A 144,179-nucleotide genomic window follows, 5' to 3' on the forward strand; every position below is an offset into this window, starting at 1 on the left:
TCAAACTGGGCTAAACATATTTAGAAAATGAACGACCATTTTATATTCTTTACTCTCTCAAACACCACATATATATCAAACTGACCATTTTGACACATTTAAATAAAAATAAATTTTATAAATCAAATAATTCTTTAAAAATATATCGGACTCAATATAAATAAGATCATAAAATTATAGCTACACATGTTATTAAGTAATTTAAAACATTTGATGTCCTGCATCCTGTAACAACGGTGGCAGATGGACGCCATTCTGAATTACACATTAATTTCTTATCAAAATGCAATTTTGTTGATTTTTTAACACTTTAATTTGTTTCTATACAAAAATGTCTTCAATTTGAATCGAGCATATTATCATCAAGACGTTTGATACTTAAAAAGATATCTAATGTTAAAAATCAGCCTTATTACACAATTAATTAGGTGTGTTTTACGACGTTTTAGTTTCATTGTCAAAATTCAGCGCGCTTATAACGTTTTATTTACTTTGATTCTATCTGCGCATCTATTCTATACACAACACTGCTTTCGGCCCGCTACGGCAGCTATGTAGGATAGGTTTGTATCGAAGTATTAGTACTTATTGTAACAACTACAATAAGTTAACCGTCTAAAAGTCAAAACTGTGTATCTAGCTCAAAAATTTAGCATAGCCAAGAGAGGTGCTGTTAAAACATATCATTTATTTAACAATTATAGCTAACTTATTGTAATTGTTACAATAAGTGCTAATACTTCGATACAAACCTACTCTAAATAGCTGCCGTAGCGGCCGAAAGCAGTCTTGTGTATAGAATAAATGCGCAGGTAGAAACAAAGTAAATAAAATGGTATAAGAGCGGTGAATTTTGACAATGCAACTAAACCGCCATGAAACACACAGAATTAATTGTGTAATAAGGCGGATTTTTAACATTTGAAATCTTTTTAAGTGCCAAACTTCTTGATAAAAATATGCTCAATGCAAATATACGACATTTTAATTACTATTATTATGCATCCTTTGCATCCCCATTTAGTGCTAACACCGCGACTGGCGCGTTTGCGTAAGTTGGCCATTAGATATAATTAACACGATATTTAAATGTGGTAATTAAATATGAACTAAAAAGTCAGCAGTGATTGAGGTTTTCTTAATTGTTGGATGTTTTTCATAAATTTATTAAATCCTCCACTATTTCATTACGACGGCAAGTCGGCACGATCCGCTCTAGCGAGGCAGCTGGCTGTTGGTTGCTATCTGGCCCTGTGAGTAAATTGGTCATATATTAAGTGGCGGCTCGACGACTTTCTAGGTGGTGGGGTTTAGCCATTAATTATTAAATATACATATCTACCTGCGTTGTCATATTATACATTATGTACCAAGCTACTCATTATAATATGATTTTATTAATGAGGAAATGAGTGATTTTTAAGAATAAATAATATAATTATCTGAGTCGTTACTTAATCACATCTGAAAAGGGTGCTTAAAAATATTAACCTAATTAATATGTAATTATTATTATTATTATAGACTTACCACTATCAGTTTTGAACAACGACATACAGTGAGCGTTTACTTATGGGTTATTTGATTCACTCCCCAGTATGCGTATACAGCGAAAAGTAGACGCCATAGCTTTCTTAACTCGTTCGCTGCTGACTAGATAATGATTTTTTAATTATAACCTTTAAAATGCACGTTAATTACATCGATCGGCTGCCTGGTAATTACGCGCCAGGTGCGTCTTCAGCGTCCAAAGTATTAATTTGTACATATGTGTCACCGTGAAATAGGGCATATTTAATTAAATTAATTATTTTAATACCGCGTAAACATCATTATGTTATTACATAATTAAAAATCATTGCTTTATTTATTTGTATAACATTAATAATAACATTTCGACGGGTTTAGATGAATAAAACAAATTAAATAGTTCAAATAATCTATGTAATTATGTAGGTATATTATGACAATGATAAAAATATCGGACGTGTATTTTACCACGTTTTTCTTATCTCGTATTCTTGTTTGTCCAGTGGTTGTTTATCCAGTACAAATCTTGCAAACGTTTTTTAACTAACTTCCCGACTAGCTAGACATTTGAAACTTTTAGAATATCTCAGAAAACGATGCCAATGCATTCTTTTAACACTTTTAGCCATTTTTAGCCGTAGAATTGAATTGATTTTCAGTTAATTCTGATTTGTATGAAAAGTTATTTCGGAAGAAATCCGTAATCCAATCCATTATTATTGGTTGCCAATGGGGTGGTACTAGCAACAAAATTATTAATATATACGTGCATTACTATGGAAATCAAAATAACATTTCAGTATTCTATATTTGTTTGTTTGTTGCAAAATAGAAAAAAAAATAATTGTTGACAATTGCCTTATTTGTCCTAAATTATTAATACATAAAATTGTCAAGTTTATATGATTCAACAGAGAATTTAAAAACGTGGTATATAAAATGTTCTTTTTATCTTGTAATTATTTGACATGAAAACGATGTGGGGATGGTCCCTACGAACCCTTAAGGTAGAGCCGCCCCTGCATATATCATAGAGTTATTTTCGCGACGGGCGTAAATTAATCTCATTACGCGCCCGATTACAAATCACGACATACTGAACTGTTACAGTACAATATTTACATACGCGTTTCCAACCATCACGATTCACTCTGGTATAGTTCTTCGCGGCTAACGCATGAAAATTCCTTCCGCGTTTAAAATAGGTGAAATACCCGAATTAACGCGGGAAACTTGCGGAAAATTTACCATAAATAAAATTAACATTCTTTTTTTTTTAAAACAGTGTGGCTATTGAGTGTCGATACATGTTGTGTGTTAAATTCACGGTAAATATACATGTTTTTTTTTGTGTTTAAATCTAATAGATAATAATCTAGAAGTGTGTTAGTTTTACAATATGTTTTTAAACTAATGACAGAAGCCACGTGTAATTTTAAATCGGATAAATTATACAAAATTTCTATTATACACTTAATAATTATTAATAATTACATTTTGGATTTATGATTGATAGAAAAGTGTGTTTTGAATAATAATGTATTTAAATCTAAACCATTTTCCGATTGTGAGTAGTTGCTTGATTAAAGCCAAAGTGAAATTCTGAGAATCTTTCTTATGGTGATCGTATTACTTTCGCGAGTGAATTGAAAACTTCAAAACTTCAATTAAAAATATTTCATTAAATAAATTAAAAAATAAACTTACAAATTAGAAACAAATGGTCTATAATGTGTAATACTGTTGGTTTGACGGCATATGTTTATTAGTACATTGCTGTGGCGAAGGGTGGAAGTAGGCTGTTAAGATTCGTCATAAATAGTACACACTAAACTTTGTCAGTCATATGTTTGGCCCCCATAAGAGGGGGCTGACAGGGCTCTAGCCTGGGGGCCCTGGCATAAAGAGGGCCCGGTCTGGCAAATTGACCAGCCAAGTGAGGTAAACACACATCACAAAATTGCACTAATAGTAAAAAAATGTCGTCTGCGGCTCTATTTCACTTAAAGCAAAATTAAAAGCATTCGGTTGTGCGATGTAATTTTTGATTATTGTTTGTCAATATTCGATAACTCCATAATTCAAGTGGGTGTATTAGAAATACAAAAAAAAAATCGGTAAAAATACCCTAATTTTTACCTCGAACACTATTTGGAATACACAACTGTAGATAGTCACTCTGCCTTTACCTTTAGCGATATGTAGGGAGGCCCGCTTCAGGATGTGGGGGGCATGGTCATATGTATTTGTTTTCATTGAAATAAGACTACACTTTATAGATGATGTTGGTTAGTTTATAAAATTCGATTAAACCCTGCGAAAACCTAACCATAATAGATAATAGTAAAAAAATACTCGTCTATCTATAAAATATATAAAATTATGCCATTAAATCATACATAATTTTGAATATTTTATAATATGGAATAATATTTTTTATGTATTATAGTTTGGTTTAGGCAGGGCTTAATGAAGTTAAAAAAAAACCAACAGCATGTCTAATAATATGTATTTATAATTTAATGAAAACAAATAGGTGTGAATGAAAAAGAGTGCCCAATTTTGTCGAATCGCCCAAAATACACCAAAACTATTAAGGTTTGGTTTAGACAGAGTTTAATTGATTTTTAAGAACTAATCAATACACTGACGTCCCTAGACAACATGCCGCTCCTAGGCAGTGCCAAAATGCCACCACACTTTTTTATACAGTACTTTTTATCATCCTTTCATGACTCCAATATCTAAGAAATTTGTTGTATGGATACATTACTAACAAGATATAGGTATCTACCTATACTACTAAATCTAACTTAAATGCCATCTCTGTTTCAATAGACAATATTGCGAGTCTATGGTTTCAGATAGGTACATTTAAAAAATACACCTGACAACTTCCATAATTCGCGAGTGACTATGAAGAACGTGACGTCCAAGGACAACGGAAATAAGCTAGACATCGCGAACCCGACAAAAAAATAAATTCCTGTTGAAAATTGTATAGTACTTATCTAATTAATAGATCTATTTTGTTTCCAACCAGTAAGCTGATTTTTTAATGGAAAGATATTTCCGTTATTACTAAGTTTATGTAGCTTTCTATATATACCTAATGATTCTCCTCGATTTGCCGCCCTTTGAGTAACTGCCGCCCCCCAAGCGACGCTCAATCTGCCTACCCCCACTGGACGTCACTGAACCAATACCATATGTAAATTGCAGTCTTAGTTCAATAAAAACAAATACGTATGACTAACAAAGTTTAATGTGCATTATTTATGTTAGATGTTAACAGCCTAGCTCCACCCTTCGCCACTGATATTGTATGATATGAATATTTTTATCAATAAAATGTAGTTTGATAATTATTTGTTTAGAAGATGACATAAAGATTTGTGCTAAAATCGAAGTTTTAATGTTTCTTTTATCTAATTTAAAAAAACGGCGATTTGATTAAAAAATATAAATGAATGAATAAAAAACATACTTACATAGCACAGAACAGATAATAAATAGAATACCAATAGGCTATATTCAATACGCCGCATGGTGAAGCAGGCTTTTGAATGTGTGAGTGTCCTACGAAAATGAAGCACGCATTATGCACGTGCAATACACCAACATTAAATGAGCGTAAATGCATAAACCGAGAGCAGTTTTTAGTATTCGACGTTAAACGTATTCTAGACACGTGTGTAAGTTTAACCCGGATTCATCCTTACTCGAGTCGGTTACCTGCTATCGCCTTACCCGTTGTGAATTTCAGTTACCATTATTTCTGAGTTCCCTGTTACATCGTTTTGAAAACACTTATATTATATATTATAACTAGGGCCCGGATTTATATGCTAGTGCATGTTTTATTAGGGTGTATCCACAGCTATGAGAGTTACACAGAAATCTGTTTTGAAAGACACAGAATCCAAAAATAAAATTTTATTGTGCATCTTCTTCTTCGATGGCTATGGCTTCGATGGCTTCGATGGCTACAATCTTCAGCTCAAGTCAAGCCCTGGCCTCCTCCACCGCCGTCCTCCAGCCGGAACGGTCCTCCGCACGTCTTTTCCAGTTCATGATTTTTAGCAGCTGGTTGGCATCTTTTGTAATGTTATCCCCCATCGTGTGCGTGGCTTTCCCACTGGCTTTTCCCCCCCTGGGTTTCCTTCGAGGGATGGGTTTCCTTTTATTGTGCATATAAATGCATATTTGAGACGTCAGAGCATATTTGAGACACTAGTGCATATTTCATAAATAAATGCATATTTTAGAGCTTTTGAATTTATAATTTTAGTTTTTTTAAATTATTTTATCGAAATATATCTAAGTTAGGAAGGTAGATAGTTTAGATGCACTTGCATTTTTCATGCCATCTCCGAGCTGTGGATTTATTTAAAGTTTGCCCAATCACCTCTGTGAACGTCGAGAGGTCGTTTTCCGCATATAAACAAAATACTGACAGATACATATGCGGAAAAATTTAATGCCAGAGCATAATATTGAAAAAAAAATTGTAGGTAATTTTTTTTCCGGCCAAAAAACAGAAAATAGTATTTAGGAATAGTTAAGTGTGTCGTTTTTGTTTTTTAAGTTATGTTTGGTTTACATTGCATTTATTATTCAATTATTTGTACTTGTGAAAAAGCTATTTTGAAAATTGTAATTGATTAACTTTATATTCATTGTTTGTGATTTTTTTGTTCTGCTATTGTTGAATGTTGAAAAATTATTAACTACTTGTTCGATTTTTTGTCAGTAATATATTGGATAAAGTGGGTATTTACAATTTTTCCATAATTTATAACCAATAGAAAAAATATTTTTTAAAACAAGTAAGAAAGACACCCAGTAGAAATCGAACCAACATCTCTCGGGTTTCGCACTCATGTACATAGACCACTGCGTCATATTTAATCTAATAACTAAATCTTGTGAAATATGTAAATGACCCCCTCATTTATTATTTTTATATAGTTTTTTTCTATTCTTATCATAAAATAGACATTGCAATCCCTTAACTAATAAAACACAATGAAAACATAAGTGTTCCTACAAGTGTCTAAATGACTAGAGTATAATAGTTAAACATTTTTCAAGCCAGTGAACTAAAAAAATCTCAAAATGGCTACTAAGAATGGTGAAAATGGTGCCAACGGACGATCAGAAAAAGCTGACGGCGGAGGCGCCTCCAAGGTCGCCAGGAAGACCAATTCTAAGAATCGCGCCAACTGTATTTCCCAGTTGTTTTTCCTGTGGATGATGCCGCTGTTTCGGAAGGGCATGAGTAAGGATTTGACCACCGTGGACATGTGCCAACCGATGGATTCGGATAGATCACAGGTGGCTGCAGATAAACTTGAAGAGTAAGAATTTTTATTTATCAATTTAACAAGTAATAAGTCAGTGTTACAACAGCTAGATAGTCGATTCAATCGTTAATGCATTGTATTTTAATTAATCTACGATTTGTATTATTCCATCTGCGACACTGGTTTCACCTTTCAGCATCTTCACGCACTGAGCTCGTGATGCAGTGCGCAAGGCGCCGGTCTTTCATCCGAGAGCTCTGGGTTAGATCTCGGTGAGGCCACATTATATTTATGTGATTTTTCTCAAAGCCTAGGTTTTTGTGATTGTTTCATGAATGCACTACTGTTTCACTACACTACTGTCATTGGGCCTCTTGGCCTATTGTAGTGTAATAAAGAATATATTTATAAATTTAATTTAATTCATTCTCGTAAGTATATACAAGACTCTTCTTGGTCGTACACTCATGGCTGAGGATCGTGACCACTTTTTAATTTTGCCATCCTTTGAGCGACCAAGATATCACAATATAAGACATTAATATCTGAAAACAGTACAAACACCCACTGAGTAAAAGACCAAGTATTAAAATTAATTTTGGAGATTTTAAATATCTTTAAAAACCCGTAGTAGATGCATTACACACCCTCTATTAACTCATTTAGCGCTGACAACGCGACTGGCACGTTGCCATTAGATATTATTAGCATGATACTTAAATGTGGTAATTAACTGGTCAGCAGTGAATATAATCGATAAGCGTATTAAAATCTCATTACTCATAAAAATGGAACTAGATAAAGTGTGAGAAATGTCACCAAATATATAACTATCTTTATTCGTTGTTTGTATATATTAATTACAATTGGTGAGGGCGCATAGTGCCCGAAGATGCCGAAATTCAAAATCCGAGTCGCGAAAAACGACTCAAATGAAATAATACAAAACGTAAATCAATTAGAATTAGAATTTGTCATTCAATTGTCGATTGTATTAACGACATTTGATTGACACCTCGGACGCACAGTTATTGGTTAACTTCGTTGTGCTTAGGCATGGTGCATCCGGTGCAGGTAATCTAATTGCTATAGCTCATTGGTCGGAATCTGATGGATGCGGTTTCGAGTCCCGTCAAAAGATATATTTCTGAGGTGTGTCCGATGGACAATACAAATAATTAAAAGTGTTCACAACGCGAACTCTGGTTGAGGATCCCTACACTACATACTATATTCAATTTATTATATTATATAGCAAGGTTTACTGATTAAATAAAACAAAGTTTAACATAAATGCATTCCATGTTATTTAATATATAACAGAACCGGTTTGGTCCATTCAATAGGACATTAACACACACACATCACTTGCTTGCATCCTAATAGGATCATGATATTGGTTACATGTAAATTGTACGTGAAACATTTCACCGTGGCACAGTTTGCCGTGAGCTTTCTTATAGGAAAGAGATGACCGTATACTCTCCGGTCTCCAGTTTTATTAGATTCAATAAATGAACCTTAATTCAATAATCATAGCTGATTTTGGCAAAATTCATGAATTCAAGAATGAAAACCTAACCTAACCTAACAAATAATCGAGTAAATCGGCCAATTTGTTTGCTGCTGGCTTCCTGTAAAGTGTAAACCGACAAGAACCGTGTTTTATTTAGACATGAATTTTATGTCAGTACTATACGACCCAAAGAGGTTCGATGGTTTTTAAATATACGGCCATATATTTCCAAAACAGCATTTTACGGTGAAGTGTGATACGGCAAACTGCATACATACAAGTTATCGGACACGTGTTGAATACTGTACCCTGTTTAATTGACTGTAAAATTTTGTAGAAAAACCACGACATCATCTAGTGAACAATTATCAATATAATTTATTGAATATGACCAGACCTGGGATTCGAACCCGGAACCCATGACATTATAAACCGACACATTACCACTCGACTATTATACATTTTAAAGTTATTTATACTAACAATTAATTATTTTATGATAACACGTATTAATTTCATTGAACATAATGTAAAATCTCCGGAAACTTGTACGTATGCAGTTCGCCGTATCACATTTCACCATGAAATATTGTATTGGAAATATATTATGGCTGTATATTAAAGACCGTCCAACCTCTTTGGGTCATATAGTTCTGACATAAAATTCATGTCTAAATAAAACTACTCTTGTCGATTTACACGTCTTTACAGGAAGAAAGCAACAAACAAATTTTGAAAATAGACGATATACCGGATTATTTGTTAGGTTAGGTTAGGTTTTCATTCTTGAATTTAGATTTTTTTTCTATGAAAATTGAATTAATGTTCTTATTGAATCTAATAAAATTGGAGACCGTATAGTATTAGGTCATCTCTTTCCGATAAGAAAGCTCACGGCGAACTGTGCCACGGTGAAATGTTTTACGTACAATTTACGTGTAACCATAAAAACTAATAATTACCTACATACAATGGGTTAAGAAAATTATTAATTTGACATCTTAACCTCAAAAAATGATAGCGTATTTTATTGGAATATTAGATTTTACGTTATATTGAATTTATTAGTAATTATACATAATTGTATTAAAGGTGTTTCCTTGTTACTTGTGCTAGGCCAGGGTTGGCGAACCTTTTAACCTACGCGTGCCAAAATTTCCAAAATAATATTTTTCGACTGTCTGACGTGCCAAACAGATTTTCATGGCGAAAAAAAAGTTTTTTTTAAGTTTTCTAAAAAATAGTTTTTAAGAATTCTATTAAAAAGTTTTAAAATTACAATTGAGTTCTTCATATTTATTGTATTTCTAGCCGCAGGCATATCTTTTAATCTTTGATTTTTTTCCTTGTTTTCAAATTAGTCAAAGAGATCATGGAAGCATTTAAACTACTCTTCTTTCATATTATATTCTCCATCACTGAACGGTTTTCCATTTTTAGAGATTATGATTGAGGTAAAATTATAAGCAGTTATATTTGAATGACTAATTAATGAATAATTAATTTGATAAGATTTGTTGATTGAATGTTTTTATTTTTAATCCCCCGATTCTAAGGACTGTCCTATGCAATAATTGTATATTTACATTAAACGTAATAATTATTCATGAAAAGGATTTGCCTGCAATTTTTTATACAATGCGATTTTGTCATTTATTCATGAATTTTGTTGTTTCCGTTTGCGCATTAATTGGTAAACATAATATGAAAAACCGAAGAAAAGACGCATTGTTATGTCGTCATTATTTTTAAATTATATATAAGTAAGTACTTATATATTTATTTGTAAAACTTAAAAAAAAACATTTTTTAAATAAATATAAAATAGTTATTTCTTTTCTCTTCAAAATGAAACATTCGCGTGCCATAGGTTCGCCATCCCTGTGCTAGGCGGATAAATCTGACCCTGGGACAAATATATTGATTAATTAATAATATGGAATAAATTAAATCAATGTATTGTACATTATTTTAATTATACATAATAAAATATATGTCTTGATGACGTGTATATATTATTAATTTTCCTTGCATTCGCATCAAACTATCCGAATGGTTTTGCGGAAAATATATGTTAATAAATTCTGGTAGATTCATACAATTTCCTTATTTACTAGGTTGCATATTGCATTATTCACAAGTGCGTACAAAGGAAAAACCACTTACCATACTTGGTTTTCTTGAATTATCTATTACTGCAGGGGTTCCCAACATTACGAGCACATTTACAACCAATACTTGGAATTGCTCCAATATGTCAAATTGTCTCTTAATTTATTCGAAAGTAGATACCGAGATGTAGATACCGGTTGTGATATTATTTTTTTTGTAGATTTTAGATAAACTTCAACGTATAAAACTTATTTTTTCTTCTTCTTTTGACCATAATTATTCGATCCCAATATGATCATATAGGCATCCACATACCTTTATATATATTAAATGCTCATACAATCGCTGGACAAATCTAGTCTTCCAGTGGTACCCATCAGGTACAAAACGTCCGCAAGGTAGATCTATAGGCCGCTGAATCGATGAAATGATAAAGTTCTGCGGAAGTACGTGGCAACGCAATTTACAGGACCGAGAGAAGTGGAAGCAGCTCGAAGAGGCCTTCATCCAGCAGTGGATAGATTCAGGATTATGATGATGATGATGAAATAATCGTAGGTATTCGTTCCAAAAGGAAGAATTATATTCGATAGACATCGTCGCCCCAAAAGCAAAAGGGCACATTTGCAATTTTGACGGTTCTGAGTTATGAATGCAGTTTTCTTCGTAATTTTTTTCTCTACATTATGGGCAAAACGACATTTGTGAAGCAAAACCCATGAATTCACAATTGGGCAAAGAAAATAAAGGTTACTTGTGTATTTGTAAACTGATCTTCATTAAAAGGTAACATGTACACGATTTTACGAACTATGTGCAATGTTTACAAAAATAATATAGTAAAAAGGTAACAAGTGTAGTTATTTAAAAATGAGTAAGGGCCTTTGTACAAAAAAAATAGTTTCGTTGCAGAGAAAGGGCACTCGTCAAATTTGTGAAAAATTTTAAAACATGTTCGCAGCGGACAGAGGGCAAATAAATATTTTGGAAGATCACAATAAGCGTAAAGTGGACGCTCGCAAATCAAAAGATGAAGATAAAACTATTCATAAATGCATATAGGAAAAGGGTAACATGTGACTTAAAACCTCTTAAAAATCAAAAATTGACAAATTATATAAAAAAAATCAAATTTCAATCTTGAGTAATTAGGTCACATGTGTTCCAAATTTCATTTCAAAATATTAAGTAATAACCTCTCCACGATTTTTTTTTCACTTCAAAAACACTTAAAATGCGTTTTTCTCAAAACCCAATTTATGCACAAGTGCCCTTTTGCTTTTGGGGCGACGACATTTTCTAACATACTGTAGTTTTAATGTTGAAATATGTATTTTGCCCGTATCACAATTCACCGTGAGATGTTATATCGATAGCATTGAGATCAAATTTATATCTAAATAAAACACTTAGTGATAAAAGTTGTAGATTTACTAACTATATTCTGGTTCCAAGGCAGCTGTATACTTCTGAACTATTCTAATTCATGTATTTATATCGATTGCACAATATATTGGAGATGGTGCGTTTAAGGGAAGTGAATAACTTATTTAAGGCTATACTTCAGTTGAGGCATGGTCTAAAAAGATCGTGGCTAGGCGATGCGCGGATTGTGCAAATGACGCGTACCGAACGAAATATAATTTGTCATAAAAATTGAACATACATCCATTTAATTTTATGTTTATTGTTATATTATAATAGTATATTCATTGACATGTTTTCTTTTTCAAGTAAATGGGTAACGTTTTTTAGTTATCTTTACACGATTTAAGAATTAATACCCCCGTCGCCATTACGAAACAAATTGACGTGCTCACAGCTCGACTTTAGCTCTCCGATTGCCAGCGAGTCCAAAATTTCGTCGCGCCTATAGTTGAAAATTATGTGCCGTTTCACTGAAAATTCAATTCTCGAGATTCGGGATGGAAAATCTCAAAAATTTCTCGAGAATTCCCGTCGGAAAATTTCCGAAACCCAACTCTACACAAGACTGAAGTCGCCACGTTGAGCTTTGACTGAGTTTACAGTGACTTAATTTAATAAAACTTCCCCATGCGAGAACTTCCACGGACAACTAACAAAAACTAAATAATTATGATGTAAAACAAAACTAAAGCTAAAACTTACAGAACTCTTCTGGCTTATTGCCCCTTACATATTCAATATTATTGAATTTAAATTAATTTCACGACTACTTTACGCAGGTCGTAAATTGTAATACAAATATATGAATTTTCTATTTGATTTACACACATTTTTTAAATAGACGTCATGGTTGATTAGTACAAAATAGATTATAACTGGAGTGGCTTGCAGTTTATACCAGCGACAAAGGGTGGAAATAGAGTGATAAGATCCGACATAAATAGTGCACACTAAACTTTGTCAGTCAAATATATTTGTTTTCATTGAACTAAGACTACGATGAGTAGATAATGTTTGTTATTTTTTATTAAAATTCAATTAAACCCAGCCTAATCCAAGTCATAGTAGATAATAGTAAAAAAATATTTGTTTATCTATAAAATAATATTTAAAATTATTCCATTTCCATCCAAAAAATTATACATAACATAAGATATTAGACATGGTTAAAATGTTAGTATGTTCGAAGTGTAAGAGCGTGAGATTTAGTGTTTATCTAACTTGACTGGTCGATTCGCCACGCCGTGCCCCCCTTAAAACCGGGCACCCAGGCCAGAGCCCTGTTACCCCCCCCAGTGGGGGCCATGCCCTACGTACTACATTAAATTGCTTTGCGGACAGATAAGCAAACTTATTCAAAAAACTATTGCCTACTCTAATCACTGCGATATTGCAGAAAACTAGTAATCACTTTGACTGCGATTAAACCGTTGAATAATACCGATTAATGTCTAGTACAGAGATGGCAAACCTATGACACGTGGTCAAGGTTCTGATCAAGGCCTGAACAAAAACGAACCATAAGTGCGAGTGAGTAAGCATTCGGCACGCTTATATCTCCGCACTATGCGTTAGAGTACGACTGAATTAAACATTTTTTTCAAATCGTCGTCGGTTAAAATGAACTAGACTGATTACATTCATTTAAAAACTGCGAGTACGTGTTTCTGAAATTTATTGTTTTTGTGTTAAATATAAAGTTTGTGGTTAATATGTTTAGTTATTTTAGCAGAAAACATTGTTAACTATATTGTGTTTAGATTTGGTAGCCATACTGAGAAACAACATGATGGTATAACGTTTCATAGTTAAGTTGATAATAATAATAAAATCGAAGTTCCACTGTGTGTTATACGCAAGAAACACGGCTTCATTTTGCCGAAAAATAGGCGTTCTCTATAATAGCATTACTCTGAAGTTCTAATTCTAAAATATGCAAAAGTTTAGTATGTACTAACCCACCTACTGGCCGAGCGGCTCACGTGCTGGCTTATAACATTGTGGGTTCAAATTCTGAGTCTGCCAAATACACATATTATTTTTCAATTTGTGTTTGGACTCAGAGTATGGACATAATAGATTGAGCAAGTGGCTAACATCCATTTCTCGTAAGATTAGTAGTAAGGAAGAATTTCCCATTAAGATCGGATATGGTTTAAAGAAGAAAAACACAAGAATATGCAAGAGATGTTTTCAAATTACCTATGTATATTCAGTATAAATTATTAATTGTACAGCTGGTTTGAACTGTTTCGAGGCCCCTTTTAAATACTCTGACAAATTGATTGCGTCATCTACGACAAAGAAAACTGCCGCTGGTTGCATGAGTATTGCATTTAACTATCAGAGGAGTATACCTAAATAGTATCATTATCATCATCACCCTGAATCTATCCACTGCTGAATGAAGGCCTCTCCAAGCTGATTCCACTTCTCTCGGTCCTGTACGTTGCGTTGCCACGCACTTCCGCAGAACTTAATCATTTCATCGATTCAGCGGTCTCTAGGTCTACCTTGCGGACGTTTTGTACCTGATGGGTACCACTGGATGACTAGATTTGTCCAGCGATTGTATGAGCATTTAATATATATATATATATATATATATATATATATATATATAAAGGTATATGTAGAGAATGTAGAGAAAAAAATTACGAAGAAAACTGCATTCATAACTCAGAACCGTCAAAATTGCAAATGCGCCCTTTTGCTTTTGGGGCGACGATGTCTATCGAATATAATTCTTCATTTGGAACGAATACCTACGATTATTTCATCATCATCATCCTGAATCTATCCACTGCTGGATGAAGGCCTCTTCGAGCTGCTTCCACTTCTCTCGGTCCTGTAAATTGCGTTGCCACGTACTTCCGCAGAACTTTATCATTTAATCGATTCAGCGGCCTATAGGTCTACCTTGCGGACGTTTTGTACTTACCACTGGATGACTAGATTTGTTCAACGATTGTCTCTTCTTCGAGCTATGTGTCCAGCCCATCTCCATTTAAGGCTTTTAATAAACTCTATTACTTCGCAAACCCTTGTCTGCTTCCTTATCCACTCATTCCTCTTTTTGTCCTTTCGCGTTATGCCCAGCATGCACCTCTACATACCACGTTGTGCTATTATAAATTTCTGGATCTCTCTTTTACTTAGGGTTCATGTTTCACACGGGAAGCACACACTGGTTGAACACTTTGCGGTTTAGGCACAGTGGAAGGTCATTTTTGAAGACATTATTCAGGCGGCCAAAAGCATTCCAGCCTAGCTTTACTCTGCGAACAATTTCATCAAATATACATCCATCTATAGACACTTGTTGTCCCAGAAAGATGTAGCTTTTCACCTGTTCGAGCTGACTGCCATTGATGAGGATCTCTTTTTGGCTTACTTCAGCGAGTTCCTGCATTCTGCTTTGGAGGTTTGAGAGAAAATTACTATGTCATCGGCAAAGCGCAGATGACTCAGGTATTCTCCATTTATGGGGATCCCTTTGTCATTCCAGTCAAGTTGCCTGAATAAGTCTTCAATGGTAGCTGTAAATAGTTTGGGTGAGATTGTATCACCTTGTCGGACTCCTTTGCTGATATGAAATCTGCGCGATGGTTTATTGAGATTGACAGATGCTGTTGCGCTACTGTATATATTATTGAAAATAATTATATAGCGCCCAGGGATTCCTTGTTTTCTGAGTGCGTCGAGTATTGAACATTTCTTTATTTAATCGAACGCCTTCTCATATTCTATAAAACCCTTGCATAGTGGCAGTTTGTATTCCTGGCACCGCTCTATGATTTCTCTGACGACTTGGATATGGTCCATAGTGCTTTATCCTCCTCTAAATCCGGCTTGTTCTCTCGGTTGGTTCTCGTCTAGTACATTTTGTAGACTGTTTGAGAGAATTTTTGTTAACGTCTTGTAGAGAATAGGGAGTAGACTTATTGGACGATAATTTGCTAGGTCTTCTATGTCACCTTTTTTGTGAAGAATGAAATGCTGGCATTTTTCCATGCCTCTGGGACATCCTCTTTGTGTATGCAGGCTGTGAACAAGCGTGCACGCATTTTATTAAAACTTCATTCTACATTCTTATCTTTACCAAAACGTAGAATTACTATAAAATAAATTTTTATTTCTCGTCGAATATTGATTAAATATCGATTATTTTAATGCAATAACGTCAGCCTTGAATTTCAAACAAATAAACTTGATTATTATGAAACGAATATAATCAACGTCATTTGTAAATATATTCAATTAACAAGATTATGTTGAAATAAAAATATTTGTATTGTTTACATATTGTTCTAACGTGCAATCATGATTTGTAAAGTGCAGTTTATTAATAAATATAATACACATTTTTAATATGAATCAAAATTCCAGTAACGAGGAATGAAAGTAGGCTGCTAAAATTCGACAAACCTACATAGTGCACACTAAAGTTTGCCTTCTTCTTCTTGTGCCATCCCTTAACGGAGGTCGGCCACCATCAAGGCGATCTTATCTTTGTCGTCTGCTACCTGGAACAGTTCAGTGGAGCTGCACTCGTACCAATCACGGAGGTTCTTAAGCCATGAAATGCGGCGCCGTCCTCTGATATGCTTCCCATTGATCTTTCCTTGAATGACAAGTTGGGGAATGCTGTTAAGAAAGTTTGTCAGTCATACAGTATATTCATTGAACTAAGAATACAATATTTTGCAAATAGTGCTGGTTAGTTTTTTTTTTAATTCAATTAAACCCTGCCTAAGCCAAACCATAATAGTTCAGGTATCCTATGGGCGATTCGACTAAAATAGTGCACACCTTTTCAGTCAAACTTATTTGTTTTCGTTGAATTAAGAATAACAATATTATAATATTGAGTAGGGTTAACGGAGATAAAAGATTTGGGTGTATTGTATGATGCAAAGTTCACTTTCAATCAGCATATTCTTAACATCAGTACTAGATCTCGCAAAATGCTTGGTTTTGTTATGAGGGTTTCAAAATCATTCGAAAACGTCCGAGTGCTACGTACATTATACGTATCATTTGTGTTGAGTATTATTGAATATGCCAGCATTATTTGGAGTCCTAATAGGTCAATTAAGTTGGATCGAGTCCACAATAGATTTCTTAGATTTCTCTACTTAAGAACATACGGGTTCTTTCCTTATGATAATGACAATAAAATGAATTTCCCGACTAGTTTTCTTCTGGGTATGCTATCAATGCAATCCCTGTCTACCCGAAGAGTGATTGTTCTTTTAAAGCATTTCTTTTTACTTCTTCGTGGGTTCATTTACAATCCGTATATACTGGCAAATATTAATTTTCATGTTCCCACCAATATCACTCGTAGCTCCACGGTCTTCAAGATACCTCGTCGCAGGATAGATGTTATGTTTCATGATGCTGTGTATCGTGCAATTAGCTTATTTGATGGCACCATAAAGGTTGATTTGTTTTTTATTAACTATATAATGTTTGTGGACGTATTAAATTGGTTAAATTTATAATTGTATATATTATCACATTTCTTTAAAATTTACACATGCTGTCTTTTCCACTTTCTTGTTAAATTAGTTGTTATTCGTAATTAAGATATTTTTATATATTTGTATTTATTATGTATTATGGCGCATTGGCCAATAGCTGTAATGCCGTAATTCTCTTTTTTTATAAATAAATAAATAAATATATGGTGTTCATTTATAGTGTTAACCGTCGGTTCATGGTGGAACTGCATTGTATTATTTGATTAATTATTTGTTTTATTTAATTAAACAAATAATTTATCAAATACTAGATGGTGTTGGTAAGTTTTTTTAAATTCATTAACCCCTGCCTACCCAACCTTAATCGATAAAAAATATTCATCTATCTATAAAATATCTAAAATTATGTATCGCTTAGTGGCATAATTTTAGATATTTTACAGGCAAATGAATATTTTTTGACTATTATCTAATATGGATTGGGTTAGGCAAGATTCAATTGAATTTAAAAAAAGTAACAAACACTATCTACACAATATTGTAGCCTTAGTTCAATGAAAACAAATACGTTTGACTGATAAAATTTAGTGTACACTATTCGGATCTTAACAGCCTACCTCCATCCTTCGCCAGTGTAAAATACCTACTATTAATAGTATACTGATTACTAGTAATCACCCATGACATCGTCCCCGTAAAATACGGTTACATGTAAGTTGTACGTATGCAGTTCATCGTGGGACACTTATTCGTGCGCCGCAGTACGTGAAACATGAGTCCGTATAATATTTTATCATATAGTATATTTGTACGTATCTCACAAAATGCGGCGATAGTTTGCAAATAGTACTGTTCCAATTAGATTAACCCTAACCTAACCTAACCTAGTAAAGACATCTCATAAAATTCGCCACATGTTGTAGCATACGTACAAATATACTCCACGGTGAAATGTTCAACGAAGAACTCGTCATTTGATTAAATGTTACACGAACTCATGTTTCACGTACTGCGGCGCAAGAATAAATGTCCTGCGGTGAACTGTTTACGTACACATTTCCGGATACGGTAAAATACATGAAGAAAACTAGGAAGAAGCTGTACATTAGTAAATTCTCTTTTGAATCGTTCTCTGGATTCTGCTGGAGTTGTCTTGCTTATGTGGCGAATTGCAGGATGTCGATCATATCCTCTGGGAGTGTCCCCATATGTCGGATGAAAGGGAAGAGTTTCTCAAGTCGATCTGACCCCCAGTTGGTCTGGTAGGTAATTGCATCTTGGTATCTACGATGGAAAATTTCTCAGCTCAAATTTGCGGCATTTTACGGCAAGCGAAAGGGTCTTTTCTCATCGAGAATTGACCGTAATTTACTATATCAAAACATAAACCTTTTATAGAATTGTATAACTGTCGTAAGGTCACGAGTAGGTGCACACCTAACAGAATATTATTAAAAAAGTTTCTTTTGTGCACACGAGAATTTATGAGTGTTTTATGCCTGTGTTTTACCATGTTGGAAAATTCGCGATGTTCACATGCAGTTAACTTAATTAGAGGTCCTTTTTTCCAGCATTTTCAAACGTTTATAGTGCATGTACACGTGCATGGATTTACTTGCACCAATAATGTGTATTTTAAACTATCGCGATAATAACAGCTGTTTGCACGTAAGACTGCTGACTGTCTCTTCAATCTCATTCTTCAAGAGTAAGCGAGACGCGATGGTGTCATTTTATGGTACTATTTTTGACAGTTAGTGAAAATTCGTTAACCTCAAAATGAGTCGTCGAGTGTAGTTCGTTTTTTTACGAGCAGGTTCGCTACTATCGTTCTACTGCTCAGGCGCAGCTATTGCACGGCCCAATTGTCGCGTGAAAATTTAGAAGCTTCTAAACTTTTATGATTCATGCATGAAATCTTGCACTTTGCACGATAATACGTGTTTACATGTGCATTATTTTGTTATGGCTGCGATAATACGTACTGTCAGCAGTAAATCGGTGTTAACAGGGTATTGGGCTACATTTCTTTAGAAGAACATTTTCTTTGGATGTCGATATGTGATTTTTACTTATGTCCTGTATTGCGTCTGTTACAGAAACTGGTTCAGAGAAATAAACCGCGCCAAGTTAAAAGGACAGAAACCATCACTACTGAAAGCCCTCATCAAGACGTTCACCTCCAGCTATCTCCTCGATGGATTCCTAATATTCATCATGACCATCATCTGCAGGTAAGCTCTTTTTCTGATACAAATTCTTCTCTTTATCAAAAGGTAGATTCATTATTGAGCTATAAAATGCGGTGTCTTACTTTACTAGATAAATTATGCTGTTGACCTTTCCAAACCTTTGTTCAATCTAACGTATATTAAATTCAACCTACCGCGACTTGTTGTTATTAGTCTCCCGCATGCTCAGTGTAATAATTCGATGTAGCACAATCAATAAAAAAGGCTGTTTAAAAATAGTACCATCTTTTTATAAGTAATATTAATGGTAGCATTTCTCGCCAGGATTTTGAAAAGTAATGGATTTACTAATGGAACTTGTTTCTTTGTACCCCTCTGAACGTAAATATTTCTTATCTAGATAGGTTCCGCTAATTAATGTAAAAGTTTGAACTCCATAGAAGAGATTAATACTTACAGGAAATGTGAAACCCATGTGCCATGCCCTTGACCTAAACTTTGAATCCGGATTGTGTTTATTACTTTATGATGACGGTCAGGAGTAGGGATTCCAATCCCGGGATCCCGCATCCCGGGATCACGAGCTATTTTCGATCCGGGATTGATAAACGTAATCCCGAAACTTTCGGGATTGATCTTTTTATCAATTTTTATGGAAAATAAAATAAAAACAAAAATATAACAGAAAAAATACTTTTGATAACAAATAACTACATTAGAAATAAACTAAGTTTGAATGAAGTTTGATTTATATCCATGTGTAAGTTGCCGATTCATTCTATTTTTTCACATAAATTAATAAAAAATAGAAAGATTGGAAAAAAACAATGCTTAGCACTATTAACAAATTAATTCCACCATGATCTCATACGTTTTACGGCAGTTTAATATTTGGCTGACTAATTAGATTTATGAAGCGGAAAGGCCATAAGTACACCATGATTTGCTTTACTATTTTAAATCTCGCTAACCCTTTCATTAGGTCTTTACTATCAGAAACAGCAATCTCATATTAAATTCACATTATTATTTATATTACAATATTATTTACTTCATTAAACTTATGTATTTCCAAGATTGAACGTACACAATATTAACAATAAATGTCTTAAATAGTATAAATTATACTAGATTTATTCATGACGGATTTTATCAATGTTATTTGTAAATATAAAATTTTATATTAACAATGGAAAAAAATGCCAATCCCGGGACCAGTCCCGGGATCCCGGGATTGTCAAATTGTAATCCCGAAATCCCGGGATCAGAATTTTGGCTCGGGATTGGATTCCCTAGTCAGAAGTAACTATTTTAAAAAAGCACATTTTTACCACGTGTTTACATATAAGTTTATCTCACATTTATTTCGAATCGACAATTAAACCTTATTTCCAGTGGCGCACTCAGGATTTAATATTGGGGGGAGCCCAAGGAGGAGAATGTAAATTAGTCCCATAGACTCTTTTTCTTCTTCACAGCCTAATTTATCGTTTATCGGTCTTTTGTCTATTGCACTCGGTGAACCTACACCATGGTCTCCATATCCTGAAACGGGCCCCCAGGCTAGGCTATTTGGCGGCCCCCCTACCTACCGCTAAGATTAAAGGCACTACATTAACGTTTATCACATTGTGTTTTAGTTCAAATTAAAGGTACATATACAGTGAATTATTGGCGATTTTTAATACATCTACTTTAATAATGGAGCTGTCGAGTATCGACACATAATAATCAAAAAATATATTATACAATTATATAATTGAAAATGTTCATGGCCATGAAGTATAATAGCACCGTATGCGACTTTTTTTTACTATTAAAGCTAATTTATGATGTGTGTTTATCTCACTTATCTGGTAAACGGGCCCCCAGGCTAGAGCCCTGTCAGCCTTCCTCAGCCATGACCTACACCAGTCCGGAATTCGGGAGGACACCGAGAATTTTTTGACAGTTCCATTAGACATTGGGTTTCTAAAAAAACCCGACATTAGTGTTTCGAAATTTTTGTGTAAGAATTTTTTCTAAAAATAGTGCTGGAGAATTACAAATCATTTTTTTGTAGTGTTTTTATTTGTCTAAGCCCAAATGTATAGTTTATTGGCTTTCAATTTCAATGTTTAAAATCATTCTGATAATTTTCATGTTTGGGGGGTGCCAGGCTCCCTTCCCCCGCCTGGGTGCGCCACTGCTTGTTTCAGCCTCACCTGGAATGAAACCCATTCCCCATTATATTTGTTTCCTATAAGCCATCTTTGGTTTACGACTTAACGACTGTCAGCCCACAAGGTGTAAATAATACAAAGCACGCGTGAATGTTCTCGAATATTATCAATATTAAATACGCTCTTCGTTTATGTGACAAACTCCAATGTAATATGTTATGACACTGACGTAACTATTGAAAATTACGCATTACTTAACACGTGTTTTAAGTTTATTCGAAATTTCTTCACATTCGAGAATTAAACCTTAGGCGTAAAACCGACTTAACGCAGCGAGTGGGGCACTCGCGCAAAATTTCACAAGTGGCGCGTAAATCATCGAAAATACAACGTAATCAAATACGCCAGCGTACACTGGGTTTGACGACGCATTGTGCCCGCCTGCCCCATGATTCATCGTTTTTTGGCTTCTCAGCGATACGAATTAACGAAAATACAACGTAGTCCATTCATTGAACACGGCAAGCAAAATCACGCTTCTGGAAGCGTCGTCGATAGACGAGCGAGAAGACATTATTAAATAACAGTGAACTCGTTGTTCAATTATTGCGTGTCCGATATTTCGCTGGTAGAATGATGTCATCGTGAATATTAATTACAAGCACCGAGAAATTTAATAATATTTTTATTGCTTTGTTATGAGGGACGCTGATAATAATAATTATTTTGTGCTTCTTGAGCCCCTTATTACATAGGTGAAGGGTAATGCGCGGATGGGAGGGGACCTACTTCGAAGAGAGCGCACCGAGCGCCGCTTTGGTGGGCTTTATGCCTTAGTCTCAGTCAGAAGGCAACCCATTTTCCATTGTGTTTGTGTTTCCTGTTCTCAACTCTATGATATTTATTATTAGTTAAATTTAACTAAACGCAAATTTTTACAGTACTTTTACCACTTTAATTAATTATATCTGGACCGGTTTCGTCCGCCTCAGAGGTAAAAATTTACGTTTCATTAAATCAAATTAATAATACAATGCATTTCCACCACGAATTGACAGTAAACACAATAAAAGAAATCTTTGATATTTAATGGTTTCGCGCATCGCCATCTTTAGATTAATAAAGCTCTTTGAAGCCTTAAAACTTTTTGCACAAGCAACGAGTGGTCCACTTTTCAGCTGTCAAAATCAGATCCCTGATTGCTTGACATATTGATTCGCCCTCTCTCGTTTCAAATTGAATTAAAAAAAATTCTCAAATCAAATATATTAATAAATTATAAATAATATACATTCCTGTTATTCATCAGCTGTCAAAGTCAGACTTGTCCTTCACACAAAAACCGGTGATAATATCGATTTCCAAAAAATATGTAACATCTATGCATTACATTCGTAGAAGGTGTGTTAATGCTAGTGTATTATTTATCGTGTAACTTATCTATTCAAATCAAACCATTCCCTGCGTGAACACGACAGACGCGTCAGTATGCGTACTCTATAGAACAATGACAGGCAATGACAGTTCATACATAGACAACAACGTGAGGGGCGGAAAAAGTAGAACCAGTCATTGTGAATGTATCGGCTTGTTTACTATTTGAGTCGACAATGTTTAGCGTCAATACTTCGTGCATTCAAAATAATTGACAAAATTAACAAATAAACACGAAAACACTGTATTGTTGTAAAGTTAAACCGAATTGGACTAACATCACTAATTAAAACATCTTCATTTTAAAAACAAATTTAATGTTTAAGACGTCTCAATGCAAGCTAATGTTATAATTGATTTGTTGTTTGTACGACAGAAGTAAATAAATTTTTATTATGTACTTATATTTGAGTAAATAATGAGTGTCAAAATGAGACAGGTAATTAAAAATTATAATCGATTGGTATAGTTATCTTCTCTAAAGTCAATTCTTACGTTTTTAATGTTTTATTTATCGTTTATTTCAACTGAAAGGGTGATAATTTTTATTTAACATTGTATAAAGTTATTTGAAATAACATCAAATAATGCTGTTATTTATTGCAATAGGTTAAATATTGTATTTATTTATCACCAATTAATTATACGGATTTACGGTTACTTCAACTGTCAATAATTATTATTAATTAGTGGTTATCTGTGCTGCTCGTTTGACAGGTTAATTTATAGCAATACTAACTGCGGTTTTACCTACTCAGTTATTGTATGAATAACTTCGCTCGTATTACGATGGGCTAATAAGTTAGCGTACCTACGTATTAATAATATAATATTGTATGAACAGGTAAAGTTTTGATATAAATTAAGTTATTTTATTATATACATGGGATCTCCCGCGAAAATCTCATACATGAACATATAACAAGAAACAAAAACCATCTTCCAATACGGCTGGTCACCGAGGAAGATCACGACCATAACCCTCCAAAGGAAAATACAACCACGCAATACAACAAACCTTGCATCTATTCCAGAGTCCAGTGGGATTTCTTTCTTTGGAGGAGGCCTTCACCCGAAGAGGGGTTCTTACAAACCAAACAAACCAAGATATTATTTAAGTTACAAATACAAAAATATATACTATATAAACGTTACATAGCACTGTTTAATATATAAACATTATTTATCAGTATTATATACAAAATAAAAATCCTAATATATATATATGTATTATACAAAAATATACTTAGATAAAATATAAAAAAATCATAGATAGATATATATATATATATATATATATATACATAACAGATATAATTGTAGGTTATATATACATTAGATATAGTCAATTCACTGTTATTTATTTTTTATCTGTATGAAATAAAAGAGCTTTTTTATTTTTTTTATTGTTATACACATAACGACTGAATGCATTATATACCTGGCGGCGCTTTTCAGTGGACTGTAATTGGGGTGGATCCTAGATGCTGGGGAAGGGCGGCTTATATGGGAGTCAATCCAGGCACTAACCTTGGAGTGATGGAGCTGGACCCGGGTTTCACGCACTCGCGCACTAGTAAACTGACGGTGGTTTGTCAATTTAATCGTTACACTTGTTTTTTGGGATGAATAACGATGACAAGATCAGAATGGATGAGAGACGCGATGTTCGCTCGATTTAGCGCAACGAAAGTCGAGCAGGGGCCCTATGTTAGAACTTGCGAGTGCCAGCTGCCCGGTCGACATGACGTCATATGACATCATTGTGACGTACTACCGGAGTGATAATAGCACTCGAGAAAATAACGCTACTCAGACAGCGGCGCTATTCATTGTCACCATACACATATAGGTATTTCATCGTAATAATATCTACGGTGAGCACTGCGCGCTGGGCGGCATGCCTCGAGCGTGTATTGGCTGACGTCACAATTACGTCATGTCGTCTGGTGCCACACGAGTCGATAGTTAGGAAATCGCGGTGCAGATACGTGATGGATGAGTCACCCTGTTGTGTTAACGCGGCTTCGGTTGTATCGTATTATATCACGGCGCGATGGAAGCCGAAAGGGTGCAGACTCATTTATTTATTGATGTGCCTGGTTGAAAACAAATGATTGTGAACGTAGGTAGGAAATATTGGATCGGGTTAGAAAAATAAAATTAGGATCATAATTGGCCTAAACAATATCGATATACTTAAAAAATGTATGTCCAAATCAAATAGGGTATTTGAAAAATAATTATTCCAATCTAAACTAAATGTGTTTACCTTTTTGTCTGTCTGTTTTTATTTGTTTGGTTATATGTAACTCTAAACTACAGAACCAATCAACATTGATGAAAATCACTCAGCATAGTTAATGATTTACAATTTTAAATAGTTTTGTCATTAAAAATGTTTCAATAAATAATATGTAGGCATGTTCAACTACCACAAGTATGCAGTTCTATAAGTGATCTACAATACTCTCCCATTGTCATTTTAAACCAAAACAAATATGTATTATGTTTGGCTGAGGATGGTCAGATGTTACCAATTAAACACCAACGTTCGGCTTTCACTGTCACTATCACAAAGGAATACTTTCCCATTAGTTGTGAAAGTTTTGGTCTTTTCTGAGCATTCATTGTACTTATCGTTACACTTTTATCTTATTGACTAAAGAACCTACTGCGCGAATCAAATTGAGGTGCATGTCGCCTACTGTCACGCTGTCGTAGCGACAAATTTAGTCTATGGTTTAATCATTTTGCAGAATATTTTGAACGAACACGATCTCTGTAAATTCAATAATATTTTGAACGGAACCCAACCCGCAGACCATAGATAATAGACAACATTCTCATAAAAATACATAGTGCCAACCATAAAAAACAAAAAACACGCGATTTTGACATGATTCGACAATGTCTAGGCATGTAGAAACTGATAAAAAAACGTTCATTGAGTCATGAAGGTATCGATGCAGTGCAGTTCAACGTGAGGTGACCTCATTGTTGTTTTGGTGATGTTGGCAGAATTTGCCAACTGACAATGTTCGTTTAAAGGTTCAAAATGTGCTACGGGATTGGAGCATCAGTCTGATAAAATTTTAACTCACAAGAAAAACGACATTTTACACCTTTTTCCCGTAGAGGCAGCTTACTGTGACGTCAAGTGATAATACGCGACGTGCATCTCAATATTATAATCACAATTTTGTCTCATTTTAAACCGTGAGAATTCACACCTTTTCTTTTTCTTTGAAGAAAACCCTGGAAAATTCTTTGTAGCGCAGGTCTGTAGTGATTGTGATGAATATTTTATTGTCTTAATTTGAAAATGAGAACTGCGATTTACAGCTGCATTTTTTGTGGTTTTCTCATGGAAAATGAAATGTCACAAGGAACTGAACTTCTGAGCATACAATGCTGCAGAATTAAGGTTTAACATACTTACTTATGCTAACTTATATGACTGCAATCACTGGATCTGAAAGGCATGAATCATTGTTTGTTGTCACAATTTATTATTTTTATTAAATTAATGCAGAAATTAAAAATCTCTTCCGGCCTCGTTTGCCATGGTCTCCAAAAGATCTTGGATATCTACGTCTATCTGTAATAAAAAGTTCAGGTTGTACCGCTCCTTGCTGAAAATTGGACTATCGGAACAGTATTAATGACATGAATTTTTAATGAATGGGTGGAGGAGTCGAAGGAAGTCACGTGTTTAATGTCCTACAAAAAGATCTCGTCGATATCCGGACGTCACTGTAGTCGCATATGGACGAGTTCTCAGTGACGTACCTGTCATGGCGGCAACGCTTGTTTAAAATAATGTATCAGCTATGTTTTTAGATGCGACTCCTCCTCTTCTTCGCAATAAACCAAAAGTTTACTAATACTAATTTGAATACCACTCTTGCGCATCTTTTCTATACACAAGACTGCACTGCTTTCGGCCGCTATCTAGGGTAGGAAAGTATCCAAGTATTAGCACTTATTGTAACAATTACAATAAGTTAGTTGTAATTGTTACAATAAGTGCTATGTTTTAACAGCACCTCTCTTGGCTGTGATAAATTTTAGAGTGAGATAGACAGTTTTGACAGTTCAGACGGCTAACTTATTGTAATTTTTACAATAAGTGTTAATATTTCGATACTTTCCTACCATAGTTAACTGCCGCAAAGGCCGAAAGCAGTTTTGTGTATAGAATAGATGCGCTGATTGTTTTATATATATTTTTATTAGAAAATACGATTGCCTGCATAGGAGGTTATTTCACAGTTTTAACACGTATACAAGAAGTTCTTGTTCTACAATAGACAGGGAGTAAAAGGTTTTGTGACAAAGTGTGACGACGGATGTGGGTGGCTTAGTACAGATGAGTTGTAAATTAACCTCATAGAGTATACGTTTTATAACGTTGCACTTTTTTGCCAATTTTACTACACTGATACACCTCTTTGCCTGATTACCTCGCATACAATTTAATAAAATTAATGATATACGCTTGTATTAATATATATAGTAATAATTAAATAAATAGATAATATATGTAAAAACAAGTATTTTTTTTTGAATATATTACATAGTTTTCAAAGTTATGAAGTATACACTCTACCAAGTAGAAAAAAATGATTTTAAAAGAAACATCGCATTAATTTAGCAAGTCAAAAAATAGATATAGGTACATGGTCAAATTCAATATCAAAATTATGTATTAAATACTATCTATCTATAAGCGGTACAAGTCACTAATCTATTACATATTTGCAATAAGTATTTCGTTATCAAAGAATATTTACATTAGCCTAGGCCCTAGGGCGTCGGATGAACTTTGAGGTCATTATTGATACACCGAAGTGGGGCAAGACGTAACGAAGTTGGTCATGACGCGTTCTTCTGTACCTCCCTCCTGGAATTCTTCACTGATATATATATATATATACGTGACACATATTTTGGCTGTGGTTTTCTGATATTTTTAAAATAATTAAAATCGATAGCTCGAAAAGTTAAGACGCAGGCGACTTGTTTCTAAACACAGACATCAAACTAAATAAAGCATTTCTCATTTTGCAACGTTTTTCTTAGCTCGTATTCTCGATTTTTAACTAACTTCCCGACTAGCTAGACATTTGAAAATTTTAGAATATATCAGAACACGATGTCAATGCATTTTTTTAATACTTTTAGCCATCTTTAGGTAGAATTGAATTCATTTTCAGTTAATTCTGTTTTGTATGAAAAGTTATTTCGACACCATTATTGGTTGCTGTCTGGGGTCCTAGTAACTAAATTATTAATATATAGGTGCGTTACTATGGAAATCAATATGACATATAGTTAAAATGACATTTCAGTATTATTTCTATCAAGTACAATTTTTTTGATCGTTTAAGCTAGTCAAGTCAAGTTTATATGATTCAACAAAAAAATTAAAAACGTTGTATATAGAAAGATCTTTTTATCTTGTAATTATTTTGTAATAAAAATAATTGAAAGTATTTAATTAAGGATAATATATAAATTATTTCCTTGTGTTAATACTGTCACCAGGGTAAAAGCAGGAGAATCATGAATTGCATTTTTAGTTTTATTACTGATTCAATCAGACAACAAGATACTGCATATTTTTGTATAAGCACGTAAGTTGTTTGAAAAATGATATATTATAGACAAGCTTATTCACGTAAGTCATCTACATCCTACCTCATGGTCGAGAGGGTTCAGAAGAAATTCTTGAGACTCCTTTACTTGAAGTTGTATGGATACTATTCATGGCTTTATCCAACTGACTTTCTCTGAGGAATGCTTACATACTACGATTTTTAATGTAATAACATTTTAATTATGTGTTAGTATCGATGAATCTAGGAATTGCTGAAAGTAACGAGGTGCATTTTAACTGAAATATATACAGTTTAACGGGAATATCAATAATAATATAACGTGGTGCAGTGCGTAAAGCGCTTGCCTTCCATCCGAGAGTTCCTGGGTTCGATTCCCACACACATTCGACACACAATATTTATATGTGTTTTTCTCAAAGCCTGGATGTTTGTGATTGTTTAAAATTACTAACAACCACCTTGTACGAAAAAGCAAGGACATGGTAATTAATAATTCTAACATAAAACACTGAGAAACGTGTACGTACGTAGGTTAAGTAAACAAAGTAATAGACCAGGGAATCCAAATAATAGGAACTGAAATACCTAACGGGTATGGAGTAACAGGCAACCGATCTCGATTGTGGATGAATATGGGATAGACTTAAACACATGTCAAATACGTAATGCACTGAAGCTCATTCAATATTGGTGTATTTGAAGATTCCAACACACACTATTGCACGTCTATACTGCCCTTCTAAGGAAGAAGGCAGTAACTGACTCACACACTTTCGATATAAATGACATAATATGTTTTTTCTCAAACTTTAGTACTGTGTTAATTAATAAAAAACGGTGGTAATTTTTATAAGCAGGATGTTAAAATACAAAGTAATATAAACAAGCAGTAACTGAAATGAATAGGTGCAATTACTGCCTTTTTGCTAAAAAAAATGTATTATTTTAGAAGATGTCTATTTTTTCACTAAGGATTTTAACGATATTTTAGTGATAATACTGATTTATACAGAATATATAGCTTTGAAAATTACCTAACGGATGGCATTCATAACTCAATTTCATAAATTTTGCGAGTTACTGCCTTCTTCCTTAGAAGGGCAGTATAATGCGTGGTTCATTTTCGTAAGACACTCACACTCTCGTATTAATCTGTTCTGTGCAATATACTTTAAATCAGAACGCCGGCCACCATTTTGTATTTGGGGCTGCCAATAGAAGAAAAAAATAATGAACATGTTAACAATACAACCTCACGTATCACTGTTCGATTCAAAAATCAAACTGCCTTAAAAATAACTTATACGAAATGCGCATATCTATGTAGAGTCCAAATTATTCGAATCATAATACTGTGTTTAGTACTAGTTATTGTAATACCGAATGAAAATGTCAATACCGGTTTTCGGTATTTCTTATTGAATACCGGTATTTCTTAAACATTAAAAAACAGAAATAGGTGCGTATCAATAAATATCAATTAAAATCTTTTTAAAATATTATTTCATAGCAAAAACTTACATACATACATTTATTATGTTGACATTTAAAATATATATTGATCATAATTGTAGAACTAGTGATTTTTTACAAATAATTTGAATATATTGATAATTTTAACTGCAGGCTGCAGGAAAAGCTTCTTAAATTCAACGCTTGTACAGTCATCAATAATAATTATAGAATAATTGAACATTTTTGTCACGGATGTTTTATATTTATAAATATTATTATGATAATTCATCGTGACAATTACTTATATAAATATATTTGCATTTTAGCAGCACATAACTTATAATTAATTTTCAAATACGTAAACGAGTGTGCTTTCTTAACACCGAAAGTTCCGGTATTTTGGATTTTTAAAACCGGTATTTCGGTATTGATAAATACTGGAATACCGGTATTGCAATCCCTATTTAGTACGTAAGTGAAACGAAAGCATATTCTGACATACAAAATATACGACGCCAAATTGGCTCGACCGGCTAGCGACGTTAACGCTTTAAAATTTATTAACTATTCGAAGTATGTATTTAACTTTTGACTTCTCTCCAGACTCGTACTCAAAATAAACTGTGTCAAATTAATTTAAAAACAATTACCAGAGTCCTACTATTACGATTTTTTTTTGCCCTTGTCGAAAAATTATGTAGTGAGACCATAATATAGACGTATTAAATTAAAAGAGGGGCAAGGAATCGGCTTTCTCATACAGCTGAATGAAGCAGGCCAAAAATAGCCGATAACTTACGAGAAATAGCGACGCGATAAAAAAAATTCAGGGCATCACGGAGGATTTACTTTGGTCATTATAACGTACCCATATAATATAATGTTAACGTTAAAATTTTGCCACAAATTGATTACCAGCCCGCCCCACCATACTCTTTCGCCATACTAGCCTGCTTCACCATACTTTCATATAACCTGCCGCCCCTGAGTGAGACAGTCTCCTGGTTGAATCCCGTCTGGGATACTAAAGCGTCAAATATAATTATGATGCAAGTCGCGTACTATCACGTGACGTCACAGTAAGCTCCCGGTACTGGAAAAAGTGTGTAATGTCGTTTTTCTTGGTGTTTAAAATGTTATCAGACTGATGCTCCCATTCCGTAGCACATTTTCGGTCACAAGGAGTACATAATTATTATGGGCCTTCAAAGAGTGGAGGATGTATTAATAGATTTCTGTTTTTAACGAGTAATGGATGTTAGCCACTTGCTCTGGGTTCAAATACACGTTGAAAAATAACTTATGAGAACCTCGTCGATGATTTTGGATTTCTTTTACCTGTCTGCCACTGCTAGTGTGGAGTTCCAGATTCAGATTCTTGAGCTTAGATGTTATTCTGTTCACAAAGTCTTACTTACCAGAAATATTCCCTTGAATAACATGTGACCAAAGCACTATGCTAACCAAATGCCGCCTTACGGTAGCGAATCATGGCACCTTACGAACCCTCGGAGCAACCGTATACTGAGCTTCGAAAACAGATGTTTGCTACGGATACTGGGTGTGCGGTAAGGGAACGCACCAATCAGCCTCTCATTACGCTGATTGGGAAGAGGTGACGTTGGACCTGGCTCGGCTACGTGCTGCGGATGCCAGAAGAGAACCTCAACCTGGCTTGCCTGTTCTTCAAGCCGATCGGATTCCGGCGTCCTGGAAGGCCGCTAAATACTATCTATAGAGTGTATACGGCGGAGCTACGGGATGCTGGTTTGACCTGGAACGAAGCAAGAAGTCTGGCGAGGGACAGGGATTCTTGGAGGCGCCGCGTGGTGTCCATTTGCTCCGACTAAAGCCGCGTTGACACGATCCAAGTACACTTGGACCGAGTGCCATCCAAGTGCACTCATATGAGACATCTTCATACTAATTATTTCTATCCAAGCCTAGCCTGGATGAGTAGGACGCGGTTCAAGAAGCTTGGATAGGACTGATGACTGGAATAATTTGTATAAAGATGTCCCGTACGAGTGCGCTTGGATGGCGCTCGATCCAAGTGTACTTGGATCGTACTTGGACCGTGTCAACACGGCTTAAGGAGCGGATTTGGAAGAAGAAGAAAGCACTATGTCAACTCATAAATGTATTTAGCTATTTCGCCAAGTAGCTTTCTTCTTATTGTGCCATCACCTAGCGGAGGTCGGCCACCATCAAGGCGATCTCATATTTGTCGTCTGCTACCCGGAACAGTTCGGTGGAGCTGCACTCGTACCAATCACGGAGGTTCTTAAGCCACGAAATGCGGCGCCGTCCTCTGCTACGCTTCCCATTGATCTTTCCTTGAATGACAAGTTGGGGAATGCTGTATTTTTGTCCTCTCATAATGTGGCCGAGGTACTGTAGTTTCCTGGTTTTGATACTACGTAGAACTTCTCGGTCCTTCCCCATTCGATTGAGAACTTCAACATTTGTCACCCGGTCAGTCCAAGGAATTTTGAGGATGCGTCTGTAAGTAGCTTTATAGTAGAATAATTATTATTGGAAACATTAATTTATTCTGAGAAATAATGTATACTTTTATGTACTTATTTTATATTATTGTGATATTATGTATACGTTATGTGTTCCGGTCCAATTGCAATGCTATCACCCAGCTATCAGCCTATCACCAGGAATGCGACATTTTCTTGCTAACCCTCGTCTTTGACTGGGCTCAGTGCGGTGCGAAGTAAATTTGATTAATCAACAATAATATAATATTATTTCATATGATACAAGAACTTCTGGTTCCTGTAGACAGCGCAGTGAATTCACAATAAGTATATAATTATTATAATAGATAAAGTTATTTTTGTTAATTATACTTTAATTGAGGACCCATCTTCGGAACGGTTTATAGCCCAAAGCAGCTGTCAATCTAATTGCCTCAATTAAAGTTTTACTATATAAAAATAAGTTTGATTGAATAGAGTTCCACCACCTAAATGTCAGTTCAATTAATAATTATTATAGTTTTTTTTAAGTTATAAGTACTTCTTTTGGCGCGTTTGGGAGATCAGATCAGTGTAGTTTTGGCGTGTAACATGTAACACATAATTTATTTTTTCACACGAAAAAAACGCACTCGATTGGATTCGAACCACCGATTGTTCGGTTATCAGCCGAACGCTCTACCTTTATGCCACAGCATGATACTGCAATCGTGACGATTATACAGTATAATATTACAGTTTAGAATTGTTCCGTTGCCTAAGCAGCGAATTTATTATTGTCAGCCATTTGCAATTCCTTACGTAAACAAACGATTAAACGTCAGATTGACATTTGGTACTTTAAAAATAAAAAACAACGAAAAACCATTAAGTATATAATTTAGTAATATAAGTTAAATTGTATAGAAATAAGCCAACGGCGTTCCAATAAGCGGTTCTTTTTCTTTAGTGTGTAATTTAACAAGATAATTAAGAACTAGTCAAAGAATCTAGTTTATCACAAGTTTTGTTTTTGTTTTGTTACGCCAAAAAGTATAAATTCTAAAACGCGTACATAACTACACACACCGTTTTTTTTTAATAAATTGATACGTGATACAATGAATTGGTACGTTCTACGCCACCGTGTCAAAACGTCGTAATAAATACTTTTTAAATATTTAATGGCTCTACCAGACCACACCCGGTCTTAATCAGATGTATCCCGGTACCCTACGGTTGGTGTCAAGCATCAGTATTTGTTATCAGTGAGAATTTTTCAATGTGTAGCAGTAAACTTATCCGAGGTCGCAATGCGCTCAAGTGTGCTTTTCACAAAGGTGCCTCCAAACCAATCAGCGCTACTGACCTCCCAGTACCTAAAATCATCAGTATTTGAGAGCAGGTTTCGTGGAAATGCTCTGTATTTCAATAGATGGTGTATATGTCAATTTGAATATTTTTGGTGTATTTGTCTGTTTAAGATAGCATCTAACCTAACCTAACGAATTTGCAGACAAATTCAAAGTAAAAATAAAAGGGGATGGCACTTTAAGACTGCGTATGGGCGGCATTTTGACGAGGGACGTAACTGTATGTGCATAATCACGAAACGAAAGATGGCGACTATACATAATAATTTAATGTCACTACCATTCAATGCACCAACCTACATAGCACTGTATTCTATTGAAATTAGGCGATAATCGTGGGGTTACTGCTAAAAGTCTCTAAATCATGTTATGGGGTAATTGAAAGTTGAAGTTGGACATGCCCTCTAAAATAAGCCATAATGCCAATTTTTTTATGGTTTATGTGCATATTCTATACATCGAATGACCTTGGATTTTTTTCTAGCATATGTATTTATATATAGACACATAATCCGTTAAATCCTCTAAATACCTAAATTATCGATTTACTTACCAACTTTTGGCAGCAACCCACGATGTGTTGATAAACCGTTGAAGAATTATTGAATCAAGTGGTGTAATTATGAACATATAATATTGGAATATGTAACTTTTCTAAATCGTAGATCCATTTTTTATAAATATTTGGTAGTTTCTGAATAAATCAAAAGCGTATGAGGAAGTGAATAAATTGAATTTAAAAATGAATATTATTCCCAGAATTAAAAATAACTGGCAAGCCACTGGCTGCATGATTGAAAATTTGACCTTAAGAGAATTCAAGTCAATTACAAAATAGAACAACATACCAATTATTATTACAAAACAAGTCTGCTGGCTTACAGTATGATCAATGATCATTATGAAATATCAATTACGAACTTACGATCATGAAGGGTAAAACGTTGACAATTTATTACTGAAATAAATAATTATTATTCTATTTTTAAAACGCTAATGATTATAGATTGACACAAAATGGCGGACATCGCAACAGCTGATTTGTAAAAAAAATAGTCTGGCTTATAATTATTATATTTTATACTATCTACAGTTATGTCATTGTCGAAGTTTTAGGATCAGGGAAGTATAATAATGGAAAGTGGGTTGCCTTCTTTGAGATGCTGTAACAAGGTTTAATTCTCGTGTGTGAAGAAATTTGGGATAAACTTTATGTTGTTACTTCTGTAATTCAAATTGAAATATCTTTCTGTGGTTACGACGTAAAAGTAGTTGACAGTTGGGAAAATACTTTAGCTTAGAAGTTAATAAATCTATTGATACAACCTCCACTCTGTGGCAGGATCGAACATGATTTATATATGTTACGCCGAATGTGCGAAATTGACAATTACATGAAATGGGCAAAATTGTGCCTAATTCATGTAATAGTCAAGCCCGTTGCCTTATTCATGAATTAGATAAATTATCTGCCGAGTGCGTGAATTCGCCAGCGCATGGAATTCTTAAACTGTCAACATGACAGTAGAAAAGGTAAATTTAATACGGATGGTTTTATTAGTTATAATTGGACATAATATAATATTACTATTATTAGGTTAGGTTAGGTTTTGTAATTTTGAATTCAACTGAATGTCCATTTTGAGGTTAACTATAACAAGTGTCAACAAGCCATCAAACCATACTATCACAAACAAACAATCGACCATTGCACGATTGAGACCCAAGCACGAATCAAAACGCGAAAATACCTTTTAATAAAATTCTTCCGTTATCGTATTATGGTTCTAGATTTTTTTTGGGCATAGTAAATGGATATGAACGTCATTGTAGTTATTGATTGGTATATTTTTATATCATCAATAACATTTGACACATTTGGTTAGTTTGATTAGTTGCAAAAAACACCACCGGAGCGCGACTATCTATTTTGACCAATGCATGAGCATTTGACACATTTGGTTTAGTTGCAAAAAACACCACCATAGCGCTACTATCTAATTTTTCCAATGCATGAACTAGGCAGAAAAATTACTGCCGAATTCACGCACTTGGCAGATATTTTGGCTAAATTTTGCCCATTTCATGTAATAGTCAATTTCGCACATTCGGCGTAACATATACACACAAAAATAAGTTAATTGGTATTAATCTCTGTTAACTCTTTTACATTAATTACTTAAGTATGATGTCGTCATCATCAGCTCCTTTCACATTTCTTGGTCCCTAGTTTTTCGCTGCCATGTATATCCACGAAATTTATGAATTCGTCGATCCAGCGAATTTAGAGTATCACTTTGGTCGTTTTGTGCCCCTTGTTTACCACTGTATAACGATATTTATCTAGCGGTTATCCACTTATCGAGCGAAGTATCCAGCCCATTGCCATTGTATCTGCTCGACAACCTATATCACATCTCTGGCTTTTTATCCATTGGATTTTTGCCACTTTTTACGATAAATTGATGTTGGCTACTTGCTCAACCTATTAGGTCCATACTCTAACTCTAACTTTACATACATTGAAAAACAATATGTGCAGTTGCTAGACCCAGGATTTGAACCGGGTACTCACAATATTATAAACCGACGAGTTAGCCGTTCAGTCATTGTGGGAGTCTACAATTTACAGATGGTTTTGGTTAGTTTTCAAAAATCAATTATACTTTGCCTAAGCCAAACCATAATAGTTTTGGTTTACTTCGGGCGATACGACAAAATTGTGCACACTTTTTCATTCATATTTATTTGTTTTAATTGAATTAAGAATATAATATATTATATTACACATATTGTTGGTTCATTTTTTAAATTCATTAAGCCCTGCCTTACCAAACTATAATAGATCAAAAATATTATTCTATCTATAAAATATCCAAACTTATTTTATGTGTGCTCTAATAGCGTAATTTTAAATATTTCATAGATAGACGAGTATTTTTTGACTATTATTTATTATGGCTCGGTTGTCGCAAAGTTTAATTGAATTTTAAAAACAAACCAACATCGTCTGTAATTTGTAGTCTTATTTTAATGAAAACAAATACATATAACTGAAAAAGTTTAGTGTGCACAATTTATGACTGATCTTATCAGCCTACCTCCACCCTTCGCCACTGCAGTGTATACACTATTATTTTAGCTTATTATCGTTTATTTCCCCCCAATGGGTACCTTCGTCATTTATCTTTACAAATATCCGATAGAAGTGACACTGCAGAATTAACTTTAAAAGATTATTTTCATGCATACATTCACAGACCGTTCCAGCCGATGATGCTGGCTTTCCTTGTGGACTACTTCACAGTGGGAAGCGACGTCACCAAGAAGATGGCGTATGTCTACGCAACGGGGCTGGTTGGTCTGACCTTAGCCGGAGTCTTCATCCAGCATCACACCATGCTGAGAACGCAGCAGCTGGGAATGAGAATAAGGATCGCAGCCTGCTCGCTGGTTTATAGAAAGGTCAGTTTTAAAGACATTCTTCTTCACATATAGAGCTATTATCAAACGCTGTTAAGAAAACTTTCTCTATAAGCCGGAGCCTAAATATTCAAATCAGTGACGTCCTGTGGGGTTAGACAGATTGAGCGTCGCCTGTGGGACGGCAGTTACTCGAAGGGCGGCAAATTGAAGAGAATCCAGATAGATTCTAGATATACCATTAGGTATATATAGAAATAGCTACATAAACTTAGTAATAACGGAAATATCTTTCCATTAAAAAGACAGCTGACTGCTTGGAAACACAATGTAGGTATTAACTAACATACAAGGTTTAACAGGACTGTATTTTTTGTCGGATTCACGATGTCTAGTTTACTTCCGTTGTCTTTGAAGGTTACGTCATTGATGACCAGCAATGACACGTGCAGATTTTTGAATTTATTATAAGTAGGTGCATACTTACCTAATTTATATATAATCCAAATATATAAGTTGTCAGGTGTATTTTTAAATGTATCTGAAACCGTGGACTCACAATATTGTCTATTGAAGCAGAGATGTCATTTAAATTAGATTTAGTGGTATATGTTTTGTTAGTAATGTATGTATACAATACATTTCTTAGATATTTTAGTCATGAAAGGATGATAAAAAATACTGTATAAAAAATGGGATCGCATTTTGGCGCTGCCTAGGGGCGGCATTTTGTCAAGGGGCGTCACTGATTTAAATGAACTTTAAAAATAAAAAATTCAAGACGTTCACAACATGACGACAAAGATATTGATTCAGCAGACTATATACTATGTGTATATATTAAAAAGTATTAATAAGCACTATAAAAAGATCATTAGCTACGATTACTGATTTTTTTACTTACACTATTATTGATGTAAAAATTAAAGGTTTTATTTATCTGGTCATCAATTACGTATTTTCTTCCCAAGGTATTGAGACTCAACAGTGACTCCCTGGGTAAGACAACAGCAGGCCAGTTGGTAAACCTGATGTCCAACGATGTGAACCGTTTTGATCTGGTGCTAATCTTCCTCCATTACGTCTGGACCCTGCCCATCCAGCTGGCGCTCATCTGCTACCTCATCTATACCAGGGTCAGCATAGCGGCCTTGATCGGAGTGGCTTCAATCACCTTGCAGACTGTCCCTGTTCAAAGTAAGTCATCACCCTCGATAAATAATTGTGATATTGATTAGTTGTAGTGATTATTTCAGATTTTTGTAACTGAAGTTAATGGCACTACCAAACTAAGCCAGCCCGCACCACACCTTATCTTACATTTGGATACGAAGTATTACCGGTTGCTTGATGGTTGCGGATATTTAATGAGCAGTTACCCAATACTGAGGTCATCACGCACTCAAATGTGTTTTAACTGAGTTCACATGACTTTAAGTTAAAAGTGCCTATGGAAGTACGGAGAACAGACATATTTAACATACAAAACAAAAGCTTATATAAAACCGCCGAATGCTCTAAATCAGGGGTAGTCAATCTTCTTATACCTACCGCCCACTTTTGTATCTCTGTTAGAAGTACAAAAATTTAACCGCCCACCGGTTCCAAAGTAATGGTAATTTATAAAGTACCTAGGGAAGTAACTTTACTTTACAAAATTTATAAGTTATATATTGAGTTACAGCAAGTTAAAGCATATAATAATAATTGCCAAATACTTTATGTCAGACTTTCGCTAAGTTTGGCAGAATAAATCTTTATAAAACAACATACTGTAGTTAAATCTATCTTTTTTATTTATGCTTTGCATACATATAAGCATGAAGTCTGATGAAATTAAATTTAATCAATTCAATTATTTTATGGGGAGTTTTATGAAAACACAATGAAAATGTTTTTAAACCCCTACCGCCCACCATGAAAGCTGGAATACCCACTAGTGGGCGGTAGGGACCAGGCTGACTACCCCTGCTCTAAATTTTGAAGAGATCTACAGGTTTGCAGTATGATGCTGCAAACTTAAAAAAAAAGCGATAAAATTTACCTTTGTGGCGATCAGATTGGATGGGCCTCATGAGCCTAACAGCTGATTGAACAGACTTGAACAACTCTGCTCTTTTTAATACACATAATTATCAGTACATTTCCAGAAGATGTGGTGTGCATCTAGTACTCACTTCTCCGCCATATAGACATAATTCCATTGGTGGAAGCATACAGCGTTATTAGACGAATTGTCCAATTCAGTTTTTCACCATTAACGACAGTCTCTGCTTTATCTACTTTGAGGAGTATCGTGGATCAAGTGAAAGCATCTTGGCCAGGACATAGAGCGATTCTGTTGATGTTACTTGGTAGGTCTTTGTGATGGACAACAGAGTTACTGCGCTGGAGAGTTCATATTATTTTAACATTAGTTATAGCAAGCTTATACCAGTGACAAGGGGCTGTTAAGGCTAAGATTCGGCATAAATATTGTACACTAAGCATTGTCAACCAAACTTATTTGTATTCTTTGAAATAAGAATACAATTCGCAGATGGCGCTGGTTAGTTTTTAATATTCAACTAAATCCAGCCTAACCAAACCATGTAGGTAATGTAGGTATACTATGGGCGATTCGACATACATAGTGCACATTTTTTTAAGTCATACTTATTTGTTTTCGTTGAAATAAGAAACCATTACAGATGGTGTTGGTCACTTTTTAAAATGCGTTAAGTCCTGCTTACACCAAAAAATATTATTCTATCTATAAAATATCTAAAATTATGCATGGTTTAATGGCAAAATTTGAGATATTTTATCAATAAATGAATATGTTTGACTATTATCTACTATGGCATAGATTAGGCAGGGTTAATTAAATTAAAAAAAAAAATTAACAAACACTATCTACACGTTGTAGTCTTAGTTCAATGAAAACAAACACATTTGACTGAGAAAGTTTATTGTGCACAGTTTATGTCAGTCACTGGCTTATACCAGTAGCAAAGGGTGGAGATAGGCTGTTAAGATCCGCTATAGATAGTGCACATTAAACTTTGTTAGGCATACGTATTTATTTTTATTGAACAAAGACTACAATTTACAGGTGGTATTGGTTAGTTTTTAAAAACCAATTAAACCCCGCCTAAACCAAATCATAATAGTTTTGGTATATTTTGGGCGATACGACAAAATTGTGCACACTTTTCCATTCATACTTATTTATTTTCGTTAGATTAAGAATACATATTACACATATTGACGGTTCATTTTTATTAATAATTAAACCCTGCCTGCTCCAAACTATAATAGATAAAAAATATTATTCTATCTGTAAAATATCTATATAGTTTGATTTCTTTAATTGCATAATTTTAATTATTTTATAGATAGACGAGTATTTTTGAACTATTGTCTATTATGGCTTGGTTTTCGCAGGTTTAATTGAATTTTAAAAACTAACCATCACCATTTTCAAATTCCAGTCTTAGTTCAATGAAAAGAAACACGTATAACTGAGAAAGTTAATTGTGCACAGTTTATGTCAGATCTTAACAGCCTGTTTCCACCCTTCGCCACTGGCTTACACCATACATTAGCAGCGTAGGCAGCGATCCCCATGACAATGGCGTTGTAAGTAATTTTAAATCCATTTACTTTGAGAGATTTAGACCATCTTACCATTTTTATAAAGTCTAGACTCTAGACTGCGGATTTGTCAAGTTGTACTCTCCAAGATACTTGATTTACCAAAATCTTCTTTTTAGGTTATATGAGTAAACTATCTTCGAATCTCAGAAAAAAGATTGCAGTTCGAACAGATGAAAGAGTTCGACTTATGAGTGAAATAATATCCGGAATTCAGGTAAGAATTTAACCTATTTTCAATGTGTAAAAAGAAAATATAAATATATAAGTAATGTATATTTATATATATAAATATAAAGTAATACCTACTTTGATTAAACATATTATAAAAGCCAATCGCCAATAGTAACTCAATTTGGAAAGCGCTTCAGTGAGTATTAAAAGCCATTAGTTTTAAATTTGTCACAATTAAGTATGACTCCTTTAGCATAGTGGTTCCATGTGCATGGGCGCGATACCCGAGAGACGAAGGTTCTACCTACGGGGTACTTACTTTTTTCAAAAAGATTTTTTCTAATGGTTATAATATATTTTCTCATAAGTGTTTTCAAAATATTCTTGCAATAAATGCTATATTTTAACAGCGCCTCTCTTGCTGCTGTTAAAATATAGCACTTATTGCAACAATTACAAACATCTTATTGTAATTATTGTTATAATAAGTGCTAATACTTTGATACAGACCTACCCTAAGTTTGATAATATTTATCACTTTATCACCTTAGCGGTCGATAAGTATAGAATAGACCCACAGGATTGGAAACCATCCTTCGCGATAACAGGCAAAAGTGTTTCAAGAGCAGAAGAGACCTACGAAATTCAAGGAGTGAAAAAAAAGTAAGCATACCTTGTAGAAAGGCAGTCAGAAAATAATCTTTTGACGAATTATCGAAAGGAAAATATTTATATGTCTTAAAATAAAGACATCGGAGAAATTTCTTCTAGACGCGTTCTATATGTTGCTTAACTTCATATTTACTATGGTGACCCTATGGTGATCACAAATCATCAAATGGATGCAGATTTCCTCAAATCTTTGTAGTGGTATTTAGTAATATTAAAAACTGGTATAGTCGTTTACACCCACGGTGGCTGCGCGGCTTAAGCATTGGACTATTACGCCGTGGGTCTCAGATACGAGTCCTGAGTCTGGCAAGTACACAATTTGTGTGTGAGTCAGGGTATGGACCTAATAGGTTGAGCAAGTGGCTGACATCCATTTCTCGTAAAAAACAAAATCTGTTAATACAAACCTCTACTCTGTGGAGGCCCATATGATCCTATTAGGATCGGACATGGTCGAAAAAAAAAATAGTCGTTCAGTTGGCTTGTTAAACTTTCAGGTAATAAAAATGTATGCATGGGAGAAACCCTTCGAGAAGGTGGTTTCCATGGCCAGAGACCACGAGTTGTCTGCCATCACCAGATCTTCATACCTTCGTGGAGTCTACATGAGTTTCATGGTCTTCACGGAGAGGGCGTCTCTTTACGTCACTCTGCTTGCTTATTCGCTGATGGGGAACAAGGTCACTTCTGGCACTGTAAGTATATTTTCTTCTTCCTCTTCATGCTGTACCAAATCACAGTGGTTTGGGTGATAGTTTTGAGGATCAAGTCGCAAGCCTATACTATCTGAAGTAGGTCACTAGCCAAATAATTCCTAACCAGTAAAGCGTCGATGACATTAAGCTACTTTACAAGCTACAAGCCGGCGAATTTACAATCTGCTCGCATCATTGAACTAGCTTACAAGCAGATTGTAAACAATCTACCAAGAAAAGATGAAAGCCAGGCTACTGTATTCGCTACTCGCTGGCGTGTGGGCCGATCTGCGTCTGCGCAGTAGAGCGATAGTGGCGAACCTGCAGGTAAAAAAACGAGCTACTCAATACTTCCTGTCAAGTAGTACCAAAAATGGCGATTTCAACTCACTAGCTTGTTGGCTTCTGACAAGTGGAAAGTTCTATGTGTCATAATCACAATCGCACTAGCTGATTCACCCGCTTTTAAACTCACCGACTAGCAAGTTGTAAAGTGGCTCAATGTCATCGAAGCAAAGCCTCGATGACATTGAGCTACTTTACAAGCTGCTTGTTGGCGAATTTAAAAGAGGGCAAGTCAACTAGTGCGATTGTGATGATGACACACAAAACTTTCCACTCGTTCAGAAGCCACAAGCTAGCGATTATTTTAACAGGACGTAGTTCGTTTTTTTACCGGGAGGTCGCCACTATCGCCCTACTGCGCAGACGCAGAGGTCCACACGCCAGCGTGTAGCGTGTAAAGTAGACCGGCTTTTAACTTTCCTCGGTAGAAACAACAGTAGTACAATATGCTTGTTAGCTTGTTCGATGATGACACTGGGCGAGTTTACAAGCAAATTGTAAATTCGCCAACAAGCAGCTTGTAAAGTACCTAGCTCAATATCATCGACCCATTAACAGATATTTTTGAGACATGATATTCTATCTGACACCTTACTTTTTCGTCCATCGTATCACAAACTAATTGTAATGTCATTTCATCATCATCAGGCTGAATCTATCCACTGCTGGATGAAGGCCTCTTCAAGCTGCTTCCACTTCTCTCGGTCCTGTGCATTGCGTTGCCACGTACTTCCGCAGAACTTTATCATTTCATCGATCCAGCGGCCTCTAGGTCTACCTTGCAGACGTTTTGTACTTCTTGGATACCACTGGATGACTAGATTTGTCCAACGATTGTCTCTTCTTCGAGCTATGTGTCCAGCCCATCTCCATTTAAGGCTTTTAATAAACTCTATTACATCGCAAACTCTTGTCTGCTTCCTTATCCACTCATTCCTCTTTTTTTCCTTTCGCGTTATGCCCAGCATGCACCTCTACATACCACGTTGTGCTACTCTAAGTTTCTGGATCTCTCTTTTACTTATGGTCCATGTTTCACACGCATATGTGATCACGGGAAGCACACACTGGTTGAACACTTTAGGCACAGTGGAAGGTCACTTTTGAAGATATTATTCAGGCGGCCAAAAGCACTAAAGCCTAGCTTTACTCTGCGAATAATTTCATCAAATATACATCCATCTATAGACACTTGTTATCCCAGATAGATGTAGCTTTTCACCTGTTCGAGCTGAATGCCATTGATGAAGATCTCTTTTTGGCCTGCAAAGCAGTTGAACATGACTTTCGTCTTTGTTACATTTATTTTCAAACCTAGTTTGTTGCTTACTTCAGCGAGTTCCTGCATTCTGCTTTGGAGGTCTTGTGAGTCTTGCGAGAGAATTACTATGTCATCGGCAAAGCGCAGATGACTCAGGTATTCTCCATTTATGGGGATCCCTTTGTCATTCCAGTCAAGTTGCCTGAATAAGTCTTCAATGTCATTTAATACTTTCTATACATTCACAAGATATATCACTAATCACAATTATTATTCTGTAAAACTATTTAAATCTGAAATCGACAAACGGTATGAGTTTAAACAAACTATAAATGAATATTTTCTCACTAATCACTACACAAATATAATCTGAAAACACGACACTAGTACTAATTTGTCAAACTAATAGATTTAGACAAATGATTGTCATTTGTTTTCTTTTGCTAACCGATTTTATAGAATTCCTTTGTTATGTCAATATATTTTCAAATTTAGAATATGCGGAAAATTATGACATTTCTATAATAATTAATCAAAACATTTATTGTAATTTATTGGTTTACTAGATAATTTTAATACTTCTAGTAATTTTTTTCAATTTTTTTTCTCAAATTAAAATTCAAATGTCTTTATTTTACATAATAATGAACATAGCAAATTAGGTATAAATTCAAAGCGTTCACGACATGACATAAAATAAGTGTTAAGACTTTTTTAAATAAAAATACAGAGAAATGTGACTTAATAATACAATAAGTAATAAAATAAGAAATAAAATAAGAAAAGAAATAAAATAAAATAACAAAAATAAAAGTAAAAGTAGATGGAAGCACACAGAGTGAACTATTGATAGACCCTATCTTAAAAACTTATAAAACAACGTCCACCTAAATTCACACTCACGTAAGTGGAATATATCAATATTCGAAGCGATATCATTAAACATGGTTATTGCTCTCCCAATTGGCATCACTAATGGCAGGTTAGTTCTGCACCTTGGAAGAACAAATTACGGATGCCCTCGATTCCTAAGGTAATTATCAGAGACACACATGCAGTGGCGCACCCAGGGGGGGGGGGGTGCAAGGGGCCCTGGCACCCCCCAAAAATGAAAATTATCAGAATGATTTTAAACATTGAAATTGAAAGCCAATAAACTATATCTTTGGGCTTAGACAAATAAAAACACGGCAAAAAAATGATTTGTAATAATTTTTAAGAAAAATTTCTTAGATTTAAATTTCTAACACAAAAATTTCGAAACACTAATGTCAGGTTTTTTTTAGAAACCCAATCCCTAATGGAACTGTCAAAGAATTCTCGGTGTCCAACCGAATTCCGGAGTGGTGTAGGTCATAGCTGGGGAGGGCTGACAGGCTCTAGTCTGGTGGGGGACCCGGTGTGTCGAGTTGACCAGATAAGTGAGATAAACACACATCATAAATTAGCTTTAATAGTAAAAATTGCCTTGAACATTTTCAATTACTCGACAGCTCCATTATTAAAGTAGATGTATTAAAAATCTCCAATAATTCACTGTATAAGTACCCTTAATTTGAACTAAAACACAATTTGAAAAACGTTAATGTGGTGTTTCACACTGCCTTTAATCTTAGCGGTAGGTAGGGGGCCTCCAAATATCCTAGCCTGAGGGCCCGCTTCAGCATGTGGGGACCATGGTGTAGGTACACCGAGTGCAATAGACAAAAGACCGATAAACGAGAAATTAGGCTGTGAAGAAGAAAAAGAGCCTATAGGACTAATTTACATTCTCCTCCTTGCCCCCCCCCCAATATTAAATCCTGGGTGCGCCACTGCACACATGCCAACACCACCAAGAATGGCAGAGTTCAAAATTACGCCGCGTATAAGTCGGAAAAAATATGTAGCTAAATAAAGATCCCTCCTAAATGTTAAGCTACAGCATGTAAGCATACCTAAGAGAAAGTCAGTCGGATAGAGCCACGGGTAATATCCATAAAGCCGAAAGTAAAGGAGTCTCAAAAATTTCTTTTAGACTCTCTCCACCATAAGGCCGTACTTCAACTGATGCGGAGCCCAAACGATAGATAATAAAATGTAATTAACAATTTGACGCTTATTATAGGAAATCACATTACGTACTATGTTTTTGTTAAATAATTTATATTAAGTTATGATTATATTGAGATGCATGTTGCGTACTGTCACGCTATCACGGCGACAAATTTAATCTATGGTTTCTCATTTTGCAGACGATTTCGGTCAATTCAATGATGGAGTAACCTAGTAATGAGTCTCTGTAAATTCAATAATATTTTGAGCGGAACCTAACCCGCAGACCATAGATAATAGATAACATTCTTATAGAAAATACATAGTGCCAACCGCTAAAAACAAAAAACACGTTATTTTGACATGATTCAAAAATGTGTAGGCACGTAGAAAATGGTAAAAAAACGTTCATTAAGTCATGCGGGTGTCGATGCAGTGCAGTACAACGTGGCGTGACCTCATTGTTCTTCTAGTGATTTCGGCAGATTTTGCTAACAGACAATGTTCGTTTAAACGTTAAAAATGTGCTACGGAATGGGAGCATTAGTCTGATAATATTTTAAACAACAAGAAAAATTACATTAGACACTTTTTCCCGTAGCGGCAGTTTACTGTGACGTCACGTGATAGTTCGCGACGTGCACCATAATATATTTCGCGTTTTACATATTATTGCTTCCATATAAAATATATATTTATCCTTAATTTTTGCTTACTTCACTGATGTGGTGTTCAAACAATGGAGCCTTTTCAAGCCTGCTTCGAACTAATGACTTACTTACACCTATTGCTTATGGCTTATACTATAAAGCATAAACCATTTTGTTTAAGGTATTTTCTCTGGCCCAATTCTACAATACACTCCAAGCTGGACTTGCCATCATTTATCCAACAGCAATCTCTTCGCTGGCAGAGTGCTTGGTCACCGTGAAGCGTCTCCAAGACTTCCTGATCCTCGACGAGCGGGAAGACTTGAAAGCGAACGCTCTGGTAGAAAAACACATCAACGGACAATACACACCAAAGATGATCGAAGGCAATGGAGTCAGTAATCCAGGTAAGCTAATGATAATCCAACTTGAACTATTGTATTGTAAGCTCATATTTCATGACTCTGGCTAGGGCTCCACTGAAATAGTAACTATGTAGAATAGGTACTGACAAACCGCCCTCGCGATCCGGATGAATACGAGGTGGAATCGAGGGAGAGAGGCGAAAAGCACTGTTCAATTGGGGGAGTGTAAACTTTGAATACGTGGTGCATCGTAAACCAAACTTTTGTAGTGAATTGGTTTTACAAGCGAGGGTGAGCGGGAAGTCGTCCAGATGGTTGCCTGTCATAAATAAGGGATGTCAGTATGTACTTGATAATATTTTGTTTTATTTAAATATTAATACAATAAGTTTATTGCAAAATTAACTAACATTATTTAAATGATTAATCACACACCAATATAATAACGTATTTAATTAGCCAGACGCCTCCTTTTATTATATTTATAGTGCCAACTCTAATGTATTAGTATTTTGAAATATTATTCATTATTCATGCTGATTTCAACTAATTTTTATCAGTTTGTGCAAACGTTAAAATTACTTGCGATAATATCCATAGATAATATTTTGAAGAGAAACCAACCTGCAGAACATAGATAATAGACAACATTCTTATAGAAAATATATGATGCCAACCGCTAAAAACAAAAAACACGCGATTTTGACATATGTCAAAAATGTATAGGCATGTAAAAATGATAAAAAAAAAACATTCATTGAGTCATACAGGTGTAGATGCAGTGCGGTTGAACGTGAGGTGACCTCATTGTTGTTCTGGTGATTTCAGCAGATTTTGCTAACTGAGAATGTTTGTTTAAATGTACAACAAGTGCTACGGGATGGGAGCATCAGTCCGATAACATTTTAAACACCAAGAAAAACGATATTACACATTTTTTCCCATAGCGGCAGGTTACTATGACATCACGTGATGGTAGGCGACATGCACCATAATATATTTCGCGCTTTATATATGTACAAAACCTCTACATATTATTCTTTTTCAGCTTTCGATGATAAGTTGGAAGTCTTCGAAGTGGACGATAGCTTGGCTGTAAATATCACTGGTGTGACAGCGAAATGGTCCCCCGAAGGTTCTAACACCCTCGATGACTTCAGTCTTGCAGTGCCAAAGGGAAAGCTGTGCGCCATCATCGGATCAGTCGGTTCGGGAAAGGTATATAATTCTTATATCTCGTGAGCATTCTACATGCCAGTAGCGAAGGGTGTAGGTAGGCTGTTAAGATCCGCCATAAAAAGTGCACATTAAACTTTCTTAGTCATACGTATTTGTTTCTATTGAACTAAGACTACAATTTACAGGTGGTATTGGTTAGTTATTAAAAATCAATTAGACCCTGCCTAAACCAAACCATAATAGTTTTCGTATTCATTGGGCATACGACAAAATTGTGCACGCTTTTTCATTTATACTTTAGTTTTCATTGGAGTAAGAATACATAATATTACACATATCGTTGTTTCATTTTTTTTAATATCATTAAGGGGGGACACGCTCAGCGTAGGTCAAAATGGAGCTTTTATTGTATTTTCAAAGCATGATCCTTGACATTCCTGAAACGTTGTAGATAATCTATTTAAATAATTTTGAAGCCTTATTATCCTTTATATTTATTTTAAACATTTGATGACTGCATAAAGTATTTTTATTACATAAAATAGTATTCTTTTAAACCTCTCGCTCTAATGTTTTAGAATATAGTCATATTTCAGTACATAAATGTGCAGTGGTGTTAAGATTTTTTACATTTATTAATTTTTAAACGCATTTATAAAACCATCAGTATAATTTATGTCACCATTATTATAGTGAAATATTTACGATAAAAAAATATATTGATAATCTCTGTGATCCCAAATTTGACAAGAATTAGGCATTTTATTATTCAAAAAATGGGCAAGATTAACACATTTGAAGATAATTCTAAAGATTTTAATTATAAGCTATGTCTTTGACCATTCAAGTGAGATAAACATATTACGAATAATGATTACTTTATAATAGTTATTGACCTAAGAATAAGGTAGTGTTTTTTTGAAATACGCCATTTCTTTTGGCATTCCCCAGTGGTTAACCTACAACATACGGCCGTAGCCATAAATTGACAAACTAAAACTGAAGTAGGGAGTAAGATCATGTTAACGCGCGTGTTTGAACATGTACCTAACCGAAAAAAAATCTTTTTTTAAACGGTACATGTTCTTAATGCAGTCATCAAATGTTTAAAATAAATATGAAGGATAATAAGGCTTCAAAATTATATACATAGATTATCTACAACTAACCAATACCATCTGTAAATTGCAGTCTTTTTTTAATGAAAAGAAATACTGACATTTAACGAAAAAGTTTAATGAAAAATGACTGACAAAGATTAGTGTGCGTTATTTATGTCAGATCTTAACAGCCTACTTCCACCCTTCGCCACTGCTACATGCTAATATTACCACGACTGGGTCCATAATATATACCTTTTTGAGAAAATGTACCAATAATAATTGTCATTAACTTTAGAGAAGATTGTGTTGTGTTGACAAAATATTTCCTGATGTTTCTAGAGTTCAGTACTTCAACTTCTCCTGAGAGAACTGACTCCATCACAAGGATCTGTGGACTTGAACGGAAGCCTGTCTTTCTCCAGCCAGGAGCCATGGCTATTCGTCGCCACTGTCAGGAACAACATTCTATTTGGACTGCCTTATGACCACAAGCGATATAGAGAGGTACGCGTTATGAGTATTAACTTTGATATTTTGATAAAAAAAATCCGGTGAATGTCGTTCGAGTAAGTACTTAAAGAGCCGCATAGCCTATACCAGGGATCGGCAAACTTTTGGACCAAAGGAGCCAAATATGACTGGCACCTCGGTTAAAAAGAAATCGAGAGTCATACGTATATTTTTATAAATATGATTTATTTAAATGAATTAATTACATTTTATAATTGTTTATTTATAAAGTGTTAATTACATACAATTTTCACGCATTCCCTAAAACTAATGTGAACAATGACCTTCCTTGCATTTCTTTGGAGAGTTTCTGTATGTTAGGTATGTAACTTGTCGTTTTTAATTTCAGGCGTTTCAGGTTCATACATAATATTATGTAGACTCGAATATGAGTTCGGAAAGCTATTCCATGTATTAAAAATCGTAGTATCTACCTTATGTAGATCTTTTAGAGAGCTCCACTTGTGTTGTGAAATTAATTTCACATTTCTCTCTCCAAATCCTCAATTTTGGTGGCATTTAATTGGTCGACTTTTGCAATGGGCGGATTTAAAACAACAACAATCGTACCTTTTTGCATCAACCATCACGGGGAGATACAGGGTTCGATTCCCCGTCGGGGTGGCTTACTTTTTTCAAAAAAGATTTTATCTATTGGTTTTAATATACTCTCTCAGAAAGTGTTTTTCAAAATTATGTATGTTCAATAATTAGAACGATACATTCTTAAATCTTATGAATTATTCGTTGAATAAAAGAAATAGTTAATTATAATAATTTTAGTTTAAAACTTGTGTTCACTAAAATTAAAACACTGTATTTTACTTAGCAGGACAGTACATTATAAAGACTAACCTTTATGGCAAACATAATATACAAAATGTTACAAGTCCTGTATTTTGTATACGCAGAACGCATTAGGTCATTATCATGCTTTCTATCATAATAAAAAAAATAGCAATATGATTTAATAATGTTTCTATTTTCTCACCATTATATCCTATGCCTTTGTGCGTTTTACCAGGATGTAGAGCGTAAAATTGTATACATTTTGGCATTTACAACAGAAAAACAGCAAAAACTGAAATAATGCGTTCTGTCAGTATACCCTCGGTATATTATGTCGGTTCTTAACAGCCTACCTCCACTCTTCGCCACAATAATACTTACTATTAAAATTGTAACCTTACTTAATATTTCGAAGTGTTTGTCATTTGTAATCTCTTAAATCGTAATTGTTACATAAAGCTGAATAATATTAACAATGCATTCACGAAAACAAATAAAGTACACGAAATACGCTGTGCATACTTCGAAATTAACAGTGTGAGTTACGACTCTGATAAAGAAATCAGTTTATTTTATGATTGTTAGGTAAGCGGCCACGTAAATTTATCGTTATCTACAATTTATGTTGACAATAATATAGTGCATTTTATTTTGTTTGAGTTGAATGTCTCAAAAGGATTTACTTTTACGCAATATCGTATGTAATTTACGGTGTGTGCCAAGCAATATTTCATTGTTCTATGCCAGGTGTCGAGAAATTATATCTGCGAGCAGAGTGGTGTACCCAAAGATGCAGGTAGGCTGTTAAAATCATAAATAGTTGAAACTAAGCTTTGTCAGTCAAACGTATTTGTTTTCATTGAACTAAGACTACAATGTGTAGATCAGCGATTTCCAAACTGGGATGCGCGGAGTGTTGCAAAGGGAGGCGAGAAAAGTTTAACAGAAATGTAGCCACAAGTTTGCAGTTTGCGAATGCATAGTTTATAAAGAGTCTAGAGACCTGGGCATAACAGATATCACAAATGTACTTTAATAGTTAAAAAAGTCGCCTGCGGCGCTACTTTGTGTCAAGACTATTAACTATTTTAAATATGTGGTTGTGCGTTGTAATTTGATGTGATAGGTACCTATGATATGTATGTATGTATGATGATTGCTATATGTACTTAAATGATAACTTCCGTGTATAATTTAGGAAACACTACTTTAGAGCTCTACACTGCCCTTAACCTCAGTGATAGGTAGGTGAGCCCACCAATGATCCTGGCATGTGGGCCCTCTTCAGGATTTGGGGCCCATGATCAATGACATATTAAATGGACAACTCACTTCATACCGGCGCGCACGAGAAATTGTGCATGAAAGTCATTCACAGATGTATAGGTAGATGTCACGTGACCATATGACGTATCCATTTCCATTATGCGATACAAGCTTCGAGAATTTATAGTAATATAACCTTTATTGTAATGGCGTATTAGTGTCATGACTCATTGCGTTAGAAACAGATTCTCGGTTACTTACGACTTCTCGGAGATTAGACGCAAGTCCGGCGACTGTCCAATGGTTTCTGTCATTCAATTGCATTGAATAAACATTATCTTAAAATGGCATTTTATAAATAATAAATAATACTAACACATGAAAAGTGATATCCCATCTTTCTTGGAGTGTTAAGTAGATTTTTTTTACAATTTTTAACTAGGCACATTGGCATTTTGTAACACAATAATAACGGTGGAGTCGAAACCTGACAGTCAGAAATTTTGTATGGGCAGACCCAGCGGTGTCGCCAGACCGCTTGCAAGCAGAATGTTCATTTGAGCGTAGGATACCGATATTAAAATATGAATTTCGCCATCCGGCAGACCCGACACAAAGTGAGTGTCATTTTAATTTCTAGATGCTTCGTCCATCTTAATGTCATTACCCATGATAGAATCCATTTGTCAATGAACGATTATGAATTTAGATTGACTAGGAACTATTGAAAAGGAAACGATGATTCATTGAAACCAAAACCCTAGTTCAATTTTGATTGAAGCGGAAGAATAATATAATACTTTGTCAAGAAAAGCAATTCAATTCAATTCATTTATTTTACATATTGTGGACATTACAAATTATAAGTTTAAGACGTTCACAACATGACATTTAGAAACAACGAAATATTATTAAAACAATATTAGGTACATAACAAAAGAGATAGATCAGTATTAAGTTATTCTACAGTATAAATGTGTAAGATACAAGTTGTAAGTAAAGTACTGCTACCATTCGTAACATCATATTTATGCGAAAAGGGATTTTCTGCATTAGCTGCAATGAAATCCAAATATCGACCCCGTTTAGTAGAAAATGAGCACTTTGTGCTAACAAACAAGCACATCCGTCGCATGACAAACAAATTAATTTAAAAATGAATATAATAAAAGTAGTAAAATCTTGTTTATTTTTATATTTAAGTTTTTTTTCATTGTTGTATTAAGTAGTATATTTTTGGCTATTTAAAAAGGTGTTTGTATTATTTAATGAAATAAAGGGTGGGGAGGCGCCAAAATTAGTTTTTTTTTTAAAAGGGAGGCATAGTAACATAAAGTTTGGAAACCACTGGTGTAGACAGTGTTTGTTAGTTTTTAAAATTCAATTCTTCTTCTTATTTTGCCATCCCCTAGCGGAGGTCGGCCACCATCAAGGCAATCTTAGATTTGTCGTCTGCTACCCGGAACAGTTCAGTGGAGCTGCACTCGTACCAATCATGGAAGTTATTAAGCCACGAAATGCGGTGCCGTCCTCTGCTACGCTTACCGTTGAACTTTCCTTGAATGACAAGTTGAGGAATGCTGTACTTTTGTCCTCTCATAATGTGGCCGAGGTACTGTAGTTTCCTGGTTTTGTCCTTCCCCATTCCATTGAGAACTTCAACATTTGTTACCCAGTCAGTCCAAGGAATTTTGAGGATGCGTCTATACAGCCACATCTCGAAAGCTTCAAGTATCCGTGACATCTCTTGGATTAGGGTCCATACTTCCATACCATAGAAAAGAATTGAGAGAACATAACAACGTACCATATGATTCAATTAAACCCTGTCTACCCAAGCCATAGTAGATAAGAGTAAAAAAATATTCGTTTATCTATAAAATATCTAAAAATTTTGCAGTGCTGACTCCGTTTATTTGAATAAGAAACCACTGGATATCACCTGTTTTCCACTCTTATATATTTTTTTTCTATCTTCCCTCAAATCTATGATGAAGGGCCATGAGCTCTCCGTTAATAGGTATATAATACAATGGCGAACGGTGGAGATAGACTATTAAGATCTGACATAAATAGTGCACACTAATCTTTTTCAGTCAAACATATTTGTTTTCATGTGTATATAGTGCATGGCCCCCACAATGGGGGTAGGCTGACAGGGCTCTAGCTTGGGGGCCCGGCGAGGCGACTCGACCCGATAAGTGAGATAAACACATATCACAAATTTGATTTAATAGTAAAAAAGTTGCCTGTGGGGAACTATTTCCTTTCAACAATATTATTATTTAAAATTATGTGGTTGTACAATACAATTTTTAATTCGTATCAATACTCGACATCTCCATAATTTAAATAGATGTATAAAAATATACAATAAAACACTAAATATACACATTATTTTTTCCACGTACACCATTTGGAAAACGCTACTGTAGAGTGTCACACTGCCTTTATAATTAGCGATAGGTAGGGGGGGGGGCGCCAAAGCTCTTAGTCTGGGGGCCCGCTTCACGATGTGGGGCCCAATTGTAAGTTTTTAAAGTTCAATCAAATCCTTTATAATCCAAGCCATATTAGATAAGAGTAAAAAAAATATTTGTTTATCTATAAAATATCAAAATTTTTTGCAGTGCTGAAAAATATTTGAAGATTTTGAAAAAAAAAACCAATGGATATCCCCTGTTTTCGACTCTTAATTTTTTTATCTTCCCTCAAATCCATGACGAATGACCATGAGCTCTTCGTTCATAGGTATAAATGATGCATTGGCGAAAGGTCGAAGTAGAATGTTATAAAATAGTGCATATACTAATCTTCCAAAAAATTCAATATCAAATTAGAAAAAGATTGAGTTTTCCGAGAAAAGCGAGAATGATTTTTTTACAACGTTTTTCGTCCGGTACAAATATTCCAATCGATTTTTAACTAACTTCCCGACTAGCTAGACATTTGAAACTTTTGGAATATGTCACAACACGATGCCAATGCATTTTTTTTAAATACTTTTAGCCGTTTTTAAGTAGAATTGAATTCTTTTTCAGTTAATTCTGTTTTGTATGAAAAGTTATTTCGGAAGAAATCCGTTAAAAGTAAAATACTATTATTGGTTGCTAAGGAGATGATCCTAGGGCATAAAAGCCCACCAAAAAAGCGTTCGGTGCGCTCACTACTGAGTAGGCCCCCTCCCACCCGCGTATTACCCTTCACCTATGTAATAAGGGGCTCAAGGAGCACAAAATAATTATTATTATCAGCGTCTCTCATAACAAAGCAATAAAAATATTATTAAATTTCTCGGGGCTTGTAATTAATATCGGACACGCAATAACTAAACAAAGAGTTCACTGTTCTTATATAATGGCTTCTCGCCCGTCTGTCGACGACGCTTCGAGGAGCGTGATTTTGCTTGCCGTGTATTTTCGTTGATTCGTATCGCTGAGAAGCAAAAACGGTGACTCATGGGCAGGCGGGCACAAGGCGTCGTCAAATCCAGTGTGCGCTGGCGTATTTGATTACGTTGTATTTTCGTTGATTCACATAGAAAATGCCCGAGCGCCCCGCAAGCCTGCTTTAGTGGACTTTATGCCTAGCAACAAAATTTTTAATAGTACGTGTGTTACTATGGAAATCAATATGAAACGTCAAAATGACATTTCAGTATTCTACAATATTTATTCAGTACCTATTTCTTTCAAGTACAAAATAAAGTATTTATTAATACATATAATTGTTTAGTTTATATGATTCAACAGAAAATTTAAAAACGTGGTATTCTTTTTATCTTGTAATTATTTTCGAATTATATTTGACAGATAAAATCATCCACCAATTGTTTGCCACCCATACAAGATACAGTATACACTGTCCCAAAGTACAACAAGACAATGAAGAGAGTTACCCTTTAACCAACGATTGTCTGCAATAGTAGTACTCAAAACCATCGTTATTTTCCTTATATAGTTCTTGTAAAATATGATCTCGAAGTGGATTTGATTTTTATTTTTTTTTTATTATTTTTATTATGTTTACATATCATGCAAACGTCATTGTAATCAGTGAATCCAATCCCGAGCCGAAAATCTCAGGATTCCGGAAAGATGTACTGTTTTAAATTATTTATTTTTTTGGTTAGGTACATGTTCAAACACGCGCGTTACCATGATCTTACTCCCTACTTCGTTTATCGTTTGTCAATTTATAGCTACGGCTGTATGTTGTAGCTTAGCCACTGGGAAATGCCATAAGAAATATCGTATTTAAAAAAAAATATTACCTTATTCTTAGGTCAATAATTATTATAAAGCAAACATTATACGTAGCATATTTATCACATTTTAATGATCAAAGACATAGCTTATAATCAGTATCTTTAGAATTATCTTCAAATGTGTTAATCGTGCCCATTTTTGAATAATAAAATGCCTAATTCTTGTTATATTTGGGATCACAAAGATTATAAAATATATTTTTTATCGTAAATATGTCACTATATAATGTTAACATTAATTTTACTAATGGTTTTGTAAATGCGTTTAAAAATTGATAAATTTATAAAATCTTAACGCCACTCCATATGGATGTACTGAAATATTACTATATTGTAAAACAATAGAGCGAGAGGTTTAAAAGAATACTATTTTATGTAATAAAAATACTTTATGCAGTCATCAAATGTATAAAATAAATATAAAGGATAATAAGGCTTCAAAATTATATAAATAAATTATCTACAACGCTTAAGGAATGTCCAGGGTTATGCTCTGAAAATATCACAAAAGCTCCATTTTGACCTACGCTAAGCATGTGAGCCGTTAAAAATAAGCGACGTTAAACTTTGCTTATTACTAAATGAATTTAATCTGGACTCTTAGCCGGCTCGCACATCACAACTCGCCTTGTGTGCCTGACGGCCATAAATCAAAGCTTTTGAGAATGCCAGCGAATGTTGCATGCTACAACCTCGCACATCTGCCTAGCGGCAAACGTCAAACGCGAAAAAGGAGAAGTCTCTCGTCTGCCATTTTTATTGTGTTGATTGTATGAACAAACGTCAAACGCGGTGACCAGCGATGAGCGAGCAATGACAGTGTAGACAGAGACAGAGACAGAAATGGCCGATCTGCGAATTGTGCGCTTGCGCGGAGTCGACCTTTTTAGATATCAACATGCAGGCTGTAGCAGAATGCGACATGTTGCATGCAGGATCGTCGCAGCGTCGAGTTGCATCGGCCAATCTGCGAAACTCTATTTGATAACGTTTGTTTCTTGGTTTACGATGACGTCACATCGACGAATTCGTCGTAAGACGCATGCGGCGAGTTCTGATGTGCGAGCCCTCTTACAGTCATGTCGCTTCTGATCTAGAGACATTTTTGCTATCACGAGGGACTAAACTTATATGCACCTGTCAATTACTTACGTGGTCGCAGTTAGGGTTTGCAATATCAGTCTTTGATTCGATACCGAAATACCGGTTTTAAAAATCAGACAATACCGATATATTCAATATTGAAAATGGAAACAAAATGTCTTTTATAGTGTTAACTGTCAATTCGTGGTGGAACTGCATTGTATTATTTGATTACTTATTTGTAATTAAATAAAACATAATTTTTTAGTACTTATTCCACTTTTTAGTTAAATTTTTGTACCGGTTTCGTCCTTTTCAAGTGGACATTATCAACTAAATAATAAAATTTAAAACAGGCATTTATCAAGCAAATCATAAAAAAATGAAAAAATACCTATCAATATATTGAAACGAACGTCCTTAATAATCAATAACCATTAAAATACAATTACAGCAATTATATATTGTCGGGTTACACGATGTCTGGCTTACTTCCGTTGCCCTTAGATGTCCTGCAATGACCAGCAATGATACATGCATATTTGCGAAATATAATATTGCATTATAGTTAGATACTTCGATAATTTTTAATTTATTCAATTGTTTTCACCAGTCGCTCGCGGGCTTTAGAAGTTTTCAGGCGTATGTTTGGATGTATCAGAGATTTATATAATTATGACAAATTTTAACTATTGGCCTTTTTAATACTCACTGAAGCGTTTTCTAAATTGAGCTACTATTGGCGATCGGCTAGGCTAGTTAGATGTGCGCGGTCTTCATATGCAACACCGGAACGACGTTCCTAGAAGGTTTGATTTATGGCTGTGCAGCTGACGGGCGAGCTTAGCTGTTAGAGTCGGCTTATGTTTCTTGCTAACAATACAGTTGACAACCCCTGCTTTATAATTGTTTTATCAACAATATCTGAAATAATTTTACGCTGGTTGCAGGTTAATTTAACAATGATTTATTTGCTTTTATTACATTTATGTATATAAACACTTTGTATTGTATCACAACCGATTTCTCGAGGTACAATAATTTAAATGCATATTTATTCAAATTAGCAGTAAAAACATAATATTATACATGCCATTAATTAAAGATAATTAATTGTGCTGAATGTTATATAATAATGTATGGTATTTACTTAGCAGTGATAAATAAAATTAAAATAACACAGTGAGATACACGTGGATTATTAAATAATCATCATAATTCTTCTATCACTACTGTTTTTGCATGTGTATTGGCCAGTGGCGTAGGGTAGAAGTAGGCTGTTGAGATCCGACATAAATAATGCACACTAAACTTTGTCTGTCATAATTTTCTGTATTCGTTGAAATAAGAATACAAATTGATGTCTTGGTTAGTTTTTAAAATTCAATTAAACCCTTCCTAAAGCAAAACAATAGATTTTAGATAAAAAAATATTCTTCTATTCATAACATATCTAAAATTATACCATTAAAATCAAACGTAATTTTACATATTATTATTATTGTTTATCTAATATCTACTATGGTTTGCTTTAGGCATGGTTTAATTGAATTTTGAAAACTAACCTTTACCATCTGCCACTCACATTTATATATTTGTGTTATTGATCTTATCGGTCTAAAATTTTCGCCAATCGATATTTCGTGTTCGGTTTTTCGACAGAAATGTAAAAAAATATATCGTCGATCTACTTTATGAGATAATTAATTCGAAACATTTCACTACTTTGCTACAAAATTGGTATTTTATATAAAATAAGATACATTCTTCTTTTCAAAAAACGTAGATCTAATATAATTTTATTCATTCATAAAACATAATTTTAATTTAAAAAATTAACAATTTTATGTTGCCATCTCTCAATACCGACACCATCTAATTTGTTTTGGTTTGCGTCTACAATAATTGTTATCTTCCATGTGGTCGGAAATTATAACTCACCCAATGGGCGAAATGGCGCAATCGATAGCGTGTATACTTCTTAATCGAAAGAGCTATGGGTCGGTACCGCCAACTGCTTTTGATTTTTATTTCGTTCGTATAATAAATCATGACGGTTTTTCAATTACACATCAGCAGAATTCACCTTCCCGAGAATTGTCATGTAAGTAGTGCACGTAAAAAAGTTTCAATTATAAAAGAAATCACGTCATAAAATTATGTATATTGTACTCTTGGGCTTAGGTACACTAGTCTATCACTTTGGTTGTATGGTATACTGTAGAATTTACTTTGGTTATTTTTCCTTTGAATGTCTAATTTTCTTAATATTGTTTCAAGGTAGTCAGGGTTTGCGCCTTGGAGAAGGATTTTCAGCAGTTTCCCCGCGGAGATCAGACCCTCGTTGGAGAAAGAGGAGTCTCCCTATCTGGAGGACAGAGAGCTAGGATCAATTTGGCCAGGGCAGTTTATAGAGAGGTATGTTTAAACAGTAGTTAAGATTTGAGTGATATAGGGATAACAAATACGAGGTATATTCACTGAACTTTTCTCATTGTGTCACAAACTGTATGTCATGTTGCACTATCTTGATGGAACCTCATATCGTCCAAACCAAAATCATCTAATCCATGCCAAATTTTTTTTTTTTATCATGTTTCTGTAGCGTTTTCCATTGGCAGTATCTGCATCTTAGACTATAGATACATCTAGATGCCACCCATTGCATTGCTAAATGAAGCTGGGTACCGTGCGTTTGGTTTGTGGGCGAGCGAACGCATTCGTATACAAATGTTTGAGACCATAGACCATTTCGCTGGTGTTTGCCCAAAGTACTCGCACTAGACGCTTAGAATTAAAATATATTTTTTTTTACGTTATATAGTATTTTTAAGCGGTCAAAATGCAACTATTAGGTAAAAATATCCATAATTTAAGTTATTTTAAAGAAACACTAGGTCACTTGATATTAAAATATATAATAATATACAAATAAATTATCACGAACATGTATCAACTACCTATGAAACGTAATACCATCTTCTTGCTTATCAGTACGGCTATCACATTTTAATAAAACACACAGAACCATCTTTTATACTTAATTAACTAAAAATATTTACCACTGACTTTATGTTTAACACAAAAAATAGCAATTTTAGCAACACGCGCTCGCAGGTTATCGACGCTTAGTTAAGCAACAAACTAAGATTTGGCGGCGACACCACAGCAAATCATCTCACACATCTGTAAACCTTTTATCTTATTCTAGCGCGTGTCGCAGAGATTATTAAGGTGCCGAATACTTTCTCGCTCGCACTTATGCATCGTTTTTGTTCAAGCCTTGCTGCATTGTCACTTTCGTTTTTAAAAAAATGCGGTTCAATTACACCTCCAGACCGTAGACCAGGTCAAACTGTTATTTGTTTTTAATGTAAAGGTGTTTTAAAAATAGCATGTAAGTTTTTATTAATTCGAATGGGACAATTATTATGCTTATTTACGAAGTCAATTAATCAAAAATCAGCTTCATCGCTGAAGTTGATTTTTTCATGAAATAATGGGTCTGTTTCGAATTGCTCTAAAGCGCAATCAGCAAAAATTTGACGCACCAAATGGTCATTCGATTTAAGTTCTAGTGTTAACTGTATTTTATACACCTTCAAATGCAAACATTAGGAAGCATATTTCATGTAGTGCCATAAGAAAGTCCAAGTTGGAGAACGACGTGTAATTGATTGTTCTGGATTTTCATCGACACTTTGATTCACAACATCGACATTTTCAGTAGTTACATTTAAGTTTTTGATCAGTTGGATTCTTAAAATCACAAATATTACCATTTGACTCTAATTTTCTAATTAAATTACAAACAGTAAGCTCTGTAGGTTAATTATTTTGACGATGAATTTAACGTAATACCCGAAATGTAGCTCAAATAGATTCATTATTTTAGTAACAAACTTTGACAATTTTTATATGCGTACTGTGTATCTATCTTTCAATGATAATTTGGCAAACTTATTGTGCCATCCCCTAGCGAAGGTCTGCCACCATCAAGGCGATCTTATCTTTGTCGTCTGCTACCCGGAACAGTTCAGTGGAGCTGCACTCGTACTTCGAGGTTCTTAAGCCACGAAATGCGGCGCCGTCCTCTGCTACGCTTACCATTGATCTTTCCTTGAATGACAAGTTGGGGAACGCTGTACTTTTGTCCTCTCATATTGTGGCCGAGGTACTGTAGTTCACTGGTTTTGATACTACGTAGAACTTCTCGGTTGAGAACTTCAACATTTGTCACCCGGTCAGTCCAAGGAATTTTAAGGATGCGTCTAAACAGCCACATCTCAAAAGCTTCAAGTCTCCGTGACATCTCTTGGTTTAACGTCCATACTTCCATACCATAGAAAAGAATTGAGAGAACATAACAACGTACCATATGCAGTCTCAGACCTAGGTTAAGATCTCGATTGCTAAGGAAGCGTCTCATTTTGAGAAAGGCGCTCCTTGCGATCTCAATTCTAGTTTTTATTTCCTGAGACCGGTCCCATTTCTCATTGACCCATGTACCTAAATATTTATAATGGGTCACACGTTCGATTGGTTCGCTGTCAATGACAAAATTTGTGTTGGTGTCTGGTGTCGCTATTTTTAGGCAAACAATACTGAACACAAATATCAATTATGGTGGGGATCCGAAAAAATTGGCTGCGATGACGTTTTAAAAATTAATAGTACTAATTTGTTAACCCTTTACATTTGAATTAAATCATACATAGTTATATTGTTGGGCATTTTCTTCCATTTGCGTCTTTTTAAAAGTAAATTTAAAATCGCTTTGACCAATTTAATGTCACATGACATCATTGTCTCTGTAATTAATGACATAAATAAACAAAACATCACAATATAGACACAGCTATTTGAATTTGTTACGCTAGTTACAAGAAATAAAAGAACGTTTCGAAAATTATTAATGTGTGTTTTTCATACATTGATTTCGTATTTAATTTAATTAATGGAGAGCACCTCAGTCACCTGCGTTTTGCAGATGATATTGTTATACTCTCACAAGACCCGAAAAACCTCCAATGTAGAATGCAAGGACTCGCGGATGTCAGTCAAATGGTCGGCCTAAAGATAAATGTCGGAAAGACAAAAGTGATGAGGAACTGTTTTTCGGACCCTGCGATTATCTGTATATGGCACTGTAATCGCACCCAATCCAAGCGAGTCAGCAGCTACGTCTATCTCGGATAGTAGGTGCCCATAGACGGAAGCATGCACGTTTAAATTGTTCGAAGAACAAAACTGGGATGGAGTGCTTTCGGACGTCTGAATGGTATCTTCAAGAGTGACCTACCATTATATATCAAGCGTAAGGTGTTCAACCAATGTGTGCTACCTGTGCTCACGTATGGCTGCGAGACGTGGACCCTCAACACGAGAGATGTCCAAAAGCTAAGAGTCGCACAGCGAGGCATGGAGACGTGTATGTTGGGCATCACGCGAAAGGACCGTAAGAGAAACGAATGGGTTAGGAAGCAGACAAGAGTACGCGATGTAATAGAGTTTATTATAGGCCTTAAATGGAGATGGGCTGGACACGTAGCTCGAAGAAGAGACAATCGTTGGACAAATCTAGTCATCCAGTATACGTTGCCAAACAACTCCAATGGAGATTGGCGGGGCATATTGCTCTTATTACGACAGTACGGCCGCTGGACAAATGCCGCCATCCAGTGGTACCCAAGGGGCACAAAATGGCCACAGGGTTGCCCTAAAAGCCGCTGGATTGACGAACTGATAAAGTTCGGCGGAAATACGTGGCAGCGAACGACACAGGATCGAGAGAGTTGGAAGAAGCTTGGGGAGGCCTTCATCCAGCAGTGGATTGACCCCGGCTGATGATTATGATGATTTCGTATTATTATTATTCCTCATACGAGGGCTGGGGAAGATGAAGATCCTGGTTCACTGGTGGACTACCATGACATTTTGTGATAACCGTCTGAATTAAGAGAGTAATATTGTAATAGTGAGTCCTAACATAACTTTTGGTATCTAATAATAATACTTTTTACAGTCTGACGTATACTTATTGGACGATCCACTGTCGGCTGTGGATGCCCATGTTGGGCGCCACTTATTCTCGGAGTGCATCAGCAAATATCTTCGCAAGAAGACCACGATCCTGGTGACACATCAGCTTCATTACTTGAAGACTGCTGACATCATTGTCATATTGAAAAATGTAAGTGACAATAATATTTTCTTATATTATATCATGGCAAATAATACAGATCACAAAATATTGCAATGTCTTCGTAATTACGAGTCAATTATAAACTCCACTACAAAGTTTACTAAGTGTATTTTATTCTAAAATTATAATGCACGTGTTGGCAAAAAAATATTTTAAAAGGTGATATAACCACGGACATCTACCCATCTATTTTATACATATGACTGCTTTCGGCCGCTATAATAGCTATCTAGGGTAAGGAAGTATCGAAGTATTAGCACTTATTGTAACAATAAGTTAGTTGTAATTGTTTAACAGTGTTTTATGTTTTAACAGCACTTTCTTGGCTGTGTTAAATTTTAGAGCGAGATAGATAGTTTTGACTTTTTAGACGACTAACTTATTGTAATTGTTACAATAAGTGCGAATACTTTGATACTTTCCTACCCTAGATAGCTGCCATAGTGGGCCGAAAGCAGTCTTGTGTATAGAATAGATGCGCTGATGTACCAAATATGGTTTTATTCTCAATTTTAACACTATGATGTATACAGTAATAATCTTTTATAGTATGAATATATTTTATACATTCCCACGATGGCCGCGCGGCTTAATCGTCGGCCTATAGCGTCGTGGGTCCCAGGTTCGAATTCTGGGTTTGACAAGTACACGTTATATTGTTTTTCAATTTGTGTATGAGTCGGAGTACAGACCTAATAGGTTGAGCAAGTGGCTGACATCCATTTCTCGTAAAAACAAAATCTGTTAATACAAACCTCCACTCTGTGGAGTCCCATATGATCTTATTAGGATCGGACATGGTTGGAAAAAAATGATAGTTTTTATAATGAGAAAATAAAAGGTATCATAATAACGTTTACGTCTTTTCTACAAAGTCTTCATATTATTTAGAATAAACTCGCAAACATATTATTCAAAATTATTCATTTTCAGAAACATTTTCACAAAGCACCTTTCTCAATCGTTTTATTTTTAAATAAATTGTAATATTATACTCGTATTAAAAGTTTGATTTAAATAATGTTACAGGGAAAAATTGAAAACGTGGGATCGTACGATGAACTGGCATCATCAGGTCAGGACTTCGCCAGGCTCTTAGCAACTCTACAAGAATCTAAGGAGGCTCACGATCAGGAAGAAAAGCAGCATGCTGTCACCCTCAAGAGGAGGGTATCAGCTGTCTCCACGGTTGTAAGTAGTATCTAAGAGATTAAATTAACATACTACAGGCATTCTTCGACTTGTGACCTCTAGATTTACGCAATTTCTTGGTTTTTTTTTCATATGTAAGTGGTCCAAAAAGTGTTTTCACTGGGATAATAATAATTATTTTTAATAATATGTTATAATATGAAAGTTCTTATACCCAAAGTGTAAGAATAAAACTCGGTTGTAAATCGAGGAGTTGGTACATATAGAGTTGGGTATTTCCCGAGAAAATCTCAATCTCGAGATTCGGGATTTTCCGAAATGATGAAATTTGGAATCCTCGAGATTCGGGATATCCAGAAATAAATTCTCGAGATATCGGGAAATTTAAAAAAAACCTGTAAAAATCCTAAAATCAGTAACAAATTCCAAAAAAAATATGTTTTTTTTTATTTATGTAGGAAGATAAACAAAATAGAGGTAGGAAAACAAAAATAATTCAAAACATTACTTATTAAAATAGGATTTCAAAAAACACAGACTGCCAATCGCTGCGTCTGACAATCGCGTACGCTTTTGAGACACAAAATTCTCTGATGTTGCAAAAATTGCGCTCATTTTGAGTCGACGTTGGCTTAATTGTGTTAAATGCCACGATCAGTCTTTGAACGTTTTGTGTTTTCTGTCCACTTTTTTCATATAGAAAATCGTTTTATTTTCAATTAATATTTGACAATAAAAAAATCCAGAATCCCGAGAAAAGATTCTCGAGATCCGGGATTTCCCGAAATGTTAAAAATTTCAATTCTCGAGATTCCGGATTGAAAATCAACGAAAATTTCTCGAGAATTCCCGTCGGGAAATTCCCAAAACCCAACTCGGTAGGTACATAATATTATTATATAAAGAATAATCTCTACTTTTTTGACGTCTGATATTTTTTATTTTCGATGAGCCAATGATAACAGACAATAATAGGACAATCGAATTTTTGGAATCCGGTCAAATTTAAGAATTTTAAGTTTGATTGTTTTAATGAAAATAATTAAAGGGGTTTTAATCCCCACATTTTTATTGTTTTTAAGTACTCGAAAGGTGGCTGCGTGGCTTAAGCGTTGGACTATCACGCCGTGGGTCTCAGGTTCGAATCCTGGGTCTGGCAAGTACACATATTGTTTTTCAATTTGTGTGTGTGTCAGGGTATGGACCTAATAGGTTGAGCAAGTGGTTGACATCCATTTCTCGTAAAAAACAAAATCTGTTAATACAAACCTCTACTCTGTGGAGGCCCATATGATCCTATTAGGATCGGACATGGTCAGGACTAATGATCTATTATTAGGCTTTGACGATTTATTATAATATGTATATCGAGTGTATTATTATTAATAAGATAGGGGTTTTTACTAACTAGGTTTTTTACTGACACTTCAACTTTACTATTCATAATTATTCTTTGTTGTATTTTTTTATTGTTGACCTTTGACTTGATAGGTAAGTAATGGAGTTTTTACCTACTTTATTGTATTGATTTATTATATAAGCTAGAGTTAAAAGTGTTCGTTGTCAGTGAATGTTTGCATTTGGTGAGTGTACACAGCGCCTGAAGGTGCCGAAAGGCGAAACCCGGGTCGCAAAAGACGACTCAAATGGAATAGTACAAAACTTAAATCCATTAGAAGAAATTTATTTTTTAGCTTGGCCTCTTTAATTCCAGTCAGTCGCGAAGTCCGAAATGAGCGAAGATGAAGCGGAAGAAGAGGAAGCTGAGGAGCAGCTGAAGGGAGGAATGAAGGTCAGCGTCTACTGGAAGTACTGGAAGGCAGGCGGGAGCGCCTGGTTCGTCGCCACTATGATCATTGTTATGATACTTGGACAGATTTCGGCCAGTGTTGCCGACTACTGGGTCACGTATTGGTGAGAAAGATTTTTTATTTTTATTTTATTATTCTCAGAGTAAGAAATAATAATATATTAAGTAGATTATAGACCAGTGTTCTTCAACCTTTTAACACCCGCGGCCTGGTGAACTTATGAGAAATATTTCGCGGACCGGTATTAGCCAGAAATAATAAACATTATAGATAGAATATTATTTATTAAATCTTATGTTTTAAAATTACAACTTTTGGTTAGTGTTACATCTGCTGGTGCTTCTTTGTAAGCAAATTTGATAAACGTGGTTGCAGCATTATTTCTGAGAGACGAAGCGCTGCATTAACATCCATTCGATTTCTCTTTTTAGTTTTTATTACTGACATAGATGAAAAAGTCTTTTCACATAAATAGGAAGTCGAAAAAATTACCAATAATCTGATCTTTATAATTATTCAAAAATGGATATTCTTTATCAAGGGATATCCAAAATTGAGACAATGATTGCATTTTATGTCTGGACACCAGAGTGACATTAGAAGATAGCTCGATCAGCTTTTCTTTCTGACGAGGGTCAAGTGCGTATGATTTAATATCTTCGAAAAAAGAATTATTAATCCAGAGGTTAGAGGTCCGCCTTTACGTAGGTCTTAATTTTCAGTGAAGTGTTTATTAAAGTTTTCAGCTAACGCCAGTGACGTCCCTAGACAAAATGCCGCCCCTAGGCAGCGCCAAAATGCCGCACCATTTTTTAAACATTATTTTTCATTATCCTTTCATGTCTAAAATATCTAAGAAATGTGTTATATTGATACATCACCGACAAAATATCGTCTCTGTTCTGGCAGAACACACTAACTGGAGAATACAAGTTTTGAGTAATTTGACTTTGAAGTTGTTAAAATGGTTTGAAATGGTCTATCATGTGAGTTTATTAAGTAATCGTAAAAAAATAGGACTTTAAAATAAACACTGTTCATTTATTAAGAAGGTTTCCAGACGGTAAAGTTTGAAATAAGGAACATTTTGGTATAACTAACTCAATATGTCATTTTTTCAAATTAGTGTCTTCTGCCAGAACAGTGACGATATATACTACCAAATCTAATTTAAATGCTATATCTGCTTCAATAGAAATATTGTGAGTCCACGGTTTCAGACACATTTAAAAATTCACCTGGTAACTACCAAAACTCGCGGCAAAAATATTTGGATAAATTTTAAATTAGGAAAATACGTACCTACCTATAATTCAAAAATCTGTACGTGTCAATGATAGTCACCAATGACGTGACTTTCAAGGACAACGGAAGTAAACTAGACATCGCGAAGTCACAAAAAATAGAGTCCTGTTAAACCTTATATGTTAATTAATACATTTTGTTTCCAACCAGTGAGCTGATTTTTTAATGGAAAGATATTTCCATTATTACTTAGTTTATGTTGCTATTTCTATATATACTTAATGTTTTTCTCCTCGATTTGCCGCCCTTCAAGTATTCGCAGCCCCCAAGTGACGCTCAATCTGTCTACCCCCACGGGACGTCACTGGCTAACGCTTTTAAATGTTGGCTTATGATGTTGGATATGACTATCTGGTTAATGTAATCAGCATTCAAAATTTCTCCCAGCATTTTATCTAGTGCGAATTCCTCGAATCGTGTAGCGATATAGTCGGTTGATAGCATGATGAACGCTTTCGCGGACCGGTAATAAATTCTTGCGGACCGGCGCTGATCCACGGACCACCGGTTGAAGAACACTGATCTAGGTTATGCTTGAGGAAATTCTGACAATCGTTTCCGCCACTCCGGTATTGTTTTGACAACAAAACATGAATATCGAAGTGTGTCACCCTTGTATGATTACACAATGAGCCAAGTCTTTTATTTTTGTTACAGGACAAACCATCAAGCGTCATACGACGAAGTCTCCAGAAACCTTGCAGCGTCAGAGGGCACGACATTGTCGAAACTAAAATTCGACAACATGTCCTACATGACGCAGGGCACCTACAATGAGACAGAACGCCTGGATCTCTTCATAAAGATCGGTCCATTCACCACGGCTGAATACCTCTACATCTATACCGTCATTATTATTCTATGCGTAGTACTGACTATCAGCAGATCATTCCTCTTCTTCAAAGTCTGCATGAACGCGTCCAAGTCTCTGCACGACCAAATGTTTCACCAGATTTTAAAAGGAGTAATGCGGTTCTTCGATACAAACCCTTCAGGTATGTTTTTACCACGTTTTTCTTAGCTCGTATTCTTGTTTGTCCGGTAGCTGTTTATCCAGTACAAATCTTGCAATCGATTTTTAACTAACTTCCCGTCTAGCTCCACATTTGAAACTTTTAGAATATATCTGAACACGATGCCATTGCATTCTTTTAATACTTTTAGCCATCTTTAAGTAGAATTGAATTCATTTTAAGTTAATTCTGTTTTGTATGAAAAGTTATTTCGGAAGAAATCCGGAATCCAATCCACTACTGTTGGTTGCTAAGGAGTGGTCATAGCAACTAAATTATTAATATATACGTGCGTTACAATGGAAATCAAAATGACATTTCAGTATTCTATATTTTTGTTTGTTGCAAAATAGCAAAAAAATGATTTGTTGACAATTGCTTTATTTTTCCTAAATTATTAATACATAGAATTGTCAAGTTTATATGATTCAACAGAAAATTTAAAAATGTGGTATATAAAAAGTTATTTTTATCTTGTAATTATTTTAACATTTCTTTCATGACATGGTTATGAACATTTGAAATTTATATTTTGTGATGTTCCTTTCATGTATAGGTAGGTATAAATAATTTTGAATTCCAATGTCAATCTTGTGAAGGTATATTTAATTTAATTTTGAAAGGGTCTTTGTTTTACGTGTTAAAAATAAATCAATCAAATAATATTAATTAATTTATTGATGAATTTTTAGGACGAATCTTGAATAGGTTCTCCAAAGACATCGGAGCAGTCGACGAGCTTCTTCCAAAGTCGACAATAGAAGCTGTTCAAATAATGCTGGTAATGGTCAGCATCCTCGTTCTGGTCAGCATGTCCAACATATGGATGATGGTGCCCGTAGTCTTCATCATGGTTCTCTTCTACTATATCTTCCACATGTATCTCAACACTGCGCAGGATATTAAGCGTCTGGAGGGAATCAGTAAGAGTTTACTGTTTACTACACCTATTCATACAATATAATATTCTGTTTTTTTTTTCATTTGTAATGGTCTGATCACACGAGCCGACTCGACGATTCACATGGATCGTTATATGCAATCGTTGAACTTAAACGAAAATTACACGTAACGATTCAGGTACCAATTCTATCAACGATTGTTTTCATTAATTTATAGCATAGTAGGTACATCAATGACTTAATATCGTCACTGTTCTGGCAGAAAACACTAATTCGAAAAATGACGTATTGAGTTTGTACCAAAATGTTCCTTATTTCAAACTTTACCGTCTGGAAACCTTCTTAATAAATAAACAGTCTTTATTTTAAAGTCACCCTTTTTACGATTACTTAATAAACTCACATGATCGACCATCATTTCAAACATTTTAACAACTTTCTTCACTCATAGCGTGATGACATGCTGCTTGGTACACTCTCTTATCCCATTATTACTCCTAAAGTACCCACACCTATAAAGTAGTCACACCCGGTATCCATCGCAAACATCAGCTGTTCTCGAAGCTCACTATATGGCTCTGAGCTTTCGTAAGGTGCCATTATTCGTTACCGTAAAGCATAATTGTCGAGGAGTGAAGGTATACTGTTATGATTCGACATAAATAGTGCACACTAAGTGTTGTCAGTTTTTGACCTAAGAATACAATTTGTAGATTGTGCTCGCTAGTTTTTAAAACTCTATTAAACCCTGCCTAACCAAACCATAATAGTTTAGGTATGCTATGGACAATCCGATAAAAATACTGCACACTTTTTCAGTCACACTTATTTATTTTCGTTGAACTAAAAATACATAATATCGGCACTATTCTGGCAGAAGACACTAATTCGAAAAAATGACATATTGAGTTAGTTATACCAAAATGTTCCTTATTTCAAACTTTACCGTCTCGAAACCTTTTTAATAAATAAACAGTCTTTATTTTAAAGTCATTTTTTTACGATTACTTAATAAACTCACATGATAGACCATTTCAAACATTTTAACAACTGCAAAGTCAAATTACTCAAAACTAGTATTCTCCAGTTAGTGTGTTCTGCCAGAACAGAGACGAATGTCATTGAGGTACATACATTACTTGAAATCACCTCAGATGATTATGTATCGACTAGAAAAAATCATAGTTGAAAAAAAACACCAAGCTCGACGGGATTTGAACCCGTATGAACGTATTATAATTGAAGACAATTATATTATTATGATTAGTAATTTTACCTTTTTTCCACAGCAAGGAGTCCAGTATTTTCACACCTGGCGGCATCTTTAAATGGCATTACAACCATCAGAGCGTCGAATGCCTCTCAGAGACTGGTCTCAGAATTTGATGTTTACCAGGTAACTTGATAACAAGTCTTGTCTGCGATCTGCATAATTCAGACGTCTTCAAGATTTTTTTTATTATACTAACAAATTAACCTCTCAAATTAGTATACATCATCGCCCTGTCACCATCTCTTTGTAATACATTCACGTGTATGTTCCGTCTTACCTTAGTACTATTAAGGCGATACTTCAGTGAAACGGCAAATAATTTTCAACTATAGGCGCGACGAAATTTTGGACTCGCTGGCATTCGAAGAGAGAACGTCGAGCTGGGAACACGTCAATTTGTTGCGACGGGGGTATTAATTCTTAAATCGTGTAAAGATGACTAAAAACGTTACCCATTTACTTTAAAAAGAATGCATGTCAATGAATATATTATTATTGTTACTAATAGAACAATAAATGGACGCATGTTGGATTTATATGACAAATTATATTTCGGTCGACATGCGTCATTTGCACCCGCGACCCGCAATCCGCGCATCGCCTAGCCACGATCTTTTTAGACCGTGCCTCAACTGTGGTATAGCCTTAATATAGTACTCTTTCTTCCTCTCTCTCACATACACATTTACGTATGTTTTCTCTAACTACACCCCTTTTAATATTTCATCTCCGTGTCTTAGTCTCTCCACATATTATTAAGTTCAGGGCTCGAAATGGAGTTCATAAAATCCCCAAAATTATAGCTCTTGTGGAAAAATTATTTTGAAAAACAAATAATCGAACACACTTATTTTTATAAAATGTATTTAGGTATATATTTATCTAAGTATGTAAATATTTTCGTAAAATTATCGAGCGCTCCGGTTTGTAAAATTTTCCATTTCGAGCGCTGATTATGTTTTATCTATACAACTAAGCTCTCTCCATACGTTTACATTTCCTATCTCTCTCTCTAACCCTGCGCATCTATTATGTATATACATAAGACTGCTTTCGGCCGCTATCCAGGGTAGGAAAGTATCCAAGTATTAGCACTTATTGTAACAATTACAAAAAGTTAGTTGTAATTATTGTTACAATAAGTGCTATGTTTTAACGGCACCTCTCTTGCCTGTGATAAATTTTAGAGTGAGATAGACAGTTTTGATAGTTCAGACGGCTAACTTATTGTAATTGTTACAATAAGTGTTAATATTTCGATACTTCCCTACCCTAGTCAGCTGCCGTAAAGGCCAAAAGCAGTATTGTCTATAGAATAGATGCACTGATCTAAAATTAGACCAAGAAAACTTTGTTATGGCAATGTGCCTTTCTAATATCGACTATCAACATTTTTTCAGGATGTACATACGTCAACCTGGTATCAGTATATCGCGTGCAGTTCTACTCTTGGATTCTGGCTGGACATCATTTGCTGTATCTTCCTTGCTATTGTCACGTACTCCTTCATCATCATCGACATAGGTAAATTCATTCAATATTTTCTTAGTATCATAATCGGTAACCTGTGACCTTATGCTAGTCGAGATTGGATACATATTTAACAAACGAGATTGAGAACTGAAATTTGGCAGGAATATAGCTATCAACCTTCGTTTTGAACAAAAAAGTCCTCGTCAAAATGTGTAAAATTTATTTTATTATTTCATCTATTAAAATTTTACAAATGTACAATTTAATTTTTCTGGTATGCTAATAGCCTCTTATCACCCACGGAAATTTCTTTATAACATCATTGGCTCGTTTTTTACATCCTAAAAGCTTATATAATCTAAAGATTTCATTGATATCAAACAGATGTCACTGCCTAATTAAAATAAGCGTAATTAGTAAATATTATTTTTCTACCATCAATATATTTTAGCGGTTAATGCATTATAGTACATAATTAAATGATTTCTTTACTTGTCATGGTTAGTGATGGAATTCTATCGAGTTTTTGCGACTATTACTATTAAGGTAAACGCTAAATATTCTATTAGTAATCAGTCTTTGCCACTGCTGGCCATGAAACCAGCATAAATACATTGATGTTACATTCTTAAATCTTGTGAATTATTCGTTCAATAAAAATAACAGTTTATCGAATTATTGGCAAGTGCAAGTACGTTATAAAAAAAAATGGAGTGATCCTTACACCGGTTAGTAATTAAGGTACATAATTAATACTATGATTTAAAATACAAAAACCTATTGCCAAAAGCACCGTATAGCTTAGTGGTCAATGCACATAGGCGCAAATCTCGGGAGTGAAGGTTAGAATCCTGCTGGGTGGTTATATATTTCTCAGAAGTCTTCTCAATGTTTGTATGTACATAAATTAATATTTACAGGTAACTCTCCATCTGGAAACGTAGGCCTTGCCATTTCTCAGTCTTTGATCCTGACGGGCATGCTGCAGTTTGGAGTCAGGCAGGTTGCAGAGATCGTTTCGCAGATGACCAGCGTCGAAAGAGTGCTGCAGTACAATAAGATCGAACAAGAGAAGGGGCTGGACAAAGGAGGCAAGTGTCATTTAAAATATATTTATTTTCCGTGAAGTAAACATTAATTAGAATTTAAAACACAAAAGAAATAACTAATATCTAAATATGTTGACCAAAAGCCAAATGCCACCTATTTGACACTTGCATTCTGACGGTGCTTAATGTCCAAGGGTGGAGGTAAGCTGTTAAGGTTAGACATGAATAGTGCACGTTTAACATTGCCAGTCAAAGAAATGGATTTGGTTTCATTGAACTGAGTCTACAATTATTATGTGTAGATGGTGTTTGTCAGTTTTTTTAAATTCAATCACCTAAGCCGTGTATAATCCAAGCGAAAATAGATAATATCTAAAATTGTGCCAACAAAGCATACGTCATTTTAGATATTTTATAGATAGAAGAATATTTTTTATCGATTAAGGTTTGGGTAGCGGGGCTTAATGAATTTGAAATAACTAACCAACACCTCCTGTAATATCGTCTCTGTTCTGGCAGAACACACTAACTGGAGAATACTAGTTTTGAGTAATTTGACTTTGCAGTTGTTAAAATGTTTGAAATGGTCTATCATGTGAGTTTATTAAGTAATCGTAAAAAAATGACTTTAAAATAAAGACTGTTTATTTATTAAGAAAGTTTCGAGACGGTAAAGTTTGAAATAAGGAACATTTTGGTATAACTAACTCAATATGTCATTTTTTCGAATTAGTGTCTTCTGCCAGAATATTGACGATATTATGTATTTTTATTTCAACGAAAATAAATAAGTGTGACTGAAAAGTGTGCAGTATTTTTATCGGATCGCCCATAGCATACCTACCTAAACTATTATGGTCTGATTTAGGCAGGGTTTAATAGAATTTTAAAAACTAGCCAGCACAATCTGCAAATTGTATTCTTAGTTCAAAGACTGAAAACGCTTAGTGTGCACTATTATATATGTCGAATCTTAACAGTCTACCTCCACTTCTCGACAATTATGATTTACGGTAACGAATCATGACACCTTACGAAGGCTCAGAGCCATATACTGAGCTTCGAGAACAGCTGATGTTTGCGATGGATACCGGGTGTGACTAATTTAAGGGTGTGGGTACTTTAGGAGTAATACTGGGATAAGGGAGTGTACCAAGCAGCATGTCATCACGCTATGAGTGAAGAGGCGACGTTGAATCTGAAGAGAACTTCAACCTGGCTTGTCAGTTCTTTCAGCCAACCGGATTCAGGCATCTTGAAAAGCTGTTATGTTGAAGTTGGCCGAATGTTATCGAGGAGTAAGGGTGGTCTATTAATATTAGTACCTTGAAGGGGGTAGACGTTCTTTGGATCGCCAGGTCTTCGGATGTTATAAGTTACCGATTTTGAAACTAATAACCTCATATTGTATTTAAATTTTGTAGAGACGCCAACACCAGAAAAATGGCCAGTGGAGGGTGCTGTACAGTTCGACCACACATATATGAAATATAGCGATAACGACCCCCCTGTTCTGAAGGATCTCTATATTACCATTAAGAGCGGATGGAAAGTAAGTTGTACTTTCAATCAATGTTCCCTGTAAGGTGTGCGCGTGTGCGTGCGCACACCGACCAAAATGTGTCCGCACACATGTTTTCATCTCCCGCACAGTCATAACAACCTAACACAAAAATATCGTAAAAGAAAGTCTACTTTACCAGATTTAAGTTTTGCTTGAATGTACGAAACCATCACTTCATGCACAATAATAAATTCCTCGACTCATTTCTCGGAAGGCGAAGGTCCAGTGCGACTAACGCGAGCACGCAAGTGAAATTTTACGTCGAGTGGAATCACTATATCCGTCCCGTCTATCGCGTGTCAGAGTATGCGACAAGAAGATTTATGTATTTTAGTGTTTATCAATGACTACCAGTGTGCCGGGTCCAACAAAAACAACCCAACATACAAATATATCTTTTATCAACGAATACCTACTTTTTTTCTTTATTTCCTATTTATTTAATTTACGTTGTTAGTGTTATGATTACATAAAATCACTGAAATTAATAAATACCTTAAAAAATATAAGTTTTAATGAAACATTGTACGTGTGTGATTGTGGGGGGGGGGGCGGGCTGTAAATTTACCGCACGGGTGACACCAACCCTAGTTATGCCACTGCTCAAAAGAAAAATTAGAGGGAACGTTGCTATCAATGTGTTTATTTTATTTATTGCACTATAAAAATATACATGGCCAAATATATATAACAATGTGTATAACATGAAATCCTTAATTTATTATTTATTTATATTAATTCGATTAATAGTTTTAAAATTAAAAATTTCCTATATTAAAGAAAATTCAAACAGCGACACTGCCGGAGGAAAACTAAAGTTCGAATTGAATTAAGTTACTGAATGAATTCATAGATGTCAGTGTGTATATATAATAATATAATTTTCCATATTATATTGCATGAAATATTTAATAATATAATATAATTATTTTTACAGGTCGGTATAGTTGGCAGAACTGGCGCAGGAAAATCATCCCTAATATCAGCCCTCTTCAGGTTGGCTAAACTGGAAGGAGGGATCTACATTGACGGGGTGGAAACCAAGTCGATTGCTTTGCAGGCAAGTACCAATAATTGCCATTGAATTACTGCATGTTAATGTGATTGTGTGAATCGTCAAATATCCCGGAATACCTACAGCATCATAATAGAAAGCAAGTTTAAGTAAGTTACAACAAAAATCTTGGAGTGATCCGTGACGTCGGTTAGTAATTAAAGTAATATCTACTTTGATTAAAAATACAAAAGCTGATATTAGCTCAATTTGGAAAGCGCTTCAGTGAGTATTAAAAGCCATTAGTTAAAATGTGTCGCAATTAAGTATGACTCTTTCAGCATAGTGGTCTATGTGCGTGCGATACCCGAGAGATGCAGGTTCGATCCTGCGAGGGGGGGGTCTTTTTTTAACATAAATAGTGTATATTCAACTTTGCCAGTCATTTGTATTTATTTTTATTGAACTTAGACTACAATTTACAAATGGCGTTGGTCAGTTTTTAACAATCAATTAAACATTGCCTAAAACAAACCATAATAGTTTAGGTATGTTATGGGCGATTCGACAAACTTTTGCACACTTTTTCATTCATACTCATTTGTTATCGATAATTTAAGAATACATATTTATTACTCTCCGACAAGAAGATTTTGGCAAATGCCGGAAGGCGCTGTTGTCGACTAATACGTCAATTACATTGAGCTACTTTACGAGCTGTTTGTTGGCGAATTTAAAAGCGAGCGATTCAGCTACTGCGATTGTGATGATGACACACAAAACTTTCCATTCGCTGAGAAGCCACAAGCCAGCGACTATTTTGACAGAACGTAGTTCGTTTTTACCGGGAGGTTTCTACTACGCTCTACTGCGCAGACGCAGGCGTGTAGCGTGTAAAGTTGACCGGCTTTAAATTTTTCTCTGTAGATTGTTTACAATCTGCTTGTTAGCTTGTTCAATGATTACACTGGGTGACTTTACAGACAGATTGTAAATTCGCCAACAAACAGCTCGTAAACTAGCTCAATATAATTGACGCATAAATTGGAGAAGCTTGTAAGCTTATAATGGAATTGCGGTTAAAAATGGGAGGAGCTTCTTAGTTCACAGTTTTAACACGTACCCAAGAAGATGTTGTTCGAGTATAGAATTACACATGTTGTTGGCTAGTTTTTTTTTTAAAATTTATTAAGCCTTGCATAAACCAATCCATAGTCTCTGGATAAAAAAAAATATTATTCCAACTAACACCATCTGTAAATTGAAGACTTAGTTCAATGAAAACAAATACGTATGACTGACAAAGTTTATTGTGGACTGTCGGATCTTAACAGCCTACCTCCACCCTTCGCCACTGCAACATCTAATTATATTTCTTTTCTTCGTAGGCCGTAACCTTATGTAGGTAAAACCACTTCCTTTCCCTTTTTAATGCAATAAAGTTTTTTCTATCATAAAGATACTTTTTTCAAAAAGATTTTTTCTATTGGTTATAATATTATATTTTCTCAGAAGCTAATGAACATAAATATAGTAAACCCATATTACTAAATGTTTTAATAAATTATTTATGTTAATAGAAATGTCACATAATTCTCAAATGGTTTCTCCGATTTCCGCAAATTCTAAATTTGAAAATATTTTGACATGACAAAATAATAAAAGAATTCGACAAATTCGGGTCGCAAAAGAAAACAAATGAAAATCATTATCATGTTAGTTTGACAGATTATTACTAATGTCGTGTTTTCAGATCATATTTGTGTAGAAATTAGTGAGAAAATATCAATTTAAAATTTATTTAAACTCATACCGTTTGCCGACTTCAGATTTAAATAGTTTTGCAGAATAATAATTGTGATTTTTGTGTTTAGTGTTTTTAAAATGGTGTATGTTGAAGATATTAATTTAATTAATGTAGTCTTTGATAGGATAGTAGGTATATATTTTTATTTTAACATGTCGGAAAGTAATTTAAGTAATTGTTTTAAATTAATACGGTTTCCAAGGAAGTAAGCAGTGTTTTTGAATAGTCCCAGGGCAAAAAGGAGAGTGAGTATCGAAATTTAACTAAGTATGCCAAATTATTCTTCTGACCATAACGTACGACTAGCAATATAATATTCGAATCAAAATCATATCTGTGTGGTATAAAATTGTGATGGAAATTAGGGCTTGGTATCAGAATTAGAACTGTTCAATACTTTGGAAATAAAAGTAGAACTGTTGAATTTGAATTGAGTTTTTAATTTCTAAATGTAGAAACATATTATTTCATGCTATTATAACACTAAAAACCCCAACAAAACGTTTTTCGTGATTTTATCGAAATGGTGAATAACGCACAGGGGCTCTATGTTAGAACTTGCGAGTGCAAGCTTCCCGGTCGAGATGACGTCATATGACATCATTATGACGTACTACCGGAGTGATAATAGCATTCGAGAAAATAGCGAGTGGTCAGACAGCGGCGCTATTCATTGTCACCATACACATATAGGTGTATGATAATAATATTTTCTATGGTTATTCTGTGCGCGGTCGGCATGCCTCGAGCGTGACGACACAATTACGTCATCTCGTCTGGTGCCACACGAGACGAGAGTTAGGAAATCGCGGTGCAGATCTACTTTTGATACTGTACGACACATTTATTATATTACAAGTCGTTTATTTTGTAGTTTTGATAATGGTGATCATGGCTCCCACAAAGGGGGGGCTGACAGGGCTCTAGCCTGGGGGCCCGGGCTTAAGGGGGGTCAGGAGTGACCGACCAGCCAAGTGTGATAAACACACATCACAAAATTGCACTAATAGTAAAAACTGTCGCTTCACTTCAAGCATACTTTTTTTTCCGACCATGTCCGATCCTAGTAAGATCATATGGGCCTCCACAGAGTAGAGGTTTGTATTAACAGATTTTGTTTTTTTACGAGAAATGGATGTCAGCCACTTGCTCAACCTATTAGGTACTCGTACATACCCTGACTCACACACAAATTGAAAAATAATATGTGCACTTGCCAGACCCAGGATTCGAACCTGAGACCCACGGCGTGACCGTGGGTGGCTTCACTTCAAGCATACTAACATTTCAAAATAAATGCACTTGTGCGATGCAATTTTCGATTATTGTTTCTCTCTCCACAATTCAAATGGGGGTATTGAAAATACAAAAAAATCGTTATAAATACCCTAAATTACACTAATTGTATTACACAACTGTAGATCATCACACTGACTTTAACCTTAGCGATATGTAGGGGGGTCCGCCGAAGATATTAGCCTAGAAGCCCATTCAAGATGTGGGGGCCATGATGGTGATACAACCGAAATAGCTATTTTGTAGACTTTAATATAATTTATATAATCATATTATGTAAATGTTGTCAGCGTTAAAAAAATAATGATTTCCTAAAATCCTAATAAAAAAATGAGAGACTAAGAAGACAACGTGTATAAGTGCATATATGGCGAAGATCAGTATGAAATTGAAAATTAATAATATCTGCGTTCGCTTGAGTTTCGGCTTACGGCATCTTCAGGTACTATGCATACAACGATAGGTTACGCACAACCATTGCCGACTGAAGAGAAAGCCGATACATTCACGACTGGTCCTACCTTTCCGCCCCTCCCGTTGTCTATGGATAACCTGTCCTGTTCTATAGAATCTTTAGAGTGCTCATACTGATGCGTCTGTCGTGTTCATTTGTTAGAGTATTCTTAGTTTCAGATTATTTTAACGTATCTTGGAGTTCATCTGATTTAGTGGTTATTACAAATCGATATTTACAGCTGTCTTGATACAGGGAATGGTTTGATTTGGATTAAATGATAAATAATACACTAGCATTAATACACCTTTTACAAATATAATGCATAGATCAATGCTACATATTTTTTGGAAATTGATATCACCACTGGTTTTTGTGTGAAGGACTAGTCTGACTTTGACAGTTGATGAATAACAGGAATGTATATTATATATTTATAAATAATACTGATAGTTAATATATTTCATTGAGATTTTTTTTATAATTCAATTTGAAACGAGAAAGGGCGAATCAATATGTCAAGCAATCAGGGATCTAATTTTGACAGCTTAAGAGTGGACCACTCGTTGCTTGTGCAAAAAGTTATGCTCAGGCTTTATTAATCTAAAGATGGCGGTGGAATAACTCATATTCTCGAAATGTAAATTAATGATGCGCGTGTTTGTTTAACATTTCTATCTGGAAAGCGTCTATTAGTGAATGTTTCAGACCATTAGGATTATTAACGAAAAAGTGACCAGACCGCCCCCAAATGTTAATAGAATATATATTTTTTTCCTGACTATAGCTGATCCTAATAAGATCATATGGACTTCTACAGAGTTGAGGTTTGTATTGTACAGATTTTGTTTTTACGATAAATGGATGTCAGCCAACAAAAATTGAAAAACAATATGTGTACTTGCCAGATCCATGATTCTAACCCTGGACCCACGACGCGATAGGCCGACGCTTAAGCCGTGCGGTCATCGTAGGTGAAAAAGTCATCGTATTTATTTATTTATTTAAAAAAGACACATTGAGCATAATATATAACAAATTATTAATTCAAGACGTTCACTACATGATATTTAGAATAAAAAGTACAGAAAAATCAACTTAGTCGAGAAAAAAACAAATTAATCAATAAAATAGAATTTTAAAAACAAAATACATAACGGATCGTTAAAAATGTCTACATCTCTAGGGAATGCATTGACCAGCCGCACAGCCCTCGCTATTTGTGCCTGGTGAGCCTGACATATTGTGAGGAAACAGCTTTCACCCAAAATAAGTCATGGCTGTGACCACGTATGTAATTGACGTATTATCATACGTGTACCTACATAATTTTAATTCTCTATTTATACCTACGGGAAATACAGCGACAACGTCTTTCGAGTGTCATAAAAAGTTACGTAAAAACTTGACAGAAAAACGCTGCAGATGTAAGGTTATGTTATACCTGTTAAATAGTATGAAGATATCCACAAACGTTACCAACTAAAAATGATCAACATTGTTGATAATGTGTCAAACAACACGTGTATTCTGACTAGGATAAAGAGCAGTTTGGCATTGGAACCTAATATTAATATATAAAATCGGTTAGCAAAAGAAAACAAATGACAATCATTTGTCTAAATATGGTCTAAATCGATAAGTTTGACTGATTAGTACTAGTGTCTTGTTTTCGGATTATATTTGTGTAGTGATTAGTGAGAAAATATTCATTTATAGTTAGTTTAAACTCATACCGTTTGTCGATTTCAGATTTAAATAGTTTTACAGAATAATAATTGTGATTAGTGATATATCTTGTGAGTGTATAGAAAGTATTAAATGACATTGAAGACTTATTCAGGCAACTTGACTGGAATGACAAAGGGATCCCCATAAATGGGAGAATACCTGAGTCATCTGGGCTTTGCCGATGACATATTAATTTTCTTGCAAGACTCAGAAGACCTCCAAAGCAGAATGCAGGAACTCGCTAAAGTAAGCAACAAAGTAGGCTTGAAAATAACTGTAACAAAGACGAAAGTCATGTTCAACTGCTTTGCGGGCCAAAAAGAGATCCTCATCAATGGCACTCAGCTCGAACAGGAGAAAAGATTTCTCTATCTGGGACAACAAGTGTCTATAGATGGATGTATATTTGATGAAATTGTTCGCAGAGTAAAGCTAGGCTGGAGTGCTTTTGGCCGCCTGAATAATTTCTTCAAAAGTGACCTTCCACTGTGTCTAAAGCGCAAAGTGTTCAACCAGTGTGTGCTTCCCGTAATCACATATGCGTGTGAAACATGGACACTAAGTAAAAGAGAGATCCAGAAACTTAGTGTAGCACAACGTGGTATGGAGAGGTGCATGCTGGGCATAACGCGAAAGGAATGAGTGGATAAGGAAGCAGACAAGGGTTTGCGATGTGATAGATTTCATTAAAAGCCTCAAATGAAGATAGGCTGGACACATAGCTGGAAGAAGAGACAATCGTTGGACAAATTTAGTCATCCAGTGGTATCCAAGAGGTACAAAACTTCCGCAAGGTAGACCTAGAGGCCGCTGGATCGATGAAATGATAAAGTTCTGCGGAATCCAGAGGACCGAGAGAAGTGGAAGCAGCTTGAAGAGGCCTTCATCCAGCAGTGCATAGATTCAGGCTGATGATGACGATAATAGAATCTCTCTCTGTTAATGACGTGTATGTCACTTGTGCCCCTTGGATTCTTACTCTTAATTATTGTTTTCATAACAACATAATATTTGATTTGTGCTTCAGATGAATTCGTGGAACACCGAATGATAACCAGTGTATTTAAAATGAAACTGTTTTTTATTAGTGACGTCTGTATTTTATTGATAGATTGTCTTTAATTATTTTTCCTCGTAATAAGCCACAGGTAAACACGTGCCATTTTTTGCTCGTTTTGCTAAGAAATTTGCATAATATGATTATTATCGTTACGGTGTACCCACTTGATGTTTATTCAATGAATGACTGCCGATATTATCAATTTATTATAATATGTAGTCATATTATAGTGTTTATAATGTCGTCAATTTGGCGAGAATATCATCATCATCATCGGGGACGCGACAACCCGGTGTGGGTCTTGGCCTCCTCCAACAGCTCGCTCCACCTGTCCCTATCCAGTGTGGCCGTTTTCCAATTTGGTACCCCTAGAACACGGCAGTCCAACCAGCGAATCTTTGGCCTGCCTCTTCTTCTACGCCCGATTGGATTGCCGGACATCACTCTCTTTGCCGGTTCATTGTCATTCATACGGTGCACATGACCTAGCCATCGCAGTCTCCCAACCTTCATTGATTGAACTGCGCTGCAATCTTCGTACAGCCCGTAGAGCTCAGCATTATATATTTTCCTCCAATTGGTGCCGTCCCTGATCGGTCCATATATACGGCGGAGAATTTTTCTTTCAAAAATGTTCAGGGCTCGTTCATTTCGCAGAGTTAATGTCCAGGTTTCCGATGCGTAGGTGAGCACTGGCTTTACAAGTGTCTTGTAAAGAGTGCTTTTAGTTCGGCGAGATAGTATGCAGGACTTAAAATGTCTTAACAGGCCAAAGTAGCATTTATTCGCAGACATGATTCTCTTGTTGATTTCTTCTGTAATATCATTATGTCGAGTTACAAGAGATCCAAGGTCTATGAAACTTGGCCAAAATATGCATATTATATTATAGTATTTCGTGCGACCCTTATTATTTATAGTCTAGTATAGGGATTGCAATATCAGAATAAGTGGTAAATTGAACCAGTTTATTTTGAAAACACCTCAGAAACTCAGGCATTTAATAATTATTGATACCTTGATTTAAAACACGAAGACCGATAGCTAATATTAACGCAATTTGATAATCATTTCATGTAAGAAATACTAGTTAAATACGTCGTAATTAAGTAGGATACCCGTAGCTTAATTGGTAATGCACATTGGTGCGAATCCAGTGGTTAATGGTTCAAGTTTTTTTTCTTTCAAAAAAGATTTTTTCTAGTAGGTATATTCTGAGGTGTATTATGTATATTCAATAGTAATAAAATGTTACACTCTTAAATCTTGTGAATTATTCGTTGAATAAAAGAAATGGTTTATTATAATATTATTTTGACTGGATGACCATCGTCAAGAGCTTTTTCTAACTCATCTGTCTAATAATATTTTAACAGAAAATTATTTATTTATGTAATTTATGAATAATAATTTATGAAATTCCGTTTTAAAGCTTTTTTAACGAGTTTTTTTCGCGAGAAATTCATTGATAATTGGGTATTCAAGAAATTCGAAATTTTGTAAAATTAATTTCTCTTATCGATCACAGCCCATACTCTTAGAGCGGAATGCAGAAACATTTGTCATAACTAAAATTTCCTTAGCAGAAAACACGATGCAGAAACATTGTCCTTAGTTAAAATCACGTTCGTTTTTTCTATTGAAAATAATACCATATTTAAAAATTCTCTTTCCTATAGTTTAGGTAAATTATTTTATCATTGTTAAACGATGACAAAAATATGACAACTGTACTTTATAATTGCAATAACTATAAATACATATTAATATTTAATTATAATACTCTTATGTTTCCGTTATCAGTCATTATACGTGATTCTACAGGCACCGCAAAATATTTTTTTAACATGGTAATACTAGCGTCAAGTGTCATTCTATCATCTGGCATCTTGTATTTCTGCGGGTTGGCGTATAAAAGTAAAATAATATTCTGCAAGTACATGCCAAACGAATTAACACTATCAATATCCATATTGAGATACATTGTCAAATGAATTTGAGTGGATGGACTGTTTTATAGACATGCGAATTTATTTTGACAGCAGCTGTCAGTGGTAAATGGTAATACAGAAGGGGGCGTGTTTATAACAAAAGTAGTCTAACTCTATACTCATAATTGTCTATAGTTAAGTCATGCTTTTCGGCGACTTATCCTTAGGATCGAAATCTTAGATTGTGAACGCCGCTCTTAGTTCAACATCTTACTATTTTCTGACATAGTGTTTTCAACATATTTTTTTTACATTTCAGGATCTTCGCTCCAGGATTTCCATCATCCCCCAAGAGCCGGTTCTGTTCTCCGCGACGGTTCGCTACAACTTGGATCCCTTCAACATTTACGATGACGCTGCTCTCTGGCGGTCACTCGAAGCGGTAACATTAGACATATTTTTTTTTAATTTTTTCAATCGAATACTTATTTTTAAACAACCGGTTAATATGCGCAGATTTTTACGATAACGTAATATTATTATCATAATAATTGATCTGTAAATTAATGTATTACAGATATGTAAATGCACATACTAATTTATCTTTAATATTATGAATACTAGTCGCAGCCACTTTCGATCCACTGGCGGATCGCATCGAAGACATTTTCTCGCTGTCCCAACTGTTCTAGATCCATCAGCCTTTCGTTGTTAAAATTCAAAAATATTTATTATTACAAAGTTTTTCTTAGTTCGTATTCTTATTTGTCCGGTACAAATCTTGCAATCGATTTTTAACCAACTTCCCGACTAGCTAGACATTTGAAACTTTTAGAATATATCAGAACATGTTTACAATGCATTCTTTTAATACTTTTGGCCATTTTTAAGCAGAATTGAATTCATTTGCAGTTAATTCTGTTTTGTATGGAAAGTCATTATTGTTGGTTGCTAAGGGGGCCCTAGTAGTAGTAATGTCAAAATGACATTTCAGTACTTATTCTATATTTATTCAGTATTTCCATCAAGTACAAAAAAAAAGAATTGTCAAGTTTCTATGATTCAACAGAAAATTTAAAAACGTGGTATGTAAAAAGTTCTTTTTATATTATTGAAAATCGATTGCAAGATTTGTACTGGATAAACAACCACCGGACAAACAAGAATACGAGCTAAGAAAAACGTGGTAAAAAAAAAATAGACACATTTACTTACAATTTCCCTATATAACTAAGGTATCATTACTGTAGTCTGAAAGTTAGAAGACGTCTATATTAATTGTCTATATACATTTACTAATGTACGGGGTGTGAATGCTATTTACATCCTCAAGTAGTAGTGCAGGAGTCAGTAGGGTGCAGGTAGGATGTTAAGATTCGCCATAAATAGTGCATATTAAACCCTGCCTGAACCAAACCATAATAGTTTTGGTATATTTTGGGCGATACGACAAAATTGTGCACACTTTTTCATGCGTACATATTTGTTTTCGTTGGATTAAGAATACATCTCACTATTACACATACTGTTGGTTTATTTTTTTTTAAATTCATTAAGGCTATATATACCTCAGCTGAGGCATGGTCTAAAGAGATCGTGACCAGGCGATGCGCGGAATGCGGGTCGCGGGTGCAAGTGACGGAAGCCGAACGAAATACAGTTTGACGTGAAAGTCCAACATGCGTCCTTTTTATGTTATGTTTATTATTATATTCGTAATAATAATAGTATATTCATTGACATGTTTTCTTTTTTAAGTGCATACGTAAAGTTTTTTAGTCATCTTTACACGATTTAAGAATATTTTCATCCGACACCATGACAAAATGAATCGACGTGCAGACGCCTCGACTATCGCTCTCTGAATGACAACGCGGCCGTAATTTCGTTCTACATACAGTTGAAAATTATTTGCCGTTTCACTTATGTACGCTCTTAAGCCCTGCCCAAACTATAATAGATAAACTATATTATTCTATCTATAAAATATTTAAAATGATGTATAATTTAATTGCATGATTATAGATATTTTATTGACAGATGAGAATTTTTTGACAATTGTCTATTATGGCTTGGTTTTCGCAGGGTTTAGTTGAATTTTAAAAACAAACTAACACCTTCTGTATTATATAATAATATATCACAGAAATTTTGTTAGTTACAATATTTTTGTTTTTTTTCTGTTTTATATGCACTTTTATGACTGTATGCAACGGTTCGTTTTCATCAACAAACTAACATCAAAATAAAATTATCAGAAAACAGATTGCGTAGTAGATTCATCACAAATCAGTTACGGACGAATTTTGCTTGTCAACACATGTGACCTTGGATCTCTTTGTGAAACACGTTATTATAGAATTAAAATCATAATTAATTTGATTCGAATTTTCTACTAGAATGAATCTTTTTTTTGTGTATGTACCTACTTATGTATCCACGCCAGATAATAAAATTCCGGTTTATCATACACAGCAGTTATGTGTCATCTATCTATACCGGAGGTTCCCAACACACGAGTCGCGACCCGAGGTGGGGTCGCCGGTTTAAACAGTACTCCATTTTCTTCTTACCTCTATGTCACTGCTCCACAACCTTTTCCAACCCTAGGCACGCCAAAGGTCTTCCCAGAATTCCGCGGCACACCACACGTAAAACAATTTATACACCAAAACATGGACTCCACATCCTGAAGGGGGACCCCAGCCCAAGATCTTTGGCGGGCCTCCCTACCTATCGCTAAGGTTAAAGACAGTGCGATACTCTAAAATAGATGCAAAAGGATTTCGTATCCTGTCGCAAAGTACTGATGAAATTTCTTTTGCAGCAAAGTTAAATGTTTTTGAGACGGATCCAAAATTAATTGCCTGTTTTCAATGGTGGTTTAGTAGTTCCTTTGGAACATTTGTAAAGATCCTTGTCTTAACTCCTTCTGCCAAAGTTCCATTTTATTTTTGACTTCTTCTGATTTATCAGAGCACGTCAATATATTTTCATTCTGACCTTGCATTGTTTTATTAAGTTCATGCAGGTGCTTAACGCTTTCGCTGCTGAATAGATAATGAGATTTTAATTGCCCCCTTTAAAATGCACGTTAATTACATCGATCGGCCGCCTGGTCATTACGCGCCGTGTGCGTCTTCCGCGTCCAAAGTATTAAATATATTACCAGCCATGTACGAACATTTGGCTATTGCACTGCGGCACACCTAGCATCGTCTCGCGGCACACCGGTTGCGGAGCACTGCTCTATTGTAGCCAGTATTACGTATATTAAAAGTATAAGATGATTTTTTGGAACGGCAAAACGATTCCTTATTTCACGATTTTTTTTGAATCAATTAGTCGTATTCAAATGTTACCATGCGTGCCTTAAGTAACGTCCCGTGGGGGTAGGCAGATTGAGCTTCGCTTTGAGGTGGCAGTTACTTGAAGGGCGAAAAATCGAGGAGAATCATTTTGTATATATAGAAATAGCTATCTAAACTTAATAACGAAAATATATTTTCATTAAAAAAATTAGTTCACTAGTTGGAAATAAAATGTATTAATTAACATAAAAGGTTTAAGGCTATACCTCAGCTGAGGCATGGTCTAAAAAGATCTTGACTAAGCGATGCGCGGATTGCGGGTCGCGGGTGCAAATGACGCGAACCGAACGAAATATAATTTGTCATAAAAATTCAACATGCGTCCTTTTTATGTTATGTTTATTATTATATTCGTAATAATAATAGTATATTCATTGACATGTTTTCTTTTTCAAGTACATGCGGAACGTTTTTAAGTCATATTTACACGATTTAAGAATATATTCATCCGATTCCATCACAAAAGAAATTGACGTGCGAATAGGTCGACTATCTCTCCGAACGGCAACGCGCCTCAACGCGGCCGAAATTTCGTTCCACATAGTGTTGAAAATTATTTGCCGTTTCACTTATGTACGTTCTTAACTGGACTGTATTTTTTGTCGGATTCACGATGTCTAGTTTACTTCCGTTGTCTTTCAGCATCCTTGGTGACCAGAAACAACGCGTGCATATTTGCGAATAATTACAGTATTCAGTTACGAATAGTGGTCCACGATTTTAGTTTTTCTCATACAACATATTTCGTAGTCATGAAAGGATGATAAAAAATACTGGTTAAAATACGGAGCGGCATTTTAGTGGTGCCTAGGGGTGGGATTTTGTTTAGGAACGTCACTGCTTGACTTTCTAGTTTTACTACAATTTTATTATACGTATCTCTGCGAAAGTGGACTTTCAACGTTTCTTCATTTGAAAACTAAAGCAAGAAACATATTAATTAAATGTTGAGAATGACATAATGTTGGCATTAACGAAAACTGAACCGCGAATTTTGAACATGAAAGAAACGATTGAAAACCACAATTAGTTTCACCTTTTTCTTCTTTGACCATGCCCGCCCCTTAGCTGGAGTATATGGACACCACACGGTGCCTCCAAAAATCCCTGTCACTAGCCAGTCTTCTTGCGTCGTTCCAGGTCATCAGCATCACGTAGCTCTGCCGTATACACTATATTATTCGGAAATTTGTACGTAAACAGTTCACCGCATGACACTTATTCGTGCGCCGCAGTACGTGAAACATGAGATCGTGTAACATTTAATCAAATTTAATGACGAGTTATTCGTTGAACATTTCACCGTGGAGTATATTTGTACGTATGCTACAACATGTGGCGAATTTTATGAGATGTCTTTACTAGGTTAGGTTAGGTTAGGGTTAATCTAACTGTAACAGTACTATTTACAAACTATCGCATTTTGTAAGATAAGTACAAATGTATTCCACGGTGAAATGTTCAACGAAGAACTCGTCATTTGATAAAATCTTATCCAAACTCATGTTTCACGTACTGCGGCGCACGAATAAGTGTCCCACGATGAACTGCATACGTACAACTTACATGTAACCATACACTATATAGGTAGTATTTAGCGGCCTTTAAAATACAATACTATACTTATATTTGTGCTGCAATTAGATAAACACTTCTGAAATCAATTCTCCACCGTATTGCGTCTTCAACAGCTACACGCTCCAGAAGTTAACAATGGCAACACCATTTTCCTTACATTCGATTCTGATGACATCAACATGCCACATTGCCAGCACACAGCAGTGGATAACTAAACTATAAAGTCGTGAAATAATACTAATATTATATCAATTGCTTGCAGGTGGAACTGAAAGAAGCTATACACTCCTTGGACTTTAAGGTGTCAGAAGGTGGATCCAACTTCAGCCTGGGTCAACGGCAGCTGGTCTGTCTAGCGAGAGCCATCCTCAGGAACAATCAGATCTTAGTGCTCGATGAAGCTACCGCTAATGTGGATCCACAGTAAGCACTTAAATACATTTGTTTCTTTCATAAAAGAGAGGAATATAATATTTAGCTGGTATTGTGTTATCGCTTCATCTCAATTATATGTCTAAATACATGGCGGATACCTCAGTTGCGAAGGGTGGAGGTAGGCTGTTAAGATCTGCCATAAATAACGCATATTAAACTTTGTTAGTCATACGTATTTGTTTTATTGAACTAAGACTACAATTATTATTTACAGATGGTGTTGGTTACTTTTTAAAAATCAATTAAGCCCTGCCTAAACCAAACCATAATAGTTTTGGTATATTTTGGGCGATACGACAAAATTGTGAACACTTTTCCATTCATATTTATTTGTTTTCGTTGGATTAAGAATACATCTTATTATTACACATATTGTTGGTTATTGAATGCATAGGCCCTGCCTAACCAAACTGTAATAGTTAAAAAAATAATATTCTATTTATAAAATATCCAAAGTTGTGTATGATTTAATTGCATAATTTTGGATATTTTATAGATAGATGAGTATTTTTTGACTATAATCTGTTATGGCCTGGTTTTCGCAGGGATTACCTAATTGAATTTGAAAAATTGTAGTCTTATTTAAATAAAACAAATACGTATGACTGACAAGGTTTAGTGTGCACTTTTTTTTTTTTTTTTTTTTTTTTTTTTTATTTATTAAGGAAAACAAACAGTTACATATTGATTACAGAAATTTATAATATAATAATAAAAAGTTAATGCAACCAGCAAAGTTTCCATATGTACATTATAATATAGTTAAGCCTAACAAGATAGAGAGTAAAATAACATAAATATAAAAAAATTACATAAGAAGATTACATGAGAAAAATGAGGAAGAATAATGAATAATTAAATAATATGCAAAAGATAAAAAAGAAAAATAAAAAAGGTAACATAAAAAATAAAAGAATTAATATATATGTATAAGTAAATACATTATATATCTATTTATACAAAATTTTTGAGATAGCATGTTTAAATGAAACAGGTGAATTATTAAAAGGGTCAACGGTGGAGAAATACATATTATAATTTAAACAAGAGCGCCGAATAAAGGAGTTTTGTGCATAATTAGAACCGCTACGACTGATATGGTACAAAGTTTGGTTTCGTGTAAATCTTGATGGACAATGGAAACCCACCCTTTCGAGTAGGTTTGGCGAGTCAACAAAACCATTGATAATTTTAAAAAGAAAATATTGATCAGATATAGAACGTCGACTTTCCAAAGATGGTACCATAAAAGTTGCAGCGGTCGAAGTAGAATTAGATAAATCTTAACAGCCTACATCCATCCATCGCCACTGTAAACCTGGTTTAACTTTAAATTTTATCATATTTCTAAAAAAATCGGTTTTGGTATAAAATTGTTTATAGTTTTGTATTACAATTGATTTAGGATACCATGGTCAACTTTGAGGCATTTAAAAAGTTTGGTGCATCGTATGGATGACGGAATAATTCAGGTCCCTGATTTGATTTATAATCATCGATCATATCCCGAGCTCATCATTCGCTCTCAATTGGTCAAGTTATGACCCTAGTGACACGCCACGGTGGGTTCTCTGCCAAGTTCTTTGAGCTTTGACTTGCCACCCGACCAACATGTCCATGTGGCGGAGAAAAACAAGATGCAAACCACATCCTCTGGGAATGTCCGAGAATGTGCTCCGAGAGGGAAGAGTTACTCGAGTCGGTCCAACCAGCTGTTGGGCCCATTGGGCCGTCCGCCCTGGTCGCGACAAATGTCAATAATCTTGCATTTAAAAAAAATGCGGCGTCTTACTGCGGGCGTGAAGATCTCTTCAGATATTTTTTGCTGTCCGTATGATTAGCTTCGTTTTTTGTTATATTTATTAAATTCCTTTCTTTTTTATATTATAAGTTCGTAGATAAATATTCTACAATAATAAATTATGATTAATCTGTTCTTGTTTATATTACATTTAGCGTATAGGGGTGCCGGACGAAATCCCGAATGCTGAAATCCCGAATGGCCGAAATCCCGAAAACCTAAATCCCGAAGGCCGAAATCCCGAATGCCGAAATCTCGAATGCTGAAATCCCGAATGGCTGGAATCCCGAAAAATAAAAAAATACAAACAGCAATAATTGCGCAATCTTAAGACTTATCTTGAATTGCGCAAATTTTACAAGAGAGACAAAAAAAACATTTTTTTGTAAAAAATAAAAAAAATTGAAAAAATCTAATGCACAAATTTGCGCAATCTTAACACTTATCTTGAATTGCGCAAATTTTACAAGAGAGACAAAAAAACATTTTTTAGGTACGAGTATCATAAGTGTTACGATTGCGAAACTATTGCTGTATTTTTTTATTTTTCGGGATTTAGGCCTTCGGGATTTCAGCGTTCGGGATTTCGGCATTCGGGATTTCGGCCTTCGGGATTTCGGCTTTCGAGATTTAGGCTTTCGGGATTTCGGCCATTCGGGATTTCAGCATTCCCGATTTCTGACTTCGGGATTTCGACCCAAGCCCAGCGTATAGAAATTGATGAGATCTAGTTTTTCATTTATTCCTCTCACCGATTTATTACTTTTTCACAGAACTGATGCCTTCATCCAACGAACGATCCGCGAGAAGTTCTCCCACTGCACTGTCCTGACAATCGCACACAGACTCAACACCGTGATGGACTCAGACAGAGTCCTCGTGATGGACACCGGCTGCGCTGCAGAATACGACCACCCTCACATCCTCCTAGGCATGCGCGATGGCATTTTAAGAAGCATGGTGGCAGAAACCGGGCAGGACATGTCCGCGAACCTCCACCAGGCCGCCAGGAAAGCGTACATTGCCCAGGGGGGAGAGCTCACGGAAGCTGGAGTCGAGGAGTTAGCTGACGAAGCAGACAGTTCTATCGACAGTGATAATGATGATGTGAGACTTTGAACAAAAAATGTATCATAGACATTTTTGTAATTCAGTGGATAGGTAGATAAATTTCGAATTTAAATTAGGTTTTTGACTAATTTAATTTAGACGAAGACTTATTCCAAGTGCAGTGCAGTACGACAGTAACCCATTCGATATATCATCGCCCCAAAAACAAAAGGGCACTTGTACAAAAATTGAGTTTTAAAAAAAATCGTGTGGAGGTTATTTTTTAATATTTTGAATTGAAATTCAGAGCACAGATGACTTATTACTAGGAAGCGGATTTATATGCAACAAAATACATGATTATATGCATGCACGTATGCACTTAAAATCAATAAAATATGCACTAAAACCGAAGAAATATGCAGTTAAGATTGACATTTTTTGTGGGAAAAACTTGTAAATACCCACTTTACCCAATATTACTGACAAAAAAATCGAATAACTACTTAATAATTTTTTAACAAATACATTAGCTGAACAAAAAAACACAAACAATGAATATAAAGTTAATCAATTACAAATATTTTTCAAAATAGTTTTTTCACAAGTACAAATAAATGAATAATAAATGTAATGTAAACCAAACATAACTTAAAAAACAAGAACGACACACTTAACTATTCCTAAATACTATTTTCTGTTTTTTGCCTGAAAAAAATACAATATTTTTTTTCAATATTATGCTCAGGCATTAAATTTTTCCGCATAGGTATCTGTCAGTATTTTGTTTATATGCAGAAAATTACCTCTCAACGTCTACAGAGGTGATTGGGAAAACTTTAAATAAAAGTGCCTGAGTTGACTTCACCTTTTCTGATAAATCTACAGCTCGGAGATAGCATTAAAGTGCATCTAAACTATCTACCTTCCTAACTTAGTTATATTTCGATAAAATAATTAAAAAAAAAACTAAAATTATAAATTCAAAAATATGCACTAATGTCTCAAATATGCTCTAACGTCTGAAATATGCATTTATAAATGCACAATACAATTTTATTTTTGGATTCTGTGTCTTTCAAAACAGATTTCTTTGCAACTCTCATAACTGTGCATACACCCTAACAAAACATGCACTAGAATATAAATCCGGGCTCTACTTATTACACAAAGATTGAAATACAATTTTTATTTTTCATATCTTATGAAGATTCTCGACACAAGGGCCATTTTTCTGCAACAATTTTTTTTGCACTTTTCAAAATAATTACACATAATACCTTTTTCTTATATTATTAATTTTGTAACCACTGCACATAGACTGAGAAAATCGTGTACATGTCACCTTTTTGTTTTACGTTAATAATTGAAGATTAATTTATAAATAATACACAAGTGACCTTTATTTTCTTTCGTAAATTGTGATTTCATGAATTTAGCTCCACTATGTTCCCTATAATGTAGAGAGAAAAAAAATACGAACAAACTACATTCATAACTCAAAATCGTCAAAATGTTACAAGTGCCCTTCTGCTTTTGCTTATATAATCATCATGCAATATCTCAACACAAAAGTGAACGTGCTTTCTGAAATCAGTCAAATAAAGTCATCTAACATCTAACGAAAATATTGGCTATATTTTATTACAACGTTTTTATTAGCTCGTATTCTTGTTTGTCCGGTGGTTGTTTGTCCAGTGCAAATCATGCAATCGATTTTAACTAACTTCCCGACTAACTAGACATAAGAAACTTTTACAATTTATTAGAACACGATGCCAATGCATTCTTTTAACACTTTTAGCTATCTTTAAGTAGAATTGATTTCATTTTCAGTTAATTCTGTTTTGTATGGAAAGTTATTTCAGAAAAATCCGTAAAAGAATATTATTGGTTGCTAAGGGGCTAAATTATTAATATATACGTGCGTTACTATGGAAATCAAAATGAAATGTCAAAATGACATTTCAGTATTATATATTTGTTTGTTTGTTTTTTATTTACTTCATATCAAGTACAAGTTTGGGCATATTGAGCATAATAATTGAACAGAAAATTTAAAAACGTTGTATATAAAAAAAGTTCTTTATATCTTGTAATTATTTAAATTTATAATGACGAAATTTACAATAAGATAGTTTGTGATCATTCGATGTTGATACCTATATATAATTAAGTATTATTTTAATGACATAATAATATTGTATGCCTTTCTTGCAAAGTCTAAAGGGTTACATATGTAAGTTGTACGTATGCAGTTCATCGTATAACATTCTATCGAATGACGAGTTCTTCGTTGAACATTTCACCGTCGAATACATTTGTATGTATCTTACAAAATGCGGCGATAGTTTGCAAATAGTACTATTCCAATTAGATTAACCCTAATCTAACCTAGTAAATACATCTCATAAAAGTTGCCACATGTTGTAGCATACGTACAAATATACTCCACGGTGAAATGTTCAACGAAGAACTCGTCATTTGATTAAATGTTACACGAACTCATGTTTCACGTACTGCGGCGCACGAATAAGTGTCCTGCGGTGAACTGTTTATGTACAAATTTCAGGATACGAGTCTAAAGATGATAAAATATATTGTGTAACTCCCAAAGATACTAAAAATTCTTATCTGGTTTCTTGAGTCCGTTTCTCTCGTCTGTTTCGGGCTATGCATAAAACATCGACCTTCATGCATAATTATGAAGATTAAATTCTTTTTTGTATCTATAATATATAAAAGAGGCGAGGGGTGTATATAGGCTGTTAAGAATCGACATCACTATTGCACACTAAACAATATCAGTCATACTTATTTGTTTTCATTGAACTAATACTTGCAGATGGTACTGGTTAGTTTTTAAAAATCAATTCAACCCTGCCTAAAGCAAAATATAATAAATAGTTTAGTTGGTTTTGGGTCGAAATCCCGAAGGCCATAATCCCGAAGGCCGAAATCCCGAACGCTGAAATCCCAAATGGCCGGAATCCCGAATGCCGAAATCCCGAAAAATGCAAACAGTTAAGGTTGCGCAAATTTTTACAGCAGAAACAAAACTCACTTTTTCTGCAAAAAATGGTTTTTTGCCTCTCTTGTAAAATTTGCGTAATTCAAGATAAGTGTTAAATTGCGCAATTATTGCTGTATTTCGGCCATTCGGGATTTCGGCCTTCGGGATTTCATCCGGCACCCAGTTTAGATATGCTATTGGTGATCAGACAAAAATAGTTCACACTTTTTCAATAATACTAATTTGTTTTCGTTGAATTAAGAATATAATATAGTATTTTATAAATATTGTTGGTTAGTTGCCTAACCAAACCATAATATATATAAAAAATATTTTTCGATATATGAAATATCTAAAATTATGTATGGTTTTTATTTGGATTCTAAATATTTTATAGATAAACGAATATTTTTTGACTAGTATCTACTATGGCTTAGATTAGGCAAATTTTAATCGAGTTTAGAAACTAACAACCACTTTATCTACACAGTCTATAAAATATCTAAAATTATGCCATTAAATCAAATTTTAGATATTTTATGGATAGTAGAATATTTTTTGACTATTATCTATTATGGCATGGCTTACGCAGGGTTTGATTGAATTTTACAAAACTAATCAACACTATCTGCAATTTGTAGTTTTAGTTCAATAAAAACAAATATGTATTACTGACATAGTTTAGTGTGCACTATTTATGTCGGATCTTAACAGCTTACTTCCACCCTCCGCCAATGAAATATAATTATGATTTTGTCGTTACAGAAGAAAATAATACTACGTAAATCTATAAAATATTCACTAATAAGTATCAGTTTGTTGTAATCACGCCTTAAGGATATAAGTTGTTGCCCATTCAGTAAACAAAACGAGAGCAATGCCCTTAAGCAATCATATTTCTAACGCCACTTAGTCTATAATTTTTATTATTGGTCCTATCGATCTGAAATTTTCGTCGGTATCCAGATATAAATGTAAATATCGATCTACTTTTTGAGATAGCGAAAGGCAAACATTTCACTACTTACTTCGACACTAATTAATAATTATTATTTGTAAGCATCTGTGAATTCCACACCACGCCACGCCGCCGCCTGTGGGATATCTGCCTTATTGATGATACAATGTAAAGCAATCAGTTTTGTCTGTTATTGCTGAAAAGGTGTAACCCACAAAGATTGGACAAAAGATGTAACACACAATTTTAATATTTTAATTTAAACCAACGCTTGGTTTAATTGTGTTACGTCATTTAATGATATGTGAATGTAATAATATATTATAAGTATTTTTTTGTTGATACTAGTTGTTGTTTTGATGTATTAGATTTGTTAACACGTAATGTTATTATTTTTTTCAAAAGGTCATCGTTTAGAAACAAGAAAGAAAAAAACTAAAACAGGTGTTTGATTTTTTCAAGAATATTATATTTTAGAACATCAAATTCTCATGCATTTACCCATTGGAATATTTTTTAGAAATAAGAATTTGAATGGGTAATGCTTTCCCTTCTTCTTTCTCCTTTTCCCTTCTTTTCCTTTATTCTTTCTCCCTATTCTTTTATTCAACGAATAAGGCAAAAAATTTGAAACTGTAACATTGTATTATAAGTATATTGAACGTACATAATTTGAAAACATCTTAGAAAAAATACGACACGACGGGACATGGACCTGTAATCGCTGGATTCACGCCAGTGTGCTTTTTCAATTAAGCTACGGGCATCATATTTAATTACGACAATTTTAACTAGTAGTTGTTGCATGAAATGCTTATCAAATTGGATTATAGTGGGTATATTCATGAGATGTTTTCAAATTATGTATGTTCAATATATTGGAGTCATGACTCACATTTTTCAATTTTGTTGTTTTTGAGTTAAATATGCCAAGTGATTCTAAATGCATTATTCTATACACAGAAAAAATAGTTGCGTATCAAAGTCACTTTAAACCAGCGATTTCCAAACTGGGGGGCGCGGAGTGTTGCGAAGGGAGGCGCAAAAAGTTTCACACAATTAATGTAGCCACAGGTTTACAGTTTACAAATGCTTATTTTATAAAACGGCCGCTAGATATAAACTACATAAAACAGTCCTATAAAAGGTTGTTTGCAAACCTGTCTGAAAATATGGACGCTAATTTTATAATACCTCACTTCTATAGTATATTGTGAAGCGCGCTGGCTATCTCGTGAATAAAATGAAATAAAAGGGTCAAATCATAATGTTAAAAGTTGAGGTAAATTTGTTTAGGAATGATAATTTTGTTGTTTAACTCGTCTATTTGGTTGAAATTTAAAAAAAAATGAGTGAATAAATCAATGCAAGGACCACTAATGCATTCACTGATTTAAAAAGATGAAGTGAAGGCATTCATAAAATATTGGAGCTTTGGAAATCAAAATTACAAAAAAAATAAGTTGGCCATGTTTCCACTTTTAAATGATTTCTGCGCCAGAGACATTGAAGCAAACAAAAATCCATTTACTGAGTTCTTGGTTAGTTTGCTAATGCACTTTTCACGTTATTTTATTAATAGTAAAAAAAAGTCACCTGCGGACTGCTTTTTTTTAAGGCTATTGAGTATTTTAATTATGTGGTTATGCGTTGCAATTTGATGTGATACCTAAATGATGATTGATATACTTAAATGATTATTTTTGAAATATGATGTTATTTAAAAAGGTGTATTATTTAATAAAATAAAGGGGGGGAGGCGCCAAGATTATATTTTTTTTAAAGGGAGGCGTAGTAACATAAAGTTGGGAAACCAATGCTTTAAACCATGTGAAAATCGTTGACAAAGTTCACTGTTGGTGTCATAACTCACAAGTTACAAAGAATATTGTGAGTTTTGTCACCAAGGCCTTTCTAACCAATCAGGGAGCTCTATTTTTTATAGTATGCTATATGTCTGCACTCTGCAACGTAAGGAGTATTATATTATATATTTTTAAAAAATGTACATCGACTCACTCACTCATTAATATTGAAGGGAGTTCAATACTTTTTTCTAATTATAAAAAATAGTGCTCTGATGGTTTTTTCCGATTATCTCAAAACTTGATTTTTTAAATATGTGAGTTATGACTCTAAGCGACTCAAATGTTACATTCTTAAATCTAATGATGCCGAAATCGAAACCCGGGTCGCAAAAAACGACTCAAATGGAATAGTATAAAACTTGAATCCATTAGAATTTCAAAAATTCAAGTTGATTTATATAAAAATACAAAAAAATCACTAAAAATACACGGAATACTTATAATTTTAATTGTGGGAAACACATCACACTGCCCTCGGCCAGAGCGATAGGATGGGAGCCCTGAGAAACAGCGTACACTGCAGCACCTCTAGCTGCTACAAGGCACTGCGGCGCACAGTTTGAATACTTTTGTATTATTGAATGAAAGAAACTAGTAAAATATTAATTTATTATGTTACGATACGTCAACATGACACGGGCAATCAATGAGCAAGAAATGTAGTAATGACATTGAGTAAAATAAAGTTTCTTCACTATTCTGTATTGCGTGCAATGATTTCCGTAATGTAGATAGGTACACCATAAATTGCATGCAACCATTGATCTGACAGTGTGAGGCAAGCCACGTAAAGTCAAGTAAACGTTTTGTTAGTTGTGTAATTTAGATAGGTTTTGTCATAAGTTGAAGAAAACCTATTCTATTATGAGAGTCCAATAATCAAACTTCTTGTTGCGTAGAGGTATTTATTTGAACTAGGAATAGAATTGGTGTCCTAACCGCATAGTGGTAGACTTTAATATAATACTGAAATGCCGATCGAAACATCGATATTTTCAGAAGGTTTGGATTCTTGACATCACAATCATTACGACTTGGCTCGAATTTCCTAATTAAATTATGAATAGTAAGCTCTGTAGGTCGATTATTTTGACCATAAATTTCACGTAATGTCCGAAACGTAGCTGGAATGCATTCATTATTGTTGTAGTTACAATTTGTATACGCTGTGCAATAACTGTGTATTTTGTTGATGATGATTTTCAAACAATACAGATATCAGGAAATCAGAAAAAATGACTGCTATGTCGTTTTAAAAATCTATACTACTAATTTGATTACCGTTTTTTGTTTACCAAGGCTTTGACTGCGACTCGCTGTCACATCGCCTCTTCTCTTCTAGAAGAGGATCCGCCGATCAGGTCCTCATTCCTACTTAAAACTACCAAGGCCTCAAATAAAAAAAGTTCTTCGAAAGCTAAAAAAAATAATTATTGCAAAGTATCTCAAATGTTTTTTTTTTCTGGATCTTCGAATAGGACAGACCTTGGTATAACACTGTAGGTAAATAGGTAGGTAGATAGTGCGTCTAATATTAAAAAAACGTTATAGTTTTACTGTTAATTGACGCAGTGGTTTCTCAAGTGTGGTAAACGAGAGGATTTGCGCGGAAACAATTAATGCATTATACTAAGATTTGTCACTACTGTCCAACGAGACGATTTAGGCAAAAGCCTGAAGGCGCTGTCGACTAAATAGGAGGGGCTTGTTAAAATGGGAGGAGGTTGTTAGTTCACAGTTTTAACACGTAGCCAAGAAGAAATTGTTGGACAGTACGCGTTGTTTTATACTTGGAATCTAGATATTAAATTATTCCATCTTCATGTCTGTGAAAAACACTGCTAGTATTTTAAAACAATTTTATTTTAAATTCAACTGGAACAGTTAATTTCTAAATTCATTTTTGTTATTGTTGTCACTAAAAAATAAGGCATTGTCTACAAACATTTCACACACTGCTTTGAGTGGCGTACGCCCCGCTGAACGCTGTCCACTCAGGCCGTACTCTAAAAATGTCCGGAGACGTGTTCGGATTTTTTTACATATGCAGTTGGCTGTATCACAGTTAACCGTGACGTGTTCTATTGGGAATATATGAATGTATAGTATTGAGATCAAATTTATGTATAAATAAAATATTAACAAAATACTTAATAAAAACCACCGGAATATAAGGGAAAGACAGTAGGATATAAAATCATATCGTGTATATTTATATCAAAGGTTGGTAGGTGCTTGGGAACTCATGGAAAAAATGGTTACTGAAATACCTATCGAGTTTGGAACAAACAATCGATCTTGAGTGTGGAAGAATATGGGATAGACTTAAACCGTGTCAAGAATACGTCATTCTACTTTTCCTTCGTTCTGACAACTGCTCTCGGCTTATGTACTGACGCTCATTCAATATAGACGTATTTGAAAGTTGCAACATACACTATTGCACGTCTATAAATAATGTGTGATTCATCTTCGTAGGACATTCACACATTCAAACCCTGCTTCAAACTGTAGTGTATTGGGGTATAGCCTATCGGAATTATATTTATTATTTTATTATGCGGTAAGTGCTTATACGTATTAAGTTGTACCAATCAAAAATCTGAAAATAATGACAGCGTTATCATCAAATATTTGACCAAGACTTTCTGCGTCTCTTGAGTCTCTGCTTTTCTTAGGGCAGAGTAAGGCTGCCAGCAGTCAGCTCCTTCACTTGATCATTCCTTCGCTGGAGGCTCCAAAAACCACCAGCCCCTTCAGGTTATGTGGTTCGCACTAAACAATATGTCCAGAAAACTGCAGAATGTGTCTCAGACATATTGTCGAGAACCATTCCTTTATCTGTAGTCTCTGGATGATTGGCTGATTCGTCATGTGCTCTGTCCAAGAAATACAAAGCATTTGGCATCAACACAATATTTGGAAGCATCAGTTTCCTTAGGTTATCTTGCCTTCAGGGTCTATGATTCGACACCATACAATGTTCTTATTGAATCTAATAAAATTGCAACATTACTGTCAGCTACACGCTACAGCTACTGTAGCGAACGAATTATGCTTTTTTAATTTAAATTTATTTATTTTTAACATATTGTTGACATTACAAATTATAAGTTTAAGACGTTCACAACATGGTATGAAACATTATTATAAAGAAGAAAGAAAAAGAAAAGTAATAAAAGGGTACAAATGGAAATATAAAAAGAGAGACATACAAAAGCAGTGAAAATACAATTATACATCTATAGAAGTTCAAAAAAGTACACCGGGTTTGCTAAGGAGACCCTATTTTAAGAATTTATAAAATAGCGTCCACCTAAACTCACTCTCACGCAAGTGGAATATATCAACACCCGAAGAAATTAAGTTGAATATAGTTATCGCCCCCCCGATTGGCATTACCGGTGGCAGGTTGGTTTTGCACCTGTATGTCAATGCTATAAGGCTATCTCTTTCCGGTAAGACAGTTCACGGTGAACTACGGTAATACGTAGGTACATTTATTTTACATGTAACCATTCAATGATCCTAGATCTGACAATAAGCACGATGAGTAAACAACGTTGTTTTATACATAAATACTAAAGTTAAGTCTGCATTTTGTTTTGAGTAGGTATAATATACAAAATATTTAATTCTTTGGGATGCGCTATCAGAAAGTTAAGGAACCGCTGTATTGAAGAGTGACAATGAAGAATATACAGAGTAATCATTTATTAAGAATTGATTTGCTTCTTACCAATGAACTTCAACTTATCGGATTACCTTGGCTTTTTTCTGCATTTTTATACCTAATTGGTTTGTTGACTTATAACAAAAATTCGATATAAAAAAAATTATAAATCACCATTTCCTCTACAAGACGGAGAATAAAATTCTTCAAAGTGTTGAGGTAAGCACTGATACTACCCCTAGCTAGATTCTAGGTGAGAATACTTAGGTGTATTTATTATTGGATTTGAATGAAGGGAGGCTTTATGTATACCTACTTGGATCATGTGGTTATATTGTGATAAAAAAAGAGAAAACACAGGGAGTGCATTTTTGAAGTCATACTTATTTTGGCGCGCTTGGGAAATCAGATAAGAGTGTATTTTTGGCGTGTGACATATTGTAACACATAATTTATTTTTTCACACGAAAAAAACGCACTCGATTGGATTCGAACCACCGATTGTTCGGTTATCAGCCAAACGTACTACCTTTACGCCACAGTATGGTACTGCAATTGTGACGATTATACAGTATAATATTATAGTTTAGAATTGTTCCGTTGCCTAGGCAGTGAATTTATTATTGTCGGCTATTTGTAATTTCTTACGTAAATAAACGATTAAACGTCAGAGTGTCAGTTGATATTTTAAAAATAAAAACAACGAGAAACCATTATATAATTTAGTAATATAAGTTAAAGTGTATAGAAATAAACCAACGGCGTCCCAATAAGCGGTCCTTTTTGTTGAGTGTGTAAGTTAACAAGATAATTAAGAGCTAGTCACAGAATCTAGTTTATCACAAGTTTTGTTTTTGTTTTTTTACGCCAAAAACGTATAACTTCTAACGCACGTACATAAGTACACACACCGATTTTTTTTCTACTCTGCACAGAGCATGATACTGTAGAACCTCGATATAAAGGACTAGTGCGGGAGAAAGCTGAATGTCCGCTATATAAAAATATAAGAAAAATCCTGTTTATTCGTCTTCGGATGATATAACCAGACACAGTCATTGTAGAGTGACGTCAATGTTCGATGTCGACGCGCTTGCTTTCGGTAATCCTTCTTTGAAAAAAGAATTAGGTTTTGTTTGCACTTTTGTCAAGTCTACTTTTTTTTATAATTAATTCTCTAAAATTACGAAAATGCGTGAATTATAGTTGAATTTCGTTATCTAACAAATTGTCCATAAATGTTATTAGATTATCATTTGTGCAGAACATTGTTTTCAAGCGGTGACACTTGGATTTAAACATGTTTATGTCATTTTTTTTATATTTGACCGGATATTTTATCCGTTATATCCAGGTTTTATTGTATTACGCGAAAACATAGGACTAACAATTTAATTTTGGTAAATTTTTGAGAAATTGTTATGGAAGTTTCACGTAATCGAGGTAGGGTTTGGTTTTCTGAACCAAAATAGAACTGTAAATTTTAAATTGAAGCAGTAATAGGGTTTAATATTTTCCAAAATACCGGCTTTAGCACAGCACTTGTGAGTTTTGATTGTACCAACAAATGTTATAACTGGATCTAGTATCCAGTAATAACTATGCCAATGATTATACAATATATCACCTTTAATAGAATTATTACGTTGTTATGTTCTCTCAATTCAAAGTGCAGAGATTCACGTTTTCTCTTTCTCTCACTTCTAAAAGAGGCCGCGAGCAATGCAATACGAATTGAGTGTTACGAAGAGCTCACGCGGACTTTCTCGTGGTTAATTTAAAGAATTAAGAATTTTTATCTCATTGTTAATCATAGATTGATGAAAACGAAATCAGTGGAGAGGTAAAAATTCGTCGCGGTGTAAGACATGGGTGTATATTGTCACCTTTGCTATTTAACATGTACTCGGAAGCTATTTTCAAGGAAGCCTTACAAGGTGAATCGGTGGGTATTATGGTTAATGGCAAACATATTAACCATATATGATATGCCGATGATACTGTGCTGATTGCTGGTAGTTTATAGAGTTTATATCAACTGGTAAAAAGGTTAATAAGGTCAGTAATTCTTATGGTTTAAAAATGAACCTCAAGAAAACAAAACTATTGCTAGTATCAAAAACAGCGACACCAGACACCAACACAAATTTTGTCATTAACAGCGAACCAATCGAACGTGTGACCAATTATAAATATTTAGGTACATGGGTCAATGAGAAATGGGACCAGTCTCAGGAAATAAAAACTAGAATTGAGATCGCAAGGAGCGCCTTTCTCAAAATGAGACGCCTTCTTAGCAATCGAGATCTTAACCTAGGTCTGAGACTGCGTATGGTACGTTGTTATGTGCTCTCAATTCTTTTCTATGGTATGAAAGTATGGACGCTAAACCAAGAGATGTCACGGAGACTTGAAGCTTTCGAGATGTGGTTGTATAGACGCATCCTCAAAATTCCTTGGACTGACCGGGTGACAAATGTTGAAGTTCTCAATCGAATGGGGAAGGACCGATAAGTTCTACATAGTATCAAGACCAAGAAACTACAGTACCTCGGCCACATTATGAGAGGACAAAAGTACAATATTCCACAACTTGTCATTCAATGAAAGGTCAATGGTAAGCGTAGCAGAGGACGGCGCCGCATTTCGTGGTTTAAGATCCTCCGTGATTGGGACGAGTGCAGCTACACTGAACTCTTCCAGGTAGCAGACAACAAAGCCAAGATCGCCTTGATGGTGGCTGACCTCCGCTAGAGGATGGTACAACAAGAAGAAGAATAGAATTATTGCCGAGTAAACTTATGATTGGATTATGTATACGTCAAAATTCACGATTTTGGCATACACACCAATCCAATATCCGAAACTGACATTCAAAATCAAATTGCTTCACCATGGCCAATTAACCCATTGTTGAATTAAAAATTCAGTCGGTCAGTGTGACACTATGTATATAACTCAATACCGTAGCAAGTTTATGTTTTGTTTACATGAACTTGAATTTTTCCGTTCAGGTATAGCTTGCTTTATTTGCCCAATAGAAATGCTTTGTTTCTAGATGATCGTCCATTTCCTACTGTGATAAGTAGGTACCTGCAGTTTGCAAATCAATCGATTTGTAATTTTTTTATTACGGATTTGTTTCCTTATTGGTTTCATTTTAAACTAGTTGATACGCCTGTCAGATAACCTCACCAAATAAAGGCTTACCCCAATCATTTAGATCAGGCACATTCAACTTTAAGTAGGCTGTGATCTATTTTCAATTTCATACATTACAAATTATAAGTTTAAGACATTCACAACATGACATTTAGAAGCAAAGAAATATAAAACAGTATTATATAAAAAAAGATATAGTTCAGTATAGAGATGTATAAGTATAATGTATTAAGCGTAGGGTTTTCAACCAATGTGTGCTACCCGTGCTCACGTATGGCTGCGAGACGTGGACCCTCAACACGAGAGATGTGGCAGCGAACGACACAGGACCGAGAGAGTTGGAGAAAGCTTGGGTAGGCCTTCATCCAGCAGTGGATTGACCCCGGCTGATGATGATGATGATGATAGAGATGTATAGTTATTAAACAGTAGAAATGTGTAAATACAAAAAATATAAATTAGATAGGTACAAAGAAGTACACCGGATGAGTTAAGCAGACACTATTTTAAGAATTTATAAAACAACGTCCATCTATACTCATCCTCACGTAGGTGGAATATATTAACACCCGAAGCAATTTCGTTGAACATATTTATCGCCCTCCCAAATGGAATTACCAGTGGCAGGTTGGTCCTGCACCTTGGGAGAATAAACATCTGATGATCTCTATTTCTAAGATAGTTATCAGGGACACACATGTCAACACAGCCTAGAATGGCAGAGTTCTCATTTATACCTTGTATAAGTCGAAAAAAATACGTAGCTAAATAAAGATTTCTTCTAAATTGCAGAGTGCAGTATGTAAGCATGCCTATGAGAAAGTCAGTTGGATAAAGCCACGGATAGTATCCATACAACCTCAAGTAAATGAGTCACAAGAATTTCTTCTGAACCCTCTCCACCATAAGGCCATACTTCAACTGATGCGGTGCCCAAACAATTGACCCACCCTCAAGTCTGCTTCGAACTAAAGAATTAAATAAAAGTTTTAATACCGTAACATCCGAAAAGACCCGGGAAGTACGCATGACGAAGCCCAACATTTTAACATCTATGTGCTATTCAGTATCAAAACTGACAGTAATACAACTAAATATTCCATTCATCGTGAAAGCTATATTTTGGTCTTCTTTTGGGCACTCATTGCACTGTTACACTGCATGACGGTTTTCTTCTTCGTCGTGTCGGGTCTTCAATAGCTACAATATATCACTCCAGAAGTTAGAGAAGGCAACACCATTTTCCTCGGCGTGTTGGATCTCGTCGAATTGCAGCTTACTGGGCAAGCCTTGCAAGAAAAAAGGTGTTCCATGCTTTGCATTTACCGCATTTGCAGGTTTGGTCATCAGAGAACCCCCACTTCACCAAGTTGTCTTGTTTGTTTACTTCTCAGTCTGTTTAGGGCTTTCATGTACGGTACCCAAGACTAGTTCCAAGTGGGAGATGCTTTAACGGTTTTATCCAATCTTCAAAACCCTCAGAGTCTAGGTTCGTCTCCCATGTGGATAGTCTCATGACTCATGACGGTAAATGGAAACTACGCCTCAGTTTAAAGCGCAGATATTCACTTTTTCTCTTTCTCTCACTTCTAAAAGAGGCCGTGCAATACGAATTGAGTGTTACGAAGAGCTCACGCGGACTTTCTCGTGGTTAATTTAAAGAATTAGGAATTATTTTCTCATTGTTAATCAATCGCGAATATTAAGATTGAAAACGAAATCAGTTTAGAGGTGAAAATTCGTCGCGGTGTAAGACAGGTGTGTATATTGTCACCTTTGCTATTTAACATGTACTCGGAAGCTATTTTCAAGGAAGCCTTACAAGGTGAATCGGTGTGTATTATGGTTAATGGCAAACATATTAACAATATACGATATGCCGATGATACTGTGCTGATTGCTGATAGTTTAAAGAGTTTACATAAACTGGTAGAAAAGGTTAATGAGGTCAGTAATTCTTATGGTTTAAAAATGAACCTCAAGAAAACAAAACTATTACTAGTATCAAAAACAGCGACACCAGACACTAACACAAATTTTGTCATTAACAGCGAACCAATCGAACGTGTGACCAATTATAAATATTTAGGTACATGGGTCAATGAGAAATGGGACCAGTCTCAGGAAATAAAAACTAGAATTGAGATCGCAAGGAGTGCCTTTCTCAAAATGAGACGCTTCCTTAGCAATCGAGATCTTAACCTAGGTCTGAGACTGCGTATGGTACGTTGTTATGTGCTCTCAATTATTTTCTATGGTATGGAAGTATGGACGCTAAACCAAGAGATATCACGGAGACTTGAAGCTTTCGAGATGTGGCTGTATAGACGCATCCTCAAAATTCCTTGGACTGACCGGGTGACAAATGTTGAAGTTCTCAATCGAATGGGGAAAGACCTAGAAGTTATACGTAGTATCAAAACCAGGAAACTTCAATACCTCGGCCACATTATGAGAGTACAAAAATACAGCATTCCCCAACTCGTCATTCTAGGAAAGATCAATGGGAAGCGTAGCAGAGGACGGCGCCGCATTTTGTGGCTTAAGAACCTCCGTGATTGGTACGAGTGCAGTTCCACCGAACTGTTCCGGGTAGCAGACGACAAAGATAAGATCGCCTTGATGGTGGCCGACCTATGCTAGGGGATGGCACAATAAGAAGAAGAAGAAGTTAATCATCGATTCATATCAGCACATACTAATTAATCTCACTCTGAGCCTTTATAAGAAACCATAATTAGCTACCGTAAAGCAGTGCCGTCAGAATGTAAATGTCTAACAGGCAGCATTAGGTTTTAATCGAGTATATCCATGAGTATCAGACATTTCGCATCGACTTTAATGTTGCTCCAGCTATTTCAATTTTAATAATGAGCTCTTTTTGCGAATGCCATTTCCTGTAATGTGCATCCCCAGATATTTAAAGCAGTCAACACACATAATGTTTTGACAGTCGTTAATCAGGGAGAAATCTGGATCGGGGCAGGTCCTATTATACAAAAATTGAGGTCATGAACCCTTCGTCCCGATGCGAGAAGCAGCCGAGTAGGTAGCTGTCCTATTCGAAACGGTTTCCTTCGCGATGGTTTTCAAACCGACATGAGACGAATTGTTGTTATGCAGCCTGTTAGTATTGTCTCTTGAATGGCGTTGACTGATTAGTCGAACAGCTTCACCATAGGGATGATAGATATACCACAGTCTGGTGATAGTGACTTTCGTAGTATGAAGTCACAAGTGTGACCTTACTAGCTGTGACAATTGCCAAGGAACCACGCTACTTAGCGTTCTCGGAAAAAAAAATGGTAAACATCATCTTGATGAAAATAAAGGACCGGATAATGCATGTCCTCCGGGCCGGTTTTTTACCCGGACGAGCGTATGCGGACCAAATCCGTAGCCTTCGATGTCTTCTCCGATATAGTCATGAGCTGAAAAATCCATTGGTCTGCTGCTGTGTGGTTTACGAGAAGGCTTTCGATAGTTGGCACCATCCTTCTCTCTGGAAAATACTGAATCCATCATAAAATCGTTACCATAATCAAATTCTTGTCGCGTAAGAAAATATATTTTGATAAACATAACATATAGGACGCTCAGAGGGGTCTAGGACGATTTGGCGCCGGGACAACTGGACGCCACGCAATTCGAAATTAAATAGACATTAGGTACTTATAGGTACTTTAAAAAAAAATATTATTATTTATATTGAAATTATTATATTATGATTTAATAGTTGGTGAGAATTTAAATATGTACACGTAAATAATGATTTAATCGTGCATATGTTTAAGTTCCAACGAAAAAAGAGTTTTTTATTTTATATAAAGCCTTAGGCATGATAATTCTCAATCCGCAATAAAAAAAACATTATGTTTAGAGTAAAATGAATTAAAACTACTAAGTAGTAGATAGAAACTGGTTAAAATTCCTCGTCTACGTTCTGTATACGAGTCTACGACAGTACGGCGTCCAATTGTCCTGGCGTCCAGTTGTCCCATTCCCCGCTCAGACGGCGAATCTCTCTAATTGGTAGAGTTAATGATATATTATTATAATTATTATCCAGTAATAGTATTTAGAAAGTCTAAAAATTAGGTAATTTTTGATATGTACATATTTAAAATACGTTTGAGTCAATTGCTGTCAGCAATAGATTCTCACTGCATACATGAATTTAAATCATGTAATTATTGTTGTTGTTTATTTTCTTAAAATCATTGCATTAATTACGTACATAGTTACATATAATTAGGCTAACCATTGTTGTTTTTTTGCAAACCGGAACAAACAATTTAAAAAAAAATCGGTGTGTGTACTTATGTACGCGCGTTAGAAGTTATACTTATTTGGCGTAACAAAACAAAAACAAAACTTGTGATAACCTAGATTCTTCGACTAGCTCTTAATTACCTTATTAAATTACACACGTAAGAAAACGGGCCGCTTATTGGAACGCCGTTGGTTTATTTCTATACACTTTAACTTATACTACTAAATTATATAATGGTTTCTCGTTGTTTTTATTTTTAAAGTACCAAATGTCACTCTGACGTTTAATAGTTTGTTTAAAGATATTAATTTAATACAATAAATGAAGTTTTAGAGCATACATTATTAATATATTTTTTGTGGATCAGAAAATACGTATTACAGTAGCGAAAAAAGGAGGTAGGCTGTTAAGATAAAAAGTGCAGATTAAACTTTGTTAGTCATATAATATATTGGTTTTTATTGAACTAAGACTACAATTTACATATGGTATTGGTTAGTTTTTTAAAATCAATTAAACCCTGCCCAACCAAACCATAATAATTTTACGATAAAATTGTCCACACTTTTTTCATTCATACTTATTTGTTTTCCATTGGATTAAGAATACATATTGCATAGATTGTTGGTTCATTCTTTTAAATTCATTAAGCCCAGCATAAAGCAAACTATAATAGATAAAAAATATTATTCTATCTATAAAATATTATCCATATATAAGTTATTTATTGAACATTTTATAGACAGACGAGTATTTTTGACTATTATCTATTATGGCTTGGTTTTCGCGGTTTTTAATTGAATTTAAAAAACTAAGCAACACCACCTGAAAATTGTAGTATATTTCAATGAAAACAAATACGTATGACTGACAAAGTTTAGTGTGCACCATTTATGGCGAATCTTAACAGCTACCTCCACCCTTCGCCACTGTTATTACTTACTACAGTGGTTTACAAACTTTACGTTACTACGCCTCCCTTTTAAAACAATCTAATCATGGCGCCTCCCCCATTTATTTCATTAAATACATTTATACGCAGTGCTTTTTTCTACTATATGGGCTCAATATATGGATTTCATTGCATCTAATTCAGAACATTCCGTTTCGCATAAATATGATGTTACGAATGATAGCAGTACCTACTCACATTGCTTTTCTTGACAAAGTATTATATTTGTCTTCAGTTCGATTCAACCAAAATTGAACAAAGGTTTTTGCTTCCATATAGCCATATTTTTAGTCAGGAAATACACTACAAATAATTATAAAATAAAATTCTACATGTTAATTATCATCAATCACACACACCACACAAATCACATCAAATTGTAACATACAGACACATATATATTAAAAAGTGTTAATATTCTTTAATTGAAACTGCGCCGCAGGCGACTCTTTTTACTAATATAACGAATTTGTGGTGTGTGTTTATCTCACTTAACTGGTCTCTAGTTGTGGGGGCCATGAACAATATTATAGAAATGAGATACCTACCTACTTATATTAATTGACTTTTAATTCCATTTTAAAAGAAATGAAAATATTATTAATATTAAATTCTACAGGTTTTTTAGAAGGTTTGTCAAGGGTTAGTCTTGATAATGGTGTTACAACCGAAATAGCTATCGACAAACCTTCTTAAAAACCTGTAGAATTTAATATTAATTATATTTTCATTTCTTTTACCTACTTATAATAAAATTAGTCTCCATATTATCTACATACAGGTTTAACCTAACTTTTATAGGACTGTTTTTTATGTAGTTTATAACTAGCTGCCGTTTTATAAACTATGCACTTGCAAACTGCAAACCTGTGGCTACATTATTGTGTTAAACTTTTTGCGCCTCTCAGTTTGGAAACCGCTGACTTACTATAACATTGTAAACAGGGACAAAATGACAAACAGGTTGAGAATTCGGAACCCATCATCAAACCGGGACAATCCCTGTCAAATCAGGACGTATGGTAAACCTACCTATAACTATTCCGCAATTTTGCGCATTGTATTGCGATTTACGAGTATTCACTTGTTTAAGGGCGGACGTGCTTAGCGTGGGTCAAAATGGAGCTTTTATTCTATTTTCAAAGCATGATCCTGGAAATTCCTTAAACGTTCTAGATAATCTATTTATATTATTTTGAAGCCTTTTTATCCTTTATATTTATTTTAAACATTTGATGACTGCATAAAGTATTTTTATTACATAAAATAGTATTCTTTTAAACCTCTCGCTCTAATGTTTTAGAATATAGTCATATTTCAGTACATAAATGTGCAGTGGTGTTAAGATTTTTTACATTTATTAATCTTTAAACGCATTTATAAAACCATCAGTATAATTTATGTCGACATTATTACAGTGAAATATTTACGATAAAAAATTATATTGATTATCTCTGTGATCCCAAATTGCACCAGAATTAGGCATTTTATTATTCAAAAAATGGGCAAGATTAACACATTTGAAGATAATTCTAAAGATACTAATTATAAGCTATGTCTTTGACCATTCAAATGTGATAAACATTCTATGAATAATGTTTGCTTTATAATAATTATTACGATGAGCTTGTGGGCCGTTCAACAATTCCAATATGAGGATATTAGACAATGTTTTACGAATTACGAGTATTCACTTGTTTGCATATTTTCATTATCTAGTAATAGAATGTGATGGTCAAGGCTTTAACTTTTGTAAAAAATATTCTAGCACTCGTGTATCGACATTGAAGAAATGTTTTAGAAATACTGAAAACCGTTTATCGCGAGTTGGAATGTATCAGGAACATTAGTTTAACGTGAATGTGACATCTAGCGCAGGGTTTGAAATTGACCGGAGCGCCGTTCCGGTTCGTGAAATCGGTAAAGTTATCGCTCCGTCTTTAGGGGGATGGTTCTACTTACCAGAGGGACCTAGCGGAAAAATACGAAACTTGCAATTTGATACATTTTTTTGATAATTTACAATTTCAACTGTATTAATTAATAAATGTGTAGGTTTCTTTTATTTTGTTAACTGTCAATTCATGGTGGAACTGCATTGTATTGTTGTTTTAATTTATTAAAACAACAATAAATATGTAGGTATCTGAAAATATTAAAAAGAAAAATATTTTTTATTTTAAGTCAAATATAAACTTACAATTGTAAAAAAAATGTGAATTTGTTACATATTTACGTACACAGTTACGTTATTATTACATTATATTTTATGGTCATATTTATTATTAAAATTAGGTTTATTAAGTTTTCAATTTTTCGTCATACAGATTTTTGACTAATTCATTGTTGTTTTAATATTTTGTTATATTTATTTTAAAAAACATCGATTTTTATACTTAATTATAAATGTGTACAACCTGAAATCTTTTTTATTTATATTTATTTGAATTAGTCAAAAAATTTTACGACTAAAAATTAAAATGTCCCTTACTAGTGGGTGTGTGGATGGCAGGTTTTTGGGAGCTAGCAGACTGGATTGGCTATCTGAAAATATGTTTAAGCGCGAAATAATTATTATGGTGCATGTCGCAGACTATCACGTGACGTCACAATAAGCTGCCGCTACGGAACAAAGTGTGTAATGTCGTTTTTTTTGGTGTTGAAAATGTTATCAGACTGATGGTCCCATCTCGTAGCACAAACCGATAGGAACCGTGTTTTATTTAGACATGAATTTTATGTAAGTACAATACGGCACAAAGATGTTTGACGGTCATATATGGTCATACGGTCATATATTTCTGATACAACATTTCACGGTGAAGTGTGATACGGCGAACTGCATACGTACAAGTTTCCGGACACGACTTCTAAGATAATACTTCGAATACAATTTTTTAGCGTGAATAATGAATAATAATTCAAAATACTAATATATTAGAGTTGGCACTCTCCACCATTGATCATTCAAAATATTTTGCGGAATGACGAAACCATAAACTAAATTTGTTGCCGTGACATCATGTGACAGCACATAACGTGATGATAATGTATTTGAAGCATTATACCCCGTTTACACGTGCATGGATTTACTGTTGACAGTAAGTATTATCACGGCCATAACAAGAAAATGTAAGTACCTGTAAACAAAAATTATTATCTTGCAGTTTCAAAATTGCATGTATGAATCAAAAAAGTTTATAAGTTTCTGAATTTTCATCCGACAGTATGAATTTTTCGATTTGCGCCTGCGCAGTAGAGCAATAGTGGCAAACCTGTTGGCAAAAAAAATAACTATACTCATTTTGAGGTTAACCGATTTTCACTACGAGCTGTCAAACACATACTAACCATAGAGTGAAGAAAGTTCGACCGGACGTTACAACCTTTTCAAATAAAATAAGCTGTGTGTGTTTTTATTGTAAGTTAATACGAAATAGTTCCATAGTATTTTAGAACCTTGTAAAATATATTCATGAAAAAAAAACGTGTAGAATATAGATAGTACTCCGGAATACTGCTAATTCCCATATTTGACAATATATGACTCTGAAATGAATGTATATGATAGAATTTGGCTAATGGAACCTTTTCACTTCAAAAAGTCATTTTAGGCCAAAATGTCAGTTAGAACCTTTTCAAAGTAAGATAACGACCCGTCAAATAGTACCATAAAATGACAACATGACGTCTCGCTCACTTTTGAATAATGAGATTGGCGAGACAGTCAGCAGTTTGACGTGTAAATAGTTATTGTCACGATAGTGTAAATTACACAGTATTGCTGCTAGTAAATCCATGCACGTGTACTAACAGGGGCTATTAGTTTTTTGTCCTTGCAGCACCTGATCGTCCATTATCGAACGCAGAAGAGATGTTTTATTTTTTATAAAGTGGTTATAATAATTCCATTCGGTAATATTATAATTATATGAGAATTTAATATGCTAGTACAGTGGTCCCCAACCATTTTATCGCGCGAAAAGTGATTTAACATTTAAACTCACTAGAACGCTAAATCAATGAGAACCCTGAGCTTGTTTCTTTGCAACGAGACAGTTCCATCTGGGCGTAATAGGACACAATGACACCCGAAGTGTGTTGCTTCTGTCCAGTTTATTCCGTTGTTTTGTTTTGGTTGCTGCCATTGCAGAAAACCCCGCTTCACATAGATAGGATTTCGGAAATGGCAATAGGGATTTAAGTCCTGTGGTCGCAATCTCAGGATATTCCGCCATGACTTTAATCCAAAACACCGGCAGAGTTGTTGTCTCGAACGTAGTTTTAAGGCCGCCGTCATTTGCAATCTCTAGCAGGTGATCTTCTTCTTGCACAGACGCACAAACCCGAGAGAAATACACCACAGTAAATAAAATGGAAATAATTTAATGTTCCTTGGGTGGCCCGGTACCATTTCGACCGTGTTTAGGAAAAAGGGCGTAACCCTCACAGAACAAATTTTACAGGAGTTACGTTACGTTTTTTGGATGAGTTTGGTTCTATATTAAAATGTGTTAATCTTGCCTATTTTTTGAATAATAAAATGCTTAATTCTTGTCAAATTTGGGTTCACAGAGATTATCAATATAATTTTTTATCGTAAATATTTCACTATAATAATGTCGACATAAATTATACTAATGGTTTTATAAATGCGTTTAAAAATTAATAAATGTAAAAAATCTTAACACCACTGCACATTTATGTACTGAAATATGACTGTATTCTAAAACATTAGAGCGAGAGGTTTAAAAGAATACTATTTTATGTAATAAAAATACTTTATGCAGTCATCAAATGTTTCAAATAAATATAAAGGATAATAAGGCTTCAAAATTATATAAATAGATTATTTACAACGCTTAAGGAATGTCCAGGATCATGCTTTAAAAATAGAAAAAAGCTCCATTTTGACCCACGCTGAGCACGTCCGCCCTTAAATCAAAACTTAATTAAAGCTCAATTAAAACCTGAATTTAGATAATAATTTGGCATTTGCGGTTTACTTCCTTTTTACAGAACGTGCATTTAGTTACGCCCTTTTCCTTAAACACATTCGATTTGATCCGCGGACCGGGGGTTGGGGACCACTGTACTAATATACATAGGTTCAAATCGTGTGTCATCATTCTGCGATATAATGTTAATAATTGATTAGATTTACAAATTAATAAACATGAATTTATTAAAAAAATAAAACATGTTTGTCGATACGGAAGTGATCTGAGACCGCTGTTGATTTAAAACTAAAAAAAAATAACACAGTTTCTACACGTTTATTGTCACAATAAAGTATTTCTTGCAAAAATTCAAACACACCAAAGGTAACGTCGAAAAATATCGCTAAAATTATTGTCAGTCTTTCGCCGGCGTCCTCGCGAACTGGTCACATACATACAAGACTTAAATAATAATAAAAAAAAAACACTAAATATATAATAATATATATATATTTTTAATATTCTCTATATACGTAAGCGATCAGTATTCAAATAAACCGTAATTCTTAACTGAACAAGTTAATAATTCGAATGTTTTTAAAATTATCTATATTTTATAAACTCATATTAATAATAATAAAATAGATAACTATTTTCTATTAATTTTAAACATAATGTAAGGTCAATTTATAATAGTAATGTGAATAAATTAATTGATAATAAGTATTATTATCCATCATGTCACTGCGTCATTTCATTGCGTATAATATTTGAATTATTGTGTGTGCGAATTTTAGTGAATTTATTAATAAGTATGTTTTAATCGAAAACACATTTTTAAACATCGAATAATAAATACCGCCAGTTGAAAACTAATGATTTTAAATCGTCTTTTGATAATAATAATTAACATCAGATGTGTAAATAATATTTTCTTTTAATGTACTAAAAGTTATTTATAAATAATATTATATAGTGTTTAATATAACTCAGTGGTGTGTTAAATATTTTTTCGTGAGACATTTTTGGATTTGTTATTTTTGAGTATTTATAACTCATTTGCCTTTACCATTTTTTCTGTGTACGTATGGATGAAAATTATAATATTGTATCAACAAGGTATTTATTCGTTTATATATTATTTCTTCTTCGTTTTTGCTTCACTTATTGTTTATGATTGTGACTTCAGTAAATATACAATACTCCAAATCGTCACGTATCTATGTAAATTTAAGTTATGACCTACCAAACCACACTCCTTATTTAATCCAGTATGTTTCAGTAGCAAATACTCTTGCACTCAAGTGTGCTTTAAATTGGTTAACTTTAAGTTAAAAGTGTACACGGGAGAGAGGAACACGTAGAGGCAGTATGACGCTGCAAATTTTGTAAATGAAATTTTTCCCTAAATATAATATAATCTGACGCACACGATGGCCGAGCGGCGTAAGCATCGTGGGTTCCAGGTTCAAATCCTGGGTCTGGCAAATATACATATTTGTGTTTGAGTCAAGAATATAGACCCAATAGGTTGAGCAAGTGACTAACATCCATTTCTCGTAAAAAAAAATCTGTTAATACAAACCTCCACTCTGCGGAGGGAGGCCCATATGATCCTATCAGGATCGGACATGGTCAAAAAAAGTGTGTGTTGCAACCTTCAAATACACCATTATTAAATGGGCGTCAGTGCATAAGCCGAGAGCATTTGTCAGAACGAAGGACAAGCTTAGAATAATGTATTCTTGACACGTGTTTAAGTTTATCCCATATTTTTCCACACCCAAGATCGGTTGCCTGTTACTTCAGACATGTTCTATTATGGCCTTATATATTATAATACATAATATTCTCTATTCAATATAACAGCAGTCAAATAGGCTTTGAAATTACCACTTAAATGTATTATAATCTCATCGGGAATCAAAGACGAATCCCCTAGAGGAGAGCCCAGTGCCTTACGCACTTGACCACAAGAGCTGCCATTTTGGCAAACAGATCAAAAGGTCCGTTGGTTGGACAGACTTGTAGTGTATGATGTAGTTTTCATCCTATATTTCTCCACAAAGGATAATAAAACCAAATACTTACTATAACCTAACCGCAAATACACCATGTCCAATTAAGAATAATTGACTGGTATAGATTGTAATAAATTGTATTTAATTACCTACCAATGATAAACACTGCCTATTAATTGATGACGGTAACCGGACAAAACAGAACAGTGACAAAACCGAACAGCCAGGGGAAAAATAAAACATTAATTTTTGTGGAATCTATTTAGGTTAGGTTAGGTCATTATTTCGTTGTAACTAGTCACCCAATCATTTTGAACATATTACATTTATTAAGATGAGATATCCTAAGCTTGCCGGCAAAGTCCCATTTATTTGAGGCTTTCTAGCGATTAGGAATGCAGAAATTAGGTATATAATTTGATTTATTATGGCGTATTGAAAGTCTGTGCTATTAAAAATCAACATAATAGAGATAGGACAATTTCAATATTAAATTTATATTTTTCATGAAAGGTCATAGGTAGTTATATTTATCGTTGTTCTGTTTTGTCATGGAACTATTGATGACATAACCAAATGCGAGAATAGGTGTAGCTATTAGCTTATAAACAAGCCAAAACCTAACACAACCTTCGTATTTCTGTCTTACAAAAGGTAAAAAACTTTAATAAAAGCGATTCGACATTAAATAAAATCTACCTACAGTCATTGATCATTGCTGCATTTGCTTCTGTCATCGACTGCTGGAGTACCCATTGTTTATTATTTATGATTTTTTTTTTCAATTTGATTTTCATGACTTTATTGGCAGTTTTTTTTATGATTCATGGATGTTAGCCACTTACTTAACCTATAAATTCTATGCTCAGGATTCAAATACACATTAAAATAAACAACATGTGTATTTTACCAGACCGACAACTTCATAAACAGACATGTTGTCGACGTTGTTGTCAATCGCGTGCGCTGAAACAGAAAATTGCATATTTATTATAATTTTTATTTGTCTGACATTATTATTGTATTAAAATATGAATTTCGGCATGTTTTACCAGTTTTTTTTAGATATGAAGTACGTATTATGTCTATGGGTTGACTCATTTTCAATATTGTATTTAGTTTTAGACTACCATAGTGAATTCCAACATTTGAAACTCGTTGTAAAGAATGTTATATACATAATGCATTAATTTTAGAGCATATATATTAGACCGGATATTGGATTCTGCTGAAATATCCGGAAACAATGGTGTTTTAAAACATAATCTGTCGTCCTTATTAATATAATCAATACTTATATCAAATTAATATAATTATTATATTAATTAATATAATTATTATATTAATTAATATAATAATCCTTATAAATTTAAATTTCTCTGATAGTATTAACTGTGAATTCATGGTGGAAATTCATTGTATTATCAAATTAAATAAAGCCCAATTCTACAATACTATTTGCACTAATATTAAATATTAAACTCGACTGGTTTCGTCCGCTTCAGAGGGAAATTATTACATATTAAGACGATACTTCAGTGAAACTTATTCTATTCATTGACAACTATTTGAAACTATTCATTGACATGTTTTCTTTTTCAAGTCAATGGGTAACGTTTTTAGTCATCTTTACACGATTTAAGAATTAATAGCCACGTCGCCATCACGAAACAAATTGACGTATTCACACCTCGACGTTCGCTCTCCGAATGCCAGCAAGTCCAAAATTTCACCGTTTCACTCATGTATCGTCTTAATGCTATCAAGGTTTCAGTATATTTATATACCAAGTACTCTTTTCTTACTTCATAGCAACTATTGTTATATACGTGTATTAATAATAATATTATGGTACCTAATGAATAATTCAGTTTTTCAATGAAAATTAGTGACAGACCCGAACTTAGATTTACAGACGCCAATTTATTAACATTTTTTATAAAACATAAGTACAATTATGTTTTTTCAACACATATGGGGTTTAGTGTAACAAAATAACAGAAGGTTGATCTACCTACTTACGCAAGTAAAAATAAAACAAGATATTTTTATATATAACATTTTTCTTTTGATATATACGTGCACTTACTTTGGTTGGATTCAGTGACCCAGGGTTTGACTTTCGGCATCTTCGGGCAATCTTCAGGCCATAAATATAATATATATTATATATGCATACTCTCATGATGGCCGCGCGGCTTAAGCGTCGTCCTGTATCGTCGTGGGTCCCAAGTTCGAATCCTGGATCTGACAAGTACACATTTAATTTTTTTTTTTTTAACATATTGTGGACATTACAAATTATAAGTTTAAGACGTTCACAACATGATATTTAGAAACAAAGAAATATAAAACAGTATTACATAAAAAAAAGAGATAGATACTGTATAGAGATAGATAGTATGTTATTAAACAGTAGACATGTGTAAATACAAAAAATATAAATTAGATAGGTACAAGGAAGTACACCGGATGAGTTAAGCAGACCCTATTTTAAGAATTTATAAAACAACGTCCACCTATACTCATCCTCACGTAGGTGGAATATATCAACACCCGAAGCAATTTCGTTGAACATAGTACATATATACGTGCACTTACTTTGGTTGGATTCAGTGACCCAGGGTTTGACTTTCGGCATCTTCAGGCAATCTTCAGGCCATAAATATAATATATATATATATATATATATTATAGCGTCGTGGGTCCCAGGTTCGAATCCTGGGTCTGACAAGTACACATATTGTTTTTCAATTTGTGTATGAGTCACAGTATGGACCTAATAGGTTGAGCAAGTGGCTGACATAGATTTCTTGTAAAAACAAAATCTCTGTGGAGAGGCCCATATAATATGATCTTACCAGGATCGGACATGATCGAAATAAAATATACCTACCTATTGGCTATCCAGATGATCGCTTTTGAATGAATCACATCAAAATACACTTTTCAGCTTCTTCATTTCGTGATTTTTTTCATAGCTTTCCGTTCTAAGCTGCCATCCTCGTTAATTCGAAACTCTGTAATAATTTTATTTCTTCACACTGTGGTTTTTCATATCCGTGATTGTTGATTTACCGACGCCATATTTATTAGAAAAACCTGAACGTCCTGAGTCACCTCTTTTCAAATGATTTTTTATAAACACTTTGTCTTACAACACATTTTCTTTTCAATGTCATATCTATAATATTCAAAATAAATATCGTGGGCATAGCTCCCACAAAGGGCTGACAGGACTCTAGACTAGGCGCCCGGGTTCAGGGGGAGCCCAGCGTGACGGGTCGACCAAATAAATGAGATCAACACACATCTTAAATTTTCTCTAATAGTAAAGAAAATTCGCCTGCGGCGCTATTTTGCTTCGAAATTATTGCCATTTAAAAATATATGGTTGTTGTGACGTGTTGAATGATACTCAACAACTCCATAATTCGATGTGTTAAAAAATCACCAAAAATACACCGAATTTTATTTGACCTCGAACACCATTTGAAAAACAACACTGTGGAGCGTCAGACTGCTTTTAATCATAGCAATAGGTAGGGGGGCCGCCCAAGATCCTGGCCTGGGCGCCCGCTTCAAAATGTGGGGGCCATGATCGTGGGGCTACCGCCAAAAGTTCGTAAATCTCGAATTAATAAGTTAATGGTTAAGTTAAAGTTATGGAGTAATTTCAACTTGAAGTTTCATATTGATATGCCCTCTAAAATAAGGCAAAATACTTATTTCTTTGTGATTTATGTGCATATTCAGATGACTTTGAACTTTTCTTTTGGAATACATATTTATATATTGACACATAATCTATCGTGAAAACTAAATACATATAGTAACGACTTAACAACTTTTGGCAGCAGCACTACAATATTTAAATCGCAAAAATAAAAGTTTCAGGAAACTAACTTGTGTTTGAACGTACATAATTTTGAAAACACTTATATTGTAACCAATAGAAAAAATCTTTTTGAATTCGGAATAAAGTAAGGAATCGCACCTGCATCCCTTGAGTATCGCGCACACGCACATAGTTCACTATGCTAAAGGAGCCATACTTAATTGCAACAAATTTTAACTATACCTAAGCTTTTAATATTCACTGAAGCGCTTTCCAAATTGAGCTACTATTGGCGATCTGGGAGCTTTGGTATTTTAAATCAAAGTAGGTATTACTTTATTAATTATTCCATGCCCACGGTGGCCGCGCGGCTTAAGCGTTGGAACACAAGATCACCAGATTTTTTGTTGTAACTTACTTGAACTTGCTAATAATATTTAATTACCTGTTTTTTAATTCAACGAATAATTTAAAAGATTTAAGAATGGTTATAATATTTTATTTTCTCAGAAGTGTTTTCACAATTATGTGTATTCAATAATTATAGAATTGTATTCTTAAATCTTGTGAAAGTAACTAGGGTTTGCAATACCAGTATTCCAGTATTTATCAATACCGAAATATCGGTTTTAAGAATCCAAAATACCGGAATTTTTAGTATTAAGAAAGCACAATCGTTTTTGTTTTTAAAAATGAATTATAATTATGTGCTGCTAAAATGCAAATATATTAGGTGAATCCAACAGAGGAGAACAAATAATAAAACAAATGTCATCAAATATATTTATATAAGTAATTGTCGCGATGAATTATCATAATATTATTTCGAAATAGAAAACATCCGTGACAAAAATGTTCCAATAATTATCCTATAAGGGTTGAATTTAAGAAGGTTTTCCTGCAGCCAGACTTATTTGCACTTGATGAACTTTTGAGGGCTTTAGTTAAAATTATCAATTTATTCAAATAATTTGTAAAAAATCACTATTAATACGCTGATAGTGTCAGTAGTAGTGTGGTTCTTTCTTGATATTTCGCATAAAATTCATTGATTTTTTTCACTATATTCGCGAGAAACCCAAGGTTGATTAGCAAATCCGGTTTTCTTATATGATCGTAAATAGTTGTAATGTTACAGTATTGCCATCTTTTCAAAGTGGAATTATAGTACAGAGCCTTCAAAATTATAGTATTTGGGGAAAAAATATAGTACCTACGCGTTGTCATCTGTCGAAAATGGATAGGATTTTTGTTTCTCAGAAAAAAATAACGGAGAATTTTAGAAACTCCGAGACCCCTTTTTATTTAAGTACCTCTTCCGACCAAAAATGCTTACCGAATAATTTAAGAAATTTCATTTTAAACCAAAGTCAAGAGATTTTTTTACGTTTTTCGAACAATTTTTTTTCCAAGTGCTCCAAATCTTCTTATTATGCGAAATTATAGTAGTTTGCACCAATTTATCGAACGGAAATATCGAAATTTTAGTACTTTTTACATATTTTTTCCAATATTCAAAATTATAGTATTTTGGGCATACTATACATGTTTTATATCGTACATGGTACGCGGACCAAAATTATAGTACAAACACTATAATTATAGTACGTTTGGCAATACTGTATTGTTATGAATTCATTTATTTGGTCAAGGATTCCGGTCAAGTCAGTGTCAATTTTAACATGTTTTTGATAAGCGATTCTACATTCGGTATGCAATAAAAAAAAAGTTTAAATTGTGATCTTAATCTGGCGGGCTATTTGAATTAAAATAAAATAAAATATAATGAACAACTTAATTCGCATAATGTTTTTACAATCAGGACCGGTTTTGTACACAGACAGTTGATACGAAGATTACCAATTGCGTCGTTTCTGTAACCGAACCGTCTTAACTATTTTTGAAGTTATACTTCTTTTGGCGCGTTTGGGAAATCAGATCAGAGTGTATTTTTGGCGTGTGACATATTGTAACACATAATTTATTTTTTCACACGAAAAAACGCACTCGATTGGATTCGAGCCACCGATTGTTCGGTTATCAGCCGAACGCACTACCGTTACGCCACAGTATGATACTGCAATCATGACGATTATAAAGTATAATATTATAGTTTAGAATTGTTTCGTTGCCTAGGCAGCGAATTTATTATTGTCGGCCATTTGCAATTCCTTACGTAAACAAACAGTTAAACGTAAAAGTGACAGTTGGTACGTTAAAAAAGAAAACAACGAGAAACCATTATATAATTTAGTAATATAAGTTAAAGTGTATAGAAATAAACCAACGGCGCTCCAATAAGCGGTTCTTTTTTTGAGTGTGTAATTTAACAAGATAATTAAAAGCTTGTCAAAGAACCTAGTTTATCACAAGTTTTCTTACGCCTAAGACGTATAACTTCTAACGCGCGTACATAAGTACACACACCGATTTTTTTAAGGACCCACGTGGGGTATAAAGATCTAAAATGAAGATTTTGAAATGATATTTATTGAAAAGGAAAAGATGGTCTTTATGATAATGATATATTATTAAAGTTTATATAGTAAATATTTAAATTTAATGAAAACTATTTATTAATTTGACAGTTTTTAATGACGTCCAATGTGTCTGCTTTTTCTTGGAAAGCATTTGAATATTTGGCAGTAGCGAAGGGTGGAGGTAGGCTATTAAGATCTGCCATAAATAATGCACATTTAACTTTGTTAGTCATATGTATTTGTTTTTATTGGACTATAACTACAAGTTATAGATGGTATTGGTTAGTTTTTAAAAATCAATTAAATCCTGCCTAATCCGAACCATATTTTTTTCCGACCATATCCTAATAGGATCATATGGGCCTCCACACAGTTGAGGTTTGTATTAACAGATTTTTGTTTTTACAAGAAATAATGCATGTCAGCCACTTGCTTAACCTATTAGGTCCATACCCTGACTCACACACAAATTGAAAAACAATATGTGTACTTGCCAGACCCAGGATTCAAACCTGGGACCCACGGCGTGATAGTCCAACGCTTAAGCCGCGCGGCCACCGTGGGTGTTTAAACCATAATAGTTTTGGTATATTTTGGGCGATACGACAAAATTGTGCACTTTTTCATTCATATACAATACAATTGATAACAAATATTATTTTATCTATAAAATATTCAAAGTTATGTATGATTGAATTGCATAATTTTAGATATTTTATAGATAGAAGAGTACTTTTTTACTATTATCTATTATGGACTGGTTTTCACGGGGTTTAATTGATTTAAAAAAACTTACCAACACCATCTGTAAATTAATGTAGTCTTATTTCAATGAAAACACATACGTATGACTGACAAAGTTTATTGTGCACTATTTTTGGCGGATCTCAACAGCCTACCTTCACCCTTCGCCACTGATTTGCGTAGAGGTCCGCAGTTTTAGTTAATTCTCTAAATGGGTATGTGTCAATTGTGATCTTAATCGTGTCTTGATTAGGGTTAGATAGGAGAATGTAGATTCATAGCAATATAACAATATGGTTGAAAAGCAGGAAAGCATTTTACAAGCATGTTTCCGAAGGTATTCTACGGCATTTTTCCATATTTCAATTGGATCTTTCTTAGCATCAGACAACGACTTGGTTCCCCAAACTTTTCCTGCAATGGAATACTTCGCAAATCCCTGGTTTATTTTGTAAGATATGTAAATAATACATAACCAATAAGAATTTTAGACAAGAAGACAAAACTCTAGGTATTCTTTATTTAGTAATTATTTCTAAAATATAACATAAAAATATAAGTGAATGAAGTTCTTAATGACTTCGATGATGTGAGGTTCTTGAATTGAAAATGTTCTTGATGTCAGGCACAATATTAGAAAGTTGAATTAGCGTTGAGCCTCTTCCTGGACATTGATTTCGTTGCAGCATAATAAGAAAATCCTGCTTCGCATAAATATATGGTACATAGTTTGGGAAGCCCTGGATTAAACCATACATTTGTAAAGTGTTGCAATTTCTTCAAAATAATGATGAGTCAATTACAAACGTCAATTTAAAGTTTTAGCGAATATATTTTACTAGTAGGGGGACGGGGCGTTAATATATTATTATCTACTCAACATGAAAGCGATGACAGATCAAAATAAATATATTTAAAAAAAAAAATGCTAATATTATAACATTACTAGCTGACCCGGCAAACGTTGTTCTGCCATACAAATTATTTCTAGTGAATATTTTGGTTGTTAAATAAAAAATAACGAATGTATCGTAAGTGTGTGGGGATGGGATATATGACAGAAAGAGGAATAGAGCGCTGTAGACGATGACCACCGATAAAAACAAAAAAACATCAACCATTCATTTTCTCAATTCAAAATGAGTAATGATGTTCATAATGAATGAATTACCTGTGACAGGATCTAGTTGTTTAATGTTTATGCAATATCCGTCTTGTCCCTTTCAGAAAATTAGCGGATATTGGAGAGCGTCGTATGAACGGTGTGTGTCAGCGATGAACTCCAGATTATTGTTTCTTCTTCGAATCACGATTTCTCGCGTCGATGTCCGGTCGCCAACCATGATTCCAGCAATGTCGTCAACAACAGGTGAATTGAATCGACTCACGTGCTCTCCAGCTGGTGTTTTATCAGGATTGATGACAATAATAGCGTGATTGTCACTTTGCAATTCGTGCATGTGTGCTTTGAAGAATTTCAATAATTCATTGTGCTCATTCAACAGGGCGTCCAGTTCGCCGACGATGCGAAGTTAGAAGTAGGCGAATTGAGGCTATTGTAGCCGCAAAGTGCATCCACATGATTGATGTCCTCACCGCCCATGAAGTAGATTTGTAAAAATTTATGTGGTTCGTTTGGCATTGGCAACAATGAGCCTACTTTGTGGTATACTTGGCCTTTGATTTTGAACGTAGAATGGAATTGTTGACCATTTTCCGCAGTATTGTGAACTATTTCTGTTGCTCCGAACGAAGTCTTTTGGAAGCATGAATTGAATGTGCGAATGGACTTCAGGAACAGGTTTGAATCTGGAACCGTGCCGATGAGCAAGCCGTTTAATGGTTCTGGTGGTATCTCAATTTCTGGTAGTTGCACTTTTCCTGATGCGCAACACATCCCGGCTGACTCATGTTTGAATTTGAGCGCATGACAATGCGGACATTCTTTGTCCATAGCACCAATCAGCACTTTCGGATGAGCGGAATATTCAATATCTGGCTCGTACTCGAATGCGAGACGAAGGAACAAAGCGGATGTAAATGTTTGATGTACTTGTTGGCGTTGTCGGTCATTTGCTCTGCGTGTGTTAACTACGAACCGGCGCGCTTGGCTCCGTTCCAATTGTCGTTGTTGATTTCGTTCAGCTCGTGCCTCTTGTGATTGGCATGCACGCAATTGCAACATGCTTACACGCACGTTTTTGTTATCTTGTTGGATTTGTTCGTCTGTTCTTTCTGCTCTATTATTTCGCATGTTTGTTGCTTTATTCGTTCGACGGCCCAAATGGCCCCCCTTGCGTCTTGATGGCATTGTGCACTGTAATACACACACATAAAAATAGATAAATTAAAATAAATCGTACAAAATTTTGCACGCACTGCGTTGTGATATGCCGAATGAAATGTCAAAATGACGCGACGCTTCTCTTGAATTCTTCTCGGACGTATTGCCATCTGTCATTCAACAACATAAATAATTTCGTTCTGTTTGAAATACGAACAACGGTTAAATTTGTTCATACAAAAATAATAAAATCGCGATTAAAAAATGGGAGGGTGGGGGTAGGAGGGTGAAAATTTGGGGTTATAGGTATTTTTTGATGCAAATACAAAAAGAAATTTTCAAAAAAATAAAAGAAAAAATTTTCTGGATAGAGATACCCTAATCACCTAGCGGTATGAAATATACTTGTTGACCTATTCTCATACCTAACAAATATACATAAAAAAAATCATAAAAATCGGTCGAGCCATTTCGGAGGAGTTCGACCACAAACATCGTGACTCGAGATTTTTATATATATGGAGATGTAGGTATGCTCTCCTGACAGTTAAATACAATACTCGTGCAATCAGCGGCGGTTTTCTTTGACGCAGATGACGGAATCGATTCGTCAGAATATATAAAAGGGGGCCCCGAAACAGTTTAAACCATCTGTACAATTAAGAAATTATAATGAACATACATAATTTGAAAACATCTCATGCATATTATACCCATTAGAAGAAAAAAATGAAACCCGACGGGACGACGCTGGAACCGCTGGATCCACACAAGTGTGCTTTCCCAATTAAGATACGGGCATACTACTTAATTACAGTGGCGTCCCGTGGGGGTAGGCAGTTTGAGCGTGGCTTGGGGGCGGCAGTTACCCGAAGGGTGGCAAATCGAGCAGAATCATTAGGTATAGGTATATATAATTAGCTACCTAAATTTAGTAACAAAGGAAATTTCTTTTCATTAAAAAATCATTTTACCGGTTGAAACAAAGTGTATCAATTACTATAAAAAGTTTAACGTGACTGTATTTTTTTGTCGGGTTCGCGATGTCTAGTTTACTTCCGTTGTCCTTGGACGTCGCGCCCTTGGTGATCAACAATGACATGCGCAGATTTTCGAATTACATTTGAAATATAGGTAGGTACATACTTACCTAATTTAAAATTTATCAAAATATTTTAGCAGTCACTCGCGAGTTTTGGAAGCTGTTTCATGTATTTTAAAATGTACCTATCTGAAACCGTGGACTCGTAATATTTATCTATAGAAGCAGAGATTGCATTTAAATTAGGTTTAGTGGTATAGGTCTTGTTAGTAATGTATCCATACATCACATTTCTTAGATATTGGTGTCATGAAAGGATGATAAAAATACGGTATAATAAATGGGGCGGTATTTTGGTGCTGCCTAGGGGCGGCATTTTGTCTTGAGACGTCACTGCTTAATTACAACGAATTTAAATAGTAGCTTATACATGAAATGCTTATAAAATTGCGTTACAGTGTTGGCTATAGATTTTTGTATATTAAATCAAGGTAGGTATCAATTAAATGGCTCAATTACTAACCGACGCACAGTAGGAGAAAAGCCCAAAATCGTGGCCAAAACCTGAAATGACCTCTGATTTGAATACAAATTGGCATACAGAGGCTTTGAAGGTCGCTGATTACGAATCCGAAAGCCAAATTATCGTAAACAAAATAGCCGATCCAATATGGGAGACATGGATGTTAAAAAGGTGCCAGATCTTGACAAAAATTGGTATATAAGGGTTTTCAAGGTCGCTGATCACGAATTCGAAATCTAAATGATCGTAAACAAAATGGCCGATCCAATATGGCGGACATGGATGTTAAAAAGGTACCAGATCGTGACAAAAATTGGTATATACGGGTTTTTAAGATCGCTGATTACGAATCCGAAATCTAAATTATTGTACACAAAATGGCTGATCCAAAATGGCGGACGTGGATGTTAAAAAAGTGTCAGACCATGACAAAAATTGGTATATGCGGGTTTTGAAGGTCACTGAATACGCATTCAAAAGCTAAATTATTGTAAACAAAATGACACATCGAGCCCAAGACGCTCCTATTCCGCGGGTAAATTTTGAAAATTTTGCAAGGTTATACAATAAACTAAAGGCCTAGACTATGAGCTTTGCAAAATGTGACAAAATATATAACTTTTCGAATAGTTGAAAATGCAAGTTTTCAAAATTATTCAATTTTATTTATGCAGAAATTTATACTACATTTCAATAATTTATACATTAAGTTTAGACTCAACCAATGTAAAAATATTTTCTACATACCTCCAGAAGTCGTATTCATGTCGCAGAATTGAAATTGAACACTTCACTTGAAATTTATGGGTTTTCAAAGTCACCGTTATTTTCGTATGTTTAGCACGCGACGCGTACACTCTCCACGAAGGCTAACTTCCAACTGACGCAGCGACGAAGGTATACGGTCAAAACGCTTCCCCTTTCACAATGAAATGTAGTCATTAGTCCTCTACCTGACTGATTACTCAAGTATCCCCATTTCGAAAATTCATTTCTGGGGTTTTGGCCACGTTTTTGGGCTTTTCTCCTACTGTGCGGCGTCACGGATCAGACTCTAACTAAATCTAAAAAAGATTTTTTCTAGTGGCTACATGCATCAGATGTTTTCAAATTATATGTATTGATACCGGGGGGAAAGATGAACTCACAGGTCTTCTGGGTAGATGTGCGGATCCGGCATCACTTCGGGTTACAGGTCATGTGTGGACATCAGGATACATAATTCAAGATAAAACACGTCTTTGATTTGACAGTCCCACGTGGAACTACATTTATTTACGCTAGGGCATAAGCAAACATTGATAATATTACATCATTTTACATCTAAAGAGGTCTTAAATTAGTCACCCCACTGTCTTTATATTAGGGGTCGGTTTATCATTATTATCCCGCGCACTAAGCACTGATTCACTTTTTCTCGTACTAGGGAATTGATTAACTTTCATTGGATTTTCGCGCGAGTCACCGATTGGTATTACAACGATTCCGGGTTATTAACGATTGATTTAAAAATGGGCCGGGAGCGTCATCGATAGCGCGCTCGCCGGCGCGACGGTTATTTTTGCGTTATCCCTTCATTGTAGGCAGATTCGAACTGACTTTATTTTTCAAAAGCATCTTTTAATTTTGGCGGGTCTATTCTACGGAGGGGAAGAGAAAGGGGCAGGTCACTGACTAACGGGAAAAACATTTCGGGGCGGGACAGGTAATAAGATGCATCTTTTCTGAATGACCGTTTACGAAATGTTATTTGTAATATTTTCGTGTAAGTCAGCGGTTCTAAACATTCTACAGGGGAGCTGGATATTTTTGTTGTTAAATTGCTGATCTGGAATTTGAAACTGTCGGGCACCAGGGCCTTGCTTTTTCTTTTGGTAACAGTATTTAATATTATATAGAATGTTACATTATCAAAAATTGTGAATTATTCGTTGAATAAAAGAAATAGTTTATTGAATTATTAGCAAGTTATACGTTATAAGAACTAAATATTAAAATCCAGGCCATTTCAATTTCAATTTATTTTTTAACATATTGTGGACATTACAAAATATAAGTTTAAGACGTTCACAACGTGACATGAAACATTATTATAAAGAAAATAATTACAAGATAAAAAGAACTTTTTATATTATACAACGTTTTTAAATTTTCTGTTGAATCATATAAACTTGACTTGACTGGCTTAAACGATCAAAAAAATTGTATTTGATAGAAATAATACTGAAATGTTATTTTGACACTCATATTGATTTCCATAGTAACGCACGTATATATTAATAATTTCCTAGCAACCAATAATGGTGGACGGATAATTTATGTACCTATTGTTATATTATTTCTGTCGCTTTGGATTTTGTTTGATAAATATTGTTTTAAGAAAAATGTATTCAGTTGAAAATGTCCCTCTGAGGTGGACGAAACCGGTCCTAATCTATTGATTAAAAGTGTAATAAGTACTACAAAAAAATGCGTTTTATTAAATTAAAACAACAATAGTGGATTGGATTACAGATTTCTTCCGAAACAACTTTTCATACAAAACAGAATTAACTGAAAATGAATTTAATTCTACTTAAAGATGGCTAAAAGTATTTAAAAAATGCATTGGCATCGTGTTCTGATATATTCTAAAAGTTTCAAATGTCTAGCTAGTCAGAAAGTTAGTTAAAAATCGATTGCAAGATTTGTACCGGACAAATAAGAATACGACCTAAGAAAAACGTTGTAAAAAGTAAAAAAAATGATAATATAAAAAGAGAACATAACATAAACATACAAAAGCAGTGAAAATACAATTACATATCTATAGAAGTTCAAAGAAGTACACCAAGTTTGCTAAGGAGACCCTATTTTAAGAATTTATAAAATAGCGTCAACCTCACCTCACGCAAGTGGAATATATCAATACCCGAAGCAATTTGGTTGATCATAGTTCTACCGCCTCGTTCAGTTTTTTTTATCGCTTGGAAACCACTGTAATTATTGAAGATATTATTTTAAAACAAGAAAAAGGAAATAGTCCGAGAGGAAAAGGGCAACACTGTGGGGCGGGCTATTATATAGGTACGCTAATTATTGTAGGCGCCGTGAAACGAAAAAGTTTGAAACCACTGGACTATGAATTAATGTAATTTTTTTGCATAACATGTTATTGTGTAACACTAATGATATTATGCATTATGTGACAGTTAAATTCCGATTCTAAATTTCGGTAAAATTGACAAATAATTGATACCATATAAGCTGCGTTATTAATAATGCATTATTTTGATACGCAGAATTATTGAACTTATTTAAATGCAAGCTAATTTAATGGTCAAAATACGAAATAATTAATTTCGAGAGACTGGCCCGTCTCGTTCATACGTGCAGAATGTGCAGTTCACGAGGGCGGCCGGATTTAGAGGTCGGCTAAAAAAATATTTTTCAAAGAATTTAATTTTCATGCGATCAATAATGTTCACATAAGGAGGGAAGGAGTTTCTGTCCTGGACCCTCTTTCCCAGAAACGGAAATTATTAAGGCGAATGAAATATTACTTCTTCCTTTTCTTCATCAGGACCTCATTATCGTTACCAGGATCATTATAGTATAATACAGGGGTAGTCAACCCCCTACCACCCACGATTGGGCGTTCCAGCTTTCATGATGGTCGGTAGGGGTTTAAAAACATTTTCATTATGTTTTCATAAAATTCCCCGTGACAATTTAAATTTCAGAAAATATACTATTTGTATCTATAGCCAAGAAGAACTGTTAGAAATTAAATATGATGAAAAAAGTCAATGACATTGATATGGACGAAGCATCTGGAAAAAAATGACACTCACTTTTTTTGTCGGGTCTGCCGAATGGTATAATATGTTCTAACGCCATTACAATAAAGGTGATATTGCTATAAATTCCCGATGTTTTTTGTCGGGTCTGCCGAATGGTTTGGTTAGAACGAGTTCGCTCAAATGAACATTGACACTAGAAACACCGTTCTCACGCCATTACAATAAAGGTGATATTGCTATAAATTCCCGATGCGTGATATCGCATAATGGGGATTGCGTGACGTCTACTTATACATGTGTGAATGTCGCTATGCATGCTATGAATTTACGTGCTAGCTACTGTCTTGAGTACGTTGTCCATTAATAATATCATTGAAGAAAGTAAACATAAATTTGATAGTGGTGAATATGAAAACCTATGGCAAAATAAAAAAAATGTATGCAAAGTATAGATAAAAAGATAGTTTTAACTACAGTAAGTTGTTTTATAAAGATTTATTCTGCCAAACTTAGCGAAAGTCTGACATAAAGTATTTGGTAAGTAATTACGATTGGTTGAGCTTTTTAAGTGGACTGTAATTATTTTAAGGGAAGATGAGGAGGTCGGATCTAGGGGTGGGGGCGATGGAACAGAATGCCAGACACTGACCTTTGTGATGATGCATGATGGCTCCGTGGTCTGGTTTCAACTTTCGTTAGCGCGGTATTGTTGTTTTGGGTCACCCGGTTCGTACACTCCCGCACTTGGTGACACAGTTTTATGGATTATATGTGAGGGTGTATGAATAATGATGATAGATTCTGAATGAGTCTGTATCTATTAGTATCACTTAAGCGACGGAAACCTATTAGAAGCCCGCACACGCCCGCTGGCGAGATGCAACTGAATGTTCTTTGTAACACCGTCTCTCATGATCCGTAATTGCTTATTGATTGTCTGGTGACAATAACACTGGGGATTAGGAGGTGGGTGAGGAGATACGGAGTGGAATGGGAACATAAATGGCCCAACCAACTAATATGCTTTAACTTGCTGTAACGTAACGCTTTATAAATTTTATAAAGTAAAGCTACTTCCCTACTTTATAAATCACCATTACTGTGGAACCGGTGGGCGGTTAGAAAATTTTACTACTAACAGAGAGACATGAGTGGTCGGTAGGTATAAAAAGGTTGACTATCCCTGATATAATATATAATAAGTATTATGAAATAAGATTTACGTTTTCAACCTATAGCTATATTGCTGAAACAAATATCTTCTACTTAATCTGCAAACCGGCTAACTCCATTTGGGCAAATTGCTCAGGAAGGAGAAAAAACTTAACAATTTAACTATCGAGCGGAATTTAATAATTCCAAAAATACACTTGGAAATTATGTTTTTACAAATAAGCTTCCTTTCCTTTTATAATATATAAAGTAAATTTATATAAAGAGCGGAGTTGTTCATTTATGATATTGTAAATTTGGCACCATAGAAAACAATGCTTTATAACAAAAAGCCACCAAAATCTCATTTTTTGTCAACAGTTAACTGGTTCACAAATTAAGCGGTCGATATATATTAACAAATAATTACAAGATAAATCGAACTTTTTATTTACAACGTTTTTGAATTCTGTTGAACCATATAAACTTGACTAGCTTAAACGATCAAAAAAATTTGTACTTGACATGCCATATTGATTTCCATAGTGACGCACGTATATATTAATAATTTAGTTGCTAGGCCCCAGACCCTTAGCAACCAATAATGGTGTCGAAATAACTTTTCATAAAAAACAGAATTAACTGAAAATGAATTCAATTCTACTAAAAGATGGCTAAAAGTATTGGCATCGTGTTCTGATATATTCTAAAAGTTTCAAATGTCTAGCTAGTCGGGAAGTTAGTTAAAAATCGAGTGCATGATTTGTAGCGGACAAAAAACCACCGGACAAATAAGAATACGAGCTAAGAAAACGTTGTAAAAAGGTTTAGATGTAAAAATATATATATATATATATTATTACTATCGACCGAAGGTACTTAGTTGATGGAATTTTTAGAAGAAAAAAAATATAGTACCTACATAATATAGTTATTCAGAAAATATTTTTCGATTATATACCTATGCAAACTGTGAAATCCAGTCGCTATTGATCAAGGATTTGAAGTCAGATACCGTTTATTACTATATGACGGTCAGGCCACAAAACGCAAAAAGCATAACGCCAAAATCTCCTCAAATACTATTAATATTGAATGCATGTTTCGTTTACGTTTTAAATTGTAATACATAATTTTAAAATGTATGATACATACGGTGAACTAATAACATATTATTATTTAACACGTGTTTAAGTAAAGTTTATCTCATATTTATCCATACTCGAGAATTAAGTCTTGTTATAATCTCACCAAGAAAGCACCCCACTTTGTTTTTGTGCTCCCTGGAGAGTGTTTTCTTTATTTCATATTGTAATTTTTATTATGTATTTACAAAAAATTTCTTTCTGTAATACAAGGGGGATGGTTGATAGTTTTTACGGGAGCAGTTCAGCACTGGTATCACCAGTGGCGAAGGGTGGAGGTAGGCTGTTAATATCCGATATAAATAATGTACCTACTTGTCAGTCAAACAAATTTATTTTCATTAAACTTAGATTAGAATGTGTAGATAGTGTGTGTTATTTTGTTAAATTCAATTAAACCCTGTACAATACATGCCATAGTAGATAATAGTAAAAAAAAATCGTTTATCTATAAAATATTCAAAATTATACCATCAAACCATCTTACATAATTTTTGATATTTTATAGATAGAAGAGCATTTTTTATGAATTATTATGTTTTGGTATGGAAAACTAATCAGCACCATCTGTATTATGTATTCTTAATTCAACGAAAGCAAATAAGTATGACTGATAAAGTGTGCTACTTTTGTCGGATCGTCCATAGCATACCTAACTTATTATGATTTTATTTAGGCAGGGCTTGAATTTTAAGAAATTAACCAGCACCATCTACCAATTGTAGTCTTAGTTCAATTAAAGTAAATAAATATGACTGACAAGGTATAGTGTACACCATGGTTTCCACACTATGGGTCGCGAGCGAATATTGAGTGGGCCCTCGCCACTTTATACATGAATTTAAAAAAAATAGGAAGTGAAAAATTTCATATTTCATTCAGCTATTTATAATTCCTAAACATTGAAATAAACTTAAGTTGCGGAAAATATTGTTATAAAATAACACTAATTTGAATTTGCCAATGCACTACACATGGCAGCACAGTCGCGGAATATTGCCAGCTAGCGCTGGAGCTAGCGCCAGCCATACTGACAGCTCAGTCGGCGACAGCGCGGCGAACTTTGACGACTATTTTGGGGAAGAGATGAAAAAGTTTGATTCGTTGCGTTGGATTTGTAACCCATTTTAAGACGAGTTACCAACTAGTATGTCAACAAAGGCAAGTGAAGAACTCATTGATTTATCAGAAGATACGTCACTGAAAAATAGTTTCAATCGTAAACAGATAACGAAATTCTGGCTCTCAGTTGCTGATAATTATCCTTGCCTGTTCGATGAAGCTATGAAAGTCCTCCTCCTCTTAACTACCTCATATCTATGTGAGGTTAGATTTTCGGCTATGGTTAGCATTAAAACAAAATACCGAAATAAATTGGATATATCAAACTCACTGCGATTAAAGTAACTAAAGTTGAAGTTGATGCTAAAACTGTAATGAAGAAAAATAAGAAACAAATACATCCTTGCAGGTGTAGGTATTTAAGTAATATATTTTTTTATTTAAGTTGTGTTTCTTATTTCAACAGTCTTTCATTCATATTGGTAACACTTATAAAAAATATTTTTTTTATTTCAATTAGAACAAATAAGACAGCATTAAGTAGTTCCACGACTCGCCACTAGGGAATCTGAGCATTACCAATATTATGCCCTCTTTTCTCTAAGACAGCTAAGAGGTGGGTCCCAAGATTGGAAATTTTTGTTAGATGGGTCGGAGCCCAGTCAACTTTGGGAACCACTGGTGTACACTATTTTTTATGAATAATATTTATAGCCTACCTCCACCCCTCGTCACTGGGTAACACATATATTTATTTTATATCCGCACAATTGTTCAATGAATGCGTAACAATCAACCATCATACCGTATACTATCACGAAATATCTTCTGATACTAAACGCTATTACTTGTATACATTTTTGCAAGAAATACCTGTATTTTTTTAGAATCGTTGTTGTGTCTATATTATACAAGTTTACAATGTGTTATCAATTTTCTAGTATAATAAAACATGATTATAAATTGTTTATGATTTTAATTGTCATTTTAATTTAGGAAGGAATTAAAAAAAATATATAATAATTATAATAAACATATCTAAATTATTTAATGAAAAATTATAATATTGAGCGAATTCAAAGCATAACAAAATATTGAAAATGTTATACAGATTGTGTAAAATATTATGTGTCAGGCATGTCCAACGTTGATTGCAACATATTAATTGAGCTGTAAAAATGTAAATATTTATTTATTTATTTGAAAAAGACACGTTGAGTACATAACAAATTAATAATTCAGGACGTTCACAACATGACATTTAGGCGTAAAACTCACTTAACGCAGCGAGTGTGGCGCTCGCGCAAAATTTCACAAGTGGCGCGTAAATCATCGAAAATACAACGTAATCAAATACGCCAGCGCACACTGGCGCAGCTGCCCCATGAGTCACCGTCGTGTGGCTTCTCAGCGGCACGAATTAATGAAAATACAACGTAGTCCATTCATTGAACACGGCAAGCAAAATCACGCTCCTGGAAGCGTCGTCGATAGACGGGCGAGAAGCCATTATTTAATAACAATGAACTTATTGTTTAGTTATTGCGTGTCCGATATTTCGCTGGTAGAATGATGTCATCGTGAATATTAATTACAAGCCCCGAGAAATAATATAATATTTTTATTGCTTTGTTATGAGAGACGCTGATAATAATAATTATGTTGTGCTTCTTTGGCCCCTTATTACAAAGGTGAAGGGTAATGCGCGGATGGAAGGGGGCCTACTCAGTAGTGAACGCACCGAGCGCCGCTTTGGTGGGCTTTATGCCTTAGAGTAAAAATTACAAGTAATCAGTTAGAGAAAAAACAAGGTAGAGAAAAAAACAAAGCAAAAATAGTTTTATAGAAAAGAAATAAAATAAAATAAAAAAAACAACAGTAATTCAAAAAATACAAAACAAAATAGAATTTAAAAAACAGAATATATAATGGATCGCCAAACATATCTACATATCTAGGGAGTGTATTGACTAGCCGCACAGCCCTCACTATTGGTGCCTGGTGAGCCTGACATGAGGAAACAGTTTTCACCCAAAATAGGTCATGGCTGCGACCACGCATATAATTGACGGGTGCGTAAAAATTCAAATTTTCTAGAATATCGGGATTGAAAACGATACCACGTGACAGCAGGGAAAAATGTTTTAAGAGCAGACGTGCCCTACGAGCTTCAAGAGAATGAAAGGCGAGCATGCCTTGAAGATAGTTAGTCGAAAAATACTCGTTTGAGAAGGTGTCAAAAGGAAAATAATTATAAACTTTAAAATAATAAAGATGACAAAGAATTTTTTTCTGAACACGCTCTAAAACAAGCTTATAGGAAACCTCATAAGGACTCCAGATAATGGAGCCATACTCAAGAATACTCCGTACTAACGACACATAGAGTGTACGTAAAAAAGTTTGATTCTTGAATGACTTGGCTTGTCTCATGAAGAATCCTAAAAGCTTGCTCGCACGCAATGCCGTAGAAGTGATGTGTGATCGAAATGATAAATGTGAGTCAAACAATATGCCAAGATCTAGTAAAATATTGTATCATAGGGATTTTGAAGGGGAATCATTAACTACCGTCCCTACTTCCTTCCTTACCACTCTCGTTACTGTAATGTCATCGTACTACCTAACCATATAAAACCTATAAACCTAACCTAACCTAACCTATTAAAATGCACAATATATTTCAGTTAATATGCACTTCGTCATCTGCATATTTCGGCTATGCCTAGAATCATCAATATTGCATCTAATTAAAATGCAATCATATTCAAAATCGTTAGCATTATCCATTAATTAATACATTATACTTGATAGATATCCGTTAGATTTAATCTACCTGTCATAAATTATTATAAACGCACATTGCAACAGGGCGTTTCATTTCTTTGCAAACAAAAAAGTTGTATCTAAAAGTATATGCGACAAAGAGAGACATACTTAACTGTGATAAAAGATATGAAAGTAAGTGTATGAAGGCCTGAGTGGACAGCGTTCGGCGGGGCGTGAGCAGCGTGCGCAACTCAAACGGATTTCATCATCAGCCGGGATCAATCCACTGCTGGATGGAAGCCTCCCCAAGCTTCTTCCAACTCTCTCGGTTCTGTGTCTTTCGCTTCCACGTATTTCCGCCAAATTTTACCAGTTTGTCAATCCAGCGGCTATTAGGGTGACCCTGTGGCCGTTTCATGCCCCTTGGGTACCACTGGATGACGGCATTTGTCCAGCGGCCGTCCTTTCGGCGAGCAATGTGCCACGCCCATCTCCATTTCAGCTGTTTGGCAACGTCTATTACATCGCGTACTCCTGTCTGCTTCCTAACCCATTCGTTTCTCTTACGGTCCTTTCGCGTGATGCCCAATATACACGTCTCCATGCCTTGCTGTGCGACTCTTAGCTTTTGGACATCTCTCGTGTTGAGGGTCCACGTCTCGCAGCCATACGTGAGCACAGGTAGCACACATTGGTTGAACACCTTACGCTTAAGACATAATGGTAGGTCACTCTTGAAGATACTATTCAGACGTCCGAAAGCACTCCATCCCAGCTTTGATCTTCGAACAATTTCATCGTGCATGCTTCCGTCTATGGGCACCTACTGTCCGAGATAGACGTAGCTGCTGACTTGCTTGAATTGGGTGCGATTACAGTGCCATATACAGATAATCGCAGGGTCCGAAAAACAGTTCCTCATCACTTTTGTCTTTCAGACATTTATCTTTAGGCCGACCATTTGACTGACATCCGCGAGTTCTTGCGTTCTACGTTGGAGGTTTTTCGGGTCTTGTGAGAGTATAACAATATCATCTGCAAAACGCAGGTGACTGAGGTGCTCCTCATTAATTGGAACACCTTTATCCTCCTAATCAAGTTTCCTGAATAAGTCTTCTAGAGTAGCGGTGAATAGTTTAGATGAAATGGTATCACCTTGCCGGACACCTTTGTTGATGGGGAATTTACACGACCGTTTGTGAAGTTTTACGCATGCTGTGGCATCACTGTTTATACTGTTCAATATTTTTATGTAGTGTCAAACGTATATAACCAACAAGTATTATGACTTGTGAGATGGAATAATGTATAGAAATATAGCGCCTGTACACGTGCATAGAATTACTGTCGGCGATCGTGCTTATTTTAAACTACATGACAACAACTGTTGACACGTAAAAGTGCTGACTGTCTCTCCAATCTCAATTCTTCAAGAGTAAGCAAGACGCGATGTTGTTATTTTATACTACTATTTTGAAAGGACGTATTGAAAATCAGTTAACCTCAAATGAGTAGTTCGTTTTTTTACCGGCAGGTTCGCCAATATCGTTCTAATGCACAAGCGTAGATCAAAAAAATCCCTACTGTCTACTACTGTCGCATGAAAATTGAGAAGCTTCCAAATTTTTTTGATTCGCGCGGAAAAAATCATCACAATTTGGAAGCTTCCGAACTTGTTTGATTTATGCATGCAATTTTTTCGATCTGCGCCTGCGCAGTAGAGCGATAGTGGCGAACCTGCCGAAAAAACGAATTTTCAGGTTGACCGATTTTCACTAGCTGTCAAATAGTACGAAATAGTACCATAAAATGACAACATCGCGCCTCGCTCACTCTTAAAGAATGAATTGGAGAGACAGTCTGCACTTTTACATGTAAACAGTTATTGTCATGATAGTTTAAAATAAGCACAATTGCCGCCAGTAAATCCATGCACGTGTACAGGCGCTTTATGATTAATTGCTTTGAAACTGTAGTGTGGGGTTGGACATACCTGGTATATGTTATTTAAATTGGCTGCATAGTTACATACTATATAAAACCTATATTTAGAATGACCTAATTAATAAATTTAAAAAAATATATTATATACAGTCGTCTGTTGATAAGAAACTTAGTTGGTGTATATACATAAATTTTATAATCGAAGTTTACAGATTGAGGGACCAAGGATGGATGTAATTATAACATGGCCCCCACAAAGGGGGGCCCGGCGTTACGGTTCGACCAGTTAAGTAAAAAAAAACACATGACAATTTTTTCTTTAAGGGGGGACATGCTCGTCGAAGGTCAAAATTGAGTTTTTATTGTATTTTCAAACCATGATCCTGGACACTCCTTAAACGTTGTAGATAATCTATTTATATAATTTTGAAGCCTTATTATCCTTTATAGTTATTTTAAACATTTGATGACTGCATGAAGTATTTTTGTTACATAAAATAGTATTCTTTTAAACCTCTCGCTCTAATGTTTTAGAATATAGTCATATTTCGGTACAAAACTGTGCAGTGGTGTTAAGATTTTTTACATTTATTAATTTTTAAACGCATTTATAAAACCATTAGTATAATTTATTACGAGATAATTTTTGTAAAATATTCACGATAAAAAATTATTTTGATAATCTCTGTGATCCCAAATTTGACAAGAATTAGGCATTTTATTATTCAAAAAATCGGCAAGATTAACACATTTGAAGATGATTCTAAAGATATTTATTATAAGCTATGTCTTTGACTATTCAAGTGTGATAAAAATCTTATGAATAATGATTGCTTTATAAGAATTATTGACCTAAGAATAAGGTATTGTTTTTTTGAAATACGCCATTTCTTTTGTCATTCCCTAGTGGTTAAGCTACAACATACGGCCGTAGCCATAAAACGACAAACTATAATTAAAGTAAGAAGTAAAATTATGTTAACGCGCGTGTTTGAACATATACCTAACCGAATTTTTTTTTATTTTATTTTAAACGGTACATGTTCAAACACGCGCGTCAATATCATTTTACTCCCTACTTTAATTATAGTTTGTCAATTTATGGCTACGGCCGTATGTTGTAGCTTAACCACTAGGGAATGACAAAAGAAATGGCGTATTTCAAAAAAACACTACCTTATTCTTAGGTCAATAATTATTATAAAGCAATCATTATTCATAAGATGTTTATCACACTTGAATGGTCAAAAACATAGCTTATAATAAATATCTTTAGAATCATCTTCAAATGTGTTAATCTTGCCGATTTTTTAAATAATAAAATGCCTAATTCTTGTCAAATTTGGGATCACAGAGATTATCAATATAATTTTTTATCGTGAATATTTTACAAAAATTATCTCGTAATAAATTATGCTTATGGTTTTATAAATGCGTTTAAAAATTAATAAATGTAAAAAATCTTAACACCACTGCACAGTTATGTACCGAAATATGACTATATTCTAAAACATTAGAGCGAGAGGTTTAAAAGAATACTATTTTATGTAACAAAAATACTTTATGCAGTCATCAAATGTTTAAAATAAATATAAGGGATAGTAAGGCTTCAAAATTATATAAATAGATCATCTACAACGTTTAAGGAGTGTCCAGGATCATGGTTTGAATATACAATAAAAACTCAATTTTGACCTTCGACGAGCATGTCCCCCCTTAATATAAAAAAAGTCACCTGCGGCGCTATTTTCATTAATAACATAATTAATATTTTTAAATATGTGGCTGTGTGATATGATGATTGATATAATTAAATGATAATTCACGTGTAGAATTTTATTTTATAAATACTTAATTTAAGTGTGTTTCCTGACTTACAAAATGGCTTTTTATCCAATATGGCAAAGGGTTGCATGTTATGTAGTTACCTACCACAAAAGGAGGTCGCGATCGGTGCTTCATAGGATTATGCCGAGTTCTCACAACTCAATAAAGCAACTGGGTTTAAGTATATTAAAATCGCTAAAAATACACGAAAATACCACTTGGGGAATGCTACTGTAGAAAATCATACTTCCTTTAACCTTAGCGATAGGTAGGCGGCCCGCCATAGATCCTGGCCTAGGGGCCATGAATTATAATAGTGTTATATTCAAATAATTGAGAATCTAAGGATGTAAGTGAAAGAGTTATTATGATTCTTATAGGGTCGCTAATCACGTTAGTCAAAATTCATACGAACAAAAAATATTCAAGCATTTAGAAAGCAGTTTTCATATAAAACTTAATAATACCAAACAAATATAAATATATATACTTATATTAAATATGAGTAAACTTAGTTTTGACAACAACTTCTTCTTCTTCTTCTTCCACGGCGCTACATCCCGGGGTGGGATTTGGCCTTCTCCACAACCGCTCTCCACTCACTCCGGTCTCTCTCTCGCCACACTTCTTCAGTTACCGGGTCTTCCTATATGAAGCCAGTCCATTTCTACGGCGTCAGCCCATCTCCTTCTTGGACGGCCTCTGGGTCTCTTCCGTTGAGGTAGCCACTTCGTCATGATCCTTGGCGCTCTAACTTCAGGCATTCTCTCCACATGTCCCGCCCATCGTAGTCTTTGGGACTTACAGTATCTTATGATTGTTTACTGTTCAATCAGCTCTTCCAACTCGTGGTTCATTTTAATTCTGTAGTTCCCATTTTCCAACGTGGGTCCAAAGATTTTGTCCAGAGAGTATTTTGCGCTCGAAGACAGCTAAATTGTTTTCTCGTTTTGAGTTAAGCACCAAGTCTCACAGCCATAAGTGACCACTGGCCTTATAATCGTTTTATAAATTAGAAGTTTACTTCTTCGGCTTAGAATTTTCGACCCCACCAGTCGCGTGCAGGCATGCCAGCATTTATTCCCGGAGATAAGGCGGATTTTTATCTCCTCTGCTGTCTTATTTTGGGTATTTAGGCTGGATCCGAGATACGTGAACTTGTCCACCCCTTCATATGCATGCTGTCCTATCTCTATATTCTGCAGCGGTACCTGATCGCGTGTGCTGACCATATACTTACACAACAACTAATCACATAGAAAAAAGAGGAAATTCACAAAGCGAAACAATATTTCACGAAGCAAAATAATTCTTGCTCGTGGCTAATGTCACTATGGTCAGAACTAGGGAATCCAATTCCGAGCCAAAATTATGATCACGGGATTTCGGGAATACAATTTGACAATCCCGGGATCCCGAGACTGGTCCCGGGATTGGCATTTTTTCCATTGTTAATATAAAATTTTCATATTTACAAATAACATTGATAAAATCGGTCAAAAATAAATCTAGTATAATTTATACTATTTAAGACATTTATTGTTAATATTGTATACGTTCAATCTTGGAAATACATAAGTTCATAATAAGTATAAATAATAATGTGAATTTAATATGAGATTGCTGTTTCTGATAGTAAAGACTTAATGAATGGGTTAGCGAGATTTAAAAAAAGTAAAACAAATAATCATGGTGTACTTATGGCCTTTCCGATTCATAAATCTAATTAGTCAGCCAAATATGAAACTGCCGTAAAACTTATAAGATCATGGTGGAATTACTTTATTAATAGTGCTAAGCATTGTTTTTTTCTAATCTTTCTCATTTTTATTAATTTATGTGAAAAAATAAAATGAATCGGCAACTTACACAATATGGGTATAAATCAAACTTCATTCAAACTCAGTTTATTTCTACTGTAGTTATTTGTTATT

General features: G+C 34.6%; 1 protein-coding gene across 3 annotated transcripts; it reads left to right on the forward strand.

Annotated features, from left to right (window-relative positions):
* The first annotated feature begins 2,674 nt into the window (after window positions 1-2,674).
* Window positions 2,675-94,251, forward strand: LOC147068881 (ATP-binding cassette sub-family C member 4-like). Of its 3 annotated transcripts, XM_085951099.1 has the most exons (25): window positions 2,679-2,735; window positions 2,816-2,858; window positions 6,502-6,890; window positions 19,478-19,612; window positions 37,347-37,551; window positions 38,481-38,706; window positions 41,265-41,362; window positions 42,489-42,686; window positions 47,158-47,383; window positions 48,390-48,559; window positions 49,963-50,127; window positions 59,819-59,956; window positions 63,564-63,731; window positions 64,773-64,934; window positions 66,610-66,809; window positions 68,669-69,006; window positions 69,717-69,947; window positions 71,216-71,322; window positions 72,600-72,723; window positions 73,593-73,763; window positions 75,146-75,273; window positions 76,223-76,345; window positions 84,878-85,000; window positions 89,770-89,930; window positions 92,517-94,251. In XM_085951099.1, exons 3-25 carry the CDS (start codon window positions 6,649-6,651, stop codon window positions 92,860-92,862), a joined length of 4,185 nt encoding a protein of 1,394 aa, XP_085807225.1. In that variant the 5' UTR covers window positions 2,679-2,735; window positions 2,816-2,858; window positions 6,502-6,648; the 3' UTR covers window positions 92,863-94,251. The 3 variants fall into 3 exon arrangements, with proteins under 3 accessions (XP_085807226.1, XP_085807225.1, XP_085807224.1); XM_085951100.1 differs by lacking the exon at window positions 2,816-2,858 and having other exon boundaries at window positions 2,675-2,735; XM_085951098.1 differs by having other exon boundaries at window positions 2,679-2,858.
* The last annotated feature ends 49,928 nt before the right edge of the window (window positions 94,252-144,179 follow it).

Source organism: Rhyacophila brunnea, unplaced genomic scaffold, assembly GCF_057557595.1.
Source record: "Rhyacophila brunnea isolate RB1 unplaced genomic scaffold, BYU_Rbru_1.0 scaffold_24, whole genome shotgun sequence".
NCBI classification, from domain to species: domain Eukaryota; kingdom Metazoa; phylum Arthropoda; class Insecta; order Trichoptera; family Rhyacophilidae; genus Rhyacophila; species Rhyacophila brunnea.

Bases quoted from the DNA above. Each gene is read 5' to 3' on its own strand.
- LOC147068881 (XM_085951100.1), top strand. From the start codon at position 6,649: ATGGCTACTAAGAATGGTGAAAATGGTGCCAACGGACGATCAGAAAAA. The intron at 19,613-37,346 runs GTAAGCTCTTTT...ATACATTCACAG, and splicing joins ATCATGACCATCATCTGCAG to ACCGTTCCAGCCGATGATGC. The intron at 66,810-68,668 runs GTGAGAAAGATT...TTTTTGTTACAG, and splicing joins GACTACTGGGTCACGTATTG to GACAAACCATCAAGCGTCAT.